At 40.9% G+C, this 144,179-nt stretch overlaps 3 protein-coding genes and 2 pseudogenes across 6 annotated transcripts; 3 read left to right on the top strand and 2 right to left on the bottom strand.

Annotated features, from left to right (window-relative positions):
* Positions 1-37,419: 37,419 nt before the first annotated feature.
* Positions 37,420-60,065, bottom strand: Nus1 (NUS1 dehydrodolichyl diphosphate synthase subunit). The gene is made up of 5 exons (NM_030250.2): positions 59,444-60,065; positions 48,294-48,419; positions 47,396-47,545; positions 44,168-44,267; positions 37,420-41,035 (listed from the first exon to the last, which is right to left on the bottom strand). The coding sequence occupies exons 1-5, from the start codon at positions 59,868-59,870 to the stop codon at positions 40,945-40,947; spliced, it is 894 nt and encodes a 297-aa protein (NP_084526.1). The 5' UTR covers positions 59,871-60,065; the 3' UTR covers positions 37,420-40,944.
* A 12,935-nt stretch (positions 60,066-73,000) lies between these two features.
* Nepn (nephrocan) lies at positions 73,001-88,748 on the bottom strand. Of its 3 annotated transcripts, XM_006512818.4 has the most exons (4): positions 88,486-88,748; positions 85,784-86,123; positions 76,352-77,253; positions 73,001-73,707 (listed from the first exon to the last, which is right to left on the bottom strand). In XM_006512818.4, exons 2-4 carry the CDS (start codon positions 86,117-86,119, stop codon positions 73,260-73,262), a joined length of 1,686 nt encoding a protein of 561 aa, XP_006512881.1. In that variant the 5' UTR covers positions 86,120-86,123; positions 88,486-88,748; the 3' UTR covers positions 73,001-73,259. The 3 variants fall into 3 exon arrangements, with proteins under 3 accessions (XP_006512881.1, XP_006512882.1, NP_079960.1); XM_006512819.4 differs by lacking the exon at positions 85,784-86,123 and having other exon boundaries at positions 88,486-88,746; NM_025684.2 differs by lacking the exon at positions 88,486-88,748 and having other exon boundaries at positions 73,008-73,707; positions 85,784-86,004.
* On the top strand, positions 92,491-92,986 carry Rps19-ps10 (ribosomal protein S19, pseudogene 10; annotated as a pseudogene).
* Positions 95,488-140,588, top strand: Gopc (golgi associated PDZ and coiled-coil motif containing). Of its 2 annotated transcripts, NM_001199272.1 has the most exons (9): positions 95,488-96,001; positions 118,675-118,839; positions 120,247-120,270; positions 122,865-123,040; positions 124,120-124,285; positions 126,916-127,011; positions 128,376-128,540; positions 131,383-131,563; positions 137,759-140,588. In NM_001199272.1, the coding sequence occupies exons 1-9, from the start codon at positions 95,714-95,716 to the stop codon at positions 137,887-137,889; spliced, it is 1,392 nt and encodes a 463-aa protein (NP_001186201.1). In that variant the 5' UTR covers positions 95,488-95,713; the 3' UTR covers positions 137,890-140,588. The 2 variants fall into 2 exon arrangements, with proteins under 2 accessions (NP_001186201.1, NP_444417.2); NM_053187.3 differs by lacking the exon at positions 120,247-120,270.
* Positions 133,930-136,733, top strand: Gm6627 (predicted gene 6627; annotated as a pseudogene).
* Positions 140,589-144,179: the final 3,591 nt, after the last annotated feature.

The raw sequence follows: 144,179 nt of genomic DNA, 5'->3' as shown, positions 1-144,179 counted from the left end.
GAGGTCCAAGTGGTTCCAGAAAAGAACAAGGCAAAACTGGCTCCAGACACTTTGTTTCTGAGATGCACAGCATTGCTTTTTGAAATAGCAGAAGCCTGTATTTTGTTTTTTAAAAATTGCATAAACATCCATCAGAGTTCAATAAATCTTCAAAGTCAAGTGTATTACTTGTCAAATACTTGGGCATAAAACTCTTTGCCAGATTCATGCTGAAAATGACAATAGCTAGTATTTGTGGCTCACTTGCCATATTCCAGATCCAGTTAAGTGCTTTGTGGACATTGTTTTACTATATTGTGTGCCAGCTCCATGGTTACATGAGTTGGATTATATTTCTTTAATACTATTTAAATCTGACTCATAATGTGTATGCATTAGTTGCTTAATGTCAGCTGTCCAGATTGGAATTCATGTTGATCTCACTGCAAATCCTGGCTTCAAAGAACTCATAGTTCATTGGAAAAAACACTGGTTATTGAAGGAGAGCTAGGTAGTTAAACACATAATAGGTGGACAGATATATTTTATATGTAACAATGTATAAAATATACATTTTATGATGATAGATAGATAGATAGATAGATAGATAGATAATCACCTAGTAGTAGATATTATTAGATTAGATTAGATGGTTGATAGATAAATAGATGAAAGTAGATAGATGGTAGATAGGTGATAGACAGAGAGAAACAGAGAAATTCTCTTTATACAAGGTGACTTTCTAGAAAGAATTACATGAACTATGATAAGTGAATGCACTTGAAAGGAAGGACAAGAAGGGAATTCCCTGGCATGTCCACATTATCTCTGTGAGAAAGGCAAAGACTGAGAGGAATATTCTTGGCTCTTTTCACATGACACAACACCAAGTGTAATTTCTCACTGTACTTACATTTGCATAAACTGTAACTGTCACCTCATGCTTTGCTTGCTTTAGTAATAAAAATGAGAACTGTTTTATTTGTACTACCCTTGAGCTCAGACACCTAGAATCCCTTGGTACCTCAGAAAGGCCTTCAGCATATCCTTTAATCCATGAAGACTTAGCCTTTTTGGCCATGGGTCAGGTCAACAGGTGACAGATAGAATTTTATTAGACAGATGATTTATTGATAATAGATGAAAATTAAGAATAGATAGACAGATAGATGGTAGCCAATGAGTGATAGATAGGTATGGTGGTTTGAACAAGAATGGCCCCCATAGATTCATGTGTTTGAATGCTTGGTAACTAGGGAGTGAGGGTATTAGGAAGAGTGGCCTTGTAGGAGTAGCTGTGGCTTTGTGGAAGAAAGTGTGTCACTGGGGGTGTGCTATGAGATCTTAGAAGTTTAAACCAGGACCACTAACTCACTCTGTCTTCCAGCTGCCTTCAGATCCAGATGTAGAACTCTTGGCTTCTTAGCTCCCTCTCCAGCACCATGTCTGTCTGCATGCCTCCATGCTTCATGCCATAACGATAGTGGACTAAACCTGTAACTGCAAGCCAGCCTGATGAAATACTTTCCTTTATAATATTTGTTGTGGTCATGGTGTCTCTTCACAGCAATAGAAATTCTAAGATCAATAAGAAACCTTAACTAACTTAAATAAGATTAAATTAGATAAATGATTGATAGATGAAGATAGGAGAGATAGATAGATAGATAGATAGATAGATAGATAGATAGATAGATAGATGATAAATGCATAGATAGATAGATAGATAGATAGATAGATAGATAGATGATAAATGCATAGATAGATAGATAGATAGATAGATAGATAGATAGATAATACATAGATACATAGAGGATAGATAGATGATAGATACATAAATGTTAGATAAACATACATAGATACATAGATACATAGATAGTTGATAAATACATACATAAATACATAGACAGACAGACAGATAAATGGTAGATGATAGATGAATAGACAGACAGACGGACAGGCAGATTACCAAATTTTATGGATTTGTGGAAGAAGATTGGGACAAAATGGAGACGTAAGTTGGTGGTAGAATGTTTAGTGGTAGAATGGTAGCATATACAATGGCCTGATTTTACTTCACAAAAGCCGCCCAAAAGAAATGTAATGGGAAAACTAGCCCAGAACACACAGAAGAGGGAGGGGCAGGTGGCTTGTAAGAAAGCCATGGAGAATATGGACTTCATTGTAGCACTTGGCATCTATGCCATCACAGGTACATTGTCTTCAGCTTTGTACTTGGGCATTTTGCCCAAAGCTCACATTCTTACCCTAGTGGTCCTCAATTCCAGCAGTATCCTTAGAATACTTCTCAAAACTGCCCTAAAATCCTCCTTAAGCTACAAATGTCTTATATATGGTTAAACATTAAATTGAAGAAACTTGAATAAAATGATTAATGGAGGTAATTCATCAGTGGAAAATATTTCTAAAATTACATTTTGGTTATATTGCTTGGGAAGACTCAAATAAAAAAAATAAATTTTCTTAATTATTTTTTCTTCAATTTGTAAAAGACCAGGACCCCTGTAGTTTTCCTAATGAGATATCAGCACACACTTTTTCCTCAAGAAGCACGTGTTCATCCAAGGGTCAGGAAATTAAATGAGTGATTTCCACCTACATCCTACAAATAGCATGTGAGTCAGAGGAAAAAAAAAAAACAGGGAAGTGAGCACGGGGGCAGGGTGTCCTGGTGGGGATGCCCTGAATCTTTATCATAGTAGGAAAGAAGCAGAGAGGGGGTGGGGAATCAGAAAACATCACATAGAACAAATGAAAACACTTCTATGGGACTGGAGTAAAACGGGGGAAAGAGGGCTCTGAGGTACCCTGTCCAGCTCCCTAGGAAAGATAAACCTATAATCTGGATCTAGCTAAGCTGAGAGATTTAGTGAGTGGTGTGGTTTGCAAGCCTATAACGTTTATTTTCAAGCATTGATGTGAATAGGGAGAGGGAAACAGTGGGAAAAATATGCTGAGGAAAGCATTTGCTTGTGTACATGAAGAGGTGGGGGGCAGCGTAAGAGCAAGAAATGTGTCTGTAATAGGTGCATAAGCATTTGAAACCACCCAGAAAAAAGGAAAATGCAGAGGCAAGAAGCAGATGGACTTGATTATTGCTGTGATGAGGAAAGGGTTCTCATGCTGCTGAAATCTGGCAATGGCCCGATAGTTCGTTTCCTTCCCACTCTTCAATTTAATGCTGGGAGAGGTAAGATCTGCTCTTTTCAAGAGAACTTCAGTACAACTAATTAAACTTTACAGAAAGAAATGTAAGTGAAGAGGAAGTGATGATAGCTGGACAATATGGTATGAGGGAAGCATTTACAATATGCTCAATAATAAGTGAAAGTCCTGACCTGCTTCTCAATACCCTGGCAGTGAATTCTGCAAAGGGTGCATAGAGCCCATTGCATGAAGATACATTGCCAGGAGGAGAAAAATCACAAGGGAACTGAGAAACACAATGAATTCAGGTCCCCCCCCCTTTTTTTGTAGTTTTCCTTAGACCTGGTAATTGAATACTGAAGTACATAATATTTGATAAATATCCACATTCAGAAATAATTCACACAATTAAATTAGTATCCACTATTTCATATACCTGCCTATGTTATGTTTTTAATGGTGGAAACATAAGATCTACTCTCTTCCCAAATAATAAGTACACAATAAGTTACTAACCATTGCTTTTGCTTATAGGATATGTGCAGAGAGGCCTTCCCTGAGCTTTTGTCTGAGAAAGTCCTATCTTTCTGTTGTGATGGACAGTTTTGTCAGAAAACAAAAGGCCTTTCAATGGACAGTTGCTATCTTTCAGCACTTTAAATATAACATCTCATGCTCTCTCAGACTGCAACGTTTGTGCAGAGAAATCTTTCAATTACTATATAGACATTTTCTTACATGTGATGTTTCTTTGCTTTTGCTGCTGTCAAAATTCTCTCTTTTGTCCTAGCTGTTTCATAGTTTGATTGTAGCACATCTCAGTAAAGTCTTCCTTGGAAACTCTGAGCTCTGTGGACTTAGATATCCATGCATTTTCCCAAGCTTGGAAAGCCTGGGGAAGTTACTTAAGTACATAGGTTTAGTTGTGGTTTTGATTTATTTGGTTCTCTTTGTTTTGGTTACTTTCGTCCCCTGTTCCTTCTGAAGATCCTACAATGCAAATGATGCTTCAAAATTCTCATGTGTCCCACATCCATTAATGATACAAACTGGATTTGGTGGGCTGAGGGGTGGGTGGGGATAAGAAGTTCTGAAGGGCATAGAAATTGGAGGTTAATCTGGAAGGAGTTAGGGGAAGAATTGTAGTGCATATGATCAAAATACATTGTACATATCTATTAGATTCTCAAAGAATTAATAAAAATATTAAACTTAAAAAACTTGGAATTTTTCTTCAGTCTTTTATCCTTTTATTTTTTAAATAACTTTATTTGCTCTTTGAAAATCATATACATATATATATACATTTATACGTGTATGTATATATGTATACATACAATCATAGCTACCCTCATTGTCCCCTCCAACACATCTTGGATCTCTCCAATGTCTCCCTCCCATCCCCATCATTCCCTTCTTTGATAACCCACTGGGTCCACTCATACATGTGTGCATGGGTGTGGAGCATGTGTAGCCTACCAGTGACAATATCCCCAAAGAAAAATGACTCTTCTTCCCCCAACGTCCATCAACTACCAATAGCTGCTCAGGTAAGGGTCTGACCTTCTGAACATCTTCCCCATCAATACTGGAATCCTAACTGATTTGCAAGGAGCTATGTCCTGAGAGGTCACCTGGCTTCTTTAGACCAATCCTTTTTACTTTGTCAGGCAATTTGTGAAGTCCCATCTCTTTGGCTAGATGCTGTTACTTAAGCAGTGCCCTGTTTCTCTACTTCATTATGTTCTTTGTAGACTTGCATAGGTCTGTGCATATTTAAAGGTACCTAACATATTTTATGGACTGGCATAAGTCTTGGTAAATCTATGGGGCAGAGCTGTATCAGCCCGAGATGCCTGTCCATGACACCAACAGCTACATCACACTCAGCTGTGAGAATTGCAAGGAGTCCACATTAAGAGCAAAAGTCGGCACAAGCAGGAAATAACAAGAGCTGAGCATGGACATGAGGTCCTTTGCTTGTTAATATGTGTGAATATGTGCTTGTTAATAGAACCATGTGGTGCTTACTTGGCAACATAGGTTGGGTCTGGGCAGCATATATAATCTCAGCTGCCATGGGCAACTGCATGTATGAATGAGCTAGAAGAACCTCATCAGGAGTCAGGGCATACAGAGGCTAGCAGCATATTTATGTTCTAGAGACCAGACATAGATGCCTACATGTCATAAGACTAGGGCCAGTTGCTGTGTTTCCAGTAGCCATCCTCATCTGAAGAGCTGAAGGACCCACTGAAGTAGTATCTAGAAAATGGGAGAGAGGAAGTATGGTGGTAGCTCTGGGAATTATGAGTGTGAGGAGGTCAAATATGTAGTTTTCAGGGTGGAGGGAACCAGGAGAGCAGACCTCAGGGATCTGCAATGGCCAACACCATGACTACCTCCATGGTGACAGCTATAGAGGACTGTGGTTCAGTGTCACAACACGTGTAGTGGTCCCAGCAGTGACACTACCTGTCATGTGGCAGACACTGAGTTTTGTTTTCTAATGTGGAGACACAGCTCCTGATCTACAAAGGAAATTCCAGACTCTAAATACTAAGGGGAGCTGGAGAAGATTATAGAGGAACAGGTTGATTTGTTAAAAGCCATTTAAATTCCGTATCAGTGTGGGAGAATAAACATTAATATTCTCTGCACAGAAGCTAACATACTGGAGACTTGCTATTTTCAGTCAGATAAAGATCATCAGGACGTGCATTTGCCTTCATCAGAGCCAAACATGCTTAGTAAGCGCTTTGCTGAGATCTGAGCAAACTGTGCTGCAAATCTTTGAGAAATGGGATGGATAAAGCAGGCTGTGGAGAACAACATGGTACAGCACTGAAAATGGCCCTTATTTTGTCTGCTTTTAAAAGCACCCCTTCATTCTTTGACTTCTGTCTCTTGTACAGTTCCTAACATGAGAACAGATGGGAAACCGAAATAAATAAATAAATAAATAAATAAATAAATAAATAAATAAATAAATAAATAAAAAACACACAAAATAGAAAACTCTGCCTCCTCTGATTGGCTAGGAGCAAGGTTCCCAAGAAAAGGTGAAAATTGTTCAACTCCAAACAACAAAAGACACACTGTGATAGCATAGAAAGGGTTTCACGTCGATAGCAGAGGGCTTTACACAAACATGTCTGCCTTAGGCTATATGCAAACAAACAAAGAGAGAGAGAGAGAGAGAGAGAGAGAGAGAGAGAGAGAGAGAGAGCACGCTCTGTTGCAAGCTTATTATTCTTTGATATTTATAAGACAATGCTTTATGAATTTTTGGCACTCTTCAATTTTCTTCCGCCTGGGTTTATAACTTAACTTGAACCAAGTGATTCTCACCATTGTGACTATTCAGAATCATTATTATAGATTTTTAAAGGTCACATGTGATAAACTCACTTCCTGTGGTTGCCATTATATCAAAATTTTTGACAAATTTGAAGATGGTGAGATGGTCCAGGGGATACAAATGCTTACAGTGCAAACATGATGAACTGCGCTCAACTTTCAGATTCCATTTCATAAGGACAGAACTGACTGAGAAACTGCCCTCTGCTTCATGCACAGAGAGAGAGAGAGAGAGAGAGAGAGAGAGAGAGAGAGAAAGAGAGAGACAGAGACAGAGAGAGAGACAGAGAGAGAGACAGAGACAGAGAGAGAGACAGAGAGAGAGAGAGGCACAGAGGCACAGAGGCAGAGAGACAGAGACAGAGAATAATAACTTTTAAATTTTTACATATTTTCTTTGGAGGCCTCCTTGACTGGCAGGTGGCTCTGCCTTTTCTGTGATCTTAGTGTCATCTCTCTACAAGTAAATTATGGTGTCTCTATGTCAGAATCTCTATTGTACACAAAGATACCAGTCAAATTGGACCCTTAACCTCATTTTTGTTGGCTTACCTTTGATATTGTATTTTTTAAAAGATTTATTTATTTATTTATTTATTTAATTTAAGGATACTGTAGCTGTCTTCAGGCACACCAGAAAAGGGCATCAGCTCTCATCACAGATGGTTGTAAGCCACCATGTGGTTTCTGAGATTTGAACTCAGGACCTTCAGAAGAGCAGTCAGTGCTCTTAACGGCTGAGCCATCTCTCCAACCCCTGATATTGTATTTTAATCGCAACATTTTGCCCTTCCTTTTTCTCTCTCCAAGTCCTCCCATGTGCCCTCCCCACTCCCTTCAAATTCATGGCCTCTCTTTTTGTCAATTGTTATTACACATATACATGCATTTGTATATCATTTATATTTGCAAATATAATCTGTAATGTCCAATAATAAGTCTATGGATGTTTTCAGGACTGACCTTTTGGCCCTGAGAGTGAATTGGGGTGCTCTCCCCTGAATAGAACTGAAGTGGAAATTTCTGTTTATGTCATGTGATGCAAACTCGTGTGCTGTTTTGCTGAAGCAGATGTATGAGAGGACACTGTAGCAGGAACAGCTGGCCAACCTCTATGTAAACGCTAGAGCTGTGCAGCCACAAAAGCAGTTCACAGGAGGACCTAATTGAGGACTGCCTGAGAGACCAAGGATTGCTGGTGCAGACAATGCCAGACAATTGGAAACTGCTGTTTAGAAGAGATGCTTTCTTGGGACCAATAGGGCGCGAGTGGAGGGTACTAAAGGAGCTTGTAGCAGTTTTCAGAGAAGCTTGCTGTGGCATTTCTCACCTGCTCTTAGAGTGTCCTTGACTCTGCAGCACCTCACCTCCAACTCCCAAGGGCAGGTAGGGTTGACAAGCAATATGACACATGATGTTTGGAGAGAGTATAAGTAGGATCCAACAGACAGTTGCATTACTTACGCTTTTCCTGGCTGGTTATGGTCACGCCCTCTGACTTGTGCTGCTTTGGTGGAGGCCTGGCTGTTTCTGCTGGATGGTGCCACTGCTGCTGATTCATGTTTGGTGAACTGGACTGTTGGTATCCTGACACTACTAAACTGCACTGCTGGTATCCTAACAACGCAGATTAGAAATGTCCCAAAGAACTACTTCTAAACAGGTCTATATCCCCTTGCCCTATTTACCATCTTCCTCCCCTACCTTTGGATGGTGGGCTAGAAGTGGGGGATCGAAGCATTTAAGCATCCTTATTAAAATGGTTTTTGAAAACTCTAAACCTATAGAGAACCATCTTGCCTGTATTTGTATAGTGTTGACAGCACTTTGGCCTGACCCTGTCCAGTTTGGATTGTTATTTTTATCCTTGTTCTTTCAGCTCACATTTGGAAGGTCATGTGGGTGGGATTTTATTGGTGTAGCTTCTAATATTATTAGGAGACAGAAAGTCACAGCCAAGTCCCTGATCTTCTGGCTCTTACAACTCTTTAGCCCTGTCTTGGACAATGTTCCCTGACCCTTAGGTGTGAGAGGTATGCACTGGATGGGTTCTATAACTCTGAATTTTTATTGGTTGTGATTTTCCATAGAGGTCTTTGTTGCAAAAAGAAATTTCTTTTGTGAGGGTGAAGACTTCACTTATCTACAGATAGAAGGACAAATGTTTGCTGTTTGTTGTTAGGGATTATGCTGGTTTAGTGGCTTTATATCCTCCAATAACCATGATTTCACTAGTGTTAGCTCTCAATCCCCAGACAAACAGATAATTAATATTAATATGTTCTCCTATTAATATTAATATGTTCTCCCAGCATCCCTCAGTCTCTACATGTTACAGAGTCCTCCTGGATGGCACACCTCACTCCCTAAACTTCTCCAGTTCGGGCTGCCTTTTCCCTAGCTGCTCTTCCCTATACAACCCAAATATTTTGGCTATGAGGTCCTTTTTGGCCCTTTTGGTCTCTTGGCCACAACTCCAGCTTCCTCTCTCCACCTCTCTCTCATTGCATGGCCTAGTTCAGCTTGCTGGTCATGTTAAATCTGTACTCTTCCAAATGTCTCTGCCTCTGGCTACACTCTCTCTCATAGATACATAAACCTACTCTTCTACCATACCTAGGAGTAGTCATGCTCTCTCTCTCTCTCTCTCTCTCTCTCTTTCTCCCTCCCTCCCTCCCTCCCTCCCTCCTTTCCTCCCTCACTCCCTCCCTCCCTTTCCATTCAGCTAGCACTGATGAGTTAGCTAGGTTTCCAGGAGCAGATATCTTTCTTGTTGAACAGGTCTTAAGTCCAATTAGAGAACTGTTACTGCCACTAGTGCACCTACAATTATTGTGCTATGCTGATTGTTGATGTGGTTCATAGGTGTCGTAACTGGGTGAATCTATAGAGGCCTCTCAGCCCTGTTTCTGAAATGTGTGGTGTATTCAGCAATAGAGATTTACTGTCCCCCTCTGGTGGGTAACTAAGAACAATAGCAATAGGCTGGGGGCTTGGGGAGTCTCTCAGCCCAGCCAACAAATCAAAAGAGGGTTTCTCATGCCTGGTATTGTTATTTTAGCTTTGAGACAACTGGTCTTTCTGTAGCCCTGGCTGTTCTTGGAACTATGCAGACCAGGCTCGCCTTAACCTCCCAGAGATCTGCCTACCTCTGCCTCCTGAGTGCTGGGATTAAAGGCACTTTTACTATACCAGCTTGGTATTGGGAATTTTGTTAGGTGGTCTTTGGCTCTGGAAGGAGCACCATCAGACCAGAAGATAAAAGTTCATTTAATGTATATAGTATTATATATACATGTGTGTGTGTGTGTGTGTGTGTGTGTGTGTGTGTGTGTGTGTACTGAATTAAGTAGTTTGGGGGGGGGTAAACAGTTAATAGTATGATTTCTTGTGGCTTTTTCAGATGTCCATATTGTTGATTTCATTTTAGCATAACCACTTTCTTTGAAGACCTTCAGAACATAAATTGATAGTGAGTGGATCAAAATTCAGTTCACAATGCCTGTCAAAGCCTTATTCACAGGTTCAGTGGGTTTAGAGAACTCACCTTGGAATCTTTATGTTTAGAACTACCACAGGAAACTTAAAACACACAGAACTATACTCCATGGACATTATATTTTCTGGTAGAAATATTTCTAGTAGAAATATTCTAGAAATATTTGCTACATAAAGTTGGAAATTGGTTGGTGAACCTGTGCAATCCTATTTGTTTTACATACTTACCACAAGAATTTAGGAAATGAACTATTTTGTTTTCAATCAGTCATTACTATATCCTTCCTGGCTTTCCCCTTCTATTTAGTCACTGTGGACATGAGCATTTCACTGTTCTGTTCCGAGGGACCATTATCTTCTCATCTCACCTTGTTCCTGCCCCCTTATTTCTCCATTCTCCACCTTTACTCTCCAAGGTTCAAGGATCCACACCTCTATTGAGAGAGCTTTCTGGGACAATCCATATTTCCAATAAGCTAAACTCAGGGCAAACTTGCTACTTGTCAAATCATCCTTGTACCTCTGTGTTAGCAACTGGGCTAACATAGCACCTTAGCCCTGGTTTCAGTATTATATCCATGTGCCACAGGTCTCTTCCTGTCTAGGTCACTGGCTGATGTCTAACTTCCTGCTTCAGGTGCTTGTCCCTTGCTCTATGCCCTGTAGTAGCATTTTCCTGTCACTGGGATAAATCATTTAAGTTAGAAAGTAGCAAAGGTTTTAAGTTAAGAAATGAGAAGTAAATTTGGCATGGTATCACATGCATGTAAATTCAAAAGCTAAGACACAAGTTTGGGACCAGCCTGGGCTACATAGCAATTCCAAGGCAACATAACAAGGCATCTCAAAAAACAAAACTAGGGAGAATTTTCAGCTCTTCAAACCAATATACAAGGGGCTGGAGAGATGGCTCAGTGGTTAAGAGCACTTACTGCTCTTCCAGTAAGTCCTGAGTTCAATTCCCAGCAACCACATGGTGGCTCACAACCTTCTATGAAGGGATCGATTGGATGCCCACTTCTGGTGTGTCTGAGACACCTACAGTGTACTCACATACATAAAATAAATATTTTACAAAAACAAACCAATATACAAGCAAATATGTGTGGCTATCTAATAATACTTTATGCACAAAGAACACAGAGAAGGCAGGTATGATCGGAAGGCTGTAATTTGCAACTTGATCTACATAAGAATACCAAATTATTTTGTAAATCCTAGAACCTTCTACAAGAGATTTTAATCAGAGCTTTTTCTCTTGTACCATTTTGTACTTGGAACTCTGTTTTAAAGCAAAATACTAGAAATTTGTTTCTTGTGGTTCTGGAAGTTATTGTATTAGTTAGAGTCCTCCAGAGAAGCATAACCAATAGAATAACACATCCTAGTTGCTTCAAAAAAATAGCTGTGTGCATGCTGGAGAGGCTGAGAACCCAGCAGCTGATCAGTTTACAAGGTTGGATGTCTCAAAAGCCATAATCTGGCAGTAGAGTCCCAGAAGATTCCGGGAGATCTGCTGGTCTTGTCTATGCTCAAAGGTTGGAAGAAAGCCGGCTCTGGTCAGTAAAGGATGACTATGGTCGCAGCAACAGAGTAAATGCACTCACCAGCAAGAGGTGAAGGCATGTAGGCAAAAGCAGCACTGTGTTTCTCTCAGACATCTCATATGTTCACTGCCAGAAGGTACTGCCCACTATACAGAAAGGTCTTCCCAACCTAGTTAACCCTTACAGGAAATAATCTCACAGAGTCAGAGCCATGTCTCTTAGCTGATTCCAGATTCCATCAAATTGACAACCAAATGGGAAGTTCAAGATCAAGGTGCTTGAAGGTGTGGTCCCTGGTGAAGCCCACTTCTACATTTTTTCAGATAGCCATCTTTTTGTTGTGACCTCACATGGAGAGAGAATGACTCTACTCTTCAGCCCTTTATAAAGACAGTAAACCAATTTATCATAGCTCCATCTTCATGACACAGTCACCTCCCAACAACTGCACTTCTTCAATCTCATCACATTGGAGATTATGTTTCAATATCAAGGACAAATTAGACCATATCAAATTCCAAATTTTCTTCATGAAAAAAATAAGTCTATAGCTTTAAAATAATAGATTCAAATACTATTGGTCTAGAACACTCATAACAAATGAGGATACTTAGATGTAAAAAACAAAAACAAATGCTTTGTCCTTGGTTGCCAAACTAATGTCAAGGAACTGCTTCTGAGTCCCTGCATTATGCTGTGATACTAAAGGAAATGAGGTCATGACAGCTCTGAAGTATGGTTGAGGAGAAGGATCTTATGGTAGATATGAGGAAGAACACAGCCAGAAACATCTGAAAGCATTACAACTAAACTGGGCCATTAGGGAGGGGAGATCAAGAGAAAGGAAGAGGAGAGAGAGAGAAGTGGAGAGAAGGCAAGTGGACCAAGACTGGAGTGGAGCAAAAAGAACACATGGCCAAATTGGCAGGGTTATATAAGAAAGAGAAGCTGAGAGACAGCAAGCCCCTGGGCTGAAGGCATTTAGGGTAAGGGGCATAGTGAGAAGAGTAAGGAGGAACCAGAACTCTGTAACAGGCACTTGTGATACTAAGAGAGCACGCGCTTTGGATATACCAAAGTTAGTCATCTTTGGGACTGGACAGACACCACACTCCAGTCAGTGTTACACAGCCACAATGCTATTGCGGAGGGAAGATAGAGAGAGAGGTACTTCGCAGGGATGGACAGGAACCATTGGCCTTTTTAGATTCTACAGGAAGCAATATTCTCCCACTTTAAAAAAAAAATGGCTTCATGGGAGCATGGTTAATGCGGACAACATCTGCAAACTCTTAATAATGTTTTAGCAAGAAGCCCTGAATTTTGCACTGAGCCCTGCAGATCACACAGCTGACCCTGCTCTTCACCATTGCTTGATTATGTATTCCCTTTTTGTAGGAAGACCCCACAAACATCCAGAGAGGTGATTTCCCCGATGACTTAATTATCTTAAGAAATGCTTGCGATTCTGACCTGCTTCTAACCGTGCTCAAGTGTCCAGGGCTGCTGGTTTATTTATGAGCTATACAAACAATGGAGTGTGATGACCTAAGGCAAAATCTGCAACCAGCCAAGCCAGCCCTTGAAGTTTGCTCTCATCCCTCCAGGAATAGCTTCCAGACTTGATCTTTATCTGAATCCTTTCTGATCCTGTCCCTACCCAGGGTTCACCATTACTCCATCTCTGCTCTTTTTAATTCTCCCTGACCAGCATATATTCCTTGTGTCGTATGTTTCAGTGCCAGGTTTACTTCTATTTCTTGCTTTCCAAGATTACAGTAAATAAATTCATTTCTACGAATGGAATTTAGCAGACATTCTTGTTTTCCACGTCTGTTCCTAACAATTAAGCCACAATTTTGTTCAGACACCCACATGTAACACATGGATACAAATGCAGAAGAGACTAGCTTTATCTCCCAGCCCACAGCTCATCTGTATGAACAAGCCATGATTTTATTCTGCTTTCCAGTGCCAGCTCTGAGAAGATACATGGCATAGTCTTATCCAGGGAATGGGTACTGGAGGGTGGAGGCTGGATACGTGGGTGGGAGGGGCTTCTGAGCTCTGTTGTCCTGCTCTGAGATGTCCTAAGCAGCACCCTTGTTTTTCCTCAATGTGCCTAGCTTTGTTCCTTAAACACCAAAAGGCTCAGACTTAATTGGTACCTTCTTAGGGTTGACTCAAGCAGAAACCTATTCTTTGTGGTTTAAAATGACCACCTAAGCCAGGTATGGAAGTGTACATTTGTACCCAGCACTAGGGAGTCCAAGACAAAAGAATTACAAGTTTCAGAGCATCCTGTCCTATATAATGAAACTGTCTCCGAAGATAGATAGACGGATAGATAGATAGATAGATAGATAGATAGATAGATAGATAGATAGATAGATAGATGATAGAGATATATAAAACAACTATCCAAAAAAGGATAATTTTTTTCTAAAAAACACATCAAATTTTTCAGAACTGTAAGGACTTTATAAATTACACAAATTTCTTCAACTTAAAAGAACAAGCCTCTTTCCGGACTCATGGAAAATACGAATAAAACTGATGAGTGCTGTGGTGAATGGGTATGAATGACTTTCAAGGAACAGAAGAGGCTGACAGAGACTTAGAGGAAAAGGAAGGCAAACCTGAGAAATAACATTTGAGCAGCTTTCGTGGAAGGATCACTAAATGGAGAGGAACTGAGTTAGGTAGAACAACTGCCAAATGAATAATAAGCAAAACTTCTACTGGTGGGACAGTAAGAATGCAAAGGTCCGGGAGCTGAGGAGTGTGTGTGTGTGTGTGTGTGTGTGTGTGTGTGTGTGTGTGTGTGTGCCAGAGGCCAACATATGAGAGTCAGGTGTCTCCTTTCGTCACTAAGTCCCAACTGTCAGACTCAGGTCATCAGGCTTGGTTGCAAACTGCTTTGCTCACTCACATCTTACCACACCTAAAATAAACCCTCAAAAGTACAGAAAGCTCAGCCAACAGAAAAGGCAAAGGCTCTAAACCTCTGTCCCCCGCAAAACCAGTTAAGGAGGTCCCACCTGTGGACCCTTGTTAGTGGAGGCAGCAGACACAGATGTGAGGAAGGCAACATGAAATAGCTCAATCTACCAGGCAAGACACGAAGCAGAGGTAGACTGGCTTTTCTCTTCCCTGTCTGATTTCCTGATCCTGAACATTTGTTTTAAGCCAGGAAATTTAGGGTGCATCATTATATTACTACAAGGATGCTGAAATACATGTCAAATACATTAAGCAGTACAGGAAAACTGAGGGCAGAAAGAGACATAAGAGGTAACATAATGAACCTCAATTACAGAACACGGGAAACTGAGGCGCGTGCAAAGTAACAAAGGAGACTTCAGAAATCTTGGGTTTATGCTGGAGACGCCTGTTTAGCCACCACACTAAACGAGGGAAGACAGCGCTCGGCTAAGGAACACTGTAAAGGCAGCAGTCTAGAGAGACGCTGCTGCCAACTCTTTCACAACACCTATGGCATACTACCTTATTTATTCTGCACCTCTAGATGAAGAGTCTCCTAGTTTACAGCTGGGCTGTAATGTTGAGATTTCTTTAAGAAACCTGAGATGATTTTCTGGATGAAGGCGTTCCTTTAAAAAGCATACATTAGGAGCCAGGTGTTGATGTCGCACAGCTTTAATTCTAGCACTTGGGAGGCAGAGGCAGGCAGATCTCTATGAGTTCGAGGCCAGCCTCATCTATCGAGTGAGTTCCAGGACAGCCAAGACGACACAGAGAAAACCTGCCTTGAAAATAAAACATACACTTAGACGATTCTGTGGTTAAAGGTGCCTGCCAGCAAGCCCAACAATCTCAGTTTGATCCCTTGGACCTACACTCAGTAAGAGTGAGCAGACACAGACACATCGTTCTCTGACCTCCAATCACACGTGCTGCCCCTACTCCTTCTGGCTCACAGAGTGTTAGTTTTTTTAAGTATGCATTAAGTTATCATGCCACTCTTTCAAATAAATTAACAAATATGAACAAATTCAACTACACACTCATCTCTGCAATTCTCCAGATGGCTTTGATCTACATCTGCTAATCAGCCACACCATCTGTATGTAATGCCCTCTGAGAGTCACTTAGCAAAGGGCACATGGAGGTTAGACCTAGCTTTGCTGAAGAAGCCATAAGCTCCCAGAACTCACTGATATGATACAGAGCACTCCCAGGGCCCTGAGTTTGATTCCCAGCAACAACCAAGTCTCAGTAATGGCTAAGAGTGTAAGCAATGGAGCTAGAGAAAGTACCCAAGGAGCTAAAGGGATCTGCAACCCTATAGGTGGAACAACATTATGAACTAACCAGTACCCTGGAGCTCTTGACTCTAGCTGCATATGTATCAAAAGATGGCCTAGTCGGCCATCACTGGAAAGAGAGGCCCATTGGACTTGCAAACTTTATATGCCCCAGTACAGGGGAACACCAGGGCCAAAAAGGGGGAGTGGGTGGATAGGGGAGTGGGGGTTGGGTATGGGGGACTTTTGGGATAGCATTGGAAATGCAAATGAGGAAAATACCTAATAAAAAATTTAAAAATAATAATAAAATAAAGAAAAAGAATTTTTTAAAAAAGAGTGTAAGCAATGGGGAGTAATAAAACTATCAGCTACCTGCTGTTTGCTTTTGCAAATGCCTCTGTCTTCTCATAGGAGAATGAACATGCAACACTATCCCCCATATCCTGTCTCTGCTGTCGTCTCCCCAGAAAATACTATCTAGACTTGATGAGAATATCACTTGACCACCTGAATTTGTATAATAAAAACATACACTACACCTATTCAAAACTTATCTTTTCATTCACTGTTAGGTTGTCTTGTTTTGTTTTGTTTTGTGACAGTGTCTCACTATGTGGCCTTGACTGGCATGAAACTCCGTATGTGGGCCAGGCAGATGTCAAACTCAGAGATCCAACTGTCTTAGCCTCCTGAGTGCTGGTATTAAAACACCCAGCAGGGTCAGATAATTTTGAAATGTTCAAATTTGTCTTATTATAGCTATGTTCTTTTTGACAAAGCTGCTAAACATTATTATTTATAAACATGAAACAAACACAGACAATATTATTGACATGAACTGTGTCTATGAAGTCTTTACCACGGTGTTGTAACCACCAGGGTGGTTCTAATTATGCATTTGCAAGTCAGGCTCCTGCCTCTGAAGACAATCACTAGTAAGTTGTGTCGATAAATGTAAATGAGCCTACCTCATTTGCCTGGTTCACAAAGAAGGTTAAAAATAGGAAAATAGGCAAAAGAGGCTGGGCAGTTGCAAACAAAGTGAAGCAGACTTGAGTGCTTGAGAGTCCACACAAGAGAATTCAGGCTCCAAATTGTCCCAAGAAATAAAGGCACTTTACAGTGAATGGCCAAAAGCCATAGCAGAAATACTGCAGTTCTAAGTATCTAAGTATAAAATATGTATACCACCATCATAAAATAGATTACAATATAGGCAAGGCAGAATCAGCAGAGACATACTAGTAATGCATATCAGTACAAAAGAAGTGAAACAAATATACGTTATGTGTATAAAGGGCCTGATGAAGTAGTTAATAAGGCACATATTATAAATCTCCAAAATTGTACCCTGACGTTAGAGAATCTATTCTTTTCAAATAATGTTAAATATTCAAAGAAACTGACATATCACAAAGAAAGCTTCAGGGAGTTGCAGGAACTAGGAAGAGTACCCACAATATTCTCTGATCACAGAACTGTTCTTTTAGAAATTAATAATTCTTTTAAGAAAAAAATGTAGCTGAAGAGACAGCTCAGCATTAAGAGCTTTTTCCTGCTCTTACGCAGGACCTAAGTTCAGTTCCCAGCACCTACATCAGTTGGTTGACAACTAACCAGGACTCCAGCTCCAGGGATTCCGAAACCCTCTTCTGGCCTCCATGAGCCCAGTACAAACATGGCACTCACTCACATGGAAACACAGATGTACATATAAATAAAAATTAATCTTAAAAAAAAAAAAACCTAAAACTACAGGCTGGAGAAATGGCACAGAATTTAGGAGCACTTGCTAGTCTTATAAAGGACCTAGCACCCATGTGGTCTATAACTCCACATGCAGAGGATCTGACTACCTCTGCTCACTTCCACAGAAACCAGGCATACACACAGAGAAAATAAAATGCATAAATCTAAACAAATTAAAGTCAAGAAACAGATGTGTTCAGATAGCCTAGAACTTCAGAGGCTGGCAGAGGAGGACTAGGTGAGCCTGAGCCACACAGCGGAACCTATCTCAAAGCAAACAAGCAATCAAAATAGCTCATATATAAATCAGACTAGTTGAAGAAAAACAAAAATCAAGACTGAGGGGCTGGAGAGATGGCTCAGTAGTTAAGAACACTGACTGCTCTTCCAGAGGTCCTGAGTTCAAATCCCAGCAACCATATGATGGCTCACAACCATCTGTAATGAGATCTGATGCCCTCTTCTGGTGTGTCTGAAGACAGCTACAGTGTCTTATATATAATAATATATATTATACAGTGTACTTGTATATAATAAATAAATACAACTTTTATAAAATCAAGATTGACAGGTACCTACAAAAATTATATACTAAAATATATAATATGAAATTAAAGCACTGATTGGCAAAACTTTTAGAGCAGATATACTTCTCTGATAAAAATGAATATATTTCTTAATTTTAGAAGCTATAAAATAGCAATAAAGACAGGTAAAAGAAAAATGTAATAAGCAAAAAGTAGAAATAATTATTTAAAACAAAATAACAAAGCAAATGAAAAATTTGGCTCAAAAACATTAAGCAAAACAAGAAATGATTCACTGATCAGCCAATCAGAGGGGAGATGGCAGGAGACAGAACAAAACACACAAAAACAGGGAATGAGAAGGAAAACACCTTGAATGCCAATAACATATCCTTGAAAGATTAAAAGAACAAAAGATAAATTCATTTGTGTCTTTGCAAACTAATTATATGTTAGATAAAATAGGTAATTACTAGAAAACATACAAACTTACCAAATTTGACACGGGACAAATTATGATTGCAATTTTGAAACTCACCAAATGCCTAACCTAAACAAGCCAGGAATATACCAAATCTGCAAGGATCAAATTATACCAGCCTCCTTAAATAGTGGTACAAGGAGAAAATCTGTCTCTTACTGTTACAAAGAAAACATACCATCAATTCAAGTACTTGAATTATATTTCAAAGAACAAAAAATTTCAAATGTAACTCATTTAAGAGCAAAATTCTTAAAAAAAAGAACAAAATAATCAAATAGAACCTAGTGTCATACTATAAATGAATAAACAATAATAATGCTAACATATCTACTGTCTGTGAATTCTTATAGGAATATAAAATGATTATTATTTTTAATTTATTTTTATTAGATATTTTCTTCATTTACATTTCAAATGCTATCCCCTTTCCTAGTTTCCTCTCCGAAAGTCCCCTACACGCTCCCCCCTCCCCTTGCTCCACAACCCAACCACTCCTGCTTCCTAGCCCTGGCATTCCCCTATACGGGGGCATATAATCTTCGAAAGACCAACGGTCTCTCCTCCCATTGATGGTCGACTGGGCCATCCTCTGCTACTTATGCAGCTAGAGACAGGAGCTCTGGGGGTACTGGTTAGTTCATATTGTTGTTCCTCCTATAGGGTTGCGGACCCCTTAATCTCCTTGGGTACTTTCTCTAGCTCCTTCATTGGGGACCTTAATGATTATTAAGAAATACATTAAGATTCCAGTCGGCGACAGTCTACCTTGGGCACAAACTCAGCGGACAGTCCCAAGGTCCCCAGAGAAGTCTCCACTCCCAGGCACTCTAGCACACCCAGGATCTTAGGATCACCTGTGAGTAGAACACAACATCTGTTCCAACACCACCAGGAGTGACTGGGACCAGCAGGATCAAGGACACAGGAACCCCACCCAGCCAGAGGCTTGGGTTCGTTCTGATAGGCACCAGTCTACCTTGGGCACAATCTTGGTGTACAGTCCCACAGTTCCCAGAGGAGTCTCCACTCCAAGGCACTCTAGCATGCCCAGGATCGCGGGATTCCAGGATCGCAGGATCTCAGGATTCCAGGAGCTTGGTCACACCAAGATCTCAGGGTCTCAGAGACAGCTTAACTCCTAGGAACTCTGACACACCCAGAATCCCAGGATCCCAGAGGAAGCTGGACTCTGGGGAGTTCTGACTGAGATGGGATTACAGGAAGGACAGGCTCCAATCAGATATATAGAGGGCAGGGAGCACTTGAGACAATCAGAGAACTCCTAAACCTGATAAACAGCTTCGGTGAAGTAGCTGGATAAAAAAATTAAACAAGTCAATGGCCTTTCTCTACACAAAGGCTAAACCGGCTGAGAAAGAAATTAGGGAAACCACACTCTTCACAATAGTCAAGAATAATATAAAATACCTTGGCGAGAATCTAAGAAAGTGGAAGTTCTGTATGATAACAATTTAAAGTCTCTGAAGAAAGAAATTAAAGAAGATCTCAGAAGATGGAAAGATCTCCCATGCTCATGGATTGGCAGGATCAATATAGTAAAAATGGCTATCTTGCCAAAAGCAATCTACAGATTCAATGCAATCCTCATCAAAATTCCACCTCAATTCTTCAACGAATTAGAAAGGGCAATCTTGCAAATTCATCTGGAATAACAAAAAACCTAGGATAGCAAAAACTCTTCCCAAACATAAAAAAAACCTCTGGTGGAATCATCATGCCTGACCTAAAGCTGTACTACAGAGCAATTGTGATAAAAAAAAATTCATGGTACTGGTATAGTGACAGACAAGTAGATCAATGGAATAGAATTGAAGACCCAGAAATGAACCCACACACCTATGGTCACTTGATCTTTGACAAGGGAGCTAAAACCATCCAATGGAAAAAAGACAGCATTTTCAACAAATGGTGCTGGCACAACTGGTGGTTATCATGTAGAAGAATGCAAATTGATCCATTCCTATGTCCTTGTACTAAAGTCAAATCTAAGTGGATTAAGGAATGCCACATAAAACCAGAGACACTGAAACTTATAGAAGAGAAAGTAGAGAAAAGCCTCGAAGATATGGGCACACGGGGGAAAATTCCTGAATAGAACAGCAATGGCTTGTGCTGTAAGATCGAAAATTGACAAATGGGACCTCATAAAATTGCAAAGCTTCTGCAAGGCAAAAGATACCGTCAATAAGACAAAAAGGCCACCAACAGATTGGGAAAGGATCTTTACCTATCATAAATCAGATAGGGGACTAATATCCAATATATGTAAAGAACTCAAGAAGGTGGACTCCAGAAAATCAAATAACCCCATTAAAAAAATGGGGCTCAGAGCTAAACAAAGAATTTTCACCTGAGGAATACTGAATGGCTGAGAAGCACCTGAAAAAATGTTCAACATCCTTAATCATCAGGGAAATGCAAATCAAAACAACCCTGAGATTCCACCTCACACTAGTCAGAATGGCTAAGATCAAAAATTCAGGTGACAGCAGATGCTGGCGAGGATGTGGAGAAAGAGGAACACTTCTCCATTGTTGGTGGGATTGCAAGCTTGTACAACCACTCTGGAAATCAGTCTGGCGGTTCCTCAGAAAATTGGACATAGTACTACCGGATGATCCTGCAATACCTCTCCTGGGCATATATCCAGAAGATGTTCCAACCAGTAAGAAGGACACATGCTCCACTATGTTCATAGTAGCCTTATTTATAATAGCCAGAAGCTGGAAAGAACCCAGATGCCCCTCAACAGAGGAATGGATACAGAAAATGTGGTACATCTACACAATGGAGTACTACTCAGCTATTAAAAAGAATGAATTTATGAAATTCCTAGGCAAATGGATAGACCTAGAGGGCATCATCGTGAGTGAGGTTACCCAATCACAAAAGAATTCACACAATATGTACTCATTGATAAGTGGATATTAGCCCAGAAACTTAGAATACCCAAGATACAAGATACAATTTGCAAAACACATGAAACTCAGGAAGAACAAAGACCAAAGTGTGGACACTTTGCCCCTTCTTAGAAATGGGAACAAAACACCCATGGAAGGAGTTACAGAGACAAAGTTTGGAGCTGAGACGAAAGGATGGACCATCTAGAGACTGCCATATCCGGGAATCCATCCCATAATCAGCCTCCAAACGCTGACACCATTGCATACACCAGCAAGATTTTGCTGAAAAGACCCAGATATAACTGTCTCTTGTGAGACTATGCTGGGGCCTAGCAACACAGAAGTGGATGCTCACAGTCAGCTATTGGATGGATCACAGGGCCCCCCAATGGAGGAGCTAGAGAAAGTACCCAAGGAGCTAAAGGGATCTGCAATCCTATAGGTGGATCAACAATATGAACTAACCAGTACCCCTCCCCCCGGAGCTCTTGTCTCTAGCTGCATATGTAACAGAAGATGAGGCCATCAGTGGAAAGAGAGGCCCATTGGTCGTGCAAACTTTATATGCCCCAGTACAGGGGAACACCAGGGCCAAGAAGTGGGAGTGGGTGGGTGGGGGAGTAGGTGGGGGAGCATGTGGGGGACTTTTGGGATAGCATTGGAAATGTAAATGAAATAAATACCTAATTTAAAAGAATTTGCATACAACTAAATCAATACTTTGGCCCCCAGTTTTCTTTCTGTGGCTATGCAGAAATTCTGACCAAAAAGAACTTGGGGAAGAAGGGGTTTATTTCGCCATACACTTCATAGCCCATCATGTGGGTAAGTCAAGGCAAGCAGGAACGTGGAGGTGAGAACTGAGGCTGAGACCACCACAGAGGAGCACTGCTTCCCAGCCTTTTGCTTCTGCTCAGCTAGCTTTATTATATAATCCAGAGCTATGTGTTCAGGCATGGCATGACCCAATCTGATGGAGGCAATCATCAGTTGATGTTTCCCTATCCCAGGTTGGTCAAGGCTAACTAGGACTGCCAACATTCAGAGTAATCTCTTATTCTCAGGGTGCTCTCCCTTCCAAGTCTCTCCCATTACATAAGCCATAAGCCAATGTTTCAGACAGTTTAGTGTGCCTGGACTTAAACAATAGGATCTTGAATGTACAGTTTAAGTATTTGTCTTGATATAATGGGTGTGAGGAAAAACTCTTTAGGAAAGTGACATGAAAGGACTTTTACAAAGCATAATGTAATGCGAGCAGGGAGTCCTAATGGCATCAATTTAATTTAATTTTATTCCCCATGTAAAACATTATAAGAGGTAGAAACACCAAATCTCATAGATAGATGATAGATAGATAGATAGATAGATAGATAGATAGATAGATAGATAGATCCATAATGTGTAACTTAATTTTTTTCAAAATCTATTTTTAATGATGGTTCTTAAACACTTTAACCTCCTTTGTAGCCCACCACCCACCAGAGGTAGTGCAAAAGAAAGGATATGGGGAAAGTGGACCTGTTTAAAAAGGTTCTTTGGAGCAACTCCCATATGGGTTGTCTAGAAATCGGCAGTTCAGTTCACAGGTCACCAGCGGCAGCTTGATCCACTAGCAAACACTTTAAAGATACACCATCAGTCCAGTTCTGTAGAGTTGGGATAGCAAACACTGATCAGCAATGGTGGCACTACGTAGCAGAGACAGCTAGGCCTCAGCCTCAGCACAGGGACCAGGAAGAACACAAGGAGAAGTTCTTGGAAATGTCAAGACCCACAAGTGTTGCACAGCCTCCTGCACTGCCCATCCAGTCCTAGTTATACCCTCCAAACATCATATGTCCTCCATGGGTTTTGCCTCAGGACATGCACCTGTCTCAGATGACATCACTCTGCCAATCGGCCTGAGTCTGCTGAAGAAACAAAAAAGCCATAGCAAACCACCAGAAAAATTTTTGGCAAGTTTCTCTCTATGGAGTCCCGACAAATGGAGCTCAACTATGCAATGTAAGGAGGACCAATACATGCGTGTTGTTAGCAAAGAATCCTCCATCACGTGTCCTTTCATGTGTTTGCTTTAACAGAACATCCTTTCTCCTGGGTCTGCATCAGCTAAGCATTCCTTCACGTTTGCCCAACGAAACACTGTCCAACAGACCTGACTTTCCAAAGAATGCTTAAAGTTTCCACTTCGATAATGCACTAAAATACTTTTTTAGAAACTACTGCATCTCAGACATAGGAAGTCTGTCCGATAAAAAGCAGAAAATTCTGTGTGGTGGGGTGTCTCGTGTACACAGAGCTGCATCTAATTGGGAGAAACGAAGAAGACGCCACAGAAGCAGCAGCACTGCCCATGGATCTTTAACCAAAAGGTGAAAGATTCTAACATTGCAGAAACAGAAGCCGATTCCTACTAAACCCAACAATATGAGCAAAGTTGCAGTATACCATAAACAAGAGCAAATGGTGCGGGATTACAGTAAAGCTATGGTTATTTTGTGGGTGTTGTGGTATTTTTGAGACAGGGTCCCTGGTATCGCGGGCCGGCTCAGAATTCCTGACCCTCCCAAGAGCTAGGATTACAGGTTAGAGACAACAAACCCAGATACTACTGCATATTTTTAAGAAAATGGGAAACATGTTGAACATGTGGAGGCTACAATTATATATAGGGCTCTTTACTTTCATTACAAAGGCTGAACCTGCAACACAGACGTCGGGGAGCTTTACATCAGAAATGAAGACGGCAAAGCTGTGCTGTGACAAATTTTTCTGCAATAGTTTATACATAGAAGAGAGAGGTAAGGTGGTGGAGTGGTCACCATGAGAATGCCCCTCATAGGCTCACATATCTGAATGTTTGCTTTCTAGTTAGTGGATTGTTTAGGAAGAACTGGGTGTGGCCTTCTTGGAGGAGGTGTGCCACTAGGAGTGTGCTTTGGGATTTCAAAAGCCCTCCCTCCCTTCCTCTGTTCTCTCTCCCACTGTCTCCAACTTGTGGGTGAGGTATAAACTCCCAGCTACTGCTCCAACACCGTGCCTGCCTGCCTGCTGCCATACTGCCCACTATGACGGTCATTGACTCACCCTCTGAAACTGTAAGGAAGCCCCCAGTTAAATGCTTTCTTCTATAAGCTTCCTTGGTCATGGTGTCTCTTCACAGCAATAGAACGGTAAGTAAGATGGCGGGATAAATGTTGCAAGGTGTATTAGTCTCCTTGGGCAGCCACAACAAAATATCACACACAGAGTATATAAAACAGAAAATCAGGTTTCTTTTTCTGGAAACTGGGACTCTCAGATCAAATCAGTATCTGGCTCAGGGCTCTCTTCTTGACTTGCTTCAGACGACTATCTTCTTCAGCTCGGACATACCCTCCTCTTCAGAGGATAGCAATTCAGTTGGACTTGGGCCCCACCTTTATAACCTACTTAACTTTAATTACCTCCCCTACAGACGCTATTTCCACATAACACTTCATAAGGAAAGTGGGGTGGAGGAACTGCTTCAGGGCATGAATTGAGAGAGAAACAATACAATGAACTAATTTAGTATTGAACATAACAAGTAGAAAAGGGCAGCTTTGGAAATGAAAAATTTATTACAAACCAGCAACAAGGCACATCTGCAGGCCGGGGCATGTAGAGCTCTAATAAAACTTAGATTTTTAAAGGCAGAATGACTCAAGAGAAAAATAAATAAAATTGCAGAAAGACAATCTCTTCAGTCTTTTTGAAAATGGTGATGGTATTCTGAGTTAGGCGAGCATGCTGGCTAATTTCTATGTTAACTCTACATAAGCTAGAGTCATCGAGAGAGAACCTCAATTGAGAAAATACGTCCACAAAACAGTCTCTAGGCAAGCAGGTAAAGCATTTTCGTGTTTGGTATGGGGGGGGGGGCACAGACCATCATGGGCATTGCCACCCCTGGGTTGGTGTTTTAAGTTCCATGGGCTGACCAAGCCAGAAGAATGGAGCAGTCTAATAACTAGCAGTCCTCTACAACCTCTGCATCACCCATTGCCTTCAAGTTCTTGCCTAACAGCTTTCAATGGTGAGGTGCAAACAAAATAAATGCCGTTTTAAATCAACCACAACACAAAGAGACTAAAGACAATCCTAGCAGTTCTTTGGGGTTCATCATTTAGGAAAGCAAGTGAATAATAAATTCCAATAAATGTAAGTACAGAAACTAAGAATTACTTAAGAACTCACAGGCACAGAGGAGTGTAAACTGGAACAAGAAGTTGACAAAGACAGGCAGAGTGACCATGCCTTTAAACCCAGCCCCTGGGAGGCACAGGCAGTCAGATCTCTGTGAGATGGATGGCCAGCCAGCCAGGGACACATCATGAGACCCTGGCTCAAAAAGAAAAACAAAAATATAGATGTGTCTTTAGTAACATCCAGGCTAACACTGCAGGTTAGCAAATTAGATTTCAAAGAGTCCTTATGTGTTCATTAATTAAACAAATACCAAGCACTGAACAAGTCCCTGTCCTGTATACATAAAAGTCAGCAGAAACCCATTTAATGGTGTTTCCATACACCAACAATTAGCTATAAAAAAAGAAAATCTACAAAACTACAGGAAATAGATACTTGAAAAAAAGTTGAACCAAGGAGATAAAAGACATGTACATTAAAAACTGCAAAAAAAAAAATTATGAAAGGAACAAAAATGTTTTGTAAAAACATTTATGCGGGCTCCAGACAACCGGCCACCTTCCAGGTCAGAGCACAGCTGTCCGCCCGGCCCGAGAGGCTTCTGCCTCTGCTTCCGAGGGAGCCACCTTGGTTCCGGGACTCCGTGGAGGGCAGGCTGCACGGGTGAGGGTTTGGGATACAGAGGCCAGCAGTTTCTGAGACAGGCGAGAGCCACAGAGCTTCTGAGGCGGCGCCATTTTCGGCTCCAGGCAACCGGCCACCTTCCAGGTCAGAGCACAGCTGTCCGCCCAGCCCGAGAGGCTTCTGCCTCAGCTTCCTCGGATGCCACCTTGGTTCCTGGACTCCGCGGAAAGTAATCTACACAGGTGAGAGTGTGGACTACTGAAACAATGGCTTCTGTGACAGGCCAAGACAACACAGCTTCTAGGAAAGATGCTGTTTTGGGCATTCATCTTCGGCCAGGAGGAGGTCCAAACACCAGATAACTGTGCACCTTCCCTGAAAGAGGAGAGCTTGCCTGCAGAGACTGCTCTGACCACTGAAACTCAGAAGAGAGAGCTAGTCTCCCAGGTCTGCTGATAGAGGGTAACAAAATCACCAGAGGAACAATCTCTAAACAAAGACAACTATAACAACTAACTCTAGAGATTGCCAGATGACGAAAGGTAAACGTAAGAATCCTACTAACAGAAACCAGGACCACTCACCATCATCAGAATTCAACACTCCCACTTCACCCAGTCCAGGGAACGCCAACACACCTGAAAAGATAGACCTAGACTTAAAAGCATATCTCATGATGATGGTAGAGGACATCAAGAAGGACTTTAATAACTCACTTAAAGAAATACAGGAGAACACTGCTAAAGAGTTACAAGTCCTTATAGAAAAACAGGAAAACACATCCAAACAGGTGATGGAAATGAACAAAACCATACTAGACCTAAAAAGGGAAGTAGACACAATGAAGAAAACCCAAAGTGAGGCAACGCTGGAGATAGAAACCCTAGGAAAGAAATCTGGAACCATAGATGCCAGCATCAGCAACAGAATACAAGAGATGGAAGAGAGAATCTCAGGTGCAGAAGATTCCATAGAGAACATCGACACAACAATCAAAGAAAATACAAAATCCAAAAAGATCCTAACTCAAAACATCCAGGAAATCCAGGACACAATGAGAAGACCAAACCTACGGATAATAGGAGTGGATGAGAATGAAGATTTTCAACTCAAAGGACCAGCAAACATCTTCAACAAAATTATTGAAGAAAACTTCCCAAACCTAAAGAAAGAGATGCCCATGAACATACAAGAAGCATACAGAACTCCAAATAGACTGGACCAGAAGAGAAATTCCTCCCGACACATAATAATCAGAACAACAAAGGCACTAAATAAAGATAGAATACTAAAATCAGTAAGGGAAAAAGGTCAAGTAACATATAAAGGCAAGCCTATCAGAATTACACCAGATTTTTCACCAGAGACTATGAAAGCAGGAAGAGCCTGGACAGATGTTATACAGACACTAAAAGAACACAAACTCCAGCCCAGGCTACTATACCCAGCCAAACTCTCAATTACCATAGATGGAGAAACCAAACTATTCCATGACAAAACTAAATTCACCCATTATCTCTCCACAAATCCAGCCCTTCAAAGGATAATAACAGAAAAAAAACAATACAAGGACGGGAACCACGCCCTAGAAAAAACAAGAAGGTAATCCCTCAACAAAACTAAAAGAAGACAGCCACAAGAACAGAATGCCAACTTTAACAACAAAAATAACAGGAAGCAACAATTACTTTTCATTAATATCTCTTAATATCAATGGACTCAACTCCCCAATAAAAAGACATAGACTAACAAACTGGCTACACAAACAAGACCTAACATTTTGTGGCTTACAGGAAACTCATCTCAGAGAAAAAGATAGACACTACCTCAGAATGAAAGGCTGAAAAACAGTTTTCCAAGCAAATGGTATGAAGAAACAAGCTGGAGTAGCCATTCTAATATCTAACAAAATCGACTTCCAACCCAAAATAATCAAAAGAGACAAGGAGGGGCACTTCATACTCATCAAAGGTAAAATCCTCCAAGAGGAACTCTCAATTCTGAATATCTATGCTCCAAATACAAGGGCAGCCACATTCATTAAAGAAACTTTAGTAAAGCTCAAAGCACACATTGCACCTCACACAATAATAGTGGGAGACTTCAACATACCACTTTTACCAATGGACAGATCATGGAAACAGAAACTAAACAGAGACACAGTGAAACTAACAGAAGTGATGAAACAAATGGACTTAACAGATATCTATAGAACGTTTTATCCTAAAACAAAAGGATATACCTTCTTCTCAGCACCTCATGGTACCTTCTCCAAAATTGACCACATAATTGGTCACAATACAAGCCTCAACATATACAAAAATGTTGAAATTGTCCCATGCATCCTATCAGATCACCATGGACTAAATCTGATCTTCAATAACAAAATAAATAATAGAAAGCCAACATTCACGTGGAAACTGAACAACACTCTTCTCAATGATACCTTGGTCAAGGAAGGAATAAAGAAAGAAATTAAGGACTTTTTGGAGTTTAATGAAAATGAAGCCACAACATACCCAAACTTATGGGACACAATGAAAGCATGTCTAAGAGGAAAACTCATAGCTCTGAGTGCCTCCGAAAAGAAACTAGAGAGAGCACACATTAGCAGCTTGACAACACACCTAAAAGCTCTAGAACAAAAGAAAGCAAATTCACCCAAGAGGAGTAGATAGCAGGAAATAATCAAACTCAGGGGTGAAATCAACCAAGTGGAAACAAGAAGAACTATTCAAAGAATCAACCAATCAAGGAGCTGGTTCTTTGAGAAAATCAACAAGATAGATAAACCCTTAGCCAGACTCACTAAAGGGCACAGGGAAAGCATCCGAATTAACAAAATCAGAAATGAAAAGGGAAACATAACAACAGATCCTGAAGAAATCCAAAACACCATCAGATCCTTCTACAAAAGGCTATACTCAACAAAACTGGAGAACCTGGATGAAATGGACAAGTTTCTAGACAGATACCAGGTACCAAAGCTAAATCAAGATCGGGTTAATGATCTAAACAGTCCTATGTCCCCTAAAGAAACAGAAGCAGTCATTAATAGTCTCCCAACCAAAAAAAAGCCCAGGACCAGATGGGTTTAGTGCAGAGTTCTATCAGACCTTCAAAGAAGACCTAATTCCAGTTCTTCACAAACTATTCCACAAAATAGAAATGGAAGGTACTCTACCCAACTCATTCTATGAAACCACAATTACTCTGATACCTAAACCACAAAAAGACCCAACAAAGATAGAGAACCTCAGACCAATTTCCCTTATGAATATCGATGCAAAAATCCTCAATAAAGTTCTTGCTAACCGAATCCAAGAACACATCAAAACAATCATCCATCCTGACCAAGTAGGTTTCATCCCAGGGATTCAGGGATGGTTCAATATACGGAAATCCATCAACGTAATCCATTATATAAACAAACTCAAAGACAAAAACCATATGATCATCTCGTTATATGCTGAGAAAGCATTTGACAAAATCCAACACCCATTCATGATAAAAGTCTTGGAAAGATCAGAAATTCAAGGCCCATACCTGAACATGATAAAAACAATCTACAGCAAACCAATAGCCAACATCAAAGTAAATGGTGAGAAGCTGGAAGCAATACCACTAAAATCAGGGACTAAACAAGGCTATCCACTCTCGCCCCACCTATTCAACATTGTACTTGAAGTCCTAGCCAGAGCAATTAGACAACAAAAGGAGATGAAGGGGATACAAATTGGAAAGGAAGAAGTCAAAATATCACTTTTTGCAGATGATATGATAGTATATATGTGACCCTAAAAATTCCACCAGAGAACTCCTAAGCCTGATAAACAGCTACAATGAAGTAGCCGGATATAAAATTAACTCAAACAAGTAAATGGCCTTTCTGTACACAAAGGATAAACAGGCTGAGAAAGAAATTAGGGAAACAACACCCTTCTCAACAGTCACAAATAATATAAAATACCTTGGCGTGACTCTAACTAAGGAAGTGAAAGATATGTATGATAAGAAATTCAAGTCTCTGAAGAAAGAAATTAAAGAAGATCTCAGAAGATGGAAAGATCTCCCATGCTCATGGATTGGCAGGATCAACATTGTAAAAATGGCTATCTTGCCAAAAGCAATCTACAGATTCAATTCAATCCTCATCAAAATTCCAACACAATTCTTCAACGAATTAGAAAGGGCAATCGGCAGATTCATCTGGAATAACAACAAACCTAGGATAGCAAAAACTCTTCTCAAGGATAAAAGAACCTCCGGTGGAATCACCATGCCGGACCTAAAACTGTACTACAGAGCAATTGTGATAAAAACTGCATGGTACTGGTATAGTGACAGACAAGTAGACCAATGGAACAGAATTGAAGACCCAGAGATGAACCTACACACCTATGATCACTTGATCTTTGACAAGGGAGCTAAAACCATCCAGTGGAAAAAAGACAGCATTTTCAACAAATGGTGCTGGCACAACTGGCGGTTATCATGTAGAAGAATGCGAATTGATCCATTTCTATCTCCTTGTACTAAGGTCAAATATAAATGGATTAAGGAACTCCACATAAAACCAGAGACACTGAAACTTATAGAGGAGAAAGTAGGGAAAAGCCTCGAAGACATGGGTACAGGGGAAAAATTCCTGAATAGAACAGCAATGGCTTGTGCTGTTAGATCGAGAATCGATAAATGGGACCTCATAAAATTGCAAAGCTTCTGTAAAGCAAAAGACACCGTCAATAAGACAAAAAGGCCACCAACAGATTGGGAAAGGATCTTTACCTATCCCAAATCGGATAGGAGACTAATATCCAATATATATAAAGAACTCAAGAAGGTGGACTCCAGAAAATCAAATAACCCCATTAAAAAATGGGGCTCAGAGCTGAACAAAGAATTCTCACCTGAGGAATACCGAATGGCTGAGAAGCACCTGAAAAAATGTTCAACATCCTTAATCATCAGGGAAATGCAAATCAAAACAACCCTGAGATTCCACTTCACTCCACTCAGAATGGCTAAGATCAAAAACTCAGGTGACAGCAGATGCTGGTGAGGATGTGGAGAAAAGGGAACACTCCTCCATTGTTGGTGGGATTGAGAGCTTGTACAACCACTCTGGAAATCAGTCTGGCCGTTCCTCAGAAAATTGGACATAGTACTACCAGAGGATCCCGCAATACCTCTCCTGGGCATATATCCAGAAGATGTCCCAACCGGTAAGAAGGACACATGCTCCACTATGTTCATAGCAGCCTTATTTATAATAGCCAGAAGCTGGAAAGAACCCAGATGACCCTCAACAGAGGAATGGATACAGAAAATGTGGTACATTTACACAATGGAATACTACTCAGCTCTTAAAAAAAATGAATTTATGAAATTCCTAGGCAAATGGATGGACCTGGAGGGCATCATCCTGAGTGAGGTAACCCAATCACAAAGGAACTCACACAATATGTACTCACTGATAAGTGGATATTAGCCCAGAAACTTAGGATACCCAAGATACAAGATACAACTTGCTAAACACATGAAATTCAAGAAGAAGGAAGACCAAAGTGTGGACACTTTACCCCTTCCTAGAAATGGAAACAAAACACCCATGGAAGGAGTTACAGAGACAAAATTTGGAGCTGTGACAAAAAGATGGACCATCTAGTGATTGCCATATGCAGGGATCCATTCCATAATCAGCTTCCAAAAGCTGACACCATTGCACACACTAGCAAAATTTTGTTGAAAGGACCCAGATATAGCTCTCTCTTGTGAGACTATGCCGGGGCCTAGCAAATACAGAAGTGGATGATCACAGTCAGCTATTAGATGGGTCACACGGCCCCCAATGCAGGAGCTAGAGATATTACCCAAGGAGCTAAAGGGAACTACAACCCTATAGGTGGAACAACAATATGAACTAACCAGTACCCCGGAGCTCTTGTCTCTAGCTGCATATGCATCAAAAGATGGCCTAGTCGGCCATCACTGCAAAGAGAGGCCCATTGGACTTGCCAACTTTAGATGCCCCAGTACAGGGGAACGCCAGGGCCAAAAGGGGGGAGTGGGTGGGTAGGGGATTGGGGGGGTGGGTATGGGGGACCTTTGGGATAGCATTGAAAATGTAAATGAGGAAAATACCTAATAAAAAAATTTTTTAAAAAGAATTAAAAAACAAACAAACAAACAAAAAACATTTATGCAAAAAAAAAAAAAAAAGAGTAATACCAGTAAATGGGAATGGTAGGGGAGCAAAGATAAAAAGACAGAGGTTTGTGAAAAAAAAAATTATACAAATAAATGGGATGGGCAGACACTGCATGCTCACAGACTGGAGTAATTAACATTGCTAAAATGTCCACAGTACATGAAGGGAAGGGAGGGAGGGAGGGAGGGAGGGAGGGAGGGACGGAGGGAGGGAGGGAGGAAGGAAGGAAGGAAGGAAGGAAGGAAGGAAGGAAGGAAGGAAGGAAGGAAGGAAGGGAGAGGGAAAAGAAAGGAGGAAGAGAGAGGAAATTAAATGAAAATGAAACCCTTGTGTGTGGTGGTACAACAAGTTACTAGAACCATATTGAAAGCAAAAGTATTATGCAGTGATTCAGCAATCCCACCACTGGGCTTGTATCAAAGAAAATAAGTATACTGAAATGCTTGCATGTCCATATTCACCAGCCACCTACATGGTATAAATGAGTATTTCAGTACTATTTTCTTGTGTAAGGGTCATTTTTTTTGTATGTCCTAATGTGATAACATAGGAGCTATAATGTTAAATGAAACAGGCACAAAAACAAATGTGGTATGATCTTGCTTCCATGTAGTATACACAAAGTTGAGCTCATAGACATAGGGAGTTGAGTTATGCTTAGCCGGGTGTAGTGGGAGGTGAGGTAGGAAAGAGACTGGTTGGGGCTGAGGTGGCTTAAGCTGTTAAGAGCACTCACTGGCTGCTCTTTCAGAAAACCTGGATTACATTCCCAGAACCCATATGGCAGCTCACAATCATCCATAACTCCAGTCCTGGGGGCTTCTATGTGGTTTTCTGGCCAACTTGGGTACTAGGCATGCATATGGTCCACAAATGCATGTACACACACACACACACACACACACACACATTCAAAACATTTATAGTTTTTAAAAGAATAAACTCATTTATTGTATGACATGGTGACTGAAGTTAATAGAAATGTATACTTGAAAACTAGTAGTAGTAATAGTAGTAGTAGTAGTAGTAGTAGTAATAGTAGTAGTGGTACACTACTACTACAGTTACACACACACAGAGGGGGTGGAGTCAATCAGCCTCATGCAGCCATTCCAGGGTACACACATCAAATCATTGTGTTGCTGCAGTCTACCAACAAGAAGGCTGTATAAACAGCTGCATAATTAACTGAATCACACAGAACTGAACTAGAGGTTGCTGTATGATACTGGGATGAATTAAGGGGTTGTACTGGCTAGTTTTGTGTCAACTTGACACAGCTGGAGTTATCACAGAGAAAGGAGCTTTGGTTGAGGAAATGCCTCCATGAGATCCAACTGTAAGGCATTTCCTCAATTAGTGATCAAGGGGGAAAGGCCCCTTGTGGGTGGGACCATCTCTGGGCTGGTAGTCTTGGTTCTATAAGAGAGCAGGCTGAGCAAGGCAGGGGAAGCAAGCCAGTAAAAAACATTCCTCCATGGCCTCTGCATCAGCTCCTGCTTTCTGACCTGCTTGAGTTCCTGTCCTGACTTCCTTTGGTGATGAACAGCAGCATGGAAGTGCAAGCTGAATAAACCCTTTCCTCCCCAACTTGCTTCTTGGTCATGATGTTTGTTCAGGAATAGAAACCCTGACTAAGACAACTTGGTACCAGCATAGTGGGGTATTCCTGTGACAACCTGACCATGTTCTGGGGAGGACTGTGGAAGGACTTTGGAACTTTGGGCCAGAAGAACTGTTCGCTGTTAAGAACTCTGTGAGATGTTGCTTGGAAGATAATGTTGAGAACAGTGCAGAAGACGGAGGTCTGGTTTGTGAAATTTCAGAGGGAAAATTAAAGACTTTTCAGGGCCATTGCTGTTTTGATTGTGAAGATTCTGTGGTTCTGGTTAGCTGGGGCTGAAGAATCAGCTGTGATTAACAAGATACCAGAACTACTAAAGCAAAAACTTGGCATTACTGGGACTATTGATGCTGGTTAGCTAGAGCTAAGAAATTAGCGGTGATTAAGAAGAGACCAGCATCATTGAGGTGACATCTTCTGGGAAGTGTTTTCTGAAAGCACAAAGAGGCTGTGTTCCAGAGATAGCCAAGGTTGTACTCCTGCTGCAGCGGGACTTGGTAATATGTAAGGGTCACGCAGGTGGTACTGGTTTTAAAGGCATGAAGGGGTCACGAAGAGCAGCTGAGGCTCGGCACTGTGAGAGGCCACGGAAGGCCATTGGTGAAGGTGCAGCCTCAGTTGCAATTGATGGCCCAGGACTGAAGGGGTCATGCAAAGGAGTTGAAGCTTGGCATCACGAAGAGAGCCTATGAGAGGCTATTGGTGAAGCCTAGCTACAGTGGAAGACAGCAGCGTTTTGGAGATGCCAGTACCATGAGATGACCACCAAGAACAGCAGCAGCAGTGGAGTACAGGCAGCTGGAGCCTAGAAGACAAGATATGTGCTACAAAGGGCATGGCTGGAGAAGTGACCCAAACCCTTGGAGGAGCCCAGAAGATCGTGAGTTGAATCCCAGACATTGGACAGTTGGAGATTGATTTTTGCTTTTGATTGTGACTGTGCCCTGATATTTTTCCCTCTTGAAGGAAGTTTTTTAGTGAAGCCCACAGTTAAAAGACTTTTAATTGTAAAGACTTTGGATTTTAAGAGAGATTGAAATTTTAAGAATTTGTAAAGACTGTGGGACTTTTAAAGTTATTTAGATCTTGGGGATGAACAAGAAACTAAGGATTGAGGCCTACCAGTGATGTTTGTGTGTCAAGTTGACAAGGGGTCAATTGTACTGGCTAATTTTGTGTCAACTTGACACAGCTGGAGTTATCAGAGAAAGGAGCTTCAGTTGAGGAAATGCCTCCATGAGATCCAACTGTAAGGCATTTCCTCAATTACTGATCAATGGAGAAAGGCCCCTTGTGGGTGGAACCATCTCTGGGCTGGTAGTCTTGGTTCTATAAGAGAGCAGGCTGAGCAAGCCAGGGGAAGCAAGCCAGTAAAGAACATTCCTCCATGGCTCCTGCTTTCTGACCTGTTTGAGTTCCAGTCCTGACTTCCTTTGGTGATGAACAGCAGCATGGAAGTGTAAGCTGAATAAACCCTTTCCTCCCTAACTTGCTTCTTGGTCATGATGTTTGTGCAGGAATAGAAACCCTGACTAGGACAGGAGTCAAGAATTCTGAAGCAGTAAGAAAGGAAGTTTGCGGGATATTTTACCAGGAAAGGGTGACAAAGACAAGCCACAGCTTGAAGAAATCACAAACACTAAAAGCTCAAGCTCATTTGTAGCTGGGGGCAAGAATTTAACAGAAAACAGGAAGGAGAAAAGTTCCTGACAAAAGGAACAGATTGTATTAGAAGTCACTAGCTGTGAAAAGATTCGGGGCCAGCAAGATGGCTCAGTGTGTAAAGGCAACTACCACCAAGCATAAAGACTTGAGTTCTATCCCTGGGATCCACACGGTGGAAAGAGAACTGACTTCTCAATGTTGCTCTCTGACCTCCACAAGTGTGAAGTGGCACACACACAAGCATACATATAAATGTAAAACAAAACATTCTGACAAGAAATCCTTTGTTCCCACAGAGGAAGAGACTTAGATTTAGAAAAGAAGTTAGGCCTAACTACCAAGTGTGGGTCAGCTTTTTAAAATACAGTTTAGCGCAAACAAAACCACTCAATAGATGACTTTGGGCAACATCCAGTGTTACTTCTCCCCAAACTAGGAAAAAAAGAAAAAAGACAAAACTCTAGACATCCTTATTAGACCAAGGATTCTGAAGTGCATACTACGAATCCCCAAGGGTGGATGATTCTGCTAAGAGGGAGGGCTGCCCTGTGCATGCCTAGCCTCTTTATCGTCTTCTAATAAAGACAGTCATGCCCTCCTTGACAAAGTGACAAATGTCTCCACTGACATGCAAAACACTGGACAAACACTATGTCCAACATCTCCAGATAAACAGTTTTCTCGACGTCCCATTTTCTTTCAAATGATCTGATATCGATCGAAGAAAGACTTGGTCACTGTCACTATTACCAAGCCCCGCTTTCACCATTAAATAGAGTAAATTTAAGACAACCCTGTATAGCCTACGGATTAATTAGTACTGCAAGGAGTACTTACAACAGACTCCTACAACCAAACCCACAGAGGACACAGCTACTGAATCACATCAACCACAATGGCCATATTCCTTGACAGACCACAAACTTGAGCTGGCACTTACGCATCTCCTACTTACTTGAACAACCTTAGGGTTTCTATTGCTGTGAAGAGACATGACCACAGCAACTCCTATAAAGGTAAACATTTAATTGGGGCTGAGGTATAGTTTTCAGAAGTTTAGTCCATTATCATCACGGTGGGAAATATAGCCGTGTGCTGGCAGACATGGTACTGGAGGAGGAGCTGAGAGATCTACATCTTGATCCGAAGGCCTGGCTTGAGCATCTAAGACCTCAAAACACGACCCCACAGTAATGCGTTTCTTCCAACAAGGCCACACCTCCATTCCTTCTGGGCCAAGCATTCAAACACTACTCCTATTCAAACCACAACACCCATCTTCTAGACCTGAGCTGATGATTGCCCATCTTCTGACAGCTTCTTCATTTTTTTGCCAAGCTCCAGAGTTTTTTGCCTTCCTAATAGAAACGTAAGTCACTATTTCTAAAGAAAAGGAATGGTCAACAACAAAGAACCAGAGATTACCTTTCACTTTTTGTACTCCTCTATACTTAATGCTAACATTAATTGCTGTCCCTAAAATGTTATAGGATGGAAAGAATGTGGATGATGACTAAATACTCATTAAAATGAATGTGCACTGTCCTATTTCCATGTGGCTGATATTATTGTTTATAGCCACAAAATAACCAAATACTGAACAGAAAAACTCAAATTCTAGGTGTATAGCTTAAAAGAGTATCTTTATTAAGCCTGATATATACACATTTTAAAATAAAATTACAAAAGTTCTGAGAGGATCATCACCAAAAATGTAACCTAGGGCCCTTCCTGTCTGTTCCCAGAATCCTTTGTTTCTTAAATTTTATTAGTCTGTATCAAAAATGTTAAGCCTTGAACAAATTCTTTTCACATTCTCCTCGGCAGATTTTATTACTTTACAGATAATCTTGGGCACTGCTATCAGTGGCCCTGGGTTTTCGTTCAAACCATCCTACAGTCACTCTTGGGAGTCACAATACTGCACAAGAAAGTCACCTACAGTCACTTGTGTTAAAGGCATTTCCTATAAAGAGTTAAAATATGACCTTTGGTGTGCCCTAGCTACAGATGAGCACTATGCACATAAAGCTGTCTTACAATGAGGTCTTCAGAAAGGGAACACTACACTGCATAAGATAGCAAAGTTCTTATCTTTCAATTAAAGTAGTTCTTAAAAAGCTACATTCTTTTTGTTTTTCTTTTTGAGAATGGTGGGTTTTTTTGTAAAGATATATTTATTTTATTTATATGGGTATGCTGTAGCTGTTTTCAGACACACCAGAAGAGGGCACCAAATCCCATTACAGATGGCTATGAGCCACCATGTGGTTGCTGGGAATTGAACTCAGGACCGAGCTCTTAACCACTAAGCCATTTCTCCAGCCACCTACACATTTGTTTTTAACATTCCTATGTTCAGTAAAAAGTCAGCTTGTAATTACTGTGGAACCTGAGAATCCCAGAAAGACAAAGCTAAACCTCACTCTGGTATTAAAATACAAATGTAAGATTGCAAATGTTTAGCAGATTTTTAAAAAAATGAAAATTTGTTCCAATCAAGAGCATACTATCTAAAAGCAGGATTGCTATCTGGTCATACATTTCTCCTTATACTTCAGAACTGTTCAAACTAAATGTAACATTCACATACTACTACAGTCCATGAAAAGAGTATATTCTTTTATTGATTTTTTTTTGTTCATACATCTTATTTCAACTTTCAATAATAAAATTCAATAAATTTGATTCCTTAATCATAAAAACTTGGTATACACATTATTTACAAGTTGCCAAAATCTACAAGCATAACAAACATCACAAGAACTTCACTGACTCTAAGCATGGGACCATCACATAGAAGGGAGTAATTAACATACATTCAAATGGAAAATTATAGATATGCACAGTGTATTTGGCACTGTTCATTAATATTGGAACATTTTATTGTCAGAAACAGGCACTCTTAAGCCTTAGTCACAACATACCAGATTTTGCTATTCACATTATATTCAGCATTTCAACTTCAAACACTAACTGTTCAGTTTTAAGGAGCAATCTACAATCAGGCTTTAGAACGAAGTTAATGTCTCCATTTCTTCATATGTCCCATGCCATCTGTTGAGTAGGTATGACTTGGTATCTTTGCCATTGTGGAGCGTGTCAAGGAGAAACAACTTAAAGGGATACACATGAACACCAAGTTTTGGGAGCACAAAGATAGTTTTGATGATATCCAACTTGGGATGATCTTGGCAAGAACTGGAGAACGATCAGTGCTTTTTGAAGTGTAGAGATTGCATTAGCAGTTGACCTCATGTGAGAAGATCCTGAAGGCCTACATTGAAATTCAAAATGCTTGACCTGCTTAAGCAATTGTTCCTAAGGCCACAAACAGTCTTGGGTCATAGGCTATGGACTTGTTTTGTTGTATGGAAGGAAGGAAGAATAAAAACTCAACTCTAGGATTTTGGCTCAATTCCAAAGAGTAATTTGACAAACTTCATTAGAACAAACCTTGAGTCCTCTTATTTCAATTGATTCCAGTAAATTTAATTCATTAAAGCTGTGCATACCCCAGAAGATCTAAAAAGGACATTTATAACTATCGTGTTTAGAAAAGACCTTAAATTGTCTTAAATTACACACAACTCCGCCCCTCCCCCACCGCCAGAGGGAATCAAACCAGAGGAACACAGACCATACACAGCACAGGGGAACAGAAATGGGGAGTTCTCTAACAACTGTTAGATACACTGTCACTTTACACAGAATTTTGGCAATAAATTAAGTCTTTAAAATTTTGTACAAAAAGAAAAAAAAGAAGAAGAAGTGCAAAGTAATGTGACTGGACCAAAATTCATTTTAATCATTTTATTTCAAGTATATTTAAAAATTATAAATGGGGTTTGTAATCCCAAGCTGAAACACATCTTCTTCAGAGTCTGACAAGCAATTCCAAACCATACGTTCCAAACCCACTTTCTTTGCTATCTTTTTTCAGATTTCTGAGGCCTAGCATTTACACTGCTCTATTCTAAATGAACATGACTCTTGTACACCTGTTGATAGTTTTCTGAAAACTGTCCATCAATATAAAGAATGGTTTCCATCCAAAGATTAGCAGTGTGAGAGAAAAGCATTAGCCATTTATCAAGAATTCACTTGTCAGAGCAGTGCTGTTCTCTAGAACACAGAAGACCAAGTTCAATTATGCTCCCAGACTTCGGTAATACAGGCCTCATCCTACTCAATCACCATGACATCATCACTGAGATTTACTGGGAGGAGAAAATCCCAGGTGCCACTCAAGAGGAGCAGGTTCCTTCTGAGGACAAGAGCTGCCTTGGTAACTTCTCGCAAATGTTTATTTTTAAGTAAAAAGCGAATGGAAACAGGTTTTAAGTGATTTGGGTACTATCCAGCATCTTCACACGAAGAAGGAAATCAAAGTTGTCCTTTAAGAGGTTCCATCTTTAAGATGATTGCTCATTCTCTTTGTTGGTTTTGAGTGCCTAATTCAATATTTAAATGTTTTCTATTCTGTACATCAAATAGTGTAAGTTTTTTTTCGTCAAATGATCTCTCTAGCCCAGAATAGACACCAGACTAATCCTCCCAAGTCCCACTGTTTACTCTAATGAAGAAATGAAATGGACGGAAATCTGAGGACGTTCCCTTTGCTCGGCAGAGAAGCAAACGTGAACCTCTGAATGTCACTCAAAATGAGAATACTTCCCCTTAGTAAGTCAATATATTCTTCTTCAAAATTAAAGTTTGGTCACTAAAAAAGACTGCACAAAAATTATCCCCACCCACCACAGACAACTAAATCAGTTCTACTCATTCCTCTACTCCCCAGACAAACAGGGAAGTAGCAGGAACCGAAGCCTCTCTATCTGGAATCTCAGTTCCTAAGACACACACTGCTGTTACTTGCTTGAACTCCAGTCTATATACTCCATTCTCCAATGTGCCCCCATTTATAAATTTATTTCCACACACACACACACACACACACACACACACACACACACACACTCATTCGCTCTCAAGTAAGACACTTTTTTGTGTTTGTTGATAAATTATGAGGAATATGAACTAGGTGTGTACAGGGTTTTATAGGTACTTTGTAAACATCAGTGTCACTTGGGTCCTTTTTCTCCAAAAGCCTGAAGTCAAATTATGCAAGTAGGGACCATTACTTTCCCAGTCGCTGTTCGCAAGCTGCATACTGCCGAAGGGCGGAGAAGAAGTCCTCATAGCTGATGTTTAGGTGAGAAGGCAGAGAGCTGAAAGAGAACACAGGGGAAAGATTAGGTAACACACTATAATGTGGGGGCGGAGGGGTCCAAAGAGAGCAAGTGCAGAAAAAAGTAAACTGTCACAGAATAGGCCAGTCTTGTCAAATTCGATGCGAGACAGCTCAAGCAAAAATAATCTGCCCTTCCTTTTACAAGAGAAAATTCATATACAATGAGTTAGATTCACAATGTGTTAACACAAAAACCTATGTTAAAGTTAGAAATCTGTGTATTAACAATGTACCCAAATTCACTGCAAGAACTCTGCATGTTCACAGTAAAACCAGATACTTCGTAACAGCTCATGGCCAGAGCTGTGTGCCACTCACACACAGTAACACAGTGAGCAACCAGTAACCCACCCCCACCCACTGCTGCAGGAAAACTTATCCTGTGAAGGCAAGCATAGGAAAGGCAGTATGGACACAGGATGAGAGGGCTCTAGGTACTTTACATGCACGAAATAATTGTCAAAAATCAATATAAAAAAGCCCTCTATTTTGTACAGCTACAGAATCAGGTTTAGAAACTCAAAACTGTTAGAGCCAAACACATGGTCAGATTACAAAAGCCACATTCAGAGCTCCAATCACATTACACACACTTACTTTCACACACTTACTTACACACACACACCACCCTACTATTAAAAAGAAGTCCTGCCTGACTCCTGACCCTAGATTCTCTTCTGCTTCAGCTCTTTACTATCCTTCCTCCAACTGCCAAGAATCTTGGAAGTGGCCAACTTTCCCTCTAATCTCTCAACATCGAATGAAAATAATGTCTGCTGCCAACCTTGTCTTACTATCTCTATTCAAATGGTATTTGATGGCACTGTTCCTTAAATCTCCATGCCTCCCTTAAACCTCCAACATTCCCATGTCTTCCACATTTTAGTAACTGCCCTATCTACCAGTGTGTGTCTCTTCTGTGCCACTATCCTTGGTGTCCAACGCTGCTGAATGCTTCTTAGCTTCTGATCCCTCATATTATCTGACATCACCTTCTTAGTCTTCTGGACAGCAGACAAATACAGACAAACCTCAGCCAAATACAAGCACTAGGAGAAATGTACAGACTCAGGTACAGTGGGCAACCTGTTATGTGACAGGTGTCTGTCACCCGTGCTATTCAAATCCTCAACTCTTAATTAAAATGCCTATTAAAAAATAACAGTAGCCAGGCATGGTGGCATATGCCTTTAATTCTAGTATGTGGGAGGCAGTCAGATCTCTTGTTGAGTTCAAGGCCAGCCTGGTCTACAATAAAAAGTGTCAAGACTAGAGAGACCCTATCTCAATAGTAGTAGTAGTAGTAATAATAATAATAATAATAATAATGATAGTAGTAGTAGTAATAACAACAGATTAATCTAACTTTCCCAAGCTACCTTACTGAGCTACATAGCTGAGACTCAAGACCTAACGGTCTTTTCTCCACTTTCCAGCTAACTTCTTGGCACTGATCTGAGAAGTTTCTAAAGACTTGGCAAACCTTGGGGCAAACAGACACAGGCCTCTCAGAAAGATAACCAGGCCTGGAGAGCTGGGCTGTATGCACGGTCTGCTTCCCCTTCGCTCCCTGTGCCGTGACTTTAGCGGCTGGACAGTCGCCCATACTCTACTGGGTGCTCGAGCCTCTTCATTTCACACTGTTTTAACTCTCAAACCTGCAGTTCTTAAAAGATGCTTAGGCGAGATCCTCTGTTCTGACCAGGTGGACCACTTCTAGGGTCCTTTCCTTTTTTACCCTTCTTATCCCATCACCAATTCTATGCATGTGTGTGTCCTACTAAGTGTTTCCATTAAACAGTGTCAGCCTTGAGATCATCTGCATCTCCCCTTTGTAATTGAGGATTCATTTTACTCTCAGATTTCCTCTCAAAAACAACAATTCTCCCAGTCAATTCATCTTAAAACCTTAGGAGTCATTTCCCCTCCTCTCCTAAGTTTTACTACAATTAGTAAATGCTATCATATAGTCACATTCAGTAAATAATTCTCACAGGACAAATGAGTTCTAGTATTTTTCCACTCATAATGTAAAAGCTGAATATATTTAAGCCTACTAAATCTCTCTTTTATTCTAGCTAGCCATGGTAGCACACACCTTTAATCCCAGCACTCGAGGCAGAGATAGGCAGATCTCTTGAGTTTGAAGACAGCCTATGCTACATAGAGAAACCCTGTCTGGGAAGGGGGGCTGGGGCTGGGGCGGGGGGGGGGGTGGGAAACCTCTCTCTTTTATTCAAAAAGAGGAGTCAACAAATAACAGTGTGTCTTTGTTTGCTTACTTGTTTTGCTTATTAGACCAGGTTTGAGGCTTGTCCAGAACTCAGTTATGTAGGTCAGGCTAGCTCTGACCTGTTCCTCCTGTCTCAGCCTCCTGAGTATAGGAATTACAGGCATGTTCAACTTAACAGTATATTTTTATAAGTAATAGTCCTATTTGTTCACGAGCAGTCTGTGATTTAGCTGCACTTGCTGAGTCAGGCAAATTTAATGGTTAAGCAGAAGACACACGACCTGAAAAGTGTAAGATGCTCATTCTCTGGCTAAGCCTGCAAACCCTGCTACACGAGTAATCTCATTCCCTTCACTGTCCTCGTCCCAAAATCGCACGTAGAGCCCCTTCAACCATCTTCCCACTTTGCTTTCTCCAATCCAGCTCTAGCCATAATGGCCAAATAAACCTTCCAAAATCACCTTCCAGTACTACCTATGCTTCAAGCTACTGCCACTCCCAGTCTACCCGTTATTGTGCTATCAAAACTAGCTTCATTCCGTTCACACTATTGGTCCAACCGCATCCCTACACACCACAGTCTTTCTGTTGCTTCTCTTCGCACTCACTGTTACTATGATACAAAATTGCTCATGCCTTTTCCCCACTTTTTCTGTAGAACAACAACTCCAGCACTCAGACAGGATTCACTCATGATCACCGAAGATCACTAATGTCAATGCCAAACATCCGCACAATCACATACTTTACTGTCTGATTCATCTACAGGCCTTTATTTGCCACTCATACTTAAGTACCTGAGTTAAAGGGGGTGGTACATTAGATCTGGTACAGCTGGGATCAGAGAACAAAGCCAACATACTTTCAGTTACTTACACGATCTCAGTCAATCTGATTTGCCAGGGAAGAAAGCCTAATGTGCTGTCCACAGGACCAAACTTCAACACTAAGTCAGGATCAGGGAACCCATGTGAACCTTGGGAATAAAGACACACATAAAATTACCATGTACCATTTAACACAAACATTCAAAGGCTTCTTAGATTTCCTTGCCTGTTCTCTTCGGAAGCCTCATCTGAATATTTCCACCCCCACCCTCTCCAAACAAGTACTCTGTTCACTCCAAATGTGCAAACTGTCAAAAGTCCATCCAACTACACTGATTACCTTATGAAGTAGCTCAATTCTCACCCTCCAAAGCCCCTTTTGTCTTAGAATCTTGAGAAAAACATTGCTTTGGGGACATAACTGCTTATATTGGCCCCAGAACTAAGAAACTTTAAAAAAGGAAAAGTTCATCAAGAATTAACCATCTCCGGGCTGGACGAGTGGCTCCGTGATTAAGAGCCTATAATGCTATCTGAGAGGACCAGACTTCAGTTCCCAGCACCCACACATGCAGCTCTAGGGGACCTGACACCCTCTTCTGGATCCTCAGGGTATCTACACTCTTGTGCTTAAATAAATAAATAAATAAATAAATAAATAAAATCTTTTGAGAGAGAGAGAGAGAGAGAGACCTCAGAAGGCAGAGCCAAGTAAATCTCTGAGTTTTGAGACCAGCATGGTCTAAATAGTGAGACCATATCTCAAAAAAACAAGACAAAAAGCACAAAAATACAACAAAGAAAAAAGAAAAAAAAACATACCCACGCAAAGACATGCATGCAAGTGGTCACAGCAATATTTATCAAAAACTACCAACAAAATGTCTATCAAGTGGTGAATGGATAAAATGAGCTATATCCACAGAACAGAATACACTCAATGAAAGACTCTAGAGTAATGAACTTCTAATACACTGAGCACAGACAAACCTCAGAAATATTATGCTTGTTGGGTATCATATCACATGCCTTTAATCCCAGCACTCAGGGGGGAAAGGCTGGTGGATCTCTATGAGTTCGAGGTCAACTTGTTCTAAATAGTGAGTTTTAGACCAGTCCTGGTATTATAGTGAGACTCTCTTTAAAAAGAAAAAAAATTATGTTGAGTACATATACTCAATATTAGGCAGAATATGAAAATCTACATACTATATGCAATTTCTAAAAGTTCTAAAAATTCTAAAAAAGTTCTAAAATTTCTAAAAGTACACAATTTAGCCAAAAGGCAAACCAAAGATTTTCTTCTGTTTGTTTGTTTGGGGTGGAGAGGCGCCTAAGGGAAGTATGAACAGTCAGTCATAAAGAACTATCAGTTAACTAAGTTTAAAAGATTGTAAGATCAAGAGAATCAGGGCATCTGTTGTGAGAGTGTGTCTCCTAGTAATCTGAAAAGCTACACCCATAAAGTGTTACCAATATAACTGCCTAAACCTGAGCCAACAGGGGCAACAGCATCAGTCAGGCTAAGGTGCACAGGACAAAAGCCCACAAGGCCTTGACCCTACACAGAGAATTACAGGCAACCAAGAATGCTAAGAGGAGAAAGAGGCACACCCACTGGTCATCCTACACCAAATGGCCAGTCCCAAAATCATACATACATACAGGTAACATTATACAGACGGAGCAGGTAATAGCTAGGGAAAGGTGGGGAGAGAGGGAGGGGAGAACAATTGATGCAGAAAAATAAATAAATTTAAAAGAAAATGTGGAGGGGTAATATGAGAGGATTTGGAGAAAAAAGAGGGAGAATAATAATGTCAAAAAAATAAAAGAAAGCTGAGTGGTAGCAGCTCACACCTTTTAATCCCAACACTAGGGAGACAGGGGGAGGCAGATCTCTGAGTTTGAGACCAGCCTGGTCTATAGAGGGAGTTCCAGGATAGCCAGAGCTAAGCAGAGAAACCCTGCCTAGAAAGTAAGTAAGTATGTATGTATGTATGTATGTATGTATGTATGTATATATGTATCTATCTATCTGTGTGTATGTATAATGAGACATATATATAAAATATATATGATAGAAATAATTTCTAAAAATCTGTATACATTTTTATTATAAATTAACAAGGCCTGAAGCTCCTAGACTCTGTACTCCATACTTCCCTATGGGCTATCCAACAGCCATCTGTGGGCCCCCTCAAGCTACCATTTATGACATATTTATAAATTCCTCTCTGATTAAGCTTCAAACTGTCCAAGAAATGGTCACTATCTCAGTAACTCTGACGAAATACCTCTACACTAGTCTGCTGCTCACTGAGCCCACAGTTAACCAATGCCAGAAAGCAAGAGGTGAACAGTCCACAGAAGTAGTTAGCAAGTGAGGGCAAAGAGCTAAGTAAGTAACTGAGACAGAAAATGCATGGTTAATAAATAAGGAATATGGGACTCTATGTGAATGGATGAAAAATGAATGTCTTGGGATCACAAGCCATCAATGGACATGAATTTTTAGAAAGATTCTCTCTTTTTTTAACCATTAAAGATAATGCTAGGAAGAAGGACCACTGAGTTAAGGCAAGAGGTTCCTAAAAGGACCCCAGAGAGAAACAGCATAGCAAAGACTATCACAAGCAGTATGGGGTGAGGTGGCGGGTGCATGCACATACTTATGTATGAGCATTTACATGGGATGCTGTATTTTAGCAGAGTATGACATACATAGTGGTTTGTCTGCATACTATGAATGAATGCACAAAGAAAAGCTGAACAGGCTGCATTGGGGAGATTGCCTCACAATGAACTGCTTAAGCTAACAAGGGTGAAGCAGTGAAAGAGGACTGAAAAGAGCCCCAGCCCACTGAAATCCCAATTTCCAAGAATACTCATTTTCTAAAAAGTCCTCAAAAACCCTTCCCTTGAGCCATCAAGATGGGGGAAGGGAGCTCTACCCAGGCTGGAAGCAATTCCAGAAAGCTACTGTCTGACCGCTGCCCAAGTGCCCACACACATACTCAAATTAAAATAACTGAGTAAATCTTTCCTTTTATGAAGTCTTCCTGTTATGTAGAAAATTAAGCTCCATATCTTGAAATCATTCTCATATGTGGGTCACTAAATGTCAGCACTATAAGAGGTATAGCAATAAAAGCCTCCCGAAGCCCCACCCCAAGACGGGGTCTCACTATGTAGCTCCTGGCTAGCCCTGACAAGAACTGAAATACACTTTCATCTGTATGTTTGGGAGACAAAAGGGGAAACGGTTCGGACTTACTAAGTAAGCTGCCTAGCAGATCTACATCCAGATCTGTGGGCTTCCTCTGCTGCTGGGCTACTAACTGGCAAAAATCCTGGGCAGCTCTCACAATATCCGCTTTTCCATCTTCTGGGGACAGCACCTTCACTGCCGAAGGGCAATTTAAATCTAGAGAAAAGAACAGACAAGATAAAATTTAAAACACTCTTCCGTATTTATTTCAAAATCAGGTTTATGACATAAGTTAAGATCAAAATAAAGACACAATTGTGAAGACAAGGAGTCGCTCAAGTTCTTCCGTGTGGGTATCTTAATACACCTGCTTTCCCCCTGAACGGAGCCCCACACTCCAGGTTTATAAGAAATGGAGTCTATTTTTTATAAATACCTTTTCTAAATTCTAAATGTAGCTTTGTATAGTGAGTAAACCCTCTATAAATGAGACAATTTACAATTTTGTTTATCTAAAAATGCCATCTACACTCAAGAGTCAATTTAGTAGTAACATAAAACTACAGACTAAAGAAACTATGTTTCCGTAAAGTATGTGTGCACTATCCATATGCCTTTCTGACTCTGGAAGCTGACTTATAAATGTTAGGACTCTAGCTAACTGATAACAATGCAAAAGTACTACTTATAAACATTCTTTCAAACTGCCCTATAGGATATCCAGGTTTGCACAATTTATACACTCACTAACTCACTAGTACAATTACACATCCCTGGGCTTCTCTACTCAGGGACCATAAAATCTGCTTGGTTAAATAAAGTCTTTAACATGGATTTATTTATATAATGCCAATTGTCATTTTTATCATTTTCTGATCATTACCTCCTAGCAAGATAACTTACTGATAATAAAGAATAACAAAGCAAGATAAAACACAGAGTGTCCGACTGTCCACGCACTTACCTTGATCGTCTTTGTCATTACTATTTGCAAACTCTGCTGAGTATTTGGAACAATCTTGGCCCAAAAGTTCCTGTTGCTGTTTTAAAATTTCATCCATCAATCTGGAATTATTTCTCTTGAAAATACCTTAAAAACAAAATTATGAACAAATCAGCCACAGCCAGGTTAGTGATGTTCTTCAATGACTAACGGATCCCTGCTGTGGGTACAACACTGCACCCAAAGCTACATTTCAAGTAAAGCAGAAATGACAAATCTCAAACTGGAATCTAGAAGGAAACGTGACAGCAGAGCCGTCGTTACCGAAGTCTGGCTTAATTCTCAGTCAGAAAAAGGGCCAGCAGGCCGGAGAGATGGCTCAGTGAATAAGAGCACTGACTGCTCTTTCAGAGGTCCAGAGTTCAATTCCCAGCAACCACATGGTGGCTCACAATCGTCTGTAAGGGAATCCAATGCCCTCTTCTGGTGTGTCTGGAAACAGCTACAGTGTACTCATATACATAAAATAAATAAAACTATCTTTAAAGAAATAGGGCCAGGGCTACCTAGCTACTTACTTGGAAGCAAGTGAACAGCTGAGTAGGAAAGACTAAGACCTGTGAACACATTAAGAGGGCCCTCACCTGAAATCTTTATTTACATCATAAGAAAATAAAACCCAGTGTCCAGAAGGAGCTGGACTTTGTTCCTGATTCCCAGTCTCTTTGCAGATTTATTATACACATTAAATATTACTGCCTCATTTGTTTTGTAAAAAAGTAGCATAAATTATGCACAAAGTAAAAGACAAAATAAGAGCAAAATTAAAAAAATTTAAATTCAAGTACAGAAGTAGAAAAGTAAAATGTGATCTTCCAACCATGCACAGAAGCTAACATTTGTTACCACTACACCCCTTAAAAAGAAAACAAAACTATGCATACATTTAATGATCTAACTTTGTAAAGAAAGGAAAAATAAGTGGGGAAAATGATGGGGCAGGCAAGGAAGGGAAAGAGGGGAGAGAATCAGCTGTATGCAAATGTTAAGCTGGGCTCAGCCTTGCAACAGCAGTGTGGTGGTCTGAATGAAAGTGGCCCCTACAGGCTCCCAAGGAGTGGCATTATTTGAGATGTGTGGCCTTCTGGGAGAGGTGTGTCAGCAGGGGTTGGCTTTGAGTTTTCAGAAGCTCAAGCCAGGCTCTGGATGGACACATTCCCTCCCCCTGCTACCTGTTGATCCAGATGCAGAACTCTCAGCTCCTCTCCAGCACCATGTGTGCCTGCATGCTGCCAGGCTACCCACCATGACCATAAAGAACTAAACCTCTGAAACATGAGTGAGCCCCAATTGTTTTCCTTTTTAAGAGATACTGGGGTATCTCTCCATGGCACGAGAAAACTAAGACAAGAATAAAAAGCAATGTCTTCCAATGAAAGGAGGCTTATTAGAAGCAGCAAGACATGGGGGCCCACAAGGTGTCTCAGCAGGAGGGCAAAAGTGATTGCTGTGTGTTCAAGTTCAAAGTCCATATGGTGGAAAAAGCCAGCTCCCATTCGTGTTTTCTGACCTCCACACATATGCTCTGGTACAAATTCACTACCACCACCAACACACACAAACACACACACACATAAACACACTAAATAGATACATAATGTAAAACAGTTTCTTAAAGCAAGATTTGAGTGGAACTGAACTAGGAAATTAAAAAGCTCCATTTAGAGAGGGCATTCCAAAGGGCAAACGCTTAGGACAAAGGAATCTGAAATGTACAACACAGACACAAAGGTAAAAAGGTATGTACAAGAAAAGGAGTGAGGGAGGCGCCAAGTTTTATTTCATACTACTTGCCAGCAGGTAACAAACAGTTTACAAGCAACATATAGATAGGCAGCAGACTACTACAGGACTCCTCAAATAATTCAACTATGCCAAGGACAACAATAAGCAACCTGAGTATAGAGAATATGACATAACAGGAAAATGTAGACCATCTCACGACTTTTATATTAGGTAGTAGAAAATCACATTTCTTAAAAAGTATTTATTTGTTTTTTCTTTAGCGTTTTAAAAAAGGCTTTGAGAAGGTTCACAAGGCACACAAGCATTCTTGCAGTAAGTTTTGTAATGACATAAGGAATTTCTGTTTTGTTGCTGTAGCTATCTTACAAAGGCCTGATTTCCCAAAGGAAAGTAATCATAAATAGAAAAGGTTTATGAAAGAGTCATCTTTGAAAACACACTTGCATGCACACAGGGCACCCTCCAATTTCCAAGAAAGGAAAAAAATTGTGCTAGGAAACCTGCATCTCAGAAAAACAGAAAACAACAACAAAACAGGCAATTTTTTTTTATGTTTCTTGATTAACATGAGCTATATGTATCGGGAGCCAAATTCGTTTCTTTTTATAGTCTAAGAAATGTTTGTAACTGTGGTACTAAAAACTAAGTGCAAAGTTTGGACAAGAGAATGTTCCCTGACCTTGCACGGTAGCACACTAGAATGCCCCTGCCCTAGCGCACGGTAACACAGCTGTTCTGCTTCTGGACCTGCCCCTGGTGCATGTCTACACACAGCACTCCAGAAATCAGTGGCAGTGCAGTGTGTCTGCTGTCACTGACACAACACGTATCCTTCCTTGTTCCACTCTCCTAGATATCTCAATACTGGTACTCTACCAAAACCATGTGGCTGATTCTGTTCAAGTCTCAATATAGAAAAGCTGGTGTTTCTGGAACTGAATAATGTAGTTCAGTGGTAGAGCCCTTGCCTAGCATGCTTTAAGGCCCTGGGTTTAAATCCCAGGCACTACCCATTAGCCAACCAAGAAACCAGAACTTCCTCAGCTGCGGGCTATTACAGAGATAGCTCTGCTGTGTATTCTCTCAGCATTCAAAGTCCATCTTTTTAAAGGAAAGGAGAGTAGTTCTGTGAGCATTTACAAGAAAGTGGAATGAAGAGTCCCAGTTGACTTAATTATCACTTTGACACATCCAAGAGTTACCTGCAAAGTCTCAACTGAGGGATCACCCAGATCGGAGTGACCTGTGGACACATCTGTGGAGACTCTGTTGACTGGTAACAGACAGAGGAAGGCCCAGGACACAGTGGGTGGCATCATTCCCTAAGCAGTGGTCCTGGGCCCTAAGAAAGTAGCTATGCATGAACCTGTGATAGAACCAGTAAGCACTGTTCTTGGTTTCAGTTTGAGTTTCTGCTCTAACTTCCCCCAATGATGGACTGCAAATTGTTGTAAGTACAACCCAAAATAAACCTTTTCCTACCCTTTTGGTCACAGTTCTTTATTACAACAACAGAGATAAAACTGGAACTGGGACATTTCGTGAGACCGGAGACATTAGTCCTGGTAGTGAATATAGTATTCCAAGTACAACAGGAATCTACTGGAGGGTTTAACTCAAGAGTTGGCTTGGTAGAGTATTCACAGGTCCTGGATTTAATTCCCAATCCATGCCGTCCCAGAAAATTACTTTGCTAATAGGTGAAGAATGGATAATAGAGTTCAGGGGGCTAGTGTAGTAACACAAGTGAAAGATAATGTTGCTGAAATCTGAGTGGGACAGATGACGCCAATACAAGGGGGACACTTCAGACATAAGTACATACATACATAAGGCTACAATGGGCCGATGACAAGCGACAACTTCCACAGAGGGTAACAAGATACTCAGCTGAGTTTTCAACATGAACAACTTAATGAAAGTAACTCCTACTTTCCAGTATGGAGGAAAATAAGAAAGGGCAGAGTTGAGGGGATTTTCAAGAGTACTGTTTTAGACATGTAATATTATAGATACAAGTTATGAGACAATGGGGCTAGAGGTACCAACGGCATGTCAACACACAGTTATACTTAAAATCACAGGAGAGACACCTGAGACAGTACTAAACTGCCCATACCCACTCAGCAAGCTGTTCATGGCCAAGTTGAGCAGAAAGACAAGGACTCACATACATCTCACGTTTAGAAGAGAAACAAAAGAGAAGCCAGGCATGAGACTTAATGGGTATAGATGTGAATCAAGACATCCAAGCAAACATGGTGTTACAGAAACCAGAATACATACATACAGAACTAAGTCTGCCAGTCTACATAAAATTACAAACTCATCTCAGATTCCTTACTGGAGTCTGCTCTGGCCTGGCGGCAGCAACACTAAAACAATGTTGGGGAAAGCGGTGGTGCATGCTCTTAATCCCAGGATTAAACTCAGTACTAACTCAGGAGGCAGAGGCAGGCAGACCTCTGTTTGAGGCAAGCCTGGTCTACAAAGTTAGCTCTCAGACAGCCAGGGCTGCACAGAGAGGAAGAAGTATCTGCTCTGGAAGGTAAATCACATTCTGGGATGGAATAGAGGTCTCACCATTCAGCCCTCCCTCATGGCCAAGCAAGGGCATACTAGCCAGGCAGTAAGACACAACATGACCTTTCCAAATTAAGAAAACCAAGAAACAACAAGTTTCTTTCAACAAATCTTGCCTGTACTTCTTAAAGGTTCTTCAAAATTCATGTGAAATGTATAATCAATCTAATAAAATGACTTTTAAAATACACATTTAACATACCTTTTGATATTACAATTTTTACAAGTGTTCCTTTTATAGAAGCAGACCTTTTAAGAAACAGCTAGCAAGAAGGATTTATAGGACAAAGAAAAGAAAAATAAACTGAAACAGTTTCCTAGTTATTAAGCTCCTCTAAACTATACAATTAAAGCAGTATTTCCTTATATACAATGCCTCGAGACCTAAGTAAATTACCTGTTGGTTACCTTCACTTAACCTCTGTTACACACAACCATTACACTACTGGAGGGGAATCTCTGGAGAAGAAAACATATACTTAATACTACAGTTATTTTAAATGAAAACTATATTAAAATTTTACATGACTACCACAATCGTAACCATAAATCCTTCTAAGCCACTGAACTATTTTATTTAATTTTAATGGAGAGCCTCATTTTATCTCACAGATCAACAATTATGCTAGAATGTTAACATACTACAGCAAAGAAACAAGTGTGTGCTGGTGGCTTTGTGTGATGGCTTTAAGTAGCTCAAACACAGAAGTATGTAAATGAAGAAGGCACTCAGGCTTTCTCAGCTCCAGCTCATTTTAGTTTAGGTGTCTGTCTGTTTCATCAACAACCAGAAACAAGCACAGAGCTTCACAAATGAGGCAGGCACAGCCCTCCCCTCCCCACCCCTCACTGCACCCCCCAGCAGCACCGCCAGCTAAAGCTGCATGATCTGAAACAAGACTGTCTTCCCAACTCTGCTTCTCTGACACACGGATCAGCAAAAACTCTATAAGGTTGAACTGTGGTGAGTAAACAGGTATCCTAGAGCTGGGGCAATGTTTACATCAATGAGATAAGAGAAGGAACATAATCTGCCTTAAAATGCCCTTTTTGAAAAGTTTCTATCACCTGGAAGTCAGTACCATGATACCATGGCCTGAAGATGATGCAACATGTCAGTCCATAAAGGGACTATTGTCTGTTCTCTAAATGAGGAAAATCAACATAAGCTGTAAGAACAAAAGCTTTAAAAAAAAAAAAAAAAAAAAAAACGGTTCAAATTCTAAACCTGTTTCCTTAGGCTTGTCTCTTGGCTTTCTGATTCTTTCTTGAGCTGGAAATCTTTTAGATTTACTACATTTTTTGCATAGCACATAGCACACAGAGAGAACGAGCAAAGAGGATGGCAAGATGGGCTCTTCTTGTCTTTGAGCCTGGAGTCCTGAGCCACACATGGTGGAAGAGGGCCAATTCCTACAAGTTGTTCTCTGACCTCCATGAGTGTGCTGGGATACACACACCTCAGAACCAGAACCAAAGAACTAAGTGGCTTTTTTTTAAAGAATTTAACAAAAAATAATGGTTTCTATTAAAATTTAATATACGGGGCTAAAGAGAAAGCTCAGTGGTTAAAATCATGGACAGCTCTAGCAGGGGATTCAAGTTCACTTCCCATAACCAATACAGCTAGCTGCCTTCGGGGTATCTACTGCCCTCTTCTGGCCTCCTCTTGTGGCCTCCACTTCCAGCCTCTGAGAATACCAGCACTTAAGGAGCACACACACAAATTAGAAATAAATCTTTGTTTAAAAGGCTTAATGCATAGATCTAGTACTAGTTGGACAGAAGAGTACTAAGAACAGAATTATTCCTTACATCACAAGAGCAAAGCAGGAGAGAACCTTTCAGAGATGAAGCAGGACAGGGATGAAATAACCTGAAGAGCCCACCAAGGAGCCAGGCTTGGCTACACAGTCTAAGACCATGATAAGATTTTGGTAAAGAATCCTTTGCCAGAAAAAGGAGATGGTAAAATAAAATTTGAAGTTCTAGGAAGGAGTGAGCTATACAAAGGTGAGGTTTGGGAACAGAGGTTCCCTTCCACTAATTTCTACATAGAAACACTCCAGGTACACTGTTCAGTATACCAAATACAATCCTGGATGTATTTGGGCTTTCAATAACTCCAACATCTCTCTAATTCAACACAAGGAGAATAATCACACTAAGAGTTATATCTCCTGCTAGTGTCTATGTCACAGGTCAAACTAGAATAGACTAATTTACTTTCCTGGAGGACTCTAAGGTTCACTCTTGGGAAACAAGAGCTGCAACTCAGTTCCTTTTGCTTGTCAAAGAATGTGTCCAGCCCAACCACAGCAGGCATTTAACCCCAGGCACACCCTGGAAGAAGCCCAAAGGAGAAGCAGCGAGGACATCTGCGGAGCTTCTGATGGATGCACATCAAGTGCAGACACAGGAAGAAAACACACGTATCTTTAGAGGTGCCCAAGGTTCTCAGGAGATCCAGAAACACAGTAAGACAAAGGTAAGATGCCTCACAAAGGGCAGGAGACACTAGCATGAGATGAAGGTACTCACAAGGATCAGAGATAGTCATTTCCAAAACAGAAGGTGAATACTCCAGAAAGAGGTGGAAACAAATAGCCTAAATGTAGAGATACAGAGCTGGGGGAGAAATCGGTTGTGAAGGCTGAGGTGGCACTGGGCAGTCTCTTTAGGGCTAGTGAGAAATAACTACCCAAAATCTATTGCACAGCACAGATTTACAAATAAAGAGATAAAGGCAGAAAGGACAACTCTCATAATACAGAAAATAATACCTTGCTGACTCGTTTCTATTTATAATAAGTAACGCTACCCCCAAATTGTCCTCATATGTGAATAAGAATGTAAAAGCTGAAATGAGGTGTGTGCATGTGCCTGTGCATGTGTGTGAGCACATGCGTATGCTGGGTCTCGGTACCATATCCACTAAACTGCATCTCCATCTCCAACTCATGATTATTCTTACATAAGGCAAGTGGCACAGTACCTTTTGTTCTACGTTCAGGTCAAACTCCAGAGTGCAGAAGCACCACATAAGTAGCTTGATAAAAATAGCAAAGCCTGGGTTGGAATACCTTAATTCAGCTGATCAGTAAGTGTGATGAGTCAGTGGTGCCATGAACGTTCAAGGACTCTTTCTCAAACTCCCCTAAACAGACCTACTGTAATCGTAGTACCAACCCAACTGGGCAATAAGGGGTACCCAACCCGACTATTTGGAGCACTGTGTACTTCAAGTGAACACAAAAAAGCAGAAGAGCCCCAAGGCTGTATCATCAAATACATTTAAGAAACACTTTTTTTTAAACACAATTCCTATCATAATCATTTTCTAAATCATAAACACACAGATAAAATAGTCAATTCTCCTTATAAGAACCGTGAGCTCAAAATTTCCTGACCAATCTTCTAAGAAAACTTTAACTTTCAATGAATAAATACAGCAGAAGTTAGCATAATCAAAACGGTTGGCAAGTATAATGAAGAAGTACATAGGCTTAACTGAATCGCTCAGGGCTACAGTGCCAAAGGCCCAGAGTTCAATCCCCAGAGTGACCACCAAAACATAAGACACTCCAGGTGAAGAACTCACTTCAGAATAAATAAATAAACAAACAACTAAAAACCAGACCCATGCCTGTAATCCCAGCAGCAGAGAAGCTGAGGCAGGAGAACCTTAAGTTGGAGGCCAGCCTACCAAGACAAAAGCAAACAAACTTGGTCATTGGTTCACAGGAAGAGACAAATGAAAGTAAATGTCAATGGGTATTTTAGTCTAAGAATTAAAAGCAACCTATAGCCCATCATAATCAGAATGAATGGTATTTAAATACAGATGTGAGGTTGATGAGATGTAGGCTAGGGGGAAATTAAATCATAGGCTTGTCTCCACAGTGGCTGCTATCAACACCCTTCAGCTCTACCTTGAGGCATAAGCCATTTTCCCCCTGAGAAGTAAAATCTACTGCCTTCATTCCAGACAGACAGTGTGACTGCTTGCTTAAACTAGGTCCTAAGGCCTTGCAGATTTGGTCTGATTCTCAGAACTTTTGATCTGAAGGCAAGTGGATCATTTTGAAGTCTCTATTATATAAAAAAGCCTATAGTAGCCTTATGAAGACAGGTGACCATCTCTTCCACTCCAGCCACTATGAATCAGGCATAAAATGGATGACACATGGCAACCTTTATGTCTCTGCCAATTGACTGACTGCAATCTATGTATGTAAGTGACTGCAAGGAAAATTGCCCAATTGTACTGAGTCAACACGTAATTATTTTAAAACACTGAACTTTGGGATAGATTTCTACAACATATGAGCAAAACAGCTGCCTGGGCATTCATCTTACATTGTTTTCCAACATTCTGCTACAGAAGCCTACCTGTTATACTCACTGTTCCCAATGACCAATTCAACACGTTAAGGAAAATCTAATGGGAAAGCCACCAAAGAGGTGGCATTTCCAATTCACATATAGGGAGGGACAAGGGAGTGTTTGAGCTCCTAATCCTATGTACCTTTGGGAGTTCCAATGCAAAGGTCACTTTCCCTTCTTCCTAGAGCCACCGGGGGACAACAGCACTTCAAGGGGATTTCCCCGTTTCTCTCCCTGGTCTTTCGTACTCATTTGTCACGACTTACATATGGGTCTGCATTGATATATAGTAGCTATCCCTCCTTGAAAGTTTTCTCGTTTATGTACATGTCAATACACAAAAACTTTTCTAAATATCTATAGCAAAACAATCTTAAATAGAGGCATACTAGAGGAAACAGAAGAACGTTTAAACACCTTTACCTATTCCAAGGTCTCTCTGTACTTTCAAACCTGAGCTTTCCCTTCCGGCTATCACCTCCTCTCCCCTCCCCTATCTTTTCCCCATTGTGTGTCTAAAACTATAAATTGTCCAGCACACTTATATTAGATGTATTCGTTATGTTCTGTTCTCATTGACTCCTGCATGCTTTCTCATGCTTAGAAAGCTATGCTATTTCATATACACCCAACTTGGGCTTGCTGAAAGAAAGAACCAGTCAAAAGCCAGGATATGTAAAGATCTCTTATTCAAACTATGAAATTATGGCCTTTAAAACAAAGTGCTTCTACAGAAGCACACAGAATCCTTGAAGTCTATTCAGTTAAAAAAAAAAAATGCCCCTTAAATCCCCATTTAGTTCTAGGTCAAAACTTGGCTTAAGTTGGCTTCTTTTCCTTGCTAATAATTTTCCCTCAAAGAGCATATGACACAGGACTTGAATCACACCAGAAATTGAGTAACAGGAACTGCAGGAACAAGGAAGTGTGGATGTATTGTGAACTCCTGCTTGGAAGCAGTCTTGTCAAACAACTCAGCTCTAGCTTTCCTTCCTACTGGATGTACGTCAATCCACGTTACTTAATGCCTTTGATTTCCTTTTTTATTGTCTTATTATATCCCACACTACTGACTGCACTGGGTCAGGCAAGGGCCATGTCGCCTCCTAGACTTCTACTGGTTTCATGAGTCCTTCGGGAAACTCTGTATTGTCAGTCTCTGAATATATTGCACTTTACCCTATAGGGCAAATTATCACTTCAGATGACAGACTCCTGGGGAGTCATCCTCCTTGCTAGCTGTAAAAGAGAATAAAGTAGTCAGAGGTTACTATTACCCCAACCAAACCCCAAACTCAAATACATAGCTGACAAAGATTTAAAGGCAAAACTCAAAATTGCTTCTCCGGAGCATGCAGGCAGTTTACCGGAGAAGAAAGCCGTCATTTTTCTTTCCTGCATACCAATCCTCCTGACTCACCCTACTCAGCCCATCTCTAGCTTTAAGGAAACACCAAGGCACTTAGACTTGACGGAAATGCAAGGCTGACATTTAGAGCCTCCTCTTTATCTCGCTCCTGGTCTTCAATCCCCTACTAACATTTCATCTCCTCTACCCCAACTCTCAAGTTCCTCCTTTCAGAATCTCCTTTCTAGTAGAAACACTCCCCAAATGTCATCCATCACCTCTGTGAGTGTGTCCCTTTCTCCCCTCCAGCCTGAGACGAAGGCAAAATTCCAAGAAATATATTTGCCATTATAACTAACGCTTTAGGCTTGTCATGCAGTAAGTGTTGAGTTCTGTCCTTAACAAACCCGTGGTGAAATCCACTGCCTTGATTACTTGAAGGAACACAAGTGTATCTAGTACTGTACTGGCCTCTAAGGTGAAATGGCAACACGTGATTTCAGGCCTTTTTCCAGGCCTATCAAAACTCTCACACACTTTTCAGAAACCCCATTCAAATGCCACCTAACTCCAAGAGAGCTCATTTGGAAATCCTACAATGCAGCTCACGTATAAAGCCGCCACTGCTTGGTCGCCCTTAAGATGAGTTCATTGAACCCCCTTGAAGAGACACTTTGAAGAGCGCACAGACTGGTTAACTCCCCGTTACTTTTATGACCTTGGGCAAATCAGTTAATGTTCTGAACGTCAGCTCCCTCTTTCGTGAAACAAAGCCAGAGAAAACCACCTCCCTTAACGGACTACATTAAATATCTTTTACATGTTACAAACACTAACCAAATCTAAAGACTTTGTCAACGTCAACGTTCAATAAGACTGATCTCCCTTCCTCGAAAGCACCAGCACAGTGTAAGGGCCAAGGGCTACCGAAACTCGCAGGGCCTGGAGAGGGCGGCGGCCTCGCAGGACGACCGGGAACAAACTAGCTAGAAACGTAGTCCTCAGACTCGGAAGTGCCTCGGTCACCCCACCTCCCACCCGGCCTCACCTTGGTGGTCGTAGACGCTAATGTAGGAGATCCCCACGGCCATACACCACACCACGAGGCTGGCGATGTCTGAGAAGCTGGGCTCCTGCACTTCCTCCGTGACCAACAGGCCCATGTGCACCGGCAGCTTCTGCAGGGACCGGACGTCCGCGCGCCAGCGCAGCCGAGGATGGGTGGCGGCCGGTCCCGGTCCCGGTCCCGGTCCCCCGTGCGGGTGCCGGTGATGACGCCGGTTCCTGCCGACGGCCCGGGGCTTGCGGAGCGTGAAGCCGAGCGGCGCTAGGACCGCGGCGGAGGCGGCGCGACAGCAGCGCCGCCAGATCCAGTTCCAGGTGCCGAAGCGAACGCGGAGCCAGGAGGTGAGCGTGAGGTGCAGGCAGAGCAGCGCGTGCAGCACCCGCCACACCAGCTCGTACAGCCCCGTCATACTCCTGTGGCGCTCGGGCACCGTCACCTCCCTCCGGCCCACACCCGCGGCGCGACAGGGTCTTATCCGCCCCAGCGGCCGGCGCGGGCCATCGCTCCGCGTCCCCCCACCCCCCGCGCCCGAGCCCCTCGCCACTGCCAACACCTCACCTAGCCCCCGCCGCCATCTTCCTCCGCCCTCCGCAGCCCCGCCCCCGTTAGTACATGGAGAGTTCTGATTGGCTGCCGGGGAACTCCGACGCGACCGGGAGTCGTGGCTGGAGCCGCCACCGCACTGCTAAAGAGAGCGTGCGCTTGAGAATGAGGCTGGCTCCGGGCCGCTGGCGCCCCCTGGGGATGAGGAGGGCGACGCGCCAACGCCTCTAGCCTTTCTCCTATGGAATGATTGGGCTGTTCCTCAGACTGAGGGGAGGATCTGCAGCTTGAGATTTGTTGCCTATCTCCCCCTCACGGCCATGACAGAAACGATTCCCAAGGAGTTAAAAGCAATCTAAATGAACTGGAAGTTACACAGAGAGAATCCACCACCGCATCAGCAAGTGTAGATGCTGGAAATCGACCACGGTCCCCAAACAGAAGTGTTCTTGTCCCCAAAGGCTCAAGTGTTCTTGGAGAGGTCTCATCACAGTTCTTTGTCCAATCTTCCGACGAGAATAGAACGTCCCAGAATGGGAATGAAGTCCTACAGCATAGGACCTGGAAACAGACTGTTAGGGTCTGACACTGTTAGGGTCCCTAACAAATCAAGCTCTGCCACCTGTCCTTCATAGACCAATGACACAATAGAAGGTAAATACAGAAAAGCGAAACTGATTCAATGTGGCCACTCTGAGAAGAGAATCAGTGCCCAGATACAGTTGGATCTGTGTAATACAGACATATTTTTTACTGTATAGCCCCTTTTCCCATTAGGAAATGTCTACAGGCCTTAATGTTTTGGCCATTGTCACCTGTTTTAATTGGTCTCATTTCTGTAAGAATTGCTTTGCTTTAGTTTAAAACGTGAGTCTCATGTCCATCTGCAAGTTTTGTTGCCTTTGGCAGGAAATGCCTGTGGAGGAATTTTAATTGGGCAACATGGCTCCTCTCAATAACCGTAGCCAAAGATATGATCTGGCCATGATCCACACTGGATTACAGTATGATCTGGCTGGAATACACACACTCCCTTAGCACATACCTGTAATCCCTGACAATGAAGATAAGGCTAGTTTGTTGAAGGAAGCATCCATGTTTGAAATTGATGTTTAATTGAAGGGCAAAGTTATGAATCAGGAAAAAAATTGAGTGAGAGATAGGATACGTCCAACTCACAGAAAAACAGACAGGAAACAGATGCTAGTTATGGGAGGGAGGAGAGAGAGAGAGAGAGAGAGAGAGAGAGAGAGAGAGAGAGAGGTGGAGTGGGGAGGTGGGTAGTATATGTGTATGGCAGTTTTACAAAAACAGTTTTACTGAGATAGGTTACAGAGGGAACAAACTAGATACAAGTGAAGACAGAATGAGTCAGAGAATGAGAGTCAGAACATATTAGAACATATTGCCAAAGTTAGTATGAAGCCAGTCAGAGCAATTCAGTAAGAAGCCAGATTGAATCAGTCAGCTCAGAAGATTAGATTGTATGGAGGCTAGAAGGTTCCAGGCATAGATCTAGGGATATTTAGAACAGAGAAGGAAACACTCTGGGTTCATTCCAAGCCATGTATCCATATAACCTGGGTACAGCTCTCATCTCATCCCTTCCTCTGAGGAAATAAAAGAGACATTTACAAGTGTCAGCTAAGGCTGAGGCACGCCCTACACACTTCTCTCCCTCTTGGTCTGATAGCCATAGCTCTTCTGAGAGTAGATAAAGTAGTGGAAGAGGGGGAAGACCATGAACAACAGCAAAATGCAGTCTTCTGCACTGGCTGCAGCTTAATGTTCTACAGCCCAGATGATGTCCTAGGGAAGCTGCTAGACACTCACTGAGACCTAGCTGACTGTCCCAGAGGCACCAAACCTGACCATCCCAGCTGCCACCCTATCATGTTTCTTTGATGTGCTTAGCTCTTTGCTCTCATGCTCCCTACTCTGGCAAGATTAAAGCCATTAGTCTCATGGATCCTTTACCTCTAGGCAGCCGATTTCCTTCTAAAATAGCTGAAGCAGGTAGGCGATTCTCTTATACTAAGGATGTTCAGCTTCCTAATGGGATAGAGCAGTGGAGGACCACTATGCTGCTTTTGTGGCTCTCAGTAGACTAGGGACAGAATTGTCTTATGCAGGACAGTTCTCTGTGTCACTTTGGACTGACATAGTTCTCCTGCTTCCCTAGAGTTCTCAGAAATAACTGTAAATGTGTTTAGAATGTAACATCTTAGGACACTGAAGTACTAGCCTCAACAACTGGGTCTTTATTCTAATACTCCGGTAGAAATGATGTTCTTCAGCACCTAGCAAGCAGTCCAGATTATAAAGTTCTGCACAGGCCACTTTCTGTGGTGCCTCATCTACAGTGGAAATGAGATATTTGAAAAAGAGATTCGAGAGCTGGAGAGATGGCTCAGTGGTTAAGAGCACTGACTGTTCTTCTAAAGGTCCTGAGTTCAAACCCCACAATCACATGGTAGCTCACAACCATCTATAATGAGATCAGATGTCCTCTTCTGGTGTGTCTGAAAACAGCTACAGTATGCTTATATATAATAAATAAATACATGTTTTTTTTAAAAAGAAAAGAAAAAATTAATTAAAATAAGATATTTTTTAAAAAGAAAGAAAAGAAAAGAAAAGAAAGGAAAAGAAAAGAAAAGAAAAGAAAAGAAAAGAAAAGAAAAGAAAAGAAAAGAGAAAATTCCATTCTCTCTGGACAGATTTTTTGGAGTCCTAGACTTCTGTTGTCTCCTTCTGCCTACCTATAATAAGTGCACCTTGTCTAATTAGATGTGTGGGTACAGTTTTGCCTCATTAGATTGGGGCAATAGTAAAAGCGCATCCAAGATACAGTGGCACAGCACGGCAAAACACTGTGAATCTTCATCTGGCAGTGTTTCCCAAACTCTGGCCCGTCTCTGCCCTCGGAGAATGTCTCTCACGCTCAGCTGCTATTCTGAACTACCATTCCTCCGAAGAATAGGGAACAAATTACCCATGAAAGGAGTTACAGACACAAAGTTTGGAGCTAAGACAAAAGGATGGACTATCCAGAGACTACCCCACCCATGGATCCATCCCATAATCAGCCACCAAACCCAGACACTATTGCATATGTTAGCAAGATTTTGCTGAAGAGACCCTGATATAGCTGTCTCTTGTGAGGCTATGCCAGTGCAGAAGTGGATGCTCACAGTCATATATAGAACGGAACACAGGGCCCCCAATGGAGGAGCTAGAGAAAGTTCCCAAGGAGCTAAAGGGGTCTGCAACCCCATAGGTGGAACAACAATATGAACTAACCAGTACCCCCAGAGCTTGTGTCTCTAGCTGCATATGTAGCAGAAGATAGCCTAGTCGGCCATCATTGGGAAGAGAGGCTCCTTGGTCTTGCAAACTTTATATGCTCCAGTACAGGGGAACTCCAGGGCCAAGAAGTGGGAGTGGGTGAGTAGAGGAGCAGGGCAGGGGGAAGGTATAGGGAACTTTCAGGATAGCATTTGAAATGTAAATAAGGAAAATATCTAATAAAATAAAATAAAATAAAAACAACTCATATTTGCAAGAAACAATTGTGGAATATGTAAAATGTCATTGTCCCTGGGCCTAAAAAAGAAAAAAAGAAAGAAAAAGAAAAGAAAAAGAGAAAGAAAAGAAAAAAAGAAAAAGAAAAGTCACAGTGATGCCTCATGCTGCATCCTCTTATTTTGTTATTGCCCACCCCCACCCCCACCCCCAAAGGCAGCAATGTCACCTTTTAAGGGAATTTGGATTTCAGAAATAAAAGTCTTGATTTAACCTAATATATTCTAAATTTGACCAGAAACAAACACTAATGTAGAGTTATGCAGCCTCAGATAGATTTGAAGTTCCAAATATCACAGATTTAATTTTTCTTTACTTTTCACTTATAAAATGCATTATTTAAAAAATGCATTATTTAACTTAATTATCACATTGAACAAATAATATGTGTATGCCAGATGAAACCATTTTGCTTTGATAAAAAAATATCAGTTTATAGATAATTAAGAAGAGTGAACAAAAGGACTAGAGAGATGAAAGATGGATGGTTTGTTAGTTAAGCGCACTGGCTGCTCTTCCAGAGGACCCAGGTTCTATTCCCACCACCCACATAGCAGCTCACAACCTTCTCTAACTCCATCCCCAGGGGATCTGAGATCATATTCTGACCTCTGTGGGTACTGTGTAAGTGTGGTACATAGACACGCATGCAGGCAAGCCACCCATGCACGATGATGATGATGATGATGAATAAAATGTTGAAAATAATTTTAAAACAGTTTAAACAATAATGAATACAAAGCCAGGCTCTGACTCAACAAACCTGATTAAGCCCACCTAGCCCCTTATTCTCATTCTTGCAACCTCATCAAACGGGAGATAGCGTCGTGGTGGTTCCTAATGATGTTCATGGTTCCTGGTTCCTGGTAAATGCTGCCCCTGGCTTCTCATTGTTATAAGAACTAAAGCAATGGTGTGCTTTGGATGCTTCCTGTGTCTGGTCTGGGGTGAGTTCTCAGTAATTTAATGAGAGAGAGAGAGAGACAGAGAGAGAGAGAGAGAGAGAGAGAGAGAGAGAGAGAGAGAGAGAGAGAGAGAGAGAGAGGAGGAAGTGTTGTGCTTGGGGGACCACCACCTTCTGATCCTTCAATAGCTCTGCCAACTCCCAGAACATGGAGGACACTGAACATAGGATGAGTGGTTTCATGCTTTCAGTCTCTGCCATGGTGATGAGCTCTCTGTAGAATCCTCAGAACATGACGCCCCCATGGTGATGCACCATGACTTCTGTTCACCTCGTCTCTGACCTAGGCTTTGGCTGCCTCCACCCTGCACCTCAGCTACCGTCCTAAACTTGCCAGAGTGTAGTCTCTGGGCTCCCAGCTGAAGGCAGGGAAGTTGGCCCTTTCTTTAGGGTCCTGCTTCTGCTTTGACAAAGAGGCAAAACCCACAGTCTTCCCTTTAGCCTCCCTCCCCTCGCCACTATTACTGAAAACACTGTTCATGTTTCTAAGTATTCACTTGTTTTCTTGCTGAAAGTAGTTGATTTAAAATTTTCCACTCTGAAAAAAATAAAAAAGAGAGACGGGCCCATCTTCTAGATCTTAAAGAATAAAAACAAACAAACAAATACAATGAAGATTATTGAAATAACAGAGCATTTTAAACTAGCTTTACTGTGAAGGTTTGTATATGCTTAGTCCCGGGACTGGCACTATTAGAAGATGTGGCCCTGTTGGCGTAGGTGTGTCACTATAAGCATGGGCTTTAAAACCCTCATCCTAGCTACCTGGAAGCCAGTATTCTGCTAGCAGCCTTCAGATGAAGATGTAAATAGAATTCTCAGCTACTCCTAAGCCATGCCTACCTGTATTCTACCAGGTTCCCATCTTGATGATAATGGACTGAACCTCTGAACCTGTAATCCAGCCCCAATAAGAGTTGCCTTGGTCATGGTGTCTGTTCACAGCAGTAAAACCCTAACTAAGACATTAAATTGTATTTTTCCAAATGCTCTCTACGGGTGGTGGTCAATGCTGACAATCTACATTTCTAAGTTCTTTCCTGGAGTGGTGATTGAATCTTTAATCTGCTCCGGCAGCAATGCAGTATTATTGTGAGTGCCAGTGAAAGTGCCCAGTGTGGGGCTGGAAGCCCCATTACCGTTTCCATATAATTCTTAGATTAAGAGGGATGTGAGGGTCAACAAGCAAAGCAGAACTCCACAACACCAAGCAGTCTTCTGGACACGAGGTTCTCAGGGTCTTACCTCACTGAGACTCGCTCATGGCAGCAGCGCTAACCATTGGGCTGTCTCACCCATCGCGGCGGCGATAACCACTGGGCAGCATTCCATGAGCTCTACAGCTGTTTGTCATTCCTCCTGCATGGCCCTCAGCACATTACTATGTCCAGCACATTAGCTGATCTTTGAACTCTAAACCAGTTGCTTCCCTGGAATGAGTCTTATACGGTGAATATATATAATTCTTTATTTATGTTCTTATATTTGAATTGTTAATATTAATATTTTACATTTGTGTTAATGAGAGATATAAGCCAATAATTTTTAATATTTTGAATTATTTTATATAGGGAAGTTGTACCTGCATGTTTGTCTGTACATCATATGTGTCTATGGTACCTACAGAAGCCAGAAAGGGACATCATATCCCTGGAACTGGAATTACACATGGTTGTGAGACACTATATGGACGCTGGTAATTGAACCTAGGTGCGTTGGAAGAGTGGCTACTGTCTTAACTGATAAGCCATTAGCCAGCCCCCAGACTATAATTTTCTCACAATGTCCTATATGGTTCTAGTTTAAGAGAAATTTAGGAGAGATTATTCCTGCTTTCGATATGCAGCATAATATTGTAGAATTAATATAACTTTTTTCTTACACACTTGATAAAACTCTTCACTCTGTAGATATGGACTAAACATTGTGGTTTAGATCCATTCTCAACAGCTCCTTAAGTTCATCTCAAGGATAAGCTTCAGGCTTTGACAGAAAGACTTTTGTTAGTCATCTGTCTTCCTGAAACGTAAAGTTTCTAACTGTAGGACAGAATGGCTTAGGAGGCAAAAACCAAAAGAATTAAAATAATTCCAGGTTGGCTAGGGATGTAGCTCAGCTGGTAGGCTGCCCAGCATGCATGAAACCCTACTTTGATACCACAGCGCATTAACAGGGTATGACAGGCACACTTGTTTTTGTTTTTGTTTTTTCCCAATTTTTATTAGATATTTTCTTCATTTACATTTCAAATGCTATCCTGAAATTCCCCTATACCCTCCTCCCGCCCTGCTCCCCTACCCACCCACTCCCACTTCTTGGCCCTGGTGTTCCCCTGTACTGAGGCATATAAAGTTTGCAAGACCAAGGGGCCTCTCTTCCCAATGATAGCCGACTAGGCTATCTTCTGATACATATGCAGCTAGAGATACGAGTTCTGGGGGTACTGATTAGTTCATATTGTTGTTCCACCTATGGGGTTGCAGACCCCTTCAGCTCCTTGGGTACTTTCTCTAGCTCCTCCATTGGGGACCCTGTGTTCCAGCCAATAGATGACTGTGAGCATCCACTTCTGTATTTGCCAGGTACTGGCATAGGACAGGCACACTTGTAATCCAAGAACTTGGGAGGGACAAATAAGAGGAACAAAAGGTCAAGGTTTGAGTTCAAGGCCAGCCTTGGGTACATGAGACACTGCCTCTAATAAGAAACAAAGCAAAAACATACAGAGGTCCAGAGAAGGACATATGGAGTCATTTTCCCTCTCCTTCGGGCAAGTCTCACACCTGCAGTCCCAGCCACTGTGAATTCCTGTGTTCAATTTTACGCTCATGGCTGGAAAATATCATTTTGCAAATGTCTACTCCCTCTGCCTCTTGCTATCTTTCTGTCCCCTCCTCTGCTCTGATTCCTAAGCCTGGTGGAAGAGGGTGTGATATAGATGTCCCCTATGGAGTTGAACACTGCCCTGTCTCTCAGACTTTGCACAATGCATAGTTATGGCTTCCTATATTAATTACCATCTACTGCATAAAGAAGCTTCTCTTCTGTGGTTGAGAGATGCACTAGTCTAGGCATAAAGATAAGACCTCGGAGGGTAATCTAGGACTGTGTCCACTTAGCAGAATCACAGTACTAGATTCTCCCCTAGGACCTATGATCTTTATGTCCTGTGACTCAGGTATGTGCTATCTTCAGCAATGGGGTCTTACCTTTGAGTTCTGGTGAGTAACCAGGAAAAGTAGCAATAACATGTAATGGGAAAAGTCTGTGGAACCCTACTGATCAATAACTTGAAAATAGGTAATCTATACTGAACCATGAGCTTTTCATTTAATAGCTGTATCAATTAAGTTTGTGTTGCTGTGGTAAAATAACATGACCAAGGCAACTTTATGGAGGAAAGAGCTTAGTGTGTCTTATGGTTCCAGAGAGAGAAGAGTCCATTGTGGCACAGAGGGATGGCATGAGAAGCTATCACATCTTCAACCTCAAACATGAAGTAGAGCAAGGGGCTGGAAAGATGGCTCAGCGGTTGAGAGCACTGACTGCTCTTCCAGAGGTCCTGAGTTCAATTCCCAGCAACCACATGGTGGCTCACAGCTATCTGTAATGAGATCCAATGCCTTCTTCTTGTCTGAAGAGAGCTACAGTGTACTCACATACATAAATGAAATAATTAATTCTTTTAAAAAACAAAAGAAGTAGAGCAAGAACTGTAAGTGAGCTGAGGCTATGAACTCTCAAAGCCCACCTCAAGTGATGTACTTCCTCCAGCAAGTCTGTACCAGCTCCCCAAACAGCTCGACCAACTGGGGAACAAATAGTCAAATATCTGACTCTGTAGAGAGCATCTCTCATTCAAACCAGTACAATAGCTTGTCATGTCTTGGGCTGGTATTATTCCTCCAATTATAGGGGAACTCGATTTAAACCCATAGGAGGCAAGAAACTAGTAAGATACCAACATGGGGTATGAAAGGATGAAGAAGAAGAAGAAGAAGAAGAAGAAGAAGAAGAAGAAGAAGAAGAAGAAGAAGAAGAAGAAGAAGAAGAAGAAGAAGAAGAAGAAGAAGAAGAAGAAGAAGAAGAGAACAGGAAGGGTTAAATAGGGTGGGTTGGGAGGCCAGGATAAAGGAGGAAAGAGTAACACTGAATACCTTTGAAAATGTAGAAGCTACTTAAAGATGTGTGTGTGTGTGTGTGTGTGTGTGTCTCTGTGTGTGCCTCTTGTGCTCTTGTGTGTCTGTGTGTATGTATGACTGTGTGTGTGGTATGTGTCTGTATTATCTCGCTGTGTATGTATATGACTGTGTGTATGTCCATCTCTCTGTCTGTGTCTATGTGTCTGTGTGTGTGTAACAGAATCATCATTCACACACTTTACAACTTGGTTTTTTTATTAATCCCACTGTATACAAATTTATTTAGTTTTCTATCGATAAATTCTGTTTTCATTTTATTACAAATATCACATGAATATGTCTGTGTATAGCTTCTTTCTTTCTTTTTTTCTTTCTCTCCTCCCTTTCTTTCTTTCTTTCTTTCTTTTCTTTCTTTTCTTTCTTTCTTTCTTCCTTTCTTTCTTTCTTTCTTTCTTTCTTTCTTTTGTATAGCTTATTTCTTATGCAGCTGAGTATACTAATAGGATACATTCCCAGAAAGAAGAGTTGCTGGAAAGATAAGTTTGTGAAAATTCTTAAATTATATTTTATCACAGTGACATATGTAAAATAATAAGCCACAAAGCACAATAGTATCACGATGGGTACTCACAGTCTTTACATTTTTTAAAGGCCCCTAAACATAGGAAATGATGGGGAAACAGCCTAACCTTCACTCCTTAGGAATGAATACAACAGTGGGAGGAGAGAATTTTCTTGTGAAATATAACCATATAAATTTAACAGTAGCAAGGGAACCATGAAGGGCAAGAAAAGGTCTAAAGGAAAAGAGAGATGGCGGAGAAGGTGACGGAATGCATGAAACTTGGAAGCTGGAGGGACTTTGATGAAACAATAGGTCCAACAAGAGGGGTAAAGGAACTGGGGGAAAAGTATAATAACCGATGTGTATGAAAACTTCACAATGGAGCTCATTACTTTGTATGACACCTAACTACAATTTATATAAAAAAACAAACCTTTGATCAATTAAAGTTAGCAATACACAGCCTGGAAGACAGAGAGCCTATTTTGGAATTTCACGGTATTTCCAGTTAATCCTTATTAACTTGGGTTACATTTTAAATAACTCCCAGAGAGTTTTAAAGTACAGAGTCTTAAAGTAATTTGCAGTGACTTTTGTAATTATTAAAAGTTGGTGTTGGAGGTTTAGCTCAGATGTGGAGCACTTGCCCAATTTGCACAAGACCTTGAGCTCAATCCCCAACACTAAAAAATGAGCAATAAATGTGGCCAAGAAGAAGTGATTAGCATAAGCTATACTAACCATGGCCCAGTCCAGGCTTGGAGGTGGAGGGTCTTGGCAAGGAAATGGTTGCAGCGGAACAACCATAAAGCATTTTCTGAATCCACATTAGAACCGATATAAACACGCACCTTGTCACAGACATTTGTCCGTGACAGTCTAAGTTACTTCTCTTGTTTCTGTAACTGCGTACCTGATTAGCTTGTGAATGAATATAAGGAAGGGTTTACTTCAGTTGTGGCTGTGTTCCCTCATGGTGGGGAAGGCACAACAGCTGGCACAAGAGGGAAGCTATTTGCTCACATCTCCAGGATCAGGAAAGGGGGATGCCCTGACTTGATCTTTATGGGGTCTGAGTCCAAGCCTTCAAAATGGCACGGCCCATATTCAGGGTGAATCTCTCTCCAGTTAACACTTCTTGGAAATGCCCACAGACATGCCTGGGGCTTAATCTCCTACACTATTTTAAATCCACTCAAGCTGGCATTGAACATTAGCCATCAAGGTGACTACTTGGAAATCTGAATAATGGCTATTACATCAAACCCTCTTTATTGGGTTCTGGAAAACAGTGTTTGGTGGAAATTTACAGAGTATATCAAAAAATACTTTGCCTTAGATATAAAAATAGAAAAATCTGCTAAATGCTTATTCATTGTCAAAAACAGATACATCTAGAATAAAGGTAAAGCTCAAGCTCAGAGGTAGTACAAAAATCTATGCAAGTTGTTACGATAATCCATCATTAATACTGGGTTGTCACCAGTCACATCAAGCTTATTGTCATAAACTGTGCTTTGGGCACTTGTGCCATCCCCTGTGCTTTTGAGTTGCTCTGGCAATAATTCAGTTTTTAATATTCATCAAACAACTGCAAGTATATGATGGAAAATTATAGAATTTCTGGGTCACTGATTAGCACAGTAACTAATTCATTGATGCGTGTGTTTATGATTAAGCAAATTTAGCTGAGCAAATTATCCAATTAGCTAAATAATGTTAGACATAACAAAGTATGTGTGTACACATATATATACATATGCCTATGCATGTGTGTGTGTGTGTGTGTGCGTGTGTGTGTGTGTGTGTGTGTAGGCTGTACAAGCCTGTAATACCTACTCAAGAAGCTAAGGCAAGAAGATCACAAGTTCAAACCATGCTTGGGCTACAGAGTGAGTTCAAAGCTAATTTGGCCAACATAATGAGATCTTATATCCAATAAAACCTTTTTGAAAGATCTGGGGAAATTGATAAATGGTAGAGAACTTGTCTAGTATGTGCAAGGCTCTGGGATCAGTTCCTACACACACACACACACACACACACACACACACACACACACACACACACATGCACGCATGCACACACACAGCTATAAATGAATGCTATGGTGGAAGGCTGCAATCAGAGCAAAAACAGATGCAGGGGTGGAGTGCATCTCATAGTATTGCCCTGGGTAATAACAACAAGCACCCAGCCCTGGGTTCAGTACTGAGGAGCACTAAAAACACACAAGCCAAGTGTGATGAAGCCCCAACTCTGTCTTTTTCTGTTAGTGTGCCCCTCCGGGACAGTTCCCTCATGTGTAAAAGACCAGCTTCTTTCTCAAGCCCTTGCAGCTTGGGAGCTAAGACTACAGACACATTAGTTATGTGTTAGAGCACGTAAATCATTACTCACACATAACTAATTTGTTTTAGACAGAACTATGCATCTAACACTTGTAGTAGCAAGAAAAAAATGTGTATAAATTCTCTTAGTTACGTATTTCTGTGTTGGGCAAGGAAGTGCCAGTGTGTTAGGGAGTCTCAGAAACCAAAAGACACGTGAAGCTCTTCTCAAAGAATTTCAATTTTCATAAATATCTTGAAGACAGAAAATAATAAATATAAATTGAATAATGTATAAATCAGTGTGAAATTTTAATTTAAGACACACACCACTGAAGAAAGTTCTATCTTTGGTGGCTTCTTTGCTCAACTTAATCATCCCTACTATTTATTTTCTCTGCCATGAGGGTATTGGATGAAAAGCTTCCTTAACCATTTGTACAAGAAATTTTTACTAATGAGAACAAAGACTAACATTTGAATGGGGCTTCGAATATATTCACAGATAGATTGCACTCGGAAAAGAACCGATAGAAAAGTACTATTCTGCGATCTCTGTGCTCCTATACACAGACACGCAACAGTTAACCAGAAGGAAGGCACGCTATGGAGACTGCGGTTAACTCAAACAAACTGAATGTTATAACTCAGAGCACTGCGCAGCGACATCTGCGATAACAGCGCTAATTTACACTTCCTCTCCCGCTTTTCTTTTGGTTTTGGTAAGAATATGATAAGTCAAACTAAGTCAAATGTCTTCCCTCCCCACCACCACCATGGGTAGAAATCTTGGGGGGAGGAACACAGACTTCAAAAGTACTAGAAGGCACTTTATTCTCCAGAGAGCAGCGCTCTGGAGGAGCCAAGGGCGTCTCCATTGCATACTTCTGTGTGTGGCCCTCGAGTAGTTCTCATTCCTGGCTCCCATCTTTGAACTAGAAATGGCTCCTGAACTCCCCATCCACCCCCACCCACGCTACTGTTGAAATGATGGAATGCCTAAGCTGTAACAACGACTAGTTAGAGGAAGTTAGATGGTGGGGGCTTAATTAAAGCCATATCAAGTTAGTTGGCTCCCTTCTCTCTGTCTCCTTCCTGGTGGGCATGAGGTGAACAAGGCCTCCATTATATGCGGTCACCAAATAACTGCACAGATGCCTGCGGAAGCCATGAACCGGAAGCCTTCCCTGCTGATCATTTAGGAAGGAAGCACACTGTTCCTTCTCATCGACTTTCCAGCTTTTCCTTTGATTCTGTGAGTTACCGTAAATTTTTCTAGCAAGTTGTTTCACACCTGGTCAGTCTGTTCTTTTTGGTTATAGAAGTTTGTAGTGTAGGCCATTAAGAACAGCTTTGTACAAAAATGTCAACAATTATTTGGTTAAATGAAATACTCTTATTTGTGGGAAGTTGATTTAAATGATAATTTTATTTGACATTGTTATTTGCCTAAGTTTCAGACTAAAACACAACTTGTTTCAAACCAGGAAAGAAGCCTACTTTTGTTTCCTCACAGATTTTAACTAATCCTTAACCCTTATTTTTTTTTCTTTCAAAAGTAGCAAGAACAACTTACAAAGAAGGCTTGCAATGTTTAAATGATAGCACACTTGTGCTTAAGACAGTGGACATTAAAAATCATTTTCTAAACTGGAAACAAAGCTCATCTCTAATCTATTTCATAATCGTCATCGTCGTCATCCATGTTGAGTCTGATGCTGGAAGAGTCTTCGGGTTTGGGTTTCTTCTTGGTCTCTTTGCTTTTCTCACTCTGCTGTAAGTGATGCTCACATTGCCTCAGGATCTTCTTGGAGGACATCCAGCTCTCCCCCTGTCGCTCTGCTGGGGCTGCGCACTGTCCCCCTTTCACGTCCGTGCCCTTGGCCTTCAGGACTTCCCTGGCTCGTAGGAGACTGCAAGTGCAGTTCCAGGGATTCCCATCCAGGTAGAGATGCCTGAGCCGAGGCAGCCCCTCCAGTGCCTTGAAATCTAAGGCCGAGATCCGGTTGTTCCTGAGGTTGAGGACCTGCAGTTGTTTGAGGTCCCTGAGCTCCCTTTCAGCCATGTCCTGGATGGCATTGCCCTTGAGGTCCAGCCTGGCCAGGGTCTTAGGGAGCCTACAAGATTAAAAAAACAACAACTTGAAAGGGAAGGCTGCAACCATGAGCCGTCATTCAAAGCCTCGTATGCAGCGCTCAGCGGCTGCTTCTCTATAGAGCCTCTTCTCTTCTCAAGGTAGAAAACAAGCTGTATGTTTGATATATGAAATTACAAAATGATTTGGTTTTAAGCTTTAAAATGTTCCCTTTCAAGAGATATACAAAAAAATGTTGAGGAATCAGTAGTTGGTCCCATTTTAGAAACAATGTAGTGATATGAAACAAATGTAAATAATGTCATGACTCCAAGCTAGGAGATAATATAAAAAAATGAATAAAAACTTATTTACAAGTGTTTGTAATATGTTGAATTATAAATGCAAAAAGCAATACAACACTACTGTCTAATATATGATTATAAAATATTATCAAAAAAATTAAAATTCTAATTCTATAAAAGCAAAAGCTTCCATGACTCAAAAATCTAGAAGCTATTAAAAACTGATGAATCAATAGATTTAAACATTTTTGTATAGGGATAGAGAGAAGGCTCAGTGGTCCTGAATTTAATTCCCAGAACCTATATGATAACTCACAACCATCTATAACTGTGGCCTCATGGGATCATGTGACTGCTCCTGTTGTGTAGATAGAAGTAAATGCAGGCAAAACGTCCATATTCATAAAATAAATGTTAAAAATTTTGTATAGCAAAAGACATGTTCAAAGTCAAAAGACAGAAGAAGGGCAGCTATGGCATGGCCAGCAATCTCCCTAACACAGGAGTCTCAAAGCTGAGACAAGGTGGTTATAAAACAAAATAGAAAATGGATGAGAAAGAGTAAGTAAAAGCTCACTTCTCAAATCACTGTCTATATTTGAAATGTCAGTTTCCCTTGTGTGTTGAGGGGGGGATCACTTTTTGATGTTTTGGACTGCATATACATGTCATGCTTTTCAATAAAAAGTTCCTTCCTAATTAGGAAAACATCTGTACATGTTAGAGATAATTCTTCCTTTCCTGACTATCACTGTAACTAACAATGAACTAGGTAAAGTGGGAACCGTGAGAATGTATGGAAGACAGAAGTAGGTGTATTAATTATAATAAACTTGATAAAGATAATGCACATGCCAAAAGCTTTCTGTTTTGTTTTATGTTTAGAGGAAGTGCTGGAAAGATTCTATGAGGTTTTAAACAAATATAATAAACAACATGGTATCTCTTAAAAGTTGAATAATGGGGAGCCAGAAAGATGGCTCAGCCGTTGAAGGTGACTACTTGAATTCAGTCCCCAGGACTCAAATGATGGAAGGGGGAGATCCAACTCTGGCAAGTTGTTCTCTGACCTCCAGGCAGGAGCCTTGGCATGTGCCCTAGACAAACATGCACACAGATGTAAATTTATGATGAGATAACGAGTAGTTAAGGAAATGATTGAGTGGTTAAGGGGATGATTGAGTAGTTAAGGAGACAGGTGAGTAGTTAAGGGAACAGTTGAGTAGTTAAGGGGATGACTGAGTAGTTAAGGGGATGACTGAGTAGTTAAGGGGATGATTGAGTAGTTAAGGGGACAGGTGAGTAGCTAAGGGAACAGTTGAGTAGTTAAGGGGATAACTGAGTAGTTAAGGGGATGATTGAGTAGTTAAGGGGATGATTGAGTAGTTAAAGGGATGATTGAGTAGTTAAGGGAACAGTGGAATAGTTAAGGGAACAGTTGAGTAGTTAAGGGGATGATTAAGTAGTTAAGGAGACAATTGAGTAGTTAAGGGGGCAGTTGAGTAGTTAAGGGGATGACTGAGTAGTTAAAGGGATGACCGAGTAGTTAAGGAGACAGTTGAGTAGTTAAGGGGGCAGTTGGGTAGTTAAGGGGACAGGTGAGTAGTTAAGGGGATGACTGAGTAGTTAAGAGGATGATTGAGTAGTTATGGGGACAGTTGAATAGTTAAGGGGACAGGTGAGTAGTTAGGGAAACAGTCAAAATGTATTGTGCACAAAGGGAAGAATATGCAAAAGGAAACTGTAGAGTGTGAGTGGTGAGGGGAGAGGAAGAGAAAGAGGAAAATAGAAGGGGGAAGGAAGAGTTAAAGAGTGGGAAAGGGGTGGGGAAGAAGGGGGCAGAAGGAGAGAGGACAAAAAATTAAAAAGATCAGATGTAGCTGAAAACAGGTTAAGACCAAGGCTGCTGATGGACTCACCGACTCATACAGACATAGATGGATTGGGAGAGCCTGCCTAAGCCCTTAGGTCATAGCTCTGAGACTATGAGGCTCCCTAATAAGTAATTACATTATACAGTCAATTTTTTTCTATGTAATTACAACTTTGATAGTTTTTAAAACAAAAGTATCTTGCCAAATATTCCTCATTGATGTTTCCTCATGCCCTTGCTAGTGGCTACCCATGTCCAGTCAGTCAGTTTTGCATACTTAGAAATCAAAACACACTTTTTACAGTGTGTTCATATTGCGCTGTTTCATTAGCAAAATACATTCCCTATGGATTTGGTTTGCAGGCTGGGAATTCTAAACCACTGCTTGAAGCTTCTGTCTCTAACCCCTAGCTTTATTTTCTGATTGACAATTCCACATGAGCAGCAGATGTGTCCAAGAGCCTGGGAAATACATCTGGCATCTACGGTAAATGACAGTGCTCACTCACCTCAGAGGGATAGACAACAGCAGATTCTGCTCCAGGGCCAGGTTGGACAGCTGAGAACACCTCTGAAGGGCCCCAGCCTCGAACAAGCTGACAACATTGTTGTCTAGAAACAGATGTTTCAGGTCTCGGAGGTCCTGGAATTCTGGTGCTGTCACTCTCTGAATGAAGTTACTGCTACAATCAAGCTTCTGTAACCTCGATGGTAGCCTGGGAGGCAACATTTGAAGCTGGTTTTGGGAAACCTCCAGAGTTGTTAAATTGGTCAGCTGCTGTGCCCCATCAATGGAAGACAGGAAGTTCTCTGACAGGTAAAGATGGGACAGGTTCTCCAAGTGTTTCATATCGCGAAACCTGACCACTTTGAGCTGGTTTCTCTCCATCTTTAAAGATAGCAAGGATTTGGGTAGATTTATGGGAATTTTAGTTAGAAAATTACCACTGAAACTGAGGAACTGCAAATTCTGTAGGGAAGTGAAGACATTCCCTGGTATAAGGTGGAGTTGGTTGTTCTCCATGCTCATGTACTTGAGATGCGGAAGGCTCAGAGGTCCAACCACGGACTCTATGTTGTTACCATCCACCATCAAACTCTGCAAACTGGCAAGTGGGGAGAGCATGCTGGGAGACAGGGACGAGATCAAGTTGTTTTTAAGTTCAAGGACTTTCAAGTTCTTCAGTCCTTCAAACTCTGATCCACGTAGAGCACATATGGCATTATCATTTAATTTTAACACCTCAAGGTTGGCTGGGAGAGCACTGGGGACTTGTCTCAATTTATTTTTCCAAAGTTCTAGAGTCTTTAGTGTACTCAGAGTTTTGAAGGTGTCATTTTCAATAGACTCTGTTCCACTGGCCAGCAGAATAAAATCTTCCAGAGCCAACAGTCCAGTGAAGTTAGATAGCTACAAAATAGCAACAACAATAACAGAGATGAGATGATGACAAAAAGGATGGAGTGAATAAGAAAAGAGAGAAATAAATTAAGATTCTGTAAAACAAACAAACAAACAAACAAACACCCATACACATTATCATTACTATACTAATGATATTTCAGACTTCTCTTCAGGTTCTTTATAAAGTTACCTTTTGGAATAATACTTTAAAATCAAGTCTAGATAATTTTTAAGCTTCTCTGGTAATTCCATTCACGTTTATAATATATTAAGATCACCACCACCCCTATCTTCCCTCTCCCCAACTCTTTCAGAATTCCCCTTCACATCTGCCTCCCAATTTAGGACGTGAGAAACCTGACTCATGCAGCCTCCGTCAGTGTAGGACATAACACTACTCTTTCACACACTACTGGCATATATATGATATTAGTCAACTCTTACCACATTTTTTTCTGTCCTAAGAAAATTCTTGTCTAGGTGGAAGGGCTTACACATTGCACAATGTTCCATACCCTAGAGTGTTCTTCTGTTGCATTACAATAGCCAGACATTAAACAATCTACAAATGTCTCACCATACTGTGAAAAGTTTCTAACCCTAAAAACTAAGATTACAAAAGGAAAAACATGAAAAGTGAAAACTTGAATGTCATAGATTCTTCAGGCATAGGGATATAACTTGAGACATTTTCAGTTATGCCAGAATTTGGAAAATAAGCCAATTTTCTATCCCCAATTTACATTGTACAAATGAGGAAAGATTCCCAAAGAGACAAATGCATACGTGTGTCCTCACAGTACACACTGGCACTGAGGTACGGATTGCTGCTGATATTTAGTACTTTCTCATTGATTCATCAGCTACATTAATTAATCCTAATCCTCACAGCGTAATTTTCATTGCATTTCCTCAGTATTTACAACTACCACACACTTCCTTATGTATTCCCAGTGGCCTCCCAACAACACTTCAAATTTGGGATTGCCAATGTTGGTATCAATGTGAGAAAACTGGGAAGTAGAAAGTGAAAGTTCACCAGGTTCTATGGCTTCAAAAGCCTGCCCTTCCTTGGCTACATTATTTTTTTTTTTTCATGACTGGCCTGTATTTCAAAAAGAACTCAAGACCTGGACACATAACCATACACTTTTTTTTTTAAAAAAATGGGTATTATATAGATGATCTTGTCCAGATCTCCCATTTTAGTGATGAACTTCAGTCTCCCCCTCCACCAAAAGGGAAGCAGTCCATTTCATTTGTCTGTGACATTCTGAAATGACCTGTCCTATGTATTTACCTTTTATACAGAGTTGGAAATAGACACCGACCCTCACTTCTTGACTTGTTAAAGAAGTCAAGAATCCCCAAAAGAAGAACCTGGTGTCACTAAAACTTTCACTTATCTAGAATGGCCACAAGCCCTGATAACTCTGAAAGGCTTGTCTAAAAGATGGCATAGATCCAGATACGTGATTCATTTGGGGATGAGACAAAGCACATTATCAGGTTTCAATTTGTTTTCATTTCTACATATGGAGTGCAGAGAGTGGCCTACATAACAGAGAGATTCTGCCTGGTCCTAGCTGAATCTAGTAGCTAGAATCTTAATATTTCTATTAAGCATGGAAAATATTTTCTTACTCTCTTTGCCAGAGTCAGCAGGGATTGGTTTTGATGTCTGTCAATTAAAGTAGTCACAATTTTCTAAAAATTTGCTGCTTAATTTTTTTCTACAAAGAATGATTACTGACCCTTCAGTGAGGAAAGCCAAGGCTTAAGAAGTTGAAATTTCCAGGTGACGGTGATGTATGTCTTTAATCCCAGCACTAGGAAGGCAGAGGCAGGTGGATCTCTGTGCATTTTGAGGCCAGCCTGGTTAACAAAGTGAGTTCTAGGACAGCCAGAGCTACATAGAGAAACCCTGTCTCAAAATAAACAAATGAGTAAAATAAAATAATAAAATAAAATTGCCTGCCCCACCATAGGTTGCCAGCAAGTAAAACAGTAACCAGCACATGTTTCCCACTCAAGTATATATTTCTATGAACCTTATGGCTGTAACATACATTTAAGGATGGAATGTAGAATTCTACTGATACCCACAGTAAAGAAGACGTTCACTGATTTTGAACACTGGGGATGGGTTTGCTGAGCTGACAGTGGGAAAACTGAATCTGCCAGAATGGATTTCCCCTGTCCATGACCTCAGCAAGGATGTGCTCACAAAGGTGGAAAGAGACGCATTTGGCCTAGAATTAACATAGGCATGGTGGGCAGCTCATTCAGGTTTCTTAATAAGACAAAGCAAGTGACGTGGTGTGCAGCAGGTTTGCTCCCACTCCTGAAGGTTTTGCTTCTTGTTTCTGTCTGGGGCAGGCTGGGGTTCAAACATCAACTCATCTCGGACTCTTTATAGGTCCAAGAGATGAAAATGACAAAACAGCCACCCCCAGAAAGAGTTGACTTATGACCTGTATGAAGCAACAGCAATTAGTTTCTAATGCAATTGTGATATTCCTCTCTGATTAGGAAAGGAACATTCAGTCTCTATAAACTGTCTTCAAGCTTTGGGGAAATATGGAAAGACAATAAAAATCCCACAGTCGCATCTCTGACCCATAATTGTTCCTGTCTCAAAGAACTGCAAGGATGGAGATGGAGAGGATCCTGAGGAAAAGAAGGTCCAGTGATAGGCCCAAAGTGGGATCCAGCTCACAGGGTGGTCCCAAGGCCTGACCCTATTACTGAGGCTATGGAGAGCTCACACAAAGGGACCTATCATGACTGCCCTCCGAAAGACCCAACAAGCAGCTGAAAGAGGTGCAGATATTTGCACCCAACCAATGGACAGAAGCTGCTGACCCCTGTTGCTGAATTAGAGAAGACTGAAGGAAGCTGAGGAGAAGGGTGATCCTGTAGGAGGACCAGCAGTCTCAATTAATCTGGACCCCCAGGATCTCTTAAACATGGGACCACCAAACAGACAGCATACACCAGTTGATCTGAGGCCCCCAACACACATACAGTAGAGGACTTTCAGGTCTGTGTTCATTCAGAGATGATGCACCTAACCCTCAAAAGACTGGAGGCCCCAGGGAGTTTAGAGGTCAGGTTGGGTTGGGGGTGGGGGAATCCATGTGGAAAAGGGGTGGGGAAGAGGTGTGGGATGTGGAGAAGTATGAGGGTGTATGGGGAATGGAATATGGAGTGTAAACAATAAATTAAAAATAAAATAAAATTTAAAAAGAATCAATATAACTTCTCTTACACACACACACACACGCACACACGCACGCGCACACACACATATGCACTAATGTATGTTAGAATAATTTATACCACAAGTGTATTCACATTTGACCCCTGCCATAGAAGAGAATCCATCATTTGGGCTCGTAGACTTGTATTGACTGGCAATAGTGAAGTGAATTTAGCTCTGTTTTGCGGATGTGGACACAAAGAACTGAATTGAATCTTCACCCCGCTAACAGGAGTGAACTTGGTGCCCTTGCAGTGTCCACATGGTATTTTGGTATCACATGCTTTTCCTGGCTTTCATTCAGTACAATCAAGTACTTTAATGTAGCTAAAAAATATCTATGAGTTACTGATTAATGATAGAAAAAAGATGAGGAATTAAAAGAGTACAAAGGGCTCCTTTCTCATACCACATGTAAAAATTAACTGGATACAGATTTTAGACCAAAATCTAAAAGCCAAAACTTTAAACTACCAGAGAAACTTATAGGCGTAAATACTCATGACCTTGACTTAGGTGATCCATCTTAGATATGAGGCTGGAGGCACAAATGAATCACACACACACACACACACACACACACACACGCGCGCGCGCGCGCGCGCGCGCGCGCGCGCGCGCGAAAGAAACCAGACTCATTTAAAGCTAAAAAATTCTGTGTGTTGAAAGGATGCTACCAAAATAATAATAATAATCCCACATACTGGTAGAAAACATTTGCAAGTAATATCTCTAATAAGAGACTTGTGTTTGGGATATCTAAAGAATGCATACAATGTGATAATTAGGATACAAATAACCCTAATTAAAAATAAACAAAGCACCTGCATTTATGCCTCTCCAAAAACAATATACAAATGATCAGCAAGCAAATGGAAAAAGAAAAACAACAAAAAAATTCAATGTCATTAACCAATGGGGAAGCACAAATTAAAACTGCAGTGAGATACTTCCTGAAACCCATTAAGATAGCTACAAGAGTCCAGCACTTGGGAGGCAGAGGCAGGCAGATTTCTGAGTTCGAGGCCAGCCTGGTCTACAAAGTGACTTCCAGGACAGCCAGGACTACACAGAGAAACCTGTCTCGAAAAAAAAAAAAATAGCTACAAGAGAGACAAGGGAGACAGGGAGACAGGAAAAGAGAGAGAGAGGTGGGGAGGAAGAAAGGGAGGGAGGGAGAAGAGAGAGAGAGAGGGAGAGGGAGAGGGAGAGGGAGGGAGAGGGAGAGAGAGAGAGAGAGAGAGAGAGAGAGAGAGAGAGAGAGAGAGAGAGAGAGAGAGAGAATGTTGATGAGGATATAGAGAATTTGGAAGCATCAAATTTGCTATAGGAATACAAAATTGTGTATCCACTGTGGAAGATAGGACAACAGCTCCTCAAAATGCTGGTAGAGTCCCCATTTCAAGAAAAAAATATTCCTATATAGATATCAAAGAAAAGGGGGACAATCTAGAAAGGGGGACAATCTAGGTCCATATAAAAACTTCTGTGCTCACAATAGACAAAATAAAGAAACAATACAACTGTCCAATGACTACAGTGGATAACAACCCATCATATGTATACATATATTTTATATATGGTGATATACATATATATTATGTATATATGATATATATTTTACAATGTATGTGTGTATGTGTATGTATGTGTGTGTGTGTGTATATATATATATGTATATATATATATACATATATATATATACACACACACACAGACATATTAAAATCCAGATAGCCTTTTAAAGGAAGGAAATTCTGACATAGGCTACAGTAGGGATGAACCTTGAGGATGTTATGTTAATTGAAAGAAGCCAATCACATAAGACTGTAAGTATAGGAAGGAAGGCTGAATTCAGTTTGAAGCATATGGTTTTGAGATCCTTCTTTGTACATAAGTGAAGAAACCCAGTGGCAACTGAGTAAATATGAAATATGAGGGGAGTGCTGTATTAAAAATTTGGGTAGAGGAGCCATCATTACTGACATACACTGAGGTCACTTAAGAACATTGTTTAAGGCTTACTGAGAAACTCCAAAAGGGATGAAGGGAAGGAAAAACTGTGGAGAAAAATAAATGAACAAAGGATAAAATGGAGAGTCATGACATGAGTGTGTGTGTGTGTGTGTGTGTGTGTGTGTGTGTGTGTGTGTGTGAGTGTGTGTGTGTGTAACCATGTGTGGCTTCACTGAAAGCAAGGGAACACAAATTTCTGGAAACTGGAAGTGTGCAGCCAGGATTTAGAATTTTAGTTATATGGAATGGGAAGGAGTCAGACATCAGTGAATTAAACAATAGACAAGAGGTGAAAGCTGATGCAGACAGAGTTTAGAAAAATCACAGGGGTCATAGGGAGAAGAGGGGAGGAAATGTGGGAACTTTGCTATTGTAGCACAAGCGCAAGTGTGTGGCTTAGAACAAAGAGCTATGGAGGAATGACTCCTGCTGATGTGGGGGTGGAGAACACCAAAGTGAGGCCTGGGGAGAGGTGAGAAGGATCCAGTGTTAGCACCCACTGATTAGGAATGAAGGCAAGAGTTTTGTTGTGATCTGTCAGCACAATGGAAGGCCAGCATCTGTTGAGAATGAGATAGTAGAATGACTAGCAAACGCAAAACTGCACTAGACTTGTAGACGACTGAATGAAGTCAGGGAACCTGAGCAGAAAGGAGAAAGGGATGAGCAAGATGCAGATGACGCTGGAGACCTCATCTTCAGGGCAGCTCCAAACCATCCAGTTATGTGACCCTCTACAGCAGTACACACTTGTCTAGGTATAGGAGAAACAGGGGAGAATTAGCACTCTCCTTTAACATTGAGGTTTTTCTGGAAGGGTGTTTAGATAATCAAATGTGGGATAGAGATGGAAGGGGTAGAGAAAGAGGGGAAACAGGAAATCAACTGAGTATCCGGGAGAACAGGCTTTGTAAACTTAGGACTGCATGTCTTCACAAGTTAAAAAGAGAGGCAGCCAAATGGAGAAGTGGTCAAGGTTTTCTGAGTGGAGAAGGTCACAGTGGTAACTGCAGGTACAAGTTATGATTTTCATAGACCCAAGTGATATAACTAAGATGGCTGAGGTAAAGTGGAATTGAAGAGAGCTGCGTTTTTTGAGAACAAGAAGGCACGAGACTGGGACACTAGACTTGGCATCGACGTAAAGACCAAAGACACCCAAGAAGATCCAGGACTTAGGGTGGAAGAGAAGGCAATGAGCTGGTAGGGAAGAGGCCAGGCACAGAATGTTGAGGGGGGAAAGGGAAAAGAAAGACTATTATGGACCAAAAATATGAATCTCAGAGAAGTAAACATTTTTACAGGCAAATCTGATTTAAAAATCCTTTTATCCTAAAGGCAGAAGCAGATGTTTCAGACTTTTATCCTGAATCTCAAACATGACATTCAATGACATAATCCTAAACAGTTAAATTTTAAGAACAAGTCACAAACCCACTAAAGTGCTACTTATATATTAGTGTTTATAATTAAATCATATAAAATTTGTGTTACTAATAATCTGAGATTTACTCAAAGATAGTTTTCTTTACATATGGGCACTAGTTCTGTTAAGTCTAAACTAAAAAAGTAGAATAGACCTTGTATTCACTGTAGAATATGCATTGTGTCCACTGTATACAAGTGAAATATGGAACCTTAGTTTTTGTTTCTTCAAAAAAAAACAACCTCTTTCACCGATCTTTCTGACATGACCTGCCCTTCTAAGAGACAAATGACAGAGTTAAAGTCATGGAAATGGCAGTACTACTGTTCAATAAGCCCAAACAGGTGACAAATTGACTCAATCAATAACGGAATTTGACAAATCATCAATTCACAACAAAGTGGCAGGATAGGATTATGACCAGAGTCAGCAGGCAGTTTAGGTCCCAGCACAAATATTTAAGTGTCTCCCATTTACCCAGCTGTCTTGTTTAAATGCTAAGACCAAACAGGCAAGGTCAGATTTGCTTTCTGGTATTAGGTACCATTAGAGTAGAAGAGGAAAACAAACACAGGGGATGATTGTACTTGTTGAACCTCAATAGTAACACCATGCCATTTATGTTAAACGAAGACACTCCCGTGAAAAACTCTTAATAAAATAAAAGTGCATGGGTGCCTCTATTTGGAGGGGAGATAGCTTAACATAAACCCACTCAGAGAGAGGCTAGCTCCCAAGTTTTCAGAGAGCTAGTTCCTTATCTCAGGGCTTGGACCTCTGAGTAAATAGCAGTGAAAACTGAAGGGAAAACAGAACTGCCACAGACCCTTCTATCTAGAAGAGGACTTATCCATTGCAGCCTTCACACATCATCAAGGCTATTAAAAATGAGACACAGAGATCTGCTAGTAGCTTGTTTAAGATGCTTGTGTATCTAACTAGAGGGGACCTTTGTCTCCTGCTTCCTTCCAAAGCACCAGAAATCAAAAGTAAATTTCTTTTAACTTGTAAACATCAGAAGAATCTATAGTACTGTTTCGAGGGTCCTCTGGATATGGAAGCAAGATGTTGTAATTCAAGGCATATCTCAAGTTCTGAGAACTGCCAGTAACAGTTTGACAAATTTAAAACCACATATCTCCATCTAGGTTTCCACAAAGTTCAGGCACCTGACTGGATGTGTATGTGTATGAATGAGTCAGCTCTACCAGGTCACCTTATCCTCTTATGACACTCTGTTCTATTACCTATGGGGTAAAATAAAAGCTTTTTGTTTTGGTATGACTTGTGTTGCAAGCAGGGCAATTGTGCTCCTTAAGAAAGAGCTTATACGGGCTGGTGAGATGGCTCAGTGGGTAAGAGCACCCGACTGCTCTTCCGAAGGTCCAGAGTTCAAATCCCAGCAACCACATGGTGGCTCACAACCATCTGTAACAAGATCTGACTCCCTCTTCTGGTGTGTCTGAAGACAGCTACAGTGTACTTACATATAATAATAAATAAATCTTAAAAAAAAAAAAAAAAAAAAGAAAGAGCTTATACTTCTTGAGCACTTTGTCACAGCTTAGTTTCTCAATTGTTGAATAAAAATTGAATCAAAATCCTGGCTTTCAGGGCAAGGTGTATGTGGCTAGTTCTCAAAAAATACATATTCAGAGGCACATAGCATCCCACTGATGCCCAGCAAGCAGGTAATACAAAAGCTTAACTTGAGAATTAACACTTTTCAGTGAGAATGATTTAAGTTAAAACCCCCATACTTATCCCACACCCTCCCCCCCCAAAAAAAAAAAAGAAACTGTAGCAACTCTGATAGAAAATGACATGATTACCTGAAGGTGCTGGATTCTGCTGTGGCTAATGTAGAGTCTCTTGGTGGTGGAAGGAATGCCTGATGGGAGTTCCATGAGCCTGTAGCATTGTACAGACTGCATAGAATCACAACTGCATCGTCCTGGACAGTTTGCACTGAGGCCATTGGTAAGAGAGAGCCCCAAAAGAAAAGCCCAAAGCGGGTGCATTGTCCAACACAGAGGTTTGCAAGTAGCAAGCAACTGTTCAGGTGACACCTTACTTTTTATACCACGGAGTCTGATAACAGAATCTTTTGAATGTGTGCTTGTCCTTGTGAGAAGACAGGGGGTTGGGGGTAACTCCATTTGTTCCATTTGTCTGGGTTAGCAATCATTACAAAGAGGAAGGGCGTAAACATTGATAAGCTGCCTTAATATCTCTAGGTGAACAAAACCCTGTGTTATTTATGGCTTGCAAGTCTAAACTGCAAACACTTCTATTATCTGTAGTTTCCTCAGTTTTGTTAAATGTGACACTAAGGAATTAGTGGAAAAAGACAAAGAGCTGTTTTATAGTGGGCCATAAAACCTTTGCATTTTCTGTGACCCTATATTAAAACCATTTTTGCAGGACCTAAGCTAGCAGGTGTTTTCTTCTCACATTAATTATTAAGGGGAAATAGGCAGGTTCGATATTTGTTACCATTTTGGTGACATTTTATTGCTAGATGAAACAATGGGTTGCAATGAGAAATATTTAGAACCACAGATAAGGAGCTTAGTTTATCTACCTCTTAATTCACCCAAACATAATGCTTTGGGAAAATATCTTTCTTATTCAAAAATATTAAGTCTATTATAAACAAAACACTTAGTTGACTCTATTTGACTTCGAACAACAATGGTACAAAGGCTCTTTATTTTCTTCACAGAGATTTGCTGGTTGTGAAATCTTGTAAAGATGTAAGCGTAGAGGATCATTTTATCCAGGTACCCTGGTTGTCTGTCGTAGCTTTGTGTCCTACACAGGGCATTGGAGCTGGGGCCTTTGGGAGTGTTTAACAGAGAACTGAGCTCTGTTATGCTGCCAAGCCTCTACGAGTGCTCCAGAGCAAACCTTTGCTGTAGAAAAGCTCCTCCAGGGACCCCTGAGCTCAGATGATATGATTGCCCTTTGAGGCCAGTTTCATTGACTTAATAACCACTGATTTGACTTTCAGGGTACCAGTATTATGTGTCTTTCTCATTTGTTTTTCTATTTGCTAGGCTGTATTCTATCAGAGACTAAGAATGATAAAATATTTTTCATCAATATTATGCCTTTAAATATCTTATTGCTTTTGTCTAATAATAGTTACTTTTTAAGTTTTTAAAGCAAAAAGTGTATAATTGATTTTAATAATCTGGAAGAAAATAGAAAAGGGCAATCAAGGTGGCTCTTTGGGTAAAGGCAGCTGCCTGCAACCCTGATGACCTGAGTTCAATACCTGAGACTCATAGGCGAGAACTGATTTTCAAAAGCTATCCTCTGACCTGCAAGTGCCCTTCCTTCCCCCCTCTTTCCCTACTCTCTCTCTCTCTCTCTCTCTCTCTCTCTCTCTCTCTCTCTCTCTCTCACACACACACACACACACACACACACATACACACACACACACATACACACACACACACACAGAGCAAAATGTAATAAAACTTTTAAGGACAAAAAATAGCAAGAAGGCAGGGAAGTCAGCTTTAGTTATATCACAAAGTTAAACATTTTTCTAGCCCTTTTCTAGGCTTAGGCTTTGAAAAGACAAGAGAAATGCTCACTGCACATTTTATGTGCGTCTGGATGTTGCTAAACAGATGACTTTAAGTTACTTTCATATTTTGTAGCATCTAATGTGGAGATCGAAGGCTCCTTTCAGTATTTATTGTGCTATGAAGTTGCTATAGACCTGGTATGGTGGAACACCGTAATCTCAACTCAGGAGACTGAGACGGGAGAATTGTGAGTTCTAGGCAAGTCTATTTTATATAGGAAGACCCTGTCTAAAAGAAAAAAGAAATAGCAGCAGGAAGTCCCCTGCTGCTCAGCTCCTTTCTACTGACATCTGGAGCTTCTGCATTCTGACCAAGAGCTAGACATACATGGCTCAGGTTTCTAGTAATTGAATGCCTAAGATCAAGAATAAGGCATGTGGTTCATTCCGAGCACTTCTGATGTTTTTACCAGGTTTCCTGGAGGGTGGAGGAAGGAAATGCTGATCAAGGAATGTGATGTATTTCTCAAGCACAGAAACACAATGATTTACCCAACAGCTCTATTCAATATGTACACCAAAATCTAGGTTTTAATCTTTTCGGCACAGTCTCAAGGAACTAATCGCCTCCAGATTTGAAATGGGCTTGGACTAGGTTTTGGTTCAGCTTCTTACATCAGATTCCTTCCTGACTTATTATTTTTACTCTCCTCCACAGAACCTATTTTTATTTTAAGGCTAGGTTGTTCCCAGTCACCTAGTGGCCTGAGCAGTGAGAGTTACAGACCAGTGCTCAGTAGCCAGTCCCCGAGCCCAGTCAGTGCCTTAGCCCTCCAGTTTTCCTGGGCAGGCCCAGCAGCCACCTACATATTTTCAGATCTGTCTTCCACCTCGGGAGTAGTCACAGAAAATTCAGGAGCTGCCACAGACCCTACCCCCTGGCCTTTCTCCTTGACCACTGCCTTTTTGCAATCCCTTCCCTTTCCTTCTCACCTGCATGGGGTATGACTTCTCACGAGGGCTTACAGGAGATGGTGCTGTGCATCACGGAACGTCTCAAGCCATCACTCACTGCAACACTGCAGCTGAGGGAGCTCTTTGGCTACATGAAATGGCCATGTTCACATTGCAGAGAAGGATCTATGTACAAAAGATGCCTCTGTGAGGGGTTGCTGGTTCATCTTTGGACCTGTCACTACTAGAAGACATGTGACCTGGAAAGTTGCTTGAATAAGGTTAATAAAGGGCCTAGGAATGAAGCTACCAGCAGTAGGAATGGCTCCAGTGGCAGGCAGTATATTTCAATAAAGCTCACTGAAATTCGTTCCTAGAGACGAGATGAGCCTGACATTGGTAGAGTTCTCATTGGCAACAGTGGTTTGAGCTTCCAGCAGCAGTAGCTTCTCCCAGGTCCTATTCAGATATCTGATGTAGGTACCATCACTTTTCCTTTATAGATGTGGCTGCTCTGTGTAAAAATCAAGGTAGGTGCCACCTAAGTGGATTCCTGCTGCAAAGAGTTCCTTTTTCTTTGTTCGCAGGATTTCAAGGGCTTTGGGCACAGTGTGCAAGTTGTTCTTAAGTTATGACCAGAATCAAGAGCAATAGCATACGAGCCGTTCCTGGGACAGCCTGCAAAGTAAAACACTTCTGGTTCTCATGAAACTATAGGGGAAGGGACAGTGTTATTGGCTTCTAGTGGGTAATAGGCAAAGATAATCCAGCTAAACACCCTATAGGGACAAATGTCACCCATGGGGGGGGGGGGGGAATTTACAGTCCAGAATGTCAGTATTGCCATTGTTGAAAAAAAAAAAAAAGGAAAAAACTACAGGAAACACAAATGAATATTGACTTTTACTGATCTATTAAAAACCAAAGATCAAAAATAATTGGCCTCTACTCTAAAATTTTATTTTTGGAGCAATTATCACCAAAGGCACCATGAAGAACTCTGTAGAAATTGCTTTTAAGTGAGTGTTCCTGATGTGTTAAATGGAGGACTTAACTCTTGTTTCTGACATTTTGATGAATTTTAATTAGTGTCACAGGATATCTGCATGAGAAGGAAGCTCAGAGATAATATTCTGAATAACCTCTTCACTACTATCCATAGAAAATTTAAGTCCAGAAAAGAAATTGACTTACTATATCAGGCCTGATCTGGCTCATAATCTGACCATAAACTTAACAGAAAGCTTTACAAAAATAAAAAACACATAGACTTCTTAGTATTAAAAAATACTTTAAGGATATTTTAATGCATATACAGTTCTTTCAAAATAGTTTATTCTGAAACATGCTGAATACAGGTGTTAAAGTAAAACAGAAAAAATACACTTCATTTTTCTTTTTGTTTTGTCTTGTTTTCTCTCATAAAATGAAGACAGCTGGGAATAGTGGTACCCACAGTTCCAGCACGTAAGAGGCTGAGGCAGAAGAATAGTGAACCTGGGCTACAAAGCAAGTCTCATAAGTAGTTCTGTCAATGCATTCGTGTAGTCTAAAAATTGAAGTACAAAGCAAAGAAAATGTATTTAGAAATGTACCTCCTCTTCAGGAAGGGTCTTATAGAAGTAATCTATTAGAAACATAGCAAAGGAGGTTAATGAGCGGGAGTTTGTGTTTGGTCTATGAAGACTGACAACCTGGGAAGTAAACAGTAAGTTGACAGTGAATAAAGAGAAAGAGTCAATGACCGGTAAATGCTGATAGCCATTGATAGATAGTGGTCTTAGATAATGAGCAGTGGGGGACGGTAAATGAAGAGTGTGGGCTTAAAGACTAACTGAAAGTTAGTCTTAACAGTACAAAGAAATGGGAACTGAAAACTTTTGTCATGCTTTAAGTCTGTATACACCGTACAAAATATAGCATCTGAGACCCTTTAATTGTAGAACAGAAGAAAACAATTTTAAACCTTAAATTATCCTGAGCTTAATAAACAAGACAGAATATTGCTAAATAAACATTTCTATGTTGAAGACATATTATTTAAATTTTAAAGACTAATGTGGATTAAGAAATATGTCTATGCCTTAGACAGTATAAAAATCTATTTAGATATGCTCTGTTGCATGTATCAAAGGTGTTTGAAAAGCAACTGCTTTTAGAATTTCCTAGGTAAATAATGAATTATCTTAACCCTCAAAGTCATCTACAGTTACAGCATTCCTCCCGGAGTCCATAGAATTTGAGTTTTGTTTTGTTTTGTTTTGTTTTGTTTTGTTTTGTTTTACAAAATTTGTGTGTGCACGTGTGTGTGTGAAAGCACACATGTTCATATAAAGAAAAGGCCAGAGGGTGACCGTAAGTGACTTTTGTAATTCTACAATTTAGTTTTAGAAGCAAGGTCTCTCACTGAAACTGGATCTCATTGATTCAGCTGGATGGGCTGACCAGCAAGACCCCAGAAGCCTCCTGTCTGTCTCAAAGCACTGAGAGCATAGATGCACACCACCAGATATGACTTCTTTTATGAGGTGTTAAGGGTCCCAACTGAGGCCTTCATTCTTGGTCACCAAGCATTTTATTTGCTGAGCCATCTCCCAAGCTAGCATCTGAGATTTCAACCTAAGCAGGTCCCAGCGTAGGGCTTACCTGCTAAGGTGTTTCATATGGCGACCACAAAGCACTATAGCAGACACTTGCAGAACCCTAAGTGGGAATGGAATCCACAGCTGCACATGAGAAAAGAAAGGCAGGTGACTGAGCTAACCCTAAGTCACTCCACCAAAATTCTCACATTTTTAGAATAAGACAAGGAGTTTCCCCATTTATATTAAAAGAAACAGAGGAAGAATGTGGCTTAATAAGTCACCCCAAAACACTCAAATTTACTTCTTTTGTATGAATTTCTCAAATGTATAAATCATAACAATTTTATTTGACAAATATCATGACTATAAAATAAGTACAATGTTCTGAGGCTTCCCCACATTGTTAAAAGAAAATGGCAATACTTTCCTGACATTTCTTAACCCATCATACAACTGTTTAAAACTACTCAGAGAATCTAATCTCTTTTCCTACTCCTGGCAGGGCTACAGGAAATCAATGGGAACACAGAATGCTTAGCATAAACCTTGGAACAGAGTAGACTTTAAAACTCAATAGTCTCACTAGCCTGTGCAAGGCAGGCTTTCCATATTTTCTAGTGTCACTACGATTGGTGGTGCACTAGAGGAATCTACACCATTCACTGACTTTACAGATACCAACCAACTACCAAAGGACACACCAGAATCTTCCCACTTTCTCTGGTTTCCTCAGTCTTCACTCTGTCTTTAGTGGTAAAACTCAATATGAACAAAACAAGATTGTCAATCTGAATGTCTGAAACTCAGCAGTTGAGAGGCAGAGACAGGATGATTGTTAGAAATTTTAGGCCACCCTGGTCTATAAACAAGATCCCGGCCAGCCAGAGAGATACATAGCAAGACCCTGTCTCAAAGCAACAATGACAAATTAAAGACAGACTAGTTTTAGTTATATTATTTTATTTTAAATCACACAAGCATGATTTATGAGTTGGAAATATCTCCCAACCCAACAGTCTTTTTAAAGCCATGTGAAAGTGTCACAATACAAAACATCCAAGTCCAAATGCCAGCAAAGACAAAGCAACAAATGCAGATAGAGCACACTGACAACAGATGGCAGCACCTGACCACTGAGCCTCTTTTTCCACTTGCCTGTTCTATTGAGACTTCCACAACTGCAAAATCCCAAATTAGAGTAGGCAAAATGTTCTATTAGGACACCTCATGTGCATTTAAAGTCATCAATGAATACTACGATAATGAGTCCATAGAATGTGGCAGTCCATAAGATGTAGTATAATAATGTGACATGTGACCATGTGACATGAAACTAACCTGAGACATCCAAGGTATGACATGGCATTACTTGAAGTTGTAAAGGCTGTGATAGAAATGAAGTTGGGTTCTTTCATGCTGAAAATTAGGATCATTATCAGCCATAAGAACAATGGTCACTCCTTTCCCCTGGCTGGCAGCGCCGCAGGATGCCTGGAGCTACTGTAAAAGACATTAACCAGCAGGAGTTCGTCAGAGCTCTGGCAGCCTTCCTCAAAAAGTCCGGGAAGCTGAAAGTCCCCGAATGGGTGGAAACAGTCAAGCTGGCCAAACATAAAGAGCTTGCCCCATATGAGAACTGGTTCTACACATGAGCTGCTTCCACAGCACGGCACCTGTACCTCCACGGGGGTGCAGGGGTTGGTTCTATGACCAAGATCTACAGAGGAAGGCAGAGAAATGGTGTCAGGCCCAGCCACTTCAGCAGCGGCTCTAAGAGTGTGGCCCACCGGGACCTCCAAGCCCTGGAGGGGCTGAAAATGGTGGAAAAGGACCAAGATGGGGGCGGAAAGCTAACACCTCAGGGACAGAGAGATCTGGACAGGATCTCAGGACAGGTGGCAACTGCCAACAAGAAGCATTAGATGGATGCTGGGTTAATAAATTGTCTCATTCATTAAAAAAATAAAAGAATGGTCACATAAGCACAAAATATACTTCAGAGTCTCTCACGTAATTAGTAAATTTGGTATTTTAAAAGAAATATAATTTGCACTTGTGTGATTTATCTAAAAGGCGTTACAATGGGAAATGCATTTTTACACGTTGTTTATAGTTTTATATGTATACACCTGAGAAATACTGTCTCAAAAGGCTTTCACAAAAGGTCTGCCAATTTTTCATACTAGCAATATGAAATAGATTCCTTATTCTTCTGTATCCTGTAGCTAATGCCAAAGAGACCTACATTAAAATGTCTGCTGTGTGCCATTACTAAAACATTTAATCTGTCTACAATGTACTTATAAAAGAGTAATTATACTTACTGTAGGATGCTTTGAGAATCAAAGAAATAACTCTATACATAGAGCATTCTTAATTAAAAGGTATCGTTATTGTTCCAAGTATTTCCCCATTCTCACACAGTAAGTTTTATTTATTTATTTCATGTTCCTCAGCAGGCAGGGAGAAGTATCATTAGAGAAAATAGCCTGGAGTTTTCTCAGTGTTCTTGCAAATATTGTATACAAAAATATAACAGACTGGCATGAGGGGTGGTAGGCAAGGAGACTGGAGAGATGGCTTAGTAGATAAGAGTATTTGCTGAAGAGGAATTTAGTTCCTAGAACTCACATAGTGGCTAACAGAATCTGTAATTCCAGTTCCAGAGGGTCTGGTACTCTATTCTGGCCTTTGTGAGAGCCATGCATGCTTATGATACACAGACATACACATACATTTAGGGCAAACACACACACACACACACACATTTAGGCCAAACACCCATCAAGCCTCTTTTTCCACATTCATGTTCTGTTGTGACTTCCAGAATTGCAAAATCCCAAATCAAAGCGGGCAAAATGTTCTATTAGGAAACCTCATAAACATTTAAAGTCACCACTGAATACCAAGAAAATGAGCACACAGGATGTGGCAACTGCTACATAGTCACATCTACTGCTAAGTAGCAGATAGTGGGATGTGTGTGTGTGTGTGTGTGTATAGGTAGGTAGATATAGATAAATTATTTTATTATATATTTATATATAAAATACAACCAACCATTCGAAGAGGATGTTTTATACTATTGTGTACTAAGCCTATGAGACAGTCTCTGACTAAACTCAAGGGAAGAGTTGCATGGTTAGTTTTACTTGTCTAAGTTTGCTGAAGTCATAATAGCTTTTGCTTGATGGTAAGCAGTCATGCATTGGAGTAACCAGAGTGCAAACTAAATCTGTTATTTCTTAATTCTTATTGGTACTGCTTTGATGAGAGGCACACAATGCCATGCAGACTTTGGTTGATGATTTATTAGAAAGGTCCGTCCCAAGAACAACTTCCGAAAGATTATGGACTAATTTTCCACATACTCCCGTAGGCGAGTCAGGAAGCACAATTCCTACCTGCCTACTCTAATTAGTCTGGCTTCTCCTTTCCCTTCCGGACAGTCTACTGTTGGTTTAGACAGGGGTGGAGTTGGAGAAGTGGAAGAGATGAGAGGCAGGACACAAAGAAAGCTCTTGATAAATGCTCTCAAATGCACGCAACACTGGAATTAAAAGTCGTGAGAGCCTCACTGTCTTACTAGTTCGGCTTGGATGAGGTCGTTTCATTAGATTTTATGTCCTCAGTGCCTCAATCGGGATATGTATTCAATGTTTATGAACATATGAAAATAACATGGGAACGAGCACAATACTAGTTTATAAGATGATTACAGCATCCCAAGTGGTTGCTTTAGAAATATACGATCTGTGATGCAGTAAGATGAGTGCTATGTACCAAGTGATAACACTTTCACTTTACCTTAATTGCCAAGTGAAGTAAACTTTGGAAACCTTGTTACCCAAGCAAGGTAACACCACTGAGGTGGGGCAGCTAGTATGTAATAATACATTGGCCTAGAACCCCAGCTTGTCAATCATAGAAGGAGGAACCATTGATTCAACAAAACTTGCTCAGTAGCTTCCATAGGCAGCTTCTGGCTGGAATGCACCGTCAGGTTTAGCAACATTAGCCAGTGTCCCCACCCTCCCGCCCTAAGAGCTGGAAATCGGAAGAGAAAACGTGGCTATTGCGCATGCACACACGGCCCTCCCCGCTCCCACCCGAGCCCCTTGACACCCCAGTAGCAACTTTGCTAGACGTCTGTGGACCGGTTCCAGGCCCACTGTGAAGCCAAACTGGCGGAAGCCGGTCCCCTCTGCGACGTGGAATCTTTCCCTTCCCTTCCTCCGGTCTTCCCCACTTGCAAGGGGCCACCTCAACCCTTTGCTTCTCAGGGTTTTGCCGGTCGTCAAAATGGTCGCAGACAGGCTTGTGGAGGCGAAGGCTTTTCATTGGCTAAGCTCTCGTACGGCCCCGCCCACTTTCTCCCTCTGGGCTGCGCCTGCTCTGGGCTCCGCTACGCACGCGCGGCGGGGGCGGGCCGGCTTGCGGGCGGGGCGGGTCTTCCGTGTCGCTGTCGCTGCTTCAGCCCCGCTTCCTTTGCTGCTCTGGAGCTGCGCTGCCGGCGTTGGCGGCGCGAGGGAAGGGAGGGGACCGGCGGGTGTGTGTCTGTGTGTGTGTGCGTGTGTGTCTGTGTGTGCGCGCGCGCGGGGGGCGCCGCGGTGCTAGCAGTTCCCCTCGCGCGGGGCGGGCGGCCAGAGTGAGCAGCAGTCGGCGAGGCCCTGGACGGCGCCATGTCGGCGGGTGGCCCATGCCCGGCGGGAGCCGGCGGCGGCCCAGGGGGCTCCTCCTGCCCTGTGGGGGTCTCCCCTGGCGGGGTGTCCATGTTCCGATGGCTTGAGGTGCTGGAGAAGGAGTTCGACAAGGCCTTCGTGGATGTGGATCTGCTTTTGGGCGAGATCGATCCGGACCAGGCGGACATCACTTATGAGGGGCGTCAGAAGATGACCAGCCTTAGCTCCTGCTTTGCGCAGCTATGCCACAAAGCCCAGACTGTGTCCCAGATCAACCACAAGCTTGAGGTGAGCCTCGGGGGCTGGCAGCAATAGCATTCAACCCCAGGCTGTCCGAGGTCGTTAGATCCCATTTAAAGCACTAGGAAAATGATCCTTAAAAACCTACCCACTGGACACCTCAGCTTCGAATGCGATGGAGAGTGCGTTTTATACGTGAGTGAAGCAAAGGAGTGCGGAGCGGGTGGGGGAGGAAAAGGATGCAGACTGATGTGTGGGTCTCCAGACGTCCTGTCATCCACCTCCCAGCATCTCATGCGGTGGGGACAGGAGCTAATCACACTACCTGCCTTGTAGGTGTTATTACCAAGATCTTCTGTCGGGGAATACCTCAACTCTCCTCTTCTGCTTTGATAATGACAAGCTAGATGATGTATTTTCAGACAGATGCAGCTCTGATTATTTTCATCCAATAGCCCAGATCAACGTCCGTGTCTGTACACAGAGACATGCATGAACTTAGGGGAATCCGATCAAAGCTCTTGGGGAAATGTAATGGAATATATATGTTCCTATCTACCTTCTCAGTTTACATTCACACTTGGCAGATATTACGGGCAGCTATGTCTTTAGAGCTGTCAATATTCAAATAACTTCTAGTATTGAGTGAGATGGTATGTCTTTGTATTTTACAGTATTTTCCCTAATTTCAGACCTTTGAGACTATGTAAAGACAATCCTTTGCTTAGGTCTCTAATCAGAGCAAGGGGAGTGTGATTGCAAACAGGAATTCCAAACCTCCCATTTTGTGTGGAAAATTCAACTAGGCCAGTATTACAAGATTTAGAAATTATGGTGTACTAACATTATATGGGAAACCTTTTAAAAATAGACAATTTCAGTAGAGAGTAGCTCTTTGATTTTAAAAAGGATTAAAAAAAAAGAGAGATACTTTGTTATGTGTGAAGTTCTTTGTGCCTTAGCTTTCTTAAGAGCTCCTCTTTACTGTTAACTGTAATAATGATAGGGCCTGTTGTGTACAGATTCATGTGTATGCTAGATTGGTTTCCTGTCCTTGCTTAGTGCTCAACAGTCTTTCATATTAGTTAGCCATGAAAAACATTTGCCACTAATATTTGATTAGCATCTTACATATTCAGGATGCTATGGTTTCTTTTTGGAAAGAGTGGGATGAAAGTACTTATGTAAAAGCATTAAGTGTAGATAAGGCTGTCTCTTGATTTTTTTTTTTTTTCTCCAATGAATGGTAATTCCTAAAGCTGAGTTTTCAGGTAGTATTTAGTGGCTTTTAAAATGGTATTTTAGCTTTAAAGATCAAAGATTAAGAGTAGCTTTTGCCAAATAACTTACATACCATCTCCATATTTAACCATATACTGGAGATAAGTGGCTTTTAAAACATAAAACAATTTTAACTTGTTTTTTAAATGACCTAAGGAAGCTAAACAATAGTACTTTCTGATGTTAGCAATAAGGTCTGATTTTGAGAAAAATATTTTTTTCCCTATGACTAGAAGGTATTCAAGTTTTTTAAATTTTTAAATAATTTGAAAGAATATTTCTCTACTAGACTGTGCATGTAATAACTTGCGTGTTTTTTTTTCCAGGAAATTATACTTACATATTCTAAGTCCATGTCCCATCTTAGGAAGTAGCATTACTTCTTAAAGTAAAGAATGCTAGCATATCACAGTGTGTGGTTTTCAGTATAATTGCAACTCTTGATTCAGAGACCTTAGAAATGATGAGGAGGATAATTTGGTTTTTCTGCTTAGTATATTCAACTATACATGATTCACCTGTGACAATTTTTATACATAAGACATCTTACATAGTTTTCGTATTATAACTGTGTACTGCTGTGAAAAGACTTATGGCCAGTCACAACTTTCCAAGTACACCTAGTGTGCCATATTCAGACTCTTGGGATGTTCTGTGAACTGTTGACAATCTACTGAGATCCTCAGTGTTAATCTTATAAGAGATTTTGGTGCTTTCTTACTCAGTCTTAATTTTGTCTCAATAAGTAAACTAGGCCTTCTGACTAGTCTTTAAGGATGCTGAAGTCATAGGTGACGCTGCTTGCTATCCGTGTAATAAACGTATACCAAGTTTAGTTGTTTCAGAGATTAGTACTTATAATAGAATGTTTTTATAGTCTCAAGACATGGATAACTCCAGGGTGGGTAATTTGTATCCGTAATCTCAGTCTTTAGATGGTGGAGACAGGAGGATCAGAAGTTTCAGGCCAGTCTGGGCCACATGAAACCCTGTCTTAAGAAAACAGATATAGATAAATGAATAAAACAAACAATACTTACACAAAAGGAACGTTCATATCCTTCCAAAATGCAACTTTTACTCTGTCCTTCTGTTTTTAGGTAATACTACATCAAATTAATCTAGTGGTTGGGAAAACACTTTTTTTTTTTAGTATAGAGTAGAGTTTATTTAGGACATGGGAAGGGGAGTTGAGAAGGAAGTAGAGATGGGGGAGTGGGGTTGGAGGGGGGAGAATAGACTGGACAGGAACACGTGGGGGGAGGAGAAAGGGGTCAGAGAGGGAAGAGAGAGAGAATAGGAGCTGGAAAACACTGAAAAAAATTATTAGTTCCCTTTTAAATTAAATATAAATGCCATCCATGTAGCAGCTTTTTGCAGTAAGTTATATTTGGCAAGAGATGTATATAAAGGACTACGTTTGAAGAAAAAAAAAATCAGAATATTTTGAGTTGGCACTATTTCAACTTAAATTTCTCAAACTTTTACCTGCCTGAGAGTTCCCGCTATGGTGAGACCGTTGGTTGAGGCCCAGCTAGAGTCACCAATAAAATAAGAGTAACAGTGGCAGTAATAGCCATAGAGGACCAAAGGCCATGAGCCAGTGCGTTAAAATAACTCACCTCTGTTTTGGAATGTATGCTCTGTTTGCTCCTTTTAAGAAATAATAGCAAAACAATACACCTAGACTGCACATGGTGGTCCTTGCCTATAGTCCCAACACTATGGAAGTGGAGGGGGGAAGATCAAAGACACCCTCAGCTATACATTGAATTTGGGACCATCCTGGGCTACATGACACCCTGTTTCCAAAATCAAAAAAATAAACCTTCTATTACATGTCTTTCTTCCACAGTAGCTGAACTTGTTAATGTCTCTTTGAAGTGATTTAGTGTGCAAATCATTACTAGAGAAGTGTTAGGCCTTGGTCAAAAGTTATGTTGACATTAAACTGATGATATACTTGATTTTGTGCCACTTTAAGTTTGTACTGTTGTATTTATTTGTTGGTGGATTGGTGTGTGGGTGTGTGTGCAAAGGAGAAAGTTCAACATCAGGTATCTTCCTCCTGTTTTGAGACAGGATCTCTCAGTGAACTTGGAGCTTGCCAATTTGGATAAACTGTGCTGGCCGGTTAGCCCCTGGCATGTCCTGGGGTGGCAGATGCCTGTCCGGGTCTGGCTTTTTACTTGGTTGCTGGGATCTGAACTTCAGTGCACATACTTGCATAGCAAGCATTTTATCAACTGAACCATCTCCCCAGCTCCATTATTTTTATTTCTGAAACAGGAACTCTTGTCATTGCTGCCTCCATCTCTGCTTCTCCTATCTCCATCTCCCTGAAGGAAGTACTCTCAACCCAAGACTGTAGTGGACTAGTAGAAATTAAGATAAGAGATACAGAAATACTATTTCACATTGTATAAAATCAGTGTACTAGAAAGTGGAAAGTATGATGGTGCTCATGGTGCATCTGAAAATCTGGGGAATTGTTGAATGTACACAAGAAGTGAGATGCCAGATAGATGTGTATTGGCAGGTAGCGAGCCAGACTTGCCTTCTTGCATAGGCTATGCCGTAGACTAGAGCTTTATCATAACAGGAGCAAACATTCTTAAACTAGATGTGTGTCCCAGATAGATTTGATTAGACTCTCCTGGTTATAAAATCCAAGTTTTAATGTAATAGGCTATCCTGGCAGAAAGTTTGAGAAAATAAGAGTGAATGCAAGAAACTCTTCAAGAGTTTCAAAGTATCCATGTGGCATTATGGTAGTATAAACTAAGTGATATATATAAAGTGTTCAGAGCACGAGAACCTTAAAACGTAAAATTCAACAGAGTCCAGAACTGGATTAGAGGGAGGGAGGGATGAAGGAATTTCGGACAACTTTATGATGCATTGTTCTTGTGTCTGGACAGATGGATCTGTGACATTATTAGCAATAGTGATATATAGCTAACCTTATGGATCAGTTACTATGGATTAGACTCTGTCTTAAATTTGTTTTTTACATATTCATCTCATTTTCACAGCAGTTCCTTAAGAAAAGCTTATAATTATTATGGAAAGGATGTAGGCGGCCCACACCAAGCTAAATAAATCATTCTGTACAAACAAATTGATGTTAGGAGGGGGTTGGGGAGACAGTTGAGAAGCATCCGGAAGAGGTGGGTATGGATGCATAGCTTAGAAAGGCAAAAGTAGGCTTCAGGGAAGGAATTACTTACTTTATTGTGTTTTTCAATGAAAAAAACTAAACTTGAACATGTTTATATTTAAGGGAAAAGCTGAATACTGTGGGGTAATATCAAGATGGGTAATATTAAGATGCTGGGTACAGATAAGACACAAAGAGCTGGCACAGTAAGTGGCTTTGCATTATTTATATAGTAAGGAGTGAAAGGTGATGAGAATAGATGGGGTGAGAGGGTTGCCAGGATTTCTTTTCTTTTTCTTTCTTTCTTTTTTTTTTTTTTTTTTGATTTTTCAAAACAGGGTTTCTCTGTGTAGCCCTGGCTGTCCTGGGACTCACTCTGTAGACCAGGCTGGCCTCGAACTCAGAAATCTGCCTGCCTCTGCCTCCCAAGTGCTGGGATTAAAGGTGTGTGCCATCATTACCCGGCTAGGTTACCAGGATTTCTGTGTGATTCTTCTTTCACTTTTCTTCTCTAAATTAGCTCAGGTCAGTTGCTGAAATAAGAGGAAGGACTCGAAGAGAGTGGAAGAGGTTGTTGTAGATATACATTAGGGGAAAGTCCCATTGCCCAGAGATATGAGCTGCCAGGCAGTAAAGGACCTGGTTGGTGTTGCTGATCATAAACATGACAGTCAGTGTGCCTTGTGGTATGCCTTCCCCAACACTATTGTTTAAGTATGTAAACTAGTAATACTTAGTAATGCTAGTAATACTTAGATTTAGCCAGCACCAAAGCAAAGAAATGTGTTAGATGGACAAGGAAGTTGTTGAAATGAACGTAGTAATGATGAAGAAATGGAGGCATTTAAGGTGAAGGAGATGTAGGCAGAGGAGCTGGTCTTAGGTAGACACAGTGGCAGAGAAAGGAAGCTGGGATCACATTTCTGGTAGGGAAGTGTATTTGTTGGTACTGTAGTCACTAAGTGCGCCGCCAGCCCCAATTCATGTTCACCAAAGTGATGCTGAGAACTAGTGTCTTCCAAATTGGGTAAAACTCAGGATCCTTATTTAGGACTGACAAGCTCTGTAGGATCTGACCTCTGAAAGATGTATCTTGCCATTCTTTATTCTTACTCTTTATGATCCAGGTATAGACCTTTCAAAAGCACTGACAATATTCTCAACTTCTTTATTTCAGGACCCTTGGCACTTACATTTTGGGGACACAAGAGAGCCTGACTGACTCTCTCTCTCTCTCTCTCTCTCACTCTCTCTCTCTCTCTCTCTCTCTCTGTGTGTGTGTGTGTTTTAAAACTTGAAACTAAAAGTTGTGAATATTAATATATATTAATTTAGGTGGGGATGGACAGTAAACATTTAAGTTTCAATATGAAGTCTCTGCTGGCCCCTTGGGATTCTCCTGCTTCAGGCCCCCAAGTATTATGATGGCAGGCATGCAACCACATTGTTAATGTTGATACCATTTTAAATTTAAAATAGCTTTTCCAAAATCAAATAAAATGAGTGAGCAGAGCAACATTGTTTTCTTTATTTTTCAAATCTTTTAACATCTAGCTTAATGGAGTAGTAGTTGGATTCTTGCATCTATTTTTGTGTTCAGTTTTATTGTGATAGCATTTTGTTGCTAGGAAGAAAATTTGACCAGGCAGAGAGCTGTAGCTTGAAAGGGAGGAGGTGTATTCTGATAGCCCTGTCGGATAACTGTCTTGTTTCCTCTGGTGGGAACCCAGGAGGCAGAGGCCTGAAGATCTGGTGAGTTCCAGACCTTCATGGTCTACAAAGCAAGTTTGAGGCCAGCCAGGGCTATACAGAGACACTCTGTTGTAAAACAAACAGTTTCTTTAAAGAGGTGATAAGAGATACTTTCTTTGGAGATCAGACAAGATGGGATGTGTTTATAGTATGTGGCTGTAGACATGAGATCGTTTCTTTTTTTTTTTTTTAACAAGTTTTTTTTTAAAGATTTATTTATTATTATATCTAAGTACAATGTAGCTGTCTTCAGATGCACCAGAAGAGGGTATCAGATCTCATTACAGATGGTTGTAAGCCACTGTGTGGTTGCTGGGATTTGAACTCAGGACCTTCGGAAGAGCAGTCAGTGCTCTTCACCACTGAGTCATCTCTCCAGCCCGAGATAGTTTCTTAAAGGCTGGCTGTAATGTAGAATCTAAAGCAGTAGGATGAATTGTTCATACAATGGGTTTGTCTTTAAATTGTTTTGTTTTTAGTACATAAAACAATGGGTTTCCTTATGACATTTTCATACATATTTATCTTTGTACTTTTTTCCTCTGTTGCCTACATCTCTGTACTTATTTCTGCCACCTCTCTACCTTCCTACACCCTCCCCCACTGGTTTGTTAATAAATAATGGTCTGTCTAGCAGGTTGAGTAGCTCTTTATCCAGGGATGATTATGTAATATCATGCATGGATCATTTTTAAAGTGGTTTGCTGATTTTTTTTTTTAGCTCCTCCAGCTTTTGATGCATCTTACAAAATTTTTAAATATTATATTTGTTAGTATTTCCCATGTCATCAAGACAACCCTTAGGTTTGGGGAAGTTATCAGGCTCATGGTAATGAATTTCAAGTTTCCCAGGATTGTAATTTTCACTAAAAAACTCCATTTTCATCTTTACTAGCACACACTGTCATATTCAGTCTCAGGAATGTATTTACCACATTTTAATCTAAATACTGGTTTCTCCCGTTTTTAGATTTTATTTTTGAGACAGGGGCTCACTGTGTAGTCCAGGCCATCCTTTAATTCCTAGTCTTCCTGTCTTAGCCCCTCCGTGCTGGGGTTGGATATGCATCACCACATTCAGCTACTTGGTCCTTCTCCCAAGTAAGATGCTCTTCAAAGGGGAAAAAGCCCAAGTTTTAGTCAAACAGTTGCCCAGGTGTTTTTTCTCTGAGATAGCATATGTTCATTTACAGTAAATATGCTTTGCTTCTGTCTTATCACATAGAAGGTTAAAGAGACATGTACTCAAAGATCAAAACTTGTAAGAATTAGTGATTTTTTTCTTTGATTCATAAAGAACATTATGAGGATACTGAATGGCTGCCATGCAGAAAATACCAAGTGCTGGTGCAGTCTATGCCCTTAGGGGCCTTGCGATCATGTGCCAGCACCGTACTAACCAGATCTTTTGCATGTTAGTGCAAACATCAGCCTAGTAGAAGTGCAAGCAACGTTTTATTACTATGAAAGTGGCTTGCACCTGTGAGAGTGTCCCATGGGACGTGGGAGGAAACTGGTGATTTAGTAATGGCTGAAACTCTTTGCAGAAAGAGTTTCTTATGCATTTCTACCCCACTGAGTCTTTTACTTTCTCTTACATAGTTTCTAATTACATATAATATATGTGTAATATATATAAATAATAATGTGTTAAAGTTATTTTATAGGATCCTTGGACATTTTATCTTAACTCTTATTTATTTATTTATTTATATATTTATTTATTTATTTATTTATTTTTAAAGATAGACAGGGGGTTGGGGATTTAGCTCAGTGGTAGAGTGCTTGCCTAGCAAATACAAAGCACTGGGTTTGGTCTCAGCTCCAATCCAACAACAAAAAAAAATGGTCAGAAATGCCTCTCAGAAGTTTAAGACTTATATTTCAAAAATAATGCTGCATACTAATTAGCATACATTTAATTCTTTTAGGTCTGTTCTGTGTACCAGGCCTCTATAACCTTAGTATGTTCACTCACGTGTGTGTGTGTGTGTGTGTGTGTGTGTGTGTGTGTGTGTTTTCAGATCCCAGTCCTGTGTTAGGTATATCATTGGAATTCTGTGGATGTGTGATGGTGTGGACAACTAGAAATAAAAATATTTTCTCCTATCTAGACTGCAGAACAATTCGGGAAGAAATAGTGACCAGTGAATTTAGTGGTTATGATTATATAGAAAAAAAATTGTACTAACTGGAAAACATTTTCTTGCAAAACTTTCCTAAGCTACATAAGAAAACTGTTTGAAGGTTGACATGAAGTAGGAAGGTCCTATTTTCTGCTTTGAAAAATGACAGGTTTGATACTGAATATATTTTCAGTGTATAGTATTATATTAGCCTTGTGTTTTAGAATGCAATTCATTGTTGGTTTTTTTAAATATATATATAATTTTGAAGAGTAGGAAAGATACCACTTTGAGCATAGGGAGAAAAAGAAAATAGAGGAAGATCCTTTATATAAAGAGTGAGTTAAATGATAATTTGAATAAGAAAAAAGGGACTAGAACAAAATACTCCTTCTACTTACATTGTCCCTTTGCTCTTGCCACAAGTGAAAAGGCCAATGGAGAATGATTTGGCTTCTGTCGGATAGATGACAGTCCTTTATATAACAATCGCATAGTACATCCTGTTAAAAGCACTTGTGGGACGGGGGAGTGGGGGGGAACATGATATATAGGATGGCTGTGCATCTTTTAGTAGAAGCAGATAATATGTAAAGGTTTTCTTACTATTTGAGACATGAATATTAAATAACAGTACATTGAAATAAGTTTGTGTGTGTGTTATGTGTGAGTGTGTGTTGTGTCTGTGTGTGCACATGTGTGTGTGTGTGTATAGGTGGGTGTATGTGTAAGTGTATGCAGGTGTTTGGGAACATGGAGGCCAGAGGTCAGGGGTGTCTTAATTGGGTGTCTTAGTTGCTGTCCACTTTATTTTTGAGACAGGGTCTCTCTCAATGACCTTGGTACTCACTGATTCAGTTAGGCTGGCTGGGCAGCTTTCAAGCCCCAGACATCCTGATTCTGCTGCTCCAGCACTAGAATTATGGACTCATGTTACAAAGGGTGAGTTCAATGGTTAAGAATTATATTAGGAGCTGGAGCGGTGTTGGTGCACGCCTTTAATCCCAGCACTCGGGAGGCAGAGGCAGGTGGATTTCTGAGTTCAAGGTCACCCTGGTCTACAGAGTGAGTTCCAGGACAGCCAGGGCTACACAGAGAAACCCTGTCTAGAAAAGCCAAAAAAAAAAAAAAAAAAAAAAAAAAAAGAATTAAGGGGAAGAGAGAATTATATCAGTAAGGAACTGTCTTTAAAAAGATTTTACCAGTTGGTTATCAAGTATCAAATAGTCAGCCATGAAAACATACATACAAGTAAAATTGTACAGGTCTTATTTAGGAAGAAATATATGAATGTGTGTGAGTATGTGTGCGTGGCACATGCAGTCCAACAGTTAATGAGAGAAGAGGCTATGAATTTGAAAGAGAGCAAGGAGGGATATATGAGAGGGTTTAGGTGGAGGAAAGCAAAAGGAGAAATGGTGTAATTATATCATAATCTCAAAAATAGAAGAGAAAAAGGTTTTTATGGATGGATGTTTTTGCCTGTTGTATATAAGTACAGCATGCGTATGCCTATTGTTTTTAGAGGTCCAGTTCTCTGGAATTAGAATTAAAAGCTGTTATGAGCCTCCAGATGAGTGCTGAAACCCAGTCCTCTGCAGTGAGCTACCTCTCTAGCCTCAGGAATCGTCTTGATAGAATAGTTTAGAAGACTAAGATGGGGAACGGAACAGTAATGAGTCATTCAGGGAAGGCTGATAGTAATCCTACAATGCTCTGTAGGTAAAATGTCTCTCTGTATCTCCTTCCATTTCTGGAAGGATATCACTTTTTACTTTATGAAGTATATTTTAAAATTTTTAACTTACTTTATGATTGATGATTGACATGTAATTGTTATACTTATTTATAAGTATCATTTTGATACATTTATTATGGTGAGAACATTTATAATCTGCTTTCCTAGCTATTTTGAAACATACACCTTATTGTTAACCCCAGGTATCTAACTGTACAATAGAACACAAGGATGTATTCTTTCTCTCTACCTATGGCTTTGTATCTCTAATTGATTTTACCAATCCCCACCTCTTCAAATCCCCATACCTCTGGTAACCACTTGATCCTCTGCTTCTATGAATGCAATTTTCTAGGTGCCACATTTAGGTGAGATCATGCAATATTCAGCTCTCTGTGTCTGGCTTATATCATTTAACATCATATCCTCCATGTCACTTTACATGGTATTCTTTTGTTTCTTAATACTATCCCATCATGTTCATATTCACCATTGTGTGTGTGTGTGTGTGCGTGCGCGCATGTACCATATTTTCTTTGTTCTTTTATCCATTAATAGGTACCTAGGTTGATTCCTTATCTTAGCTATAACAAATGGTGCTACAATAAACATAAGATTCCATATATCCCTTTGATGTACTGATTTCGTTTTCATATTCCCTAAATTGTAAGATTGCTGGCAGTTATTTCTTTAGTGTTTTGGTTTCTTCTTGGCTTGAAGAAACACCATTCAGTCTTCTATGATGGCTATACTATTTAGGTTTCTTTTTTTTCCCTCCATAATCTTGCTAGTGTTTTTCTTGGTTTGGTTCCTTTGATAGTCACCATTTTAACAGGGTGTGTACATGTTTGATATTTTGTTATAGATTTGATTTGTATTAGTTCAACAGTGATCCCTGCTGTTAAACTTTTTTTTTAATATACCTGATTCTAAATGTTTTATAAAATATCTACTCATGTTTTATCCATTTTTAACTGGGTTTTTTGTTGTTTGTGTGTTTTGGATCTTATCTCCCTATCAGATACATAGTTTGCAAATACATTCTCCCACATTGTAACCTGTTTCTCTGGTTGTTGGGTTTTGTTTTGATGTTTCTAGTGTGTTACAGTTCCTTTGTTTATTTTTGGGTTGCTACCATTTGTCTTAGTTACTTTTGTATTGCTGTAAAAAGGCATCAAGGCCAAGGTAACTTATAGAAGAATCAGTGTACTGACTCTTGACAAAAGCTAGCAAGAGTACACAGTGGGTAAGGGACAGACTTCTTCAATAAATGGTACAGGGAAGGGGGAATGCACATAGTGCTGGGATTTAAGATGTGAGCCACCACAACCTGTGTTCTGTGTCTTTAACATACTTTTGGGGTATTAATTAAAGTTGGAGGTTGAAATCAATTGTTGTTGCAGTTTTTTGTTTGTTTTAAAAAAAAACTCAATGGGTTAAAGTATAATCTGGTAATTCCCATAAATTACTTTAATATCGATTATTGATCACCTTGAACACAAAAAATTCACAGTGATCTCTGTTTCCTTACTAAAAGTGAGCTTTTATTCACTTACGCCCTCTCTTCTTCCTTCCCTTCCTTCCTTTTCCTTACTTCACTTCCTCTACCTCTCATAGATGTGCTGACATCATAGAAAGGGCTCTTTGACCTAAGTGAACAGTACAAAATAAAAGATTTAGGTAGTTAATTCTCAGTAGTTGACTGTTTGTTCAAAATATAAGTTAAAGTGTAACTGAGGAGCTATTAGCAAGTGGTGGCTGCTGGGAGAGGGAAGGTCGGTTTCTCCCAGGATTCAGCCCTGAACAGCTACATCCATGCTTCCCATGGATGGCCCCACACTCAGGCACATTCCGGCAGTGCCAAGTGGACTCAGTGGATTGGATGGATGGATGGATGGATGGATGGATGGATGGATGGATGGGTGGGTGGGTGGATGGGTGGGTAGATGGATGGGTGGATGGGTGGGTGGATGGGTGGATGGATGGATGGGTGGGTGGGTGGGTGGATGGATGGATGGGTGGATGGGTGGATGGATGGATGGGTGGGTGGGTGGATGGGTGGGTGGATGGATGGGTGGGTGGATGGATGGGTGGATGGGTGGGTGGATGGGTGGATGGATGGATGGGTGGGTGGGTGGGTGGATGGATGGATGGATGGATGGGTGGGTGGGTGGGTGGGTGGGTGGATGGATGGATGGATGGATGGATGGGTGGGTGGGTGGGTGGATGGATGGATGGGTGGATGGGTGGGTGGGTGGGTGGGTGGGTGGGTGGGTGGATGGATGGATGGATGGATGGGTAGATGGATGGATGGGTGGATGGGTGGATGGAACAAACAAAGATAGGAGGGAAAGGAATAATGGAGGATGGGAGAGGAATTGTAGTAGAGGGAATAGGAAGTGGGCTTGATTAAAATCTATTGTATGCATGTACAGAGTCTTAGACACTACTGTATGCACTCAAGTAACACACACAGTTGAAGTGGAACTGCAGAATATCATTTCACTTTGAATAAAAAAGTAGTAACACGGCGTGGTGGCGCACACCTTTAATCCCAGCACTTGGGGGGCAGAGGCAGGTGGATCTCTGAGTTCGAGGCCAGCCTGATCTGCAAACTGAGTTCCAGGACAGCCAAGGCTACACAGAGAAACCCTGTCTCGAAAAACCAAAAAAAAAAAAAAAAATAGTAACACAAGGACACTTATGGTATACTATTTCTTTTGTAAATATCTTTAATGAAATTGTTCTGAATAAAAGGTTTCATATTTATTATAGAGGGCACAAACGTATGGTCTACAACAATGAGAAAAGATTCTCAAGCAATTTTTTTTTTTAACGTTTAAACTAGTTTCAAGTTTATTTGGCTGTGTGTCCTGGATGAGCTGTTTAAATCCTGATTTCCATTTCCTTAACTGTAAAAAAAAAAAAAAAAAAGTACGATAAGTAGAGATAATGTCCATGCCTGCCATATGGTGGCTAGATGCTTGCTTTGTGGGAGTGTGGATATTATTGGCACACTTACCACATACTGCAGTAACATACACAGTTTTCCTCTGGTTGCCTGCTTGGAACTGCTATTTCCACGGTGCTGCCCTGGAAATCAGAATTGGATGCCAGAATACCACTTGGCCACTGACCACCTAGTCTTAAAAAATATGCAGCTTTGATTATAGTACCTAAATTTTGACGCAGTCATAGTAGTCATAGATTTTGTGTTGTTGTAGGTCCCTTTCTAGAGTTCAGCCCTGTTAAAGAGTGACTATTAAATAGTATGCAGAAATTTTAAATTGAGTTCTAAATAACCTAAAGTTTATCCATGACTAAATTTTCTTAGGAAGATTGCTTACATTTTAGTCAAGAAACTAAATATTAAAGAATTTAGAGTAAATTTGAAGCAGTCTTATTCCCAAGATGTAAAATAGCACTTCAGATTTTGATGCCTGTATCTTCTATTTTTTATTTTATGTGTATGGCTGTTTTGTCTGCCTTGTATGTCTGTGAACCATGCATGTCTGGTGCCTGTGAAGACCAGAAGAGAGCACTGGATCCCCTGGAACTGGAGTTACAAATAGTTGTGAGTCACCATGTGAATGCTGGGCATTGAACCTGGGTCCTCTGAAAGAGCAGCCAGTTCCCTTAATTACTGAGGCATCTCTCCAACCCCAATATTTTTATGTTTAGCAAAATGTAAGGAAATTACTTCATTTAATTGAACCTATATAATATATGACTTTCAAATTGAAGACCCATTCATTCACAGCCCTATTTTTCTTGTCCTTTTTGGAGGTAATTAGATCTAGTTTTTATTTCAATCTCTTTTGCTAGTAACATATATGGATTTTGCATGTATTAATACATCATGCTATTTGTGGAGAAAAAGTAGATAACTAGACGATATATGTCTGCTATTGAAATATATGGTATAGTCATGTTCTTACTAGAAAGGCTGAAAAACATTAGTTCCAACTTCTAGTTTACAAGAAATGCAAAGAATGAAAAATGCATCAGAAGACATTACAAAGAGAAAATCAAGACAGAAAGAAAGGCAGCAGTAGGTAAGGAGATAAAAAATTTTTGTAGATTAAAAAAGCTGAATTTAAACTTTCTTGGATATGCTGGGCTAAATACAAGCTACATATATACACAGAGTATATATATTAGGAAAAAAATTTCTTTTTAAATTATTTCAGAGGTCATAGAATCCTATAGGGTTTTTTGGTTTTTTATTTTGTTTTGTTTTTTGTTTCTCCAAGGACTTTCTAGACCAGGCTCACTTGTACTTTAAAAGAGCAGGCTTCAGAGTACACTGAACAGTGTCTAGTGGGATGTGGCTTAAATCTTTATAATTTTTTCTTTGGTGGATAATTTGTTGAATAAGGGTTATAAACCACCTATATGGTACTGGTAAGTTTTTTCTTCCTGGAGTTGCTGTTCAAGATTTATCAAAGGTGATTAAACTGTGTCTTAGGGCTGGTGGTAGAGTGCTTGTCTAATATATACAGGGCCAAATTTGACCCCCAGTGCTGAAAAATCAAAAGCAAAACCTGTTATATACTTATGTAGACAACAGTGAAAAGGAACTACTATTATAAAGGAACAATATATTTTATATATTACATATGCTTACTATATATAAGGATTCAGTTGCTGCTACTGTTATCTTTTTTTAAATGTTGCCCCCCCCCCCAAAGATTGATTGATTGATTGATTGATTGATTGATTTTTGCATATGAGTGCTTTATCTTCATGTCACCTGGGTACCAGAAGAAAGCATCAGATCCCAGTATTGATGGTTGTTGGTTGTGAGCCACCATGTGGTTGCTGGGAATTGAACTCAGGACCTCTGGAAAAACAGACGGTGCTCTTAACTTCGGAGCCATCTCTCCAGCAATTATCTCTATTTGCTATTATCTCTTTTAAGCACTTAAATCATAATGAAATATCAGATTTGGCATAAGAAATAGTCTAGATCTGACTGCATTGTCTAGTGTGATGTGGCTGTTGTGTGTACTTGAAGTATGGCTAATTCTGATTTAGATATGGTGCACAGATACCTACATAACGGACCTAATGATGGCATAAAAAGTAATAACTCAGTAAGTGTTACACTGATTATGTTTATATATGTTGTGCTAAATAAACAATACGACAGAAATGTATTTCGTCCACCTTTTTACTTGTGTGTGTATGTGTGTGCGTGTCTGTGTGTGTGTGTGTGTGTGTGTGTGTGTGTGTGTGTGTGTGTGTGTTGGTGGTGGTGGTGGTGGTGGTGTGTGTCTGTGTCTGGCCTCCAGACCCTAGTTATTACTATTCCCTACTTATGTGCTGACACCCAGATTGACTTTTTAAAAAACATTTTTACATTGTTTGCCATATCAGGTCTCTGTGCCACCATGTGGGTCCCCCAGGTGTTATCAATTATTATAGTATAGTAAATTGGTATAAATTAGGTTATCAATTTAATGGCAAGTACCTCTATTGAAACCATCTACTGGCCACTATTTATTATTAAAATCAGAAAATTTTGAATCAAAATATCTGGCTGCTTCTGTTGCACAGTGTTAGTCTAAAACATCACAGTTTTCCTATTACAGTAAAAGTGGGAAGTGAGACTTTGTGACCTAAAGAAGACTCTGATAAAAGAACCTTTGTAAAAAAGAAAAAGAAAAAAGAAAAAGAAAGAAAAGAAAAAAATGTCTTTAACTTAAAAGAGGGAAATTGAAATCACAAACGAAACCCAAGGGCAAACTCTCCAACAAAACTAGGTATGAAGGTGCCTTCACAAACCTTCAGAAAATGGTGGGTTGAAATAGCAGGACATTCCCATGTCTCATGTAGAAAACTTCCTGTATGGCAGAAGGGTTTCCAAGGCGTCCAGACACAAGTCACCAGCAAATACCAAAGGGAGAGACTTTCTCCTTGACTTGAAAACTGAAGTAGGCAGGTCACAGACCAGAGAACTGCTTCGAGGCTACAGTATTCTTTATTGGTACCCCAGTGTAGAGGAATGCTAGGGCAGTGAGGCGGGACTGGGTGGGTGGGTGGGAGAGCAACCTCATCCAAGCAGAGTAAGGGGGGGGGTGGGAAAGGGGATAACATTTGGAATGTAAACAAAATATCAAATATTCTGTATGGGTATAGGTCTCATACCAACAAGCTAAAGATTCAAAATGTCTGGGGTATACTTTCAGGGTTTTAGAAATTTTCAACCAAATCTCCTTTTGTGAGTGTATGAGTTAGGGGTGGGGGAGGGGGGGTTGGTGTGTGTGTTTGGGGTATTGACCATTCTCCATCTTAAAAAAAATCTTACTATCGATTTATGGATGGTAGATGGATTGGCATATGTCATGGTCTTCACATGGAGGTCAGAGAACAACCTGCAAAGTCTCACCTCCCACCTTGGTTTTGTTTGTGTTTCAAGACAGGGTCTCACTATGTAACCTTATCTGACCTGGAACTCACTATGTAGGTCAGTCTGGTCTCCAACTCAGAGAGACCTGCTTGCCTCTGCCTCCCTGGAGCAGTGAATAAAGACATGTGCCACCTCATCAGGTTGCCATCACCTTGTTTTGAGGGGCCATCTGACTTGTTCTTTCTGCTGCCGTTATATACTCCAGGCTAGCTCTCCCTCTAGCTTGCTAGTGATGCTCCTCTCTCCTCCCGTTTCCCTTGAAGGCTACTGGGATTGTGGGTGCGTCCTTCCACATTCGGCTTTTTATGAGGGTTCTGAGATTGAGCTCAGTTACCAGACTGGTGCAGCTAGCACTTCTACACACTTACTCATCTCCCCGGCCCTCCATCTTTTTTTACTTAGTTTTGAGACATGGTCTCTCATGGAGCTTGAAACTCATCAATTAAGCTAAGCTGTCTGGGAAATCAGCTTCAGGGATCCTCTTGTTTCTGACCTGTCTTCATATATTGCTGGTGGGAACACAGAATGGTTCTACTGCTGTGAGGTCAGTATGGAAGTCAATGTAACAGTAGTTCCTTTAAAAGTTAGTTGTAGAAATATCACAGACCCAAAATTTTGACTTCTATGTATGTACTCTAACCTTAACCTTCACAACTTCTGTCCTGATGCCAATTCTAACAGTTTTTTTTAATTGAATATTTTATTTACATTTCAAATGTTATCTATCCCTTTTCATCACCCCTTACTCTGCTTCAATGAGGGTGCTCTATCACCCACCCATTCCTGCCTCACTGCCTAGCATTCCTCTACACTGGGCATCAAGTCTTCACAGGACCAAGGCCCTCCCCTCCCATTGATGCAAGGCCCCTTCAGCTCCTTCAGTCCTTCCCCTAACTCTTCCATTGGGGTCCCTGTGCTCAGTCCAGTGGTTGGCTGTGATCATCTGTATTGGTCAGGATCCGGCAGATCCTCTCAGGAGACTGCTATATCAGGCTCCTGTCAGCAAGCACTTCTTGGCATCAGCAATAGTGTCTGGGTTTGGTGTCTTCATGTGGGATGGATCCCCAGGTTGGGCAGTCTCTGGGTGGCCTTTCCTTCAGTCTCTGTTCCACTCTTTGTCCCTGTATTTCCTTTAGACAGGAGCAATTCTGGGTTAAAATTTTGGAGATGGTGGGTGGCTCCATCCCTCAACGGGAGGGCCATGCCTAACTTCTGGATAGGGTCTCTCAACAGGTTCTCCCTCCTCTTTGTGGGTATTTCAGCTAATGTCCCCATGGGGTCCTGGAAGGCTCTTGCTTTCCTGGCATCTGGGACTTTCTGGTTGCTACCCCCAGCTCCCTAACCCCCATTGCTACACACCTCTTAAGAATTCTCTGTTTAGCTCTGTTCCCCATTTTTTAATAGGGTTATTTGGTTCTTTGGAGTCTAACTTCGTGAGTTCTTTTTATATATTGGCTATTAGCCCTCTGTCGGATATAAAACAGTTCCTAAGTTCATTCAGCCGTGTAGACTTTGAGTCTGGTTAATTTGGGTGTGTGATGTTTTGATTTGTTTGTATTGTTTTGGTTTTAAATAATAAAGTTTATTTAAAAGAAAAATAAAAAGTATGCTATGACAATTATTTTCATAGCATTTACATAAAGTAATCTAGAGCTTTAAGGTATATGGCATACAAAGGTTAGATGTAAATGTTGTCATTTTATGTAAGGAACTTGAGAGCATTCAGGACCCTGACATTTACAAGAATCTTAGAACCAATCACAAAGCAACTTTCCATTTTATAACCCAGAATTTCCTCCTAGATACAATCAAGAAAAGTAGATTTAGTATTTAGCAATTGACAGGTAGTTTTTATCAGTATCATGTTTATCACCCAAAGGGGTATCCCTTGAAAGTAAAAGAAATCAACAAATTTTTAGTGAAAATCCCATAAAATGAAAATATACTATAAGTGAATCTTAAACACACTCTTGATGTAAAAGACCAGACAATGTACAGTACATTTGCATTTGTATAACATTAAAAAACACCACTCTTTTTTAAAAATTATGTGCTCATTAAATAGATACACTTATTTTTGTTAATATGTTATTTGTGCATTGCTCTGATGTAAACTATACTGAATAAAATTGTTATAAAAAGGAGGGGATCACTGGGGCTAGAGCTTAGTGTTAAGAGTGTTTGCCTAACATACACAAGGCCCTGGGTTCTAGCCTCAGCACCACCAACAGTGACAACAACAGAGAATGAGAAGGCCTGAATTAGGAGGCATCTACAGGAAGGAAGGAAAGAAAGAAAGAAACAGTGTCTTGGTTTCTTTTCGGTCTCTTCTGTTTCTTTTCTGTAATAAAATAAGCTGACAGGAGCCACACATAGGGCCACAGCCTGTAATCTCAGCACTGGGGATGTGGGTGGGGGTGGGGAGGCAGGGACAGGTGGAACTCTGTGAATTCAGGACCAGCCTGGTCTTCTTGTGGTTCCAAACCAGCCAGAGCTAAACAAACAGTAGCAGCAAAAAAAAGCCTCCCTGGGTACAGACGCGTGACACAAGCCTGAAGAGCTGACTATGTTCTGTCCCAGAATTCATGTCAAAGTAAAAGAGAGAAACAACTGGACAAAGTTTTCCTCTGACCTCCACATGCCTATACCTTCTGATACTTCTAATAATAAGCAAAATAAAAATTAAAAATTTCTTCTCTGGCAGAAGCAACTTAAGGAAGAAAGGTTCTTGTCTGCATCACAGTTCCATGTTATAGTCTGTCATGTGGCAGTCCTAACAGGAGGAGCTTGAGACAGCTGATCACATTGCATCTGTCAGCAGAGACCCGTAAATGCTTGTGTGCAGTGCTCTGCTCAGTTGCTTTGTTTTATACTCTGTAAGCTCCTCTACCCAGAGAATAGTTCTTCCCACAATTATTGTGGTCCTCCCACATGAATTAACACAATCAAGATCATGCTTGCACGCGTGCGCGCGCACACACACACACACACACACCTCAGGTGATTCTAAATTCTGTCAAGTTAGCAATTAACACTAACCATCACATGGGACAGTATGTTTGTCATTACACAATCTGATTTGATGAACTTGTACAGTATCTTTTTTTTCTTTTCCCTCTCCAACCATCCCTGACAAGTAATTTCCCAAACCCCGGTCCCTGGCTGTCTCTTCTCCATGTACCTCTGTGTTGGGGTATTAATGCGTATCTGCTCCTAGTCCCAGTGCAAGCCTCAGCTTTGTACTTCTTTCTTTGTGGTGCTCTTATAGGACAGTTCTGTGATTTACCCCGAGATCAGCATATTTAAGGCCTGTCTTCTTCTTCCTAAGTAAGCTGTTATCCGAATCTTAACCGTTTGCCTCAGTAGCTTCACTTCAGAAAGGTTTTTGTTTTGTTTTACACTTTATTTTTGAATATATTGCACAGTGTCGCAAGTCTTCCTAATAATGTTTCTGACATTATAAAATCCTTTATTTCCATTTATAAAATTGCCATGGCAGCAGATCGCTGTTGCTGTAAGTTGACTTTCCTTGGAGCTGAGCTAATTCTGTATGAACTACCTACATTTGTTTTTTCTGTGACAGTATAGTTCTCTGGCCTTTCAATTTTTAAACTGAAAGTTAAAGTTAAAATTCTTTTGAGTTGAATAGGAAAGAAGAGTGCAGGCGCTGGCTAGCTGGGCACAGCAAACATAAGGGCCATGTGCAGTTGACAGTGGTGAAGCAATGTCAGCCGTGTAGAAATGGAAAGCTTTGGTGGAATGAATAAGCCCTCCTGGGCGGATTTCTGCTCTAACCGAGAACTTGCAGTCAGCTCTCATGCTTGGGCTCACTGTGATCTCAGCACTTGGCCCTTAGAATAATTGCTACACAGTACAAAGGGTAATTTTCTGACCAAAAAAAAAAAAAAAAAAAAAAAGCCACAGCTTCCTAAGATGAGGTTTGAGCTCCTATATTAATTAGGTCATGCAACTGAATGTGAGGGTCCCAAAATATTGGCGAACAGGAAAAAGGTTTCTGAATGTGCGGCAACCAAAAATTAATTCAAAACCAAGCACATACTGAGTCAGCACCTGCCCTTGTATCACACAGCCTCATGGCGGCCTTGGTTCTGAGTCCACATGCAGTTTACACTGCACACTGTTGCAACACAGTACTCATGACTGAAGCGTGCAGGCTAAGATGCAGGTTATGAATGGTCTGTTCTTACAGATATGGATGGCTTACAGAAAATGAAGACAAGGCTTTCTCAGCATTCGTCAGCATGGAAAGCTCACATTAGATATCCCTGGGTTACACTGTATGGGAATGTTAGAGCTCAAAAATTGCTGTTTTGACTTTCTGACTTTAGTTTCCTTAAAAAAAAAATGTTGAGCCAAGGAGATGGCTCAACAGGTAAAAGCACTTGCTGTAAGCCTCACAACTTGAGTTTAGATCCCTTGAATCAATGTGCATAAGTGGTGTGTGTTTATAGTGTGAGGTGTGAGACAGAGGCAGGAGAATTCCCCAGAAGCTTGAGGGTAGATACCCTGGAGTATGCACTGCAACAGCAAGCAAGAGGCACTATACCTCAAGGTCAAGGTTAGGAGGGCCAACACCCAAGGTTGTCCTCTGCCCTGCACACACAGGTTGCAGCACTCATGCAGACATTTACATGCATACAGATAAGCAGATAAGCATTTTGGAGGCTGGAAAGATGGCTCAATGTTTAAGAGCACTTGCAGCTCTTTCCGATGACCCAGATTCGGTTCCTGGCACCCACGACAGGTAGCTCATAACCATCTGTGATTCCAGCTCCAGGGAATCCAATACTTTCTGGCTTCATCAGGTACTTGCACATACATGACGTGTACACATCTAGACCACACACATAAATGAAGATAAATCTTACAAATAATAGTAATTATTATTAATTTTTGTATTGTTAAATGAATTTTGGCTTGGGATTAGGAAAGAATTTCCAACAACTTCCAAAATAGTCCTAAGCATACTTCTGCATGCAGAGCCTTAGTCTTGGCATTGACAGTTGTCAAATCGAAATATTGATCAATTCTGGAAAATGTTGAAGGTGCTCTACCTAAGGTTTGGACAACCTTGTGACATGTTGTCATCTATGAAGTTAAAAATTGAGAACCGTGTAATCAAGCAGCAAAAAACTACAACAATAAAGACAACCTTATGTTTTAGATAAGTTTATCATTTTGTGTTGAACTGCATGCATAGCTGTCTTCAACCACACGGGGCCCGTGGACTACAAGTTAAGCTTAAGTATATACTACCGGTGTTTTATAGTAACACATCCTCAGTTAAGAACTATGTAAAAATTTAAAAAGCATACCTTGTTATGCAAATTATTATTGATCTTTAATAAATGATAAATCATATGATTGTTTTAAATAAACTTATTTATTAGGAAGTGTTTGTGTACTTATTTTATATAACTGTGTGACTATGTGACTAGGGTTGTGTAGAAATCCAGTGAAAAGGGTTATAAGAAAATGAAAGCAGTTCAGTTTACAGAGGAATTACCTAATAAGCATGCATGAGGACCAGGATTCAGCCCCGAGGCACTCATAAATAGAGCATGGACACACACCTCCAGTTTGAGCACCCAGGGAATGGAGGCAGAAGGATCAGAAGTTCAGGGTCATCCTCACTACATAGCCAGTTCAAGGCAGCTTGGACTAGAAACCGTTTGAATGAGTGAATGTTGCCAATGGGAAAAGTTTAAGAAGTCTAATGCAGGCTGATAGTTTCTGTGTTGAAGACAGAACCCCACTAGCATGTTGTTCATGTTAGTGGACCACTGTGATGCATACCGTCTGAACAGGAAGGTGACTCTATATCCCACACTTCTGTAATTTAGAAGCTTCGAAGATAAAGATGAGAAGGCCTTGAAAGGGTTGGTGAATGTGAGCCATGTAAAATGGAAGTAACCTGTGTTAGTAGAAGACATTTATAGTAGAGTTCTCTTGCCACTTAACATTCTTCACACTTGGTTTCTGGTCAGTTTCATTTTTTATTACATTTTTATTTACTTATTTGTGTGTGCACGTTGAGTCCTAAGGATCAAAGGCTTGGCAGCATGTGCTTTTAACCAATGATCATCTATCTTGAAAGACCTGCTGTCGGTTCAAATGGATAATTTGGTTAGTTAGTGTTTAGGTTTTCATCTCAAGGATTATCTCTTTGTCATTTCTTGAATAATAATAAAGAAAATTAAGGACCCTTAATGTTTTCTGTTGCTTTATAAGGCACAGTTGGTGGATCTGCGATCGGAATTGACAGAGACTCAAGCAGAGAAAGTTGTTCTGGAGAAAGAAGTCCACGAGCAGCTTTTACAGCTGCACTCCACTCAGCTTCAGCTTCATGCCAAGACTGGTCAAAGTGTTGACTCTGGGGCCATCAAGGCAAAATTGGTAAGTAATGCAGAACGTGCACTTGTGTGTTGGTGGGTGGAGAGGTGATTCCTAAGGGAGTTACAATTATAAAATGTGTTCATGGTGAAAGTTCAAGCAATAGAAAGTTTATTGTCATAGTCACCAATAGCATCTGATAAGATCAATACCCATCTGATAGAATAGAAAATAGTCTATTTTCAGTTGTTTGTATAAATATATTTAAAGGCTAGTAGAGCTATAACAAACAAGTTTTTGTTCTGCTATCTGTTGGGGTTAACTCAGCTGCTGTAGCAGAAAACCTGAGTAGCATTGAGATTGTTCTTCAATAGTTTTGTTGGTTTTTCCTCAACTAACCTGAGGAAGGCATCTCAAAACTGATGCAGCCACTCTACATGTACTAGGAGTTAAGGTTCTTGTTTGGTTGTATTCTGACATACATATGTATTGGCTATAGTTCCAGCCTCGGGATTTCCTCATGTCTGTGTCTAGTTAGGAACAGGAAGAATCTAAAGAGGGACAGAAACATTCTTCTTAACTGTATTGGCCTTTGTAAAACAAGGTTCAATGACTAAATCTCCTTAGTAATTTTCGTCAGCCCTCATTCACTTAGCCCTAGGTATGTGTTAGTCTGTATATCTTGGTAAAAATTGAAGTGCTGGTAATACTGAGAAGGGGACAGTAAAGTGCCACCAAGTTTCTTAGCTCTCAGAAGAATGTAAGCATTTCTGCTGCTACTGAACACTATGTCATGTCTGTATATTTCATTATGAGTTCCCTCTAATTAGCCATAACCATCTTAATTAAAACTGTCTATTTAAGTAGACAACAAAATTGTAAAGCTTGTTTCAATTCAACCTATGGATTGAGTGTAGTCTGTATGCCAGACATTTGGCTAAATATGTGGTGTCAGCAGTAAGAAAGATAAAGCTTAGGAGAGAGAGGTCATGAGACAGCACTGTTGGTGTGATGAGTGTAGGACATGTTTAAGTTTTACTTAATTATGTACATTGGACTCTGCTTCAGCGTTTATCTTCTCCTCGGGTCCTCATAAACTGAAGGGCCGTGGATCTGTGTTAACAGACATCCTAAAAGTTCTGTTGACTCTAGAGAACCCTGACTAAGACAAGCTATGTGATGTTAACATTGAAAAACATTTTACATTTTCATTAGAAAAGAGTTCCTTAGCTTTTAATAGATGCTATGGAGAAATAATTATTGGGCCAATTGTATTGACTAATTTTAACTGTAAAATTCTTAGTGTAGTATTATAACTGTTGTTTATAGATTTGCAAATATATTTGTGCTAATGAGCTCTACCCAACTGATACTCAACATGTGGGAATTTTCCTTGTAATGATAATACCACTAGATAACTGATTTGTTTGATGGTTTTCTAATTATAAAACTTTTTTCTTGTATCTGAAGTCTGTCCACTCTGTGGAGGATCTGGTAAGTCTTGCGTTTCTCTTGCTTTACCGTGTCCTGCTGAAATGCTCGGTGTGTTATGTGTTAGCTGTTGTCACACTTTGTATTTGGAAGGGATGTTAATGCTGGTTTTCAGGGTTCAGATACCCGAAGGGAGGTGCCCGTTGTGCTTTTCTCACTGCATGTGCCTAAAGACTTACCTTTCATTTGTGACTTACAGCCGTTGTTTGCAGAGCCCATCCATCAATTTTGACAACTTCTGGGACTTGTAACTTGCTCCCACTTATACTTTGGCAAAAATACCCGCACGAGGGTATTGAGGATGCAGTAAACAGACCTGGTTTTTAAGCCCTTTCAAGTTTCTGTTTGAACTTGTTCCCATTACGAGAGTGTGCATGCAGAGTCCTTCATCCATTGCATGGTTAGGACCTCGGCGGCTGTGAAAATGATGGTGGAGACGTAAAAACACTGGGTTTTAAATGTTTTACCAGAAAGTATTTTAGACAATAGCAATATATAAATTCTTAGTGTATTTCCCATTATCCCAGGCTAATCAGATTCCAGTAGACTTAGGACTTCTGAAGAAACGTCAGTCTAAAGTTTGAAATAAACTTGCTTATTACCTAATACAAAAAAGTTAACCAGGAAACAAACTTACAAATTATCTTTAAATCTTAAAGTAATTCTCTTCAGTTGCCTTAAAATATCCTTGTTTACATATTATTTATTTAAAGATTTATTATGTATACAGTGTTGTATGTGCATGTATTCCTGCATGCCAGAAGAGAGGGCACCAGATCTTATTATAGATGGTTATGAGCTACCACGTGGGGTGCTGGAAATCGAACTCAACACCTTTAGAAGGACAGCCAGCACTCTTAACCTCTGAGCCGTCTCCCCAGTCCAACATTTTTTTATTTTTATTTATTTATTTTTTTATGGCAGACTGTCCTTGAACTCACAGAGATCTGCCCCCTGTTTCTGCCCCCTGAGTAGTAGGGTTAAAGGTGTGTGCGTCACCATGGCTGACTGGCTTCATGTGTTAGTTTTACGTTTCAGCAACTGTCAGATTCTTTAGGATTCTGAAGTATTAAAAGGAAGTGGTGGCCTCATACGCATCTGAGATTTCATTAGCTAACTCATTACAGTAATATTTCTATACCTATACACCAAAGAAATCTTGGTTTTCAGGCTGGGAATGAAGCTCAGTAAAGTTGCTAGTATGGATAGAGCCCATGAAATATGTGTGAAAATATAACCATATTTTCCTCTCTGGATTTCTGTAGGTCAGTACGTCAGCAAGGGCAGCCTAATCAGGATAAATGCTAGTGTGATGCCTTTAGTTGGTTTTGATGCAGAGCTAATACCTGTGGCCCTCTAGTCAACTCTCAGAAGAGGTGTGCTTGGCCACACGCAGTGTGCATGTGATTTGGAATTTGCCTTTCTTTGGGCAAGGCTTTGTGCCTTCCAGTTTGCACTCTGCTTTGACGTGAAGCTGCCCATTTTACACTTGGATCCTGAACCATGGTCTGTGAGCATAAACACACGGTATAAACTCAGGGGAAGCTGAGCATTCATTCTTGTGAACTTATAATAAAAACGTAATGGCGACTATCCTGAGATTATGTCCTCTAATACCTGTAGATTCACATAGAAGGCTGAAGATGGCTCCTTTTATGAGAGCTGTAAAATGTATGACTTACTTCGTAGGTGGCAGAAGGAAGAAGATGTTCTCTCTTAAAATCAAGCTCTAACTACAGGTTCTTCGTGCATGCCTGTACAGTGTTTTCTGAATGGGACCGTAGGTGGTCCAGTGGATAAATGCTAACCTGGAACTCTGTGTAGCCAGGGTGACCAGGAACTCATCCTCCTTCCCCTTCCGCTGCCGGAGTGTAGTCTTGCTGGTATGAGCTGCTGCATGTGGCTTGTCATTTTTATATTAGTCTGCTTTCTAAAGTCATTTTTAGAAAGTAGACTCGGTGTCCTGCTTGAAGAAGATTGTTCTTGCTTCTCTCAATGTCAGTAAACATGGTGTTATGTAGCTATTCAAAGGAAGGTCTGAGACATTGTTTTCCTAATTTTAAAGAAGGAAATCCAGCTGGACATTTTTTTCTATATCTGTAATCCTAGCACATGAGAGATAGATGCAGGATTGCAGGTTCAGGGCTAGCCTGAGCTATATATATAATGAGTTCCAGGCCACCCTGAAACAAGGCTTTATCTCAAAAACAAAGAATTCTCATCTAAAGAGATGGCTTCGCAGTTAAGGGCACTTGCTGTCCTTCCAGAGGACCCAGCATCCCCATCAGCCTGCTCACAGCCACCTGTAACTGCAGCTCCAAGGGACCCAATCTGTTCTCTGGCTTCCATGGACAGAGCACACACATGTGCTACACACTCAAGATTCAGATACAGATGTGTGTGTGCGCGCACACACACACACACACAAATACAAAAATAAAACAAATAATTAGATCCATTGTGTTTCAATTCTATTTCCCATGTTTTCATTGTTTGTTTTATATGCTGAGCTTATGTATTATTTTAAGGAGCGTAGTCTCCTGGCTATAGAGTCATAAAGACATTGTCATAAAATTATGATCTTAAAATTGCAATAGGAAAGAGAACTTGAAGCAAATAAAACAGAAAAGGTAAAAGAAGCTCGACTTGAAGCTGAAGTGAAGCTACTAAGGAAGGAGAACGAGGCTCTTCGAAGGCACATAGCTGTTCTCCAGGCTGAAGTTTATGGGGCGAGGTTGGCTGCCAAGTACTTGGATAAGGAGCTGGCCGGCAGGTGTGTAAAATGGCTCTGCTTGACTCATATCTTATGACTGAAACGGTTTCACCCTGATTTTTATACATAGCTATAAGTTAACAGTGTTGGCAGCACTGTTTAGCACAGATGTGTCTTATCCACAAGTACACTATTACGTATATTAAGTAATATCAGTATTAAGCTAATAATAATCTACAGTGAGATGCCTAAAACTCTGCAGAGCAATGCTTTTCTGTAGTTTCCTGCCTTGACTCTGTAACAGGTGATGCTCATGTGACCAGCAGTAAGGAATTCTTTGATATTTTCTGGCCCCACTTTCTGGCTTTAATCTTGTTATGTGAGTTAGTCACAAACTTTGATGATGTGCTAGTATCAAATCATTTTATACTCATTTTAATATTCTGTTAAAAATTGAGATGAAGCCAAGGTTTTTCTAAATTATTTTTAGACTTTTAAATTTTACATGTGCGAGTGTTTTGCCTGTGTGTTGTATATACACCTTGTGTATTCAGTGCCTTGGGAGGTCAGAAGAGGGGGGTGAGATCCCCTGAAACGAGAGTTACAGATGGTTGTGAGTCATCATGCGGGTACTGGGAACTGAGCCTGGGTCCTCCTCAAGAGCTTCAAGCGCTCCTAACCACTGAGTCATCTCTCCAGCCCCGAAGCAAATAACTTTTATCATTTTGAAATACAAGTTTCTGATGATTTTTTACTTCAATAATTACTTTAAAAGAATTTTTTAAATATGGTCATTGTTATCTAACTGCTTCTATTTAATAGTGCACTGAATTCAGTTATATAAGAGATAAAACATATTGCCATTAATCTCAAAAAAATGGTTTTTAGGTATATTTAAATTAAGAATATAATTAAAGGAGTTCTCATTTATTTCTTTTAAAAAACGTTTAGCTTTTTTCCCCCTAAAAGATATTTGTCCCTTTCAGTTTAGTTGTACAAATCAGAGACATTGAGAAAGACCAAAGTATTAGTTTTGTTACCAATTAAACTGTATTCAATAGCTACTGAAGTTAGTAATTCTTTTGAATTATCTAAATGTATAAGCGTAATCTAAACTACTCTCTTTTGCTCATGTGAAGGGTGCAACAGATACAATTACTGGGACGGGATATGAAGGGACCTGCTCACGATAAGCTCTGGAACCAGTTAGAAGCTGAAATACATTTGCATCGCCACAAAACTGTCATCAGAGCCTGCAGAGGGCGCAACGACTTGAAGCGGCCCATGCAAGCACCCCCAGGCCACGTAGGTCCCTGCTCCCACTCGGCCTCTTCCTGGCTTCATCTCCTCCTTTCTGTTCTCTCTTTCCTTCTATTAGTGTTTGAAACTTTTATTTAATGAGGGAAAAGGGAGTTTGGCTTAATTACAGTAGTTAAAAGGTTCAGTTATCCAAAGGAATTTTGGTTGTTTTTCAGACTTTTGTAAGAGTGGTATTTCTTCGAACAGCCCTACCCAGCAAACACATATTGTTGTGCTTTAGTTCATATTTCAAATTTTTCCTGTATCATGATTGAGTGTGCTTAAATTTGTTATAAACTTATCTGTGATAAGTTATGTTTGGGAGAAGTTTTCAAGGGACTTTTTGGTACCTACCTCCAAACACAGATTCTGAAATAATATTTACATTTATTTGGCCTCCAATTAGGATGAATTTGAAGTCTGTATCCAGTTTTCCATTGCATAGCCACCACTGTAAAGGAGCTTTGGTAAATCCTTATTAGATAACATAGACTTTAACCATAGCAGTTCAATATATGAACAGACTTTCCCCCAGTGGGTCCCATATTTTAATACCAGTGGCCTTTATGTTAGTTACTGTTGTTCTGTTGCTGTGGTGAAGAACTGTGTTCAAGGCAACTTACAAAGGAAGCATTTGATGGGGGCTTGTTCACAGTTTCAGAGTCTGTGAGCAGCATGATGAAGAGCACGAGGGCAGGCAGGCAGGCATGGCACTGGAACAGTAGCTGACCCAAAGACAGCAAGCAGAGAGAGGCAAGGCCACACCTCCTAAGCCTTCCTCTACAGTCTACCAACTGGGAACCAAACATTTAAATATATGAGCCATTCTCATTCAAACCACCACAGCTTTAAACAGTAAAATAATCTGTTACCTCCACAGAAGTTGTTATAAGAAGAATAATAGCACATAGCGAGGAACAGGGTCACAGTGCATAGATATGTCACTGTCTTCTAGAGCCTGATGCTCCATATTATGAGTCTGGTAGGTCTGAAAAATAGGCTATAAGTGGCACACAGTAGTTGGTGTGGCAGCGTATCAGAGTGACAAAGCATACTCAAATAGCTTCATGACATCAGCTAACTAGTCAGCCAGAAGCCAGAAAATCAGAGTTATTTTACATTAAATATAGGAGTCTTAAACTGGTAGTTATAAGCCTTTTAAATAAAATAGTGAACACAGTAGTATGGTATTGTGCCCAGCTACCTCAGAGAGACAGTGGTAATCCAAGGAACAAAATGAGAGAAGCCTGGGAAGTAACATTGGGAAGGAAGGGCAGCTTTGAGAGGCCTCGACTGAGCTAAGGTCTTCACAACCGATAGTTAAGGAGAGGAAGATCGAAGCTTTGCTTTGGCTATCCAAGTGTACTTTGGCTTTTACTAATAAAGGAAGAACAGGAAAATGAAGGTCTGTGGGAGGAAAGATGCATCATCAGCTGTAGACAGGTAGTGTTTGAGGTTTGGGTGTGACATATAAGAAACCCATCCAATTGGGTGTATGAATGAAACTCAGGAAAGACATCTTGAGTTGCAGAAATATTAAGCAGGTTGTATTCTTTGGTGTCATTGAAATCATGGAAGTCAGTAGCCAAGGGATGCATGCACAAACTAACCAACTAAATAGGAGGCAAGGAGGAGTCTCAGTATGGAGGAAGAGAGTACACCACAAAGAGAGACTCCTGGTACAGACAGCTTAGATCACCTGGCAAAGTAGGTAAGACAACAGAGGAACGGAGTGGGCTTCAAAGGGTGCTTATTGGCCCCTGACAGCCTTTTGCAGGGTTCTAGTATAGTAGTGTCTAAAAAGTGTTCATTGGCTTCAGCAATACTTTTACAAGTGACCAAAAGAAAATTTCAGGCTAGGGATAAAATCTTAATCATAGTGACCAAGGGAGGCAAGGAAGTATGTGTGGAGGATGGAAGATAGTGACTGAAAAAGACAGAGAAAAATTGAGGGGGTTCTTTTTTTGTTTGGTTTACTTTGGGTTTGGGGATTTGGTTTGTCAGAATCTTAAAATTGGAAGATGCTTAGAATGTATTTCCTGGCTGAGTTGAAAAGGAGTTTAGTAGAAAGAAAAAGATCAAAGATAGCAGGGGGGACTGAGAAGGGTTAGTGCAAGTGCAGAGTGTGTGCTTAGCATGCAAAACAGTCTTAGGTTTGAACTTTAAAAAAACAAGCGAGAAAGGTCAAAGGACAATTAATGGAATAAGGTACTTTATTTTAGCAGGTAGATTTTAGAGCACTAGGGAATAAAAAGTATTAATGTTCATGCTGATAAAAAATAATCAGTTCTAAAAATCACTTAACATTTATATAAACCCCTAAAGATATTTTCTAGTGAAGATACATGGTTATTACTTTATTCCTTGAAGATACTTATTTATTAATAGAATACTGGTAATTTTATAGTGTCATATATATATATACATATGCATATACATATGCATATTTACAGGGGGTGAAAAAAATCATCCATAAATTTTACCATATCAGTATTTTCATCTCATCTTTTAATTGCTGTAATCTATACCAGAAGATTAATAATGGTTTTTAAAGGCAAGTTAGTAACATGAGTTCTGCTTGCTTTGTTATTTATCTAAATAATACTAATTGTTTTTCTCTTTTTCCCTGCAATAAGGATCAAGACTCTTTGAAGAAAAGCCAGGGAGTCGGTCCAATTAGAAAAGTTCTCCTCCTTAAGGAAGACCATGAAGGCCTGGGCATTTCTATCACAGTAAGAAGCTGTGCTTTTGTTTCCTTACGGCACTCGTCTGATAGGAACAGGGTCCTTTGTGGGGCGTCATCTGTGGGAACAAAATATTCTGCATATAACTCAAAATAACTGAATTTTTAAAAACTTAAGCAGTAACACTTTTGCATAAAACCTTCTGTGTATAAAGAAAGCTTCCTATAATTTAGATGTCCCTTGAAGAAGTGTAGTTTAACATTTTCAGTACAACTGGGAGCAGACAAGAATATGATACAAAGACATATATGCAGGCAAAGCACCTATATACATACAATTTTAAAAAATGAAAGTAGAAATAACATACATAACTACATAAAGTGATGGCTACCAATTATTGTATTTCTTCAATTCAATATTACATATTTTTATATTTCGGAAATTGATACTTATCTTGCAAACTTATCTTGGTTAAAGCTGGATGTGATGGCACGTACCTTTAATTCCAGCACTTGGAAAGCAGAGCCATGTGGATATCTGTGAGTTCAAGGCCACTGGTCTACATACTGAGTTTCAGGACAGCCAAAGCTACATAGAAAGACCCCGTCTCCAAAAAAAGAAAAAAGGGGAAGGGGACCTGGTTATACATAAAGTAACTGGTCTTATTATACATATTTTAGTCACTCTTCTATTGCTCTGAAGAGATACCATGACCAAGGCAACTCTTAGAAAAGAAACCAATTAACTGCAGCTTACTCATAGTTTCAGAGGTTTAGACAATTTTCATGACATTCATGGCACTACAGCATTAGCTGAGAGCTGTGTCCTGATCTGCAGGCCAAGAGAGAGAAAAACACTGAGCTTTTGGAAACTCAAAGCCCACCTCTGGTAACACACTTATCCTGACAAGGTCACATTTGAAAACTCAAAGCCCACCTCTGGTAACACTTATCCTGACAAGGTCACAGCCGCAAATCCTTCTAATCGTTCAAACAGTTCTATTCCCTGGGGACTAAGCATTCAACATATGACCCTATGGGGCCATTTTTATTCACCACTACAATACATAACAATTTAGATTTGATAAAATTGCTTTGCAAGAGACCACAAGATGGCTCAAAGTGCTATGGAACACTAGTGTATCACTTGTTTTTAATGTTTAAGAAATGAGGCTATGGTAGTTGTTTAGACTGTTTTAGTTTTGGGTTCTATAATTATTTCAGAAAACCGTATGGTCTTAGTTATTGTACTCAGAGGTGCCTTTTTGGTAGTGAGTAAAATTTCACCCCATTCTTACAGAGACTCTCTGTTTACTGTAATGAATTTTTAAGAAAATGTCTTGTGTCTAAGAGGATTTGCGATCATTTTATAAACTGTAAAGTGACTTCCTTCCTTTGATGTTCTATTGCCAGGGTGGGAAAGAGCACGGTGTTCCCATCCTCATCTCTGAGATCCACCCGGGACAGCCTGCGGATAGATGTGGAGGGCTGCATGTTGGAGATGCTATTCTGGCAGTCAATGGAGTCAACCTAAGAGACACAAAGCATAAAGAAGCTGTAACTATACTCTCCCAGCAGGTGAATTCTCTTTATGTCATTAAAGCTGCTATAGAAGTTGTTTCTATTCCTTGACGCTTATGGATGTCATTTGATCATATTTGCTGAAAAGTTATATTTACTCCTTCCCATAGCTACTTAGCTTTGGACAAATTATGTCCATCCTCTGGGCAGCAGTCTCCTAAGCTCTATGATGGAAATGGAGCTGTAGTGCGTGTATCTCAGAATAGGATAAGTTCTTAAGATCAACCGCAAGAATGACAGGCACATCTTGCCAATATAGGGTGTCAGGGAATACTGGTAGGAGAAGACTGATTTTGGTCATAGAATATGGACTGAAAGGATCATTAGAATTCCTCTAGCCCAGTTTGAAGAGACTGGTCAGTGGTTAAAGGCACTTGCTGCTCTTATAGAGGACCCAGATTCAACTCCCAGCGCTCACATGATGGTCAGTAGCCATTTGCAATTCTAGTTCTGGGATTGATCCTAAGCCCTCTTTTGCTTCCAAGGGCACGGACATTCATGTAGGCAAAACACACATATACATAATATAAAATAATTATAATAAATGTTAAAGATATTAAACTGCAATTCCTGGAGAGCAGTTGCACAGCAAATGATTTATAGAATAACGATCCATATTTAGAGTCAGATTTGTTATCTCATGTCCTTACAGCCTCTGTTTTCCTCTGGGAATAGAGTTGAGGGGATTAAAACAATGCTGGTGGAACATGAAGATGTTTGGGTCATCAACAGAGTGTACTAGTGTAGAGTGATTGTAGATGGATGTGACTGTACAGACAAGCAGCTTAGCTAATCTCTAGTGACGTACTTTACTGCAGGAACCACCCCTATGGCATCAATTCAATAGCTTCAGTAAGGGAGGACTTACTGATAATGGATGGGGTTGGTTGGTTGGTTGTTTGTTTTAAGAAAGGTCTTGTACATTAAGCTTGAAATTTGTATTAGTATGTGTTTCCAACCTGTGATACTGTGACTCAGCTTTGTCATATACAAAGTTTATTCATTAGAAACACACAATGGAGTTAAAAAAAAAAAAAAGACTGGCAAAACAGTCTTGCAGTGTTTTAAGTCAGCTTAAAAAGTAAGCTAGGCTCAGTTTGACTCCGTGTTGGTAGCATGAGAACTGAATGAATGGCAGCTGGGATAAAAGAGCTGCAGGTATGCGGTGGTGAATGTTAAAGAAACAGAGCCTATAGCACATTGCTCAAGAGTAGGTTCAGGAGAGCAGGCACCGAAGACATTAACTTAGTGGATAGCAGTCAAAACCAGCAGACTTTTCTTTCTAGAAAAGACAGGTCATAATTTTCAGAGTTACAAGCACAAGGCTAGGATGTGGTGAGTGTAGACCCAGTAAATGACAGCTACAGCTTGGAGACTTTTTTTGAACTTAAAATGGTTTATAATTCTGTACTTGACATTAGTTTGTTATTAAAGAATAACAGTAAGAATATTACATCTGGCCCGGTGTAGTAAAAGGAATCAAGACTGTCCAGCCACATTAGGCGGCATCCTTGTGCTTGCTTGGGCTCTAGGGAAAGCTGCGTGTTCTCCTCACTGCTCACCAGGGCTTCTCACTTATGAGAAGGGACTTGGAATGCTCTGCAGAGTCAATAAAAGCTATCATTTTATACCATAAATATAGTAATTACTGTTATTCCTAAATAAATGCCTTTATTAATACCGTTGTCTTTCTCAGTAAAGAGAATTTTTTTTAAACAAAGGTTTATGACTTACCAAGAAGCTGGATGTAATAATTTACACTTGTTATTCCAGTTTGGATTTGAGGCAGGAGGATTACTGCAAGTTTGAATCTAGTTTGGGCAAGCTAGAGGTTAGCTTAGGCTACTCAATAGCTTACTATTTTAAGGGGGAAAGTACTTAGTGGGGAACAATAAGTCATAGCAGTTTCTTTGTGTGTGTGTGGGGGGGGGTGCGGTGTTGAGACAGGGTTTCTCTGTGTAGCTCTGGCTGTCCTGGAACTCACTCTGTAGGCTGTTCAGGCTGGCCTCGAACTCAAAAATCCACCTGCCTCTGCCTCCCAAGTGCTGGGATTAAAGGCTTGTGCCACCACTGCCTGGCATAGCAATTTCTTGAACTAGCAAAGTTTGACACCCTTATATACTGGTTTATTTAATATCAGTTTAAATGGATTTGCTAGATTACTGGCAAAGTACAAGATGTCTTTAAACTGAATACATGATTCTGTTCCAAGATTCTGTAAATCTAATAGTTAGGCATCCTTTTTATTTTTGATATATTATTTAAAATACTGTGAAACGGCCAGGAATAGTGGCATACACTTATAATCCCTTCTCTTAAGAAGTGGAGGCAGGGGCTGATGAGATGGCTCAGTGGTTGAGAGCATGGATTGCTCTTCCAGAGATCCTGAGTTCAATTTCCAGCAACCACATGGTGGCTCAAAACCATCTCTGATGGGATCTGATGCCTTCTTCTAGTGTGTCTGAAAACACTGTCAGTGTACTCATGTAAATAAAAATAAATAAATCTTAAAAAACTAAGTGGAGGAAGGGAGATGAGGAGTTGTAGCTCACTCTCAGCTATGTGACCATTCAAGGCCAGCCTGGTCTCCTGAGACCTTGTCTGAGGTGAATGACTGCTTTGATCAGGAGAAGGAGCTATAATGTTAGAAGGAACCCCCTCATAGAGAAGATCCAGGGAGTGGTCTGGCTGTCACAGCCTCCCTCTCTTGTACCTTTTGAGAGTCTAGACTTAGCAGTACCTGCCCTCTCCTCCTCTCAGCGTCTGTTCCCAGAGACTGAGAATTCTGTTGTGGCTATGATCACAGTGACTTGACTTTCTGTGTTCATCCCTGTTTTAGAGAGGAGAGATTGAGTTTGAAGTAGTCTACGTGGCACCTGAAGTGGATTCTGACGATGAAAATGTAGAGTATGAAGACGAGAGTGGACACCGCTATCGTCTGTATCTTGACGAGTTAGAAGGCAGTGGGAATTCTGGTGCTAGTTGCAAAGACAGCAGTGGCGAGATGAAAATGTTACAAGGTAAAAATCATTCAGTTTTATTATGAATGTGTTGGTTATTAATAACATTTCTTCTTTTGGTTATTAGAGACAGGGCCCAGGATGGCCTTGAACTTGGAGATTTGCCTGCCTCTGCTGCCTAAGTGCTGAGATTAAAGTTGTGTACAGTTGCTGCCACCACCTGGCTTACTATGAATACAATTTTAATGTAAAAGCCTCAGTGTTCTTCAGTAACATGCTAAATGATACAGAACAAAAGGCATGAATAGTCAGTCTTGCAGTTTTACTGTGTTCCACTAGTTTACATGTTCTCTAGTTCATATTGGCTAAAATGCTTGAAAAACAAAGATTCAAATTCTATAGACTCTGAAGCAAAGCCCAACATCTCTTTAGAGTACAGGTGTCTTAATGCAGATTCTTCTCTCACAACACGAGGAGTTAGAGCTTTGGAACTGTGGGTTAGTGGTTAAATTGATGTCTATGATTATTAACCAGGTCACAATTTAGGACCCTCAAGATTTCCAGTTTGGTATTTATAAAAGAAATATGAAAGCACTTCCTTTGGATAGAGCATTATTTTCCAAGTTATCATCGGTGTCTGGGAGTCACTGGGACCTTTTGAGAGGCATGTGGGTTAAGGGGCTTTTCCTGGCAAAACTGTGATGAAACAGTAACAGTTTATTTTTGGATAAAATTGGCACTTGATGATAAAGCTATAAAACTTACTATTTTTTTTATTAAATGTTAGTTCTTGAGTACGTTGCTTATTTTGGTTTGCTTTTTGAGACAGCATCTCCCTGTATAGCCTGGGCTGGCTTTGAATTTACAAGCCTTCCTACCTCAGTCTCCAAGTGCTGCCATCACATGCAAGCGTCACAAGCCCAGCCCATTCTTTCATCCTTATGTTTTTAGTGTTCTTTGCCTAAGCCCCAATGCCAGTTGATTCTGTACATGGCATTTTACTCTTCCACTTGATGATGGATGCAAGTCCATCTTTCACTGACCCAGCACACTGCACAAAGGTGCTGGTCTTAACAAAACTGCCCTGGTTAGATTGCTGACTTTTTGAAAGAATGACTGGCAGGTGGACATTGTCTTCAACTTTTACAGTCTGTTACTTCAAATAAGACAATTGAGAGTATTTATTGTAGGAAATATGGGCTGTTAAGTGAAAACTACATTTTGTAGAACATCATTTAAATCCCCATGAGCTTGGCTGGTCCCCAGATGTAAGTTTGTAAGGAGCTTGGTAGGCACATTAATTGATGCAGTTCTTACACAATGCAGTAAAACATGTCAGCTTTTGAATTGCTGCTTATTACTTCAGCAATCCAGTGTTTTTCGTATGACCCATATGTAATTTTACAGAGTTGTGTGTATTTACCTTCATAGTACAAGCTAGGCAAGTAAACTCGAATGTAACTGTGTGTTGACAATCCCTCAAGGTCTACATTGTTGGATTTTGGTGGAGTGCTAAAGAACATTGACAGTTATTTGAAAAGGCCGTTAAAATACTCTGACCCAGCTACACTTCTGTGAAGCTGGTTCTTCATGCACTTGTAACAGTAAATAAAAACCTAGATGTAAATCCAGCTACCTTCAGTAAAGCCAGTTACTAGGGCCAACGAGATGGTGGCTCTGAGGTTAAAAGCACTTGCCACTCTCGCGGAGGACTAGAGCTCAGTTCCCAGCACCCACACTACCTACTATAACTTCAGCTCCAGTGAATCTGTGCCTTCATCTGGTCTCCACAGGCATTTAGATGTATGTACATACATACACACATAAATGAAAATAAATCTGTCATAAAAGTCAGAGATAGATGAAACTGAGTTTGAGGCTAGCCTGTTCTACAAAGTGAGTTTCGGGACAGCCAGAACTACACAGTGAGACTCTGTCTCAGATGAGGGGGAAGGATGGGGAGTGGCCTATTGTGACATTTTTGTTAGAACTCTGTAGTGTTGAGCTGCTCTCCCATGGCCCCATTGTCATTTTACTGTCATGGGTATGAAAAACACCTGTTCCAAGATGATGGTGGGTTGGCGGGGTTGGGTGGGGGTTGGAGCACAAACCTTTAATCCTAGCGCTCAGGAGGCAGAGGCAGGTGGATCTCTGTGTTCAAGGCCAGGGTGTTCTCTCTGTCTGGAAAAAACAAAAAGTTCCTCACTTTTTTTTTTTAAACTGGATGAAGCAGAAAAGTGCTTCACCATAACGTTATTGTCATTCTTATTTTTATACCTTCTAAAGATAAATGGTTGCATGTTTTTAAGCATTTTTACATTCCATAAGTTCATAGTAATTTGAAGGCAGTAGTCCATATCATAGGTCGGTAAGGCTTAAGGAGTTACAGCAGAACTGTTTACACATCTTTCCATTAAGACCAGTACTTGAGGAGAAGGAAGGCGAGAAAATGGCGTCCACAGATTACAGTACCTATAGTCAAGCTGCAGCCCAGCAGGGCTACAGTGCTTACACCGCCCAGCCAACTCAAGGATATGCACAGACCACCCAGGCATATGGGCAACAAAGCTGTGGAACCTTTGGACAGCCTACTGATGTCAGCTATACCCAGGCTCAGACCACTGCCACCTGCAGGCAGACTGCATATGCAACTTCTTACGGACAGCCTCCCACTGGTTATACCACTCCAACTGCCCCCCAGGCACACAGCCAGCCTGTGCAAGGATATGGCACCCCCCAGGCACACAGCCAGCCTGTGCAAGGATATGGCACCCCCCAGGCACACAGCCAGCCTGTGCAAGGATATGGCACCCCCCAGGCACACAGCCAGCCTGTGCAAGGATATGGCACCCCCCAGGCACACAGCCAGCCTGTGCAAGGATATGGCACCCCCCAGGCACACAGCCAGCCTGTGCAAGGATATGGCACCCCCCAGGCACACAGCCAGCCTGTGCAAGGATATGGCACCCCCCAGGCACACAGCCAGCCTGTGCAAGGATATGGCACCCCCCAGGCACACAGCCAGCCTGTGCAAGGATATGGCACCCCCCAGGCACACAGCCAGCCTGTGCAAGGATATGGCACCCCCCAGGCACACAGCCAGCCTGTGCAAGGATATGGCACCCCCCAGGCACACAGCCAGCCTGTGCAAGGATATGGCACTGGTGCTTATGACATCACCACTGCTAGAGTCACCACAACGCAGGCCTCTTACACAGCTCAGACTGCATATGGCACCCGGCCTGCCTACCCCACCTATGGCCAGCAGCCAACAACCACCGCACCTACCAGACCACAGGATGGTAACAAGTCTGCTGAGACTAGTCAACCTCAATCTAGCATAGGGGGTTATAACCAGCCCTGCCTAGGATATGGACAGAGTAACTACAGCTATCCCCAGGTACCTGGGAGCTAACCAATGCAGCCAGTCACCGCACCTCCATCTTATCCTCCTACCAGCTACTCCTCTTCACAGCCGACTAGTTACGATCAGAGCAGTTACTCTCAGCAGAACACCTATGGGCAGCCGAGCAGCTATGGACAGCAGCGTAGCTATGGTCAACAAAGCAGCTATGGGCAGCAGCCTCCTACTAGTTACCCCCGCTCAGACTGGATCCTACAGCCAGGCTCCAAGTCAATATAGCCAACAGAGCAGCAGCTACGGGCAGCAGAGTTCATTCCGACAGGACCACCCCAGTAGCATGGGTGTTTTATGGGCAGGAGTCCGAAGGATTTTCTGGATCAGGAGAGAACTGGAACTTGAGTGGCCCTGATAACCGGGGCAGGGGAAGAGGGGGATTTGATCGTGGAAGCATGAGCAGAGGTGGGCGGGGAGGAGGACGTGGTGGAATGGGCGCTGGAGAGCGAGGTGGCTTCAATAAGCCTGGTGGACCCATGGATGAAGGCCAGATCTTGATCTAGGCCTTCCTATAGATACCGATGAAGACTTCTGACAACAGTGCAATTAAATGACAATGTGACTCTGGATGATCTGGCAGACTTCTTTAAGCAGTGTGGGGGGTTGTCAAGATGAACAAGAGAACTGGACAACCCATGATCCATATCTATCTGGATAAGGAGGCAGGAAAGCCTAAAGGTGATGTCACAGTGTCCTATGAAGATCCACCAACTGCCAAGGCTGCTGTGTTATGGTTTGATGGGAAAGATTTTCAAGGAAGCAAACTTAAAGTTTCTCTTGCCCAAAAGAAGCCTCCAATGAACAGCATTCGAGGAGGCATGCCACCTCGTGAGGGCAGAGGGATGCCACCACCACTTCATGGAGGTCCTGGTGGCCCAGGAGGCCCTGGAGGACCCATGGGTCGCATGGGAGGCCGTGGAGGAGACAGAGGGGGCTTCCCTCCAAGAGGGCCCCGAGGCTCCAGAGGAAACCCCTCTGGAGGAGGAAATGTCCAGCACCGAGCTGGAGACTGGCAGTGTCACAATCCAGGCTGTGGAAACCAGAACTTCGCTTGGAGAACAGAATGCAACAAGTGTAAGGCCCCTAAGCCCGAGGGCTTCCTCCCGCCACCCTTTCCACTTCCGGGTGGTGATCGTGGACGAGGTGGCCCTGGTGGCATGCGAGGAGGAAGAGGACTGCTCATGGACCGTGGTGGTCCTGGAGGAATGTTCAGAGGTGGCAGAGCTGGAGACAGAGGAGGCTTCCGAGGTGGCTGTGGAATGGACCGAGGTGGCTTTGGTGGAGGAAGACGAGGTGGTCCTGGGGGGCCTCCTGGACCTTTAATGGAACAGATGGGAGGAAGAAGAGGCGGACGTGGAGGACCTGGGAAAATGGATAAAAGCGAGCACCGTCAGGGACGCAGAGACCGGCCCTACTAGAGACCTGCAGAGCTGCATTGACGACCAGATTTATTTTTTAAACTGGAAAATGTTTTAAATTTATAATTCCATATTTATAATGTTGGCGACAACATTATGATTATTCCTTGTCTGTACTTTAGTATTTTCACCATTTGTGAAGAAACATTAAAACAAGTTAAATAGTAGTGTGCTGAGTTTCTTTTTGTTTTGTTTTGTTTTTTGATTTGTTTTGTTCTTTTTCTTTCCATTTTAAGATGGTTGTTTTAAGACTTAACAATGGGAACCCCTTGTGAGCATTCTCAGTATCATTGTGGAGAACCAAGAGAGCCTCTAATTGTAACAATGTTCATGGTTGTGATTTTTTTTTAATAAAATTACAAATGTTTTTAAACTGTCAAAAAAAAAAAAAAAAGACCAGTACTTGACTAGACATTCTTTAAATGTTTTCTAACTCTCATAAGTTTAAAGCAATAATTTTATAGCCTTGGTTAGAAAACTTTTCTTACCTTTGTAAACTGCAAATGCTTAAAACATGAAATATGACTCATAGCTGTGCGTGGTGGCACACACCTTTATTCCCAGCACTCGGGAGGCAGAGGCAGGTGGATTTCTGAGTTCGAGACTAGCCTGGTCTACAGAGTGAGTTCCAGGACAGCCAGGGCTACACAGAGAAACTCTGTCTCGAAAATAAACAACAACAAAAAAAAGAAATATGACTCAGCCAAAATGCATGCCATACAGCATATTACTATTAAGTGCGTCAGATAATGAAAACTTTACCTTTGGTAGGTTTTAGATCTTCCTCCGACTTCTAGGCTGGCCGGGAACTCATTGTGTAGACCATGCTGTCTTTGAACACAGGATCTTCCTGCCTTAGCCTCTCAAGTGTTGAGGTAAAATCTATCTGTTGATTATTGTTTAATACAGATCTTTCTAACCTTCTTAGTGGGGTTTTCAGTCAGTCATATTTACTTAAAACCCCATTATATGTTAGGTAAATTAACCAAAATTTATTTTAATATCTAGCTAAACATTATCTTGCCAACAGATTGTTTAGCAGTCAACTAGCATATATTTCAATGAATTGAAGTTAAATTATATAGAAGCAAAATATTTGTATTTCAGTAAATAATTGTATAAATACAATTGGGTTTTTATAAGTTAGTATGTCAACCCTAAGTTTTTTAGAAAACTGGATTGCATTTATTTCACAACTTTCAGGTAGCTTCAATAGTTAATACTTTAAAAATGTATATGATGTTTCCTATCTGCTATAAGATGAAAGAATTCCCATAAGCACTATTGATTTGATCAGGGTTAGCTTGCCTTATATTGCTGCTAATAATTTCATTGAACATTGTTTCTTAGTAAAACTGTAAAACTTAGACATATTTTTGGCCAGAAATACACGGTGTATTTTGTGCTCTTGTCTCCCAGGGTATAACAAGAAGGCAGTGAGGGATGCGCATGAGAATGGGGACGTGGGGGCTGCAGGTGAGAGCCCTCTGGATGACACTGCTGCGAGAGCGGCTCATCTGCACAGCCTGCATCAGAAGAAGGCCTACTAACCCAGACACGCTGCTTGTCAGACTCGTGGAGTGTGGGGCACTAGAGAAGACGGTGACAAAGACTGCACAAGATCAGGGAGGCTGTGTGTTGCCTAGAGAAAGGCGGGAACCTCAGGGCTTCATGTGAACAATTCTAAGTGCATAAACCCCTGTTTTCTGTGGTATACCTTAATTAGCTATTGCATGGAAGGCAGTTTTGATTTTCCTGGAATCTAAGCACCAAAGCATGTGTTTCCCAAAGGGGTTTTACTAGGCTCTTACAGGCCAAGTGGATGCTATTTCATTTGGCTCCTTTTCATGTATAACAGGACAGTGCTAACTGGAATTCTCTAAGTACCCTTTAAATACAGCAGAGTAAATGATACCATATATTCCCTAAGGATAACTGCGGAATTTCAGATGACAGAACTTTACTCAGTGAATTGCAAAAATCTAGGTTGACATTTTTGCTTAATTGAAAATTTTGTTTCAGGTTTTTTTTAAAAAGTATCTTGTACATTCCTGATATCTAAATTAATTACTATCTTAAATCATTATGATGAGTTCACTCTCCAGGTAACTCAACTGCAGTACAAAACGGTTTTCTTTAGGCAATCCTGTATCAATCAATGCTGCTCTAGGAATAGTTTGGGAAAAGTTACTGTGCATTTGACTTTGGACTTTTAAAGGAAACGCAGACAAGTGGAAAATGGCCTGTTTTCAATTATGTTGATCTGTGTGCATGGTATTGGAGCATTACACTGTTAATGTTTAGTCCCAAATGTTAATTGTCTGGAATCCACGAAAAACAGCTTTATACATTTTTGAGCTGTTCCCAAGCTTTGTCTTGTGATAGTCAGGAACATTACTATGTCATGAAATACATTGTGTTCAAACAGCAGTTGGCTTTAAGTACCTGACTTGCCAGTCATTTAAAAAGCCGGGGGCCAAGGTAGGCAAGATGAGGTAAAGACATTTTGGTACAGTGAGCATATTGGTTTTTATATCAGTATATGTTTGACTAAAGCAATACTCGTGTGCAAACTCTGTAAATGTATTAGTTCTATTGTATCAGAACTAAGTACAGAGTGCCTGCTCCCTTCTTTCCTGACCTACAGACAATTGCACCCTGCCTGCCGGGCAAACTGAAAATACTGTACTTAAAGAGGTGTGATTTTTGCTAAGTCACTGTTTTAAAGGATTTACACCTAAGGGAATCTTATGTGGGAGAAGCCTACATATATCGGGCTTTTACAATATCAGTATCTTCTTTCTTGGTATGCTTGTTTTTCCCAGATGCATTATATATTTGTTCAAAGTTAAAATCTATAAAATGTATATACTTTATTTTGTGATTTTGCTATTTATAAATTTTCTTTTTAACTGTTGCTCATTTATGGTCTCTGGGTGGTTTCGTTCTTCATAGTATCACCATGTTAACTGGTAACTGAAAGTGCACTTCGTATGTATATTGTTAGTGATGCTGAGATACCTTGTAGTGTAACATTGCCTGTAAACAAGGTTAGTATTTTAACTGTACAAATGAATAAACACGTTACATATTACTGTTTGCTCCTGATAGGCTAGACCTCTTAAAAGAAAGATTGTTTTTTCCTCAAGTATTCCTCCCACACCAAACACATACCCCAGTGCATGACTTGAGACCTTCAAAGTAGGTGGTAGCCATTGTATTCATTTAAGGAAAAAATGTTCATGGTAACAGATCTGAAATATTTTTGCTTTGACCTGAAACCATGCTGCTCCTATATCCTTTCAGCATTGCCTGGGAAGGACCAGGGCCATTTTATTTTCCTTTTTATTCATAGATTATATGCCTTATATACTATGATTGAATCGCTAGGAAATGTAAGCTATATAACCCTTTGAATTTTTTCAAGAACTTCACAGCAGATGTGAAAGCAAAACTTGGATGAGCATTTTCATGTGCTGCCTAGGAGGGATTGTGTGAGATGGGTACAGAATATATTTAGAAAGAGTAGTTTATGGTTCTACAGGTCCGTCTTTCCATCTCTGCTTTCTGGTTTGGAAGCATAGGAGAGTGCTGTGGCGTGAAACCTGCTCTGAGAGCATCCTGGTACTCTCCCAGGCCCACTGGAGAGTTCACTTCAGAGTGTGTGGTCCCAAAGCACTAAGTGAAAAGTAGTCTTTATAGTTCATGTTCATAGGAAAGATGCCCATATAACACTGACTCTTCTTGAACAAAGCCAAAAAATGGGGGGAAAGCTGTTGCAAAGCCATTACAATGAAAACGTGTAGAGCATGAGAGGTGTGTGCGTGGACATACTCACACTTATTGTGTGAAATTGTCTTCTGCAGTTTTCTGTTCTGAACATGATGAAAGTGACGTATTCGGGTTAGGGATTATTGTTAAATTAAATTTGAGAGAGATGAAGAGCTTGCAAGTCTGTTGATTAGAATTAAACAATTACAAATAACATAACCTGTCCATGGTGCTGGAATAGACCCCACAGCAAGGGGCTTATGTTGTTTTCATATTTTAAAACAAAAAATATATTAATTTACATATAAGGGGATTTATGATAATTGTATTATATCTAGTTGAGTTTCATATTCTTAATTAGCCTGTAAATAAAAATGACATATTCTACATTAAAGCAGTATTGATCAGATTTGAAGGAAAATAAATGTTTTCTCTTTCATTCACATTAAATATTTTGGTTTATTATGGGTTCTGAGTAGCTCCTGTGACTTGTATCATTGTGTCATGAAATACCCAAAGACTGAATCCAGCTGCTGGGGTAGAGTATCATAGATTGGGTAGGAATTGTTTAGGCTTAACTGTTTCATCTGAATTAGTTAGAAATCTGGTAGTTAGGAACTGTCAAAACAACTCTGGGATCGATAGTCTGTTTTAAACTTAGCAGATGGAAGAAACTCTGGTCTCTTTGGCTTGGTTTCGTATTACAGATCTTAAAAGCTAAAGTTACATAATGAGGACAGCATTGATAAGAGTATAGTATGAATCCTTGTATTTGAAAGGAAATTCTTTCATAGACACCTACATCTATCTAGTTTAGAGTTTTCCAAAGTACATGTAAGATTATTTTGGTAAACATTCATAAGCTCAGAAACTGTCTTTCATTATGAGCACTTAGAAATACTTGTCTCCTGCTGTCGGGCAGCTGTGATTTAGTCCTTACATCCGTGTGCGCCCTGTGGCAATTGAAGCTACTGATTCTGAAGTTCTCTAAGGAAAAGTCTTTAACAAAATTCATCTCCTCAGGCTATTGCTTGGTTTGTGAGATATAAAAAGGGATCTGCATTTTCAGTATTGATCAATGTTATATTTTAGAGAGGTTACAATCTACCTTGAAAAAGGAAAAAAAAAAAAGGTACAAACGTATTACGGATTACCATGTGTTGTTGGTGATAAATATTTTGTTTGACAATGAATGTTTTCCAGGTTGTCTTGAGCCATAACCACCCTTGCAGCAGAACACATCTCTTGACATCTCCAGCAGGAGGACATTTAGCTGTCTGGAGGCCCAGCTGCCTCAAGCTGGGATTGTCTGTGTTCAGGCTGAAGCTGTGCCTCTTCAGGTGGCCACTGACCAGGACAAAGACCTTGTGAGTCATGGAGACTGCCAGGAAGACTCCCTACGTTATACTTGAAGTTACATTCGCTCAGTCCATTCTCCTCCAATCGTGCACACACTTTGTGGTTGGCTTGCCTCCACCCCCCTCACTTGCTTTTATATCACCAGCTAATAAACCTTTTGCACAAACAGCTGACTGAGATAGACACAGATACTTAAACCCAATGAATGGACTGAAGTCGGGGACCCTTGTGGTTAAATTAGGGAAAGGCTGGAAGAAGTTGAGGACAAGGGCAACCCCCATAGGAAAGACCAGCAGTCTCAACTAACTTGGACTCCTGAGATCTCTCAGATACTGAGACACCAACCAGGCAGCATATACTAGCTGATATGAGGCCCCCAACACATATACAGCAGAGGATTGCTAGGTCTGGCCTCAGTGCGAGAAGACACACCTAACCCTGGAAAGATTGGAGGCCCCAGGGAGTGGGGAAGCCTGGCAGGGTTTGGGAGGACATCTTCTTGTAGATGGGGGATGAGGGATAGAATGAGGAACTGTGGACCGGGAGGGGGATAACGACTAGACTGTATAAATAAATAAATAAATAAATAAATAAATAAATAAATAAATAAATAAATAAAAAAAAAGATAATTTTTAAAAAGAGCTGTTCATCTCCTACCCCAAAAATGAAGCAGGATAGCTATCTTGGCTGGATACCTCTAGTGCTGACATAGGAGCATGGCTTAGTTGCTAAGTGTTTCAAAGATCATATACTGGAAATTGTGAGCATAGTAGAGCAACACTGTCATTCTGAGGGCCATTTGTGGTAATCTTCTGGTTAGTATATAACAAGGTCTCAGGAGGATACCACCTTTTTTTAGTTAGTAGGAGGTTCACACACCTGACATGTCTATATAAACAACAGGATTTGTGTTGTTCACCTTCAGGGCGTTTGGAATTTTTACATGTAGTACGTGCTGCTACTAGGTGACCCTATAAAATGTGCTCTAAACAAAGTTTTGAGAGCCTACCCCCCATATCGTATGTATGGTGTATCTGTCATCAGAACTCCTTTTCTCTTTGTGTGTGTGTCTCACTTTAAAATGATCTTTATTAAGCCTATCTGTGGTCATAGGCTCAGGCAAGCTTCCCCCAGTGAATAGTGCTTTGCGTGTGGAATGGTACAAGCCTGTTCAGCAGCACTGGGACAAATCATAGGTCCAAGGCAGATCTTGTACGCAGACCCGTGGCTCTTCTGCAAATGGGTCATCTTGAGGGGTGTTCTTGGAGACTCCTCGGGTAGTCTAACTGGGGAAAGTTCCACAAGGATTCTCGGGGACATTCAGCAATTTGGGTGTTAGGAAGACATGATGATGACAGTGTCAGAACAGCAGAGGTGGCTGATCACATAAGGTTGTGTTGGTGAACTGCTGATGAAGGACAGTCTATGATCAGGATACATCTGATACTTCAACAGGAAAGCTAGACCTCAAGGAAGGGGAAGGAGTTCGGAGGAAGCCTCCCTCCTACAATGAGAGGACTGACAGGGCATTCAGTTGAGCTTTCACAGAATATCTATTCCTAAAGCCAATGGGGAAATGTAAGACATGGAGATATTTTGGATGCCCCTGAGGATGGTAACTGCTGATCCTCCTGGATTGCTTAATCTTGGAAAGTAGCCCATGCCTCCTTTAAAACCAGTAAATGAGGAACACTCCTCCATTGCTGGTGGGATCGCAAGCTGGTACAACCACTCTGGAAATCAGTCTGGCGGTTCCTCAGAAAATTGAACATACTACTAACTACTGGAAGATCCAGCAATACAACCCCTGGACATATACTTAGAAGAAGCTCCAACTTGTAATAAGGACACATGTTCCACTATGTTCATCTCAGCCTTATTTATAATAGCCAGGAGCTGGAAAGAACCCAGAGGAATGGATACAGAAAATGGTACATTTACACAATGGAGTACTACGCAGCTATTAAAAACAATGAATAAATTCTTAGACAAATGGATGGGTCTGGAGGATATCATCCTAAGTGAGGTAACCCAATCACAAAAGAACACACATGATATGCACTCACTGATAAGTGGATATTAGCCCAGAAACTTAGAATAACCAAGATACAATTTGCAAAACACATGAAACTCAAGAAGGAAGACCTAAGTGTGGATACTTTGATCCTTCTTAGAAGGTGGAACAAAATACCCATGGAAGGAATTACAGAGACAAAGTTCAGAGCAGAGACTGAAGGAATGACCATCCAGAGACCACCCCACCTGAGGATCCATCCCATAAACAACCACCAAACCCAGACACTATTGTCGATGCCTATAAGAGCTTGCTGACAGGAGCATGATAATAGCTGTCTTTTTCTGAGAGGCTCTGCCAGTGCCTGACAGATACAGAAGTGGATGCTCACAGCCATCTACTGGACTGAGCACAGGGTCCCCAATGAAGGAGCTAGAGAAAGGACCCAAGGAGCTGAAGGGGTTTGCAGCCCCCTAGGAGAAACAACAATATGAACTAACCAGCCCCCAGAGCTCCCCGGGACTAAACCACCAACCAAAGAGTACACATGGTGGGACTCATGGGTCCAGCTGTATATGTAACAGAGGATGATGTAGTCAGTCATCAATGGGAGGAGATGCTTTTGGTCCTGTGAAGGTTCAGTGCCCCAGTATAGGGGAATGCCAGGGCCAGGGAGCAGGAGTGGGTGGGTTGGG

This window comes from Mus musculus, chromosome 10, assembly GCF_000001635.26.
Source record: "Mus musculus strain C57BL/6J chromosome 10, GRCm38.p6 C57BL/6J".
Taxonomy (NCBI): domain Eukaryota; kingdom Metazoa; phylum Chordata; class Mammalia; order Rodentia; family Muridae; genus Mus; species Mus musculus.
This window is presented reverse-complemented; position numbering and strand designations above follow the sequence as displayed.

Excerpts from the sequence above, each read along its gene's own strand:
- Nus1 (NM_030250.2), bottom strand. The coding sequence starts at position 59,870 with ATGACGGGGCTGTACGAGCTGGTGTGGCGGGTGCTGCACGCGCTGCTC. Across the intron at positions 48,420-59,443 it reads TAGCGTCTACGACCACCAAG|GTATTTTCAAGAGAAATAAT; the intron begins GTGAGGCCGGGT and ends TTTGTTTTTAAG. Across the intron at positions 47,546-48,293 it reads TAATGACAAAGACGATCAAG|ATTTAAATTGCCCTTCGGCA; the intron begins GTAAGTGCGTGG and ends TCTTTTCTCTAG.
- Nepn (XM_006512818.4), bottom strand. The coding sequence starts at position 86,119 with ATGGAACAAATGGAGTTACCCCCAACCCCCTGTCTTCTCACAAGGACA. Across the intron at positions 77,254-85,783 it reads GCAGAATCCAGCACCTTCAG|CTATCTAACTTCACTGGACT; the intron begins GTAATCATGTCA and ends GCTATTTTGTAG. Across the intron at positions 73,708-76,351 it reads CTGTTGTCTATCCCTCTGAG|GCTCCCTAAGACCCTGGCCA; the intron begins GTGAGTGAGCAC and ends TTAATCTTGTAG.
- Gopc (NM_001199272.1), top strand. The coding sequence starts at position 95,714 with ATGTCGGCGGGTGGCCCATGCCCGGCGGGAGCCGGCGGCGGCCCAGGG. Across the intron at positions 96,002-118,674 it reads AGATCAACCACAAGCTTGAG|GCACAGTTGGTGGATCTGCG; the intron begins GTGAGCCTCGGG and ends TTGCTTTATAAG. Across the intron at positions 118,840-120,246 it reads GGGCCATCAAGGCAAAATTG|TCTGTCCACTCTGTGGAGGA; the intron begins GTAAGTAATGCA and ends TTGTATCTGAAG.